Source organism: Polyodon spathula, chromosome 22 (assembly GCF_017654505.1).
Source record: "Polyodon spathula isolate WHYD16114869_AA chromosome 22, ASM1765450v1, whole genome shotgun sequence".
Classification (NCBI taxonomy): domain Eukaryota; kingdom Metazoa; phylum Chordata; class Actinopteri; order Acipenseriformes; family Polyodontidae; genus Polyodon; species Polyodon spathula.
The window spans coordinates 14,086,360-14,230,538 of NC_054555.1; the positions used below are offsets into that span (position 1 = coordinate 14,086,360).

The 144,179-nt window shown below is 39.7% G+C and overlaps 1 protein-coding gene across 3 annotated transcripts; it reads right to left on the reverse strand.

Moving 5' to 3' along the window:
- Positions 1–7,418: 7,418 nt before the first annotated feature.
- On the reverse strand, positions 7,419–93,031 carry LOC121296813 (ras-GEF domain-containing family member 1C-like). 3 transcript variants are annotated; one of them, XM_041222636.1, is made up of 15 exons: positions 92,243–93,031; positions 67,743–67,859; positions 60,822–61,004; positions 59,254–59,376; positions 58,660–58,797; positions 50,457–50,669; positions 43,345–43,419; positions 37,033–37,128; positions 35,562–35,664; positions 34,940–35,019; positions 29,772–29,867; positions 28,571–28,666; positions 24,853–24,976; positions 15,842–15,914; positions 7,419–8,081 (listed from the first exon to the last, which is right to left on the reverse strand). In XM_041222636.1, the coding sequence occupies exons 3-15, from the start codon at positions 60,996–60,998 to the stop codon at positions 8,057–8,059; spliced, it is 1,419 nt and encodes a 472-aa protein (XP_041078570.1). In that variant the 5' UTR covers positions 60,999–61,004; positions 67,743–67,859; positions 92,243–93,031; the 3' UTR covers positions 7,419–8,056. The 3 variants fall into 3 exon arrangements, with proteins under 3 accessions (XP_041078570.1, XP_041078569.1, XP_041078571.1); XM_041222635.1 differs by lacking the exon at positions 67,743–67,859; XM_041222637.1 differs by lacking the exons at positions 67,743–67,859; positions 92,243–93,031 and having other exon boundaries at positions 60,746–60,834.
- Positions 93,032–144,179: the final 51,148 nt, after the last annotated feature.

The following is a 144,179-nucleotide window of genomic DNA, read 5'->3' on the forward strand; positions in this document are numbered from 1 at the left end:
AGGCTACCACTGTCGTGTTGTCCGTCCAGACCAGCATGTGTTTGTGCGCTAACTGCTGGCGAAAATGAGATAGCGCTAGGGCTACTGCTTGCAGTTCTTGGGCATTTATATGCACTTGCTGTCATGGGCCCTTCCACTGACCTTGTATTCCCATCGCATTCCAGACTGTTCCCCAGCCCAGGCTGGAGGCATCTGTAGTGGCAACTTCCTTTCTTTGAGGGGAAATCCGAGGTGCAGATTGCTGGGGCAGAGTCACCACTCCAGTGTCTTCCAGCATTGTCTGGACACTCGTACCAGCCAGTGTCCATCGCGGACCGGGTGCACCTTCAGAGTATTCACCCAAGCTTGAAGCGGGCGCATTCTCAGCAGAACCAGGAGAAGGATTCTCGAGGCGGCTGCCATCAGCCCCAACAACCTTTGAAACTTTTTGACCTGTAGAAGAGCATCCTCCCTGAATTGGGTGAGAGTGACTTCCAATGACCGAATCCTGTCTTCCGACAGTGAGGCAAGCATGCTCACAGAGTTCAATTTGATCCCCAGGAACACTGTGGAATGAGATGGTATGAAGTTGCTCTTCTGTTGAGTATGGAGAACCCTAACTTTGTCACATGATCTATGACCTGTCTGGTGTGCATCTCGGCGCGTGCTTTGGAACGCACGCAAACTAGCCAATCATCCAGGTAGTTCAAGATCCGAATATCCCGCAGCCTGAGTGGAACCAGTGCTGCGTCCATGCACTTGGAAAATGTGCGAGGCACCAGCGAGAGGCCAAACGGCAGAACGCAGAATACGTATGCGCTGCCTTGAAAGGCGAAGTGTAGATATTTTCTGTGTGCGGGACGGATCGGGACATGGAAGTAGGTGTCTTGCAGTTCGATCGATGTGAACCAGTCGCCTGGCTGGACGGACTGGAGGATACGCTGTGCGGTCAAGATGTTGAACTTCCCTTGTTTGAGGAACATGTTGAGGATCCTGAGGTCCAGAATAGGTCGGAAACCGCCGTCCCTCTTGGCCACCAGGAAGTACTTGGAGTAGAACCCGTTGAGGGCATCGCTTGGATTTACCAAGCGCATAGCTTGCTTTTGTTAAAGATTGGCCATCTTCTGTTGGAGGAGAATTGCGCATGCTGGTCCGACGTGGACACTCGCTTGAAGGGTGGAGGGCCTAAGCGGAATTGCAGAGCGTAACTGTGTCTCATAGTCGTTAGCACCCAGGAGTCCTGGGTGCAGCCTTGCCATGGATTGTGTAGTGGTCAGTCCGGTTGTGAGGGGGGAACGTGGACCTCTCAAGGCTCACATCCACAGTTGCTCTGAATGTCTGCCCTGGTGTTATAGGGGCATCCAGCAACGCAGCCTTCTCTGTCTCCACAACTTTGGCCTAGGTCAGCCAAAGATGTCGGCGGGCGTCCACCAGCACTGCCAGAGACCTCCCTGATGCCTGACCTAGCTCCCCCATCAGGTCAGTCACAACTCCTGTCATTGACTGAAGCTCCCTCCGCGTCTGTCTCTGTTGCCCACTCCTGTAGTCTTGCCGCCAACTGCAACTGGTAGAACACCAAGATGGACATGTTGTTCGCCACTCTCACCAACAGTGCTGCTGAAGCATATGGTTTCTTTAGCTTTGCATCGGTTGCCCTGCATGGCTTGGATGGGCAGGTAGGGTCTTTATCCCCTCTGGTGAAGGTGGACCATTGCACCAGCACAGTGACCTTGTCCCTGATGGAAGGGAACATGCCCAGGCTAGCTTCTTGGGCTCCGGCGGTGTACACTAGGGACTCCGCTGTTCTGGAGCCAGAGGGAACAGATGCTTGGTGGTTCCAGGAAGTGCGAACCCGCTCCACAAAGTCCTCACAGAGAGGAAGGATGTTGTGGGTGCCCTTTTAGTTTGAGGATTTGATTCTCCTTTCACTCCTGCTCCACAGGCCAGGGAACATCCGTGGCAACAGCTGTGCACTGCATCAGGGCACTGAACTCCTCCCTCTGAGATGAATGCGGGAAGGGCGATGTGGAGACCCCGGCTGTGGCCTGCCCGACCGAAGTGGAGTGAAGGAGACTGAAGTGAAGGAGAGCTCACCTGGGCTTGGGGGTCTAGGTGGGGCCGGGCACGGTGAATGGGAGTGGGAGAGCTGGGGCTGCTCGGTAGCAGGGGGCAGTCTCCTCTGAGCCTGCAGCAAGGTATCTAGCATGGTCTGCTGGCCTGAGCCAGCTCCTCAAAATGCTCTGCAGAGCTCTGGTGTTTTTCCAGAGAGGCGGAAGGGGAGCGCCTGTGTCTATGAGGAGGAGAGCGGTACCTACGTGGTGATCACCTCCCTCCCGGTGAGCACCCTCTCGAGTGGTACCGCCTCGGCGGTGTCCACTGCGATTCCGCAGAGGGGTGTTTACGTCTCCGCACTGGTGGTGGGGTAGGGGAGTGTGAACCATGGGTATGGGGGCGCTGCCTCGCCACTGTAGTAGGCGGGGTTCCGGAGGTCCTTTGAGAAGGGCCCTGGACAGCAGACCGTATCCTTACCTACCCCGAGGAATGGGAATCCACTGGCGAGAGGGCTGCCCTTCTGCGCCTGGTTCTATTAGAGAACCGTCGGCAAAGAGAGCACTCCGACTCTCCTGTCAGTGCCCTGGCTGCGTGATCCAGTCCCAAACACCGGACACAAGTAGTGTGCCCATTCTCCCTTGGGAGCTTTGCTGCACACTGGTCACACTGGTGAAAACCAGCGGAGGACCCTACAGAGCGCACTGTCATGGCGCGCGGGCGTTGGTGACCTTATCGGCGCCGAGATGGGGATGCACCAATCGGTGTCGGTGCCTAAGAAGAGCGCGGTGAGTGCCGAGCTGCGGTTGGTGTCGAGCTGTTGTAGCCGAGTAACGGCGTGGAGATCGGTGCTGAGGAGGAACGCGGTAAGTGCTAAGAGAGTCCTGAGGCTGAGTAGGGCGTGGTAGGCCTGAGCTGGATGGTAGCTGGAGCTGAGTCAATCGTCGTCAGAGATGGTGCTGTGTGACAGCGGGGTCACCCTACAGCAGCTGCCACAGTAGCTCACACGACTCAAGCACAGTAAGAGCTACCACTTAGTGCCAATCTCTGAAGAGGGGTCGAAACCAGCTCTATTCAGTAAAGTCTACCGAAGTGAGTCTAAGGCAACAAGCAATCTCAAAATACTCGTAAATAACGTAGCTTACCATAGCGAATCTGATTTGCAGGTTAGATACTCAATTTTCAGCGTTTTCACTGTGCAAATTTCCAGCACAAAGAGAGCGCAAAGCAATCCAGGTGTTGCCTCAGTGAGGTGAGAGAGAAAATGGCAATATGCAAGGACGTCCTTGTGAGGACGTCCCTCTTCAGCAGGAGGTGGGAGGGACTTCCTCCTCACAGCAGGGCCCTGATAGGGCAGCTTTTTGTATATATGCTCAATGATTGACGGGTCAGAGAGGCTCTTCCCGTTCGTTAATGGTTGTCATTCCACTTGAAAGGGAACATTAGGTTAATACCATAACCCTGGTTCCCTGAAAAGAATGTCAACCGGTCATTTTTGCAATCGCCTAATTTAAATGTTGTGCTTTTGTTATTTTCCACAGTAACTTAACAGAGATATCCTGACATGTTTTTTTTAAGCATAAAAATGAATACCCATTGCGGAGTGTACATGGACAGCAAGTCTTTCTGCCTGAAGTTCAGGCGCAAGTATTTCGCCAAACATACCACAAAGCATTTTGGGATATTGGAGGATACACATCCTCCAAATCCAACTAATTCCAACTAAATGGAACAAATATGAAAAATCCCAAAACGTATTGCCAACTTTATGAAACTGAACTATTCATAACTAAAAATCTTGAAACCTAGAAAAAAAAAAAAAAAAAAAAAAAAAAAAAAAAAACGGGTCAAAACGTTGGCCATCCTTATTCAATTTATTCAACTTAGGTCTATTTTATGAAAGACAAATACATATTTCCAGTATGACTTTACAGTGTCTACTTTCAGCCTCTTCCACAGTTGTTTTAGATTGGCTGCTGTACCTGGTCTCCTCTCAGGGAAGGCAAGATGAATTCTGCTTACAATGTATTCCATGCAGTTATGTGCTGCAGAATTGCTGTGGAATCCTTTCGGCCATCCTCCAGTTTAAATTAAATATTTTATACGCTCTATGAAATGAAGTTTTTGCTCCATTGTACCTGCCTTTGGGAAGCTTCTGTGACCCAGAATCAAGGTTTAACAGGTGCTCAGGGACTTCAGATATGTGAAAATTGCCACCAATCAGGAGCTCGGCTTGCCCTGTTTAGTAGATCTGTACCCATTTCTACCTGACAGAAACGGTACTTGTTCTGAGTAATAAATATAGTGGTGTTAGTCCCTCTTCCATCTCTCTTTTTAAACCCTGTTCCTAGCGATTTGAGAAACCCAAATCAAAATGTACTCTAACTCCCAGAAGCCACTGGAATTCCTCCATGCTTTGGCTTACCAATATGGTTCCAATCCTGGTTGTGCTGTGTTAGGGGTCCTCAGAGTGCTGCATCATTTCAGAATTCATAGGCTGGCCCTTGCTTTGCCTCCTGATTGGTAAAATACATTGCTTTGGGTGGGTAAAAGAAACACGTTATAGCAAACACGTATTTCTTTAAAAATATGACATGCAATACTACATTAGGTTAAAGAAAGTTCTCGGTTGCCATGCCTTATTCTCAGGACATTTGGTACACTTGCACTTCCTGGTTCATTACATCCCAACAGTGTCTTCTGGGTCAAAGAGTGTTACTGGCTGAAAGCATGTCAGTCAGTAGGAGAAGCTGGTTGGTTAATAACAAGAAAGAAGCCATTGAAGGTGTGGGCACAATTTCACTTTCCATATGAAATTACCAAGTGCAACTCTAACATGGCCCTCAAAACAGATTTCTTTAAATATAGTATAGACTCAACCACAGATATAAAAATAAAAATACTTTCATCTGTTTCTTTCAAAACTGCACATTCCAGACATGTAGTGAATGAAAGTGCACAACCATAGAATTATTTTCTAAGCTACAATCAATTTATGCACAACATTCACAAATAAAAAAGAAACAAGTATAAGACAGTTTACTTCTTTATTCACATTGACAGAGAAACAAAATCTCAAACATCTTGACGATAGTTCAATTGATTTAATTCACTTTACAAATTGTTTTTGAAATTAGTGACATTTCAGGCAAAACTGTTAAAACACAGTATAAAAATTACACATTTAGTATATAAATCCTATACACAGACAAGTTAGCATGAAGCAAGGGTGAAAGTGGTGGATAAAAAAGTACAGGAACTCAGGCAGTTTACCAGGGAATTGTAACATGGTCATCAAGGAATAAATACTACTGTTACTGAGGTCATACAGAAAAACAGAATCTTTCTAATTTGCTTTTTATTTCATAGATTCAATAGTTCAAATCCTACAAAACGTTACTGCTAAGTTACTGCTGTATTAATGTGCTACTACTGTATAACTAAAGCCAGACTGGGTAGTACCAGGTTTATTAGGCACCATAGTGTAGTTCTTCTAAGCACTACTGAGGTTATCCATCAAATTACTGAGTTATTAGCAGGTGTCAAATAGCACACGGTTAGTTGCAGTCTATAAATATCCAATTAGGATATAGTTTGGTAATATTAATGGGGTGCAACTATCCCATCAATGGCAATACAACATCAACACAGTGGTCCTGTACTAAAAGCCAATGGCAGCACAAGAGCAGCAGTGTATGAGACTGCTAATAGAACCATAGTTCTACAGTTTTTCATATACCAATAATAAACTGTCCAATATGCACTAGCAACCCATTGCAGTACAGGACTGTGATCTGCTAATAATATTCTTATAATAGTATCTCCAATGATGTTGAAAATTGTCATGTAGAGGACTACTTAATTCCAAAAAACTATGTACTTTTAAAGGGATGTAGTACAGAGATAGTACAAACTTAGTACCTATGCAGTATTTTTAGCAAGGGTATAAGAGGAGTGTCTATCAACAAGTTCCTGCTCACACACATCGCTAGCTCAGAGGTTACAAACAACAAGGGAGTCCATCCACCATCCCAACACAGCAGGATTACAAACTCAGGGGTTAATGTCAATAAATGACAGTTCAGGATTCATCTCACGAACAGCTATGAAAGTGGCTGGGTTCCTCATGCTTCTCTCAAGGTGCAGTTTGCGATGCACAATTAGTGCCCTATAGCAGGGGTTGCATGACAACTAGCAGAAAGAAGATGTCCAGTGTGGTTTTTGGATTAGAAGCAGTCTGTACATTGTGTAAGGCTTGATAACCTTATTGAATTGTGTTACAGTAAACCTCACAGTTTCCAAACACCAATGTGTTTGGATGGACTGAAATAAATCCTTGTGTACCCAGATACTATCAGTCAATTTATATCAAGCAGTTTGTTTATGTCAACATATCTGTTAGGAGTTTGGGGTGATTTTGAAGGCATCACTTAATACTGGGCATCAGCTTAATCGTGCATCTTTATTTCCATTGCCCGTGCTAACAGTACCATTATACAACAAAAACAGGAAGGAGAACAAAATATCCCCTTTTTGTTTACCTGTTAGAATGCCTGTTACAACTGGGCAAACAAAGTTTGGGAAGCCCTGCTTTAAGAGACAAACTCAACTGTACATATTAAATTCTGAATAAAAATAGCTACAGTTCCATTTAGTGGATTGTGTTTAAGTGTTAGTATTGGTAAGCATTTCAAATAGGTTATAATTTGCCAAAGAATGTAATCACATTCGTCATTACAAGCTTAGGGGTAGATTTTAGAAGGATCACAGAGGTATTACAATAGCGTAACACTTAAGGCAATAATGTTTGCATTTCAAATTGCTTTCTAAAAGCTTGCACCTTCTTGTTTGGCAAGTGTTATGTAGCTTGTGATAATCTAAAGCAAAGTCCAATGTCAGTTATCACAAAAAAAAAAAAAAATTGCAACTTTTATTTACTCAAACCTGCAAATGTGTTTTCCCACAAACCAACTACAGTAAACCTAAGGAGGAGAATTTAAAAAATATATGTATCTATATTACCTACTATTTCATTTTTATCAATGGTTTAGTTATGATATTAGATATATATATATAATATACTATCAATATATATATATATATAGATATATATATATATATATATAATATATATATAACATATAACTATTTCCAGCTAGTGTCAATTAAGAAAATCACATTCAATGTTACAAACCATGGGAAGTTAAAAAAAAAAAATCAATTCTACTAAAAACTCTCCTGAAAAAGGAGAAGTTAGCTCTGATCTGTGTTTCTTTTGAAATCAACACTAATTTGGTAGGTCCATATTTTACCCATGCTTACATACACAGTTTTACTACTTAAAAAAACAATATTTGTTCTCTGTTTTTACTGGGTCATGAACGGCAAAAGAAGGACAAAACCTTTATTTTCCTGCAAAGAATTCTCAGAGAAATAACATACAACTGAATATCAGTCTTTAAGAGTCTTCTTCTCCCATTTGGAGATCCTCTTTCCACTTCAAGCACTGACTCGTAGTCGTCTCCTGCATCTTAAGTCCAACTTGAATCCAGTAGTTCTGTTCCAATATGAGCATGGGCAAACCAGTGCCCATGTTATCAAAGTTACTATCTACATTTAAAAACATTTAACCATTTAGGAAAAAGAAACAATTGCCTTTGATGCAAATTCGGCATTCTGTAACATTGAGGCTGAATGTAAACAACAACAACGTCATCATCATCATCATCATCATCAACATCAACAACAACACAACAACAACAACAACAACAACCAAAAGATATCCAGTTTATGATACCTCAAATCACTCTGGGAGACGACAGTCCAAACATCTACAACATTTTTAAATACTTCACAAGAGCACTTGGCCCAAGAGAGCAGTATTTTGTTGAGGGCATCCAGTACAGACGTCTGCTGACGAATCCTTTTCACCATGGTTTAATAAAGTACCTAGGTCCCAGCTAGGCTCTCTCACAGTCTCTAGTGCAAAGAATGAGTCCCTTTTATCAAAGGTTTTGCAGTACTGCACTCATGTCTTCCCCAGGATAGTGGATCTAAAAGAAAAAATACAAAATAGAAAAATTCACACATGCCATTTTTGTACTTAATTCAGGCCTACAAAATTATGCAGCATGGACGGCAGTGGCATAGCAACAGATGGGCCACGGCCCATGCAGTTCACACACATGCCCACCCAAATCTGCGCCTATGTGAATGCCAAGTTTAAGTACATTTATACAAAAATAAAAGTCAACTGTGTGCCCCGAAGGCGGATGTTTAAGTTTAGGTCAAATAGGCTATTTTTTTTTAAACGCCGCAGTCTTTAGCCAATTAAAGCAAAAAAGTAGTCATTGTGATGCAATATTTGGGAGGGATCGTCCTCACAACGAATCACGTGCAAGCCACGTTTGATTCACAGCTTGCAAGGCAGTTGGCGCAGATCTGTTGAAAGCCTGTTGAAAAGTCGCTGACGTTTATTAGTAGCAGTGCGGCGGTCAACATGGCAAAATAAATATGCACACACTTTTAAGAGTGTTTTTTAGTTTAGTAGAAAGCTGACCGAATGCTGACAAATAGGTTAAAATTGCTGTCGTTTAAAGAGATATGTACGATTTTATGAGGGGTCTTTTCTAGGACTGCAAACCCCAACGCTTTATCCTGTATAAGGTGGAGACGAGACGAGAGGAAACTAACTAGGCAATGGTAATTGACTGACTCATTGCATTGTATTTAATAATTGCTTAAAATGTAATACTGTGTTCTCGCTGGTTTGATAACACTGCCTGTTTGACTTTTTAAAGTGCATTCACCTTGAATATATGTAAGCAAAAAACAAAAGTTGCTTTTGGATTCTTGCAATTTACAGTGAATTCATACTTTTATCAGCGCCATTCGGTTACTATGCAGGAGCAGGAGCTTAGCCTGATTTTTATGCAGGGCGACTTACAGAGGTAACAAGTTCGGGGATTTTTTTAGTTTCTGTTTGCGCTTTGTTTTGTCAAATGATATGGTTTTTGCATTTATTGTGCACAGTGTGTTTGTTTCTGTAGGTTGTATGCACATGTGCTTTGTATCTGTAGTGTATACGTGCAACTACTGTTAAAAACTTAATAAAATGGTTGCCTTGCTTCCCTCTGCACCATACATTTTCAGTCTTGGCTACTTTGCTCTGCTCAAACCCCGGGGAGATTTTAAATTGACTTAAATCATGTTTGTCATGTAAACTATTTCCTGTGACGTCAGACCTTTGGTATTTGCCATCTATTTGAAGTTGGGGCCCACCCAAATTTCCATTCCTAGTTACGCCTCTGATGCACTGTAGAGTCTTGCTTAGCCCAAGCCTGGTAATCCAAACTGACCTGTAATCTGAAATGTGCTGTCACAATGACATTCATCCTGATATCAGTTGTAGAAACTACAATTTTTATTTAAAAAAAAAAAAAAAGAAAAGGTTAGGTCCTAACTCGTACAGTACGAATCAGAAAGTGTTTACTGTACATGAAACAAAATTGCAATTATCTGCCATTCTTGATTCTAAAATGTGTTTTCTTAAATGTGTAATTTTGTAACATGAAAAGTTAAAGTCTTTGCCTGCATCGATAATTCCTGATTTTCATTACATGAGAGTAGCTGTTATGAACTTCATGCTAATACTGGACTCAGCTTTCGCCAAGATAGAATGAGAGTAGTGGTGGGGACCAACCAGTATGTATAAGGGTCTACTTAAATCACGGTAAATTTACGTATTTTTCACGGGTAGGTTGCAGAATAAAATTAGGATTTTGCGGACCTAAAGCCTAAAAAAATGGTGGTACTTGCTTCCTTACTAAAATAGAGTGCTGTCATTTGTTAAAGGCAAGCATGCAACATCCCCCTGGAGTTGACTTGCCCATACATTGAGACTGCATGTTCTGCATCCACTGAATTGGTATGAAGTGTAAGGCAAAGCTTTGCCAAGTTATACAGAGGTGGAAATCGATTAGAAACAACCCCAAAACTTGTTTACCCTGAAGGGCATCTGACATACTTTAATAAAGGCAGCACGTTCGTTGTCATGGTATTTGTCCCATCCAATAATTAATTTTATTAGTACCGAGTCAAAACAAAGAAAACGTGGCTATTCGGGTCTAAAATTCCAAACGCGAAAAAATTAGCAGCAGGTTGAAGCGAGGTGGCTGTGGTAGATCGTTTCAGTGGGCTACTGATTTAACTTGCAGACAGGAATACTTTTTGTCTGGGCTGACTTTCCAGTTTGGTTTCTGAAAGCTGTTTATTTTACATTCTGTTCAGTAGCACCTGTAGTAGCCTTTTGTTTAAAATGTGATTCTGAAACTAAATAGCGATAGATTGCATTTTCTCCAAAGACACATTAAGATATGCAAAACAATTACCTCCATCTTCATGTACAGTTTCTTTGGGAAATATCTTGACACAATCAATCACCGAAATATACTTTGCTTTTTTTGCTTTGTCGTCCATTTCTATTTTACCTCCAATGCTGAAAACTATATTTTAGCAACCTAAACCAAAAAACAATGCAGCACTAACTTTGTCCCACCCCCTACTGCACAGTACAGGTCAATTACCTTAGCCATTGGCATCGATCTGTTGATCTTATTACACCATTCTTCCAGTACTCATGCCAAGCATCACATCATCAGGTCATGATGCCAAATGAAGCGACCCTAGCTCAAAGCCAGGGTTTGAAAGCTGATCCTTCTCTGTTCCATTGTCCACAGGCCTCATCAATCAAATGCTGTTCCACATTCACCCATCTCATTTACTCTCCCTGCTTAGCCTGGAACACCGTCTTCACTCACTTCATCCTCTCCTCCTGCTTCTGCACTTCAGTAGCTAACAACTTCCTCCTTTCAGCTGGAGCTGCTCTGTGCCTCTCGGGGGAGCTGAATTGAGACCAAGGCCTGCTCTTCCCTGTTGTACTTGTCCCATTATATCACTGATAACTTTCTCCCAATTCTCACTACGTGTGCTACCTCTTACACACTCGTCACACGATTCCATCACTGTCATTTCCAGCTGAACCTTCACGCACTTGAATTCCTCAGTTAGAGCTGAGTCTGGGAGCTGCATTTTCCTTTTGTTGTAGAGTGCTACCCTGCTAAGGCATCGTGGAACTCCCAGCCATTTCCTAATGTATGAACTAATCAAGACTTAACAAATTAAAATATAAATTATAGTACGTTATTTAAACAGTTGTTATTTAAACAACTTTTCGGAACCCCGCTACTTGATCTTTAAGCTTGACTGGTGGTTCACTACTGTGGATGCTCTTCAGCTCTTGCACTGCGTGCTGTCTCACCTCTCCCACTCGGACTGTGTCCTTTCAATCCCCATCATACCAGCTCCCAAGACTCTTTACAGGACTTTCCGGCACTGTTAGAATGCTCTCATAATTCATTGTTTTCTATCTTCTACTCCAAACTTCTCACACCCATACGTGTAGATGGTATCCCTGAACCTATCCCGCTTCCTTTCTATGGTTTCACTGAACTTCTCCAACAAGCAGCAGAAATCTGTGTCAACTGTGTGCCAAGCCATTTTCTCAGAGGCAATTGGACACTTAGCCAGTAGCGTGCAGTGGGTTTACCAGTAGCGAGACGATATGAATGTAACATTAGACAGAGGTCGGCACTGGTACCTGAAAACGAGGTACCCACCGGGTTTTAAATTACCCGACATTACCTAGGTCCAGTTTTACTACCCGGGTATCGATTTATTCATTTGAGAAAATATGCTATTGATTATTTATTTATTTTTCTCAATAATGTATTCATATATCACAAGCCAGTACTTCGAGTGGCACTAGGACCCAGTGAAAAGACTAGCCAGCCTCCTGCCTTAGTTGGTGCGCAATGTATTATGGAGCGCTCTAAAGGTGCAAGCAAAATTAAATCAGTATGAGCTAACGGCAGTGTGCAGTCGCAGACCGTCATGCTATTTGAATACAGCATGACTTGAGCTCCACTATGCACGTGTGGCAGCGATGTCACTCAAAGAGCCAGGTACTGTTTTAATTGGCAGACTAGTCATGCAGAGCTAACACAGCATGACTTGAACATAGCACAAAGAATGGAGACACATTCTATATTCTAGTATTACCGCAACATTCTTTGTTTTCGGATTGGTCATGCAGTGCATGACTTGCATGCTTAACTGCATGCCACTGCACTTAACCTTTGGTTTGTGCCCACTAAGGATCCTTTCCCAGGGTGTAGCGCTGTGGGATTGGCAGGGAGAGCCGACTCCTCACTTCTTGGGCAGGGAGAGCACCGCTTTCGTACTTCATGTGTACAATATTTAACTCCTTTGCTCCTATTAATATATAGAGATACATATACATGTGTATAACTGTGACGGAACTATAATGTGTTCTGGTTGGAAATCTCCCTCCCGACCTGTGAGGGCACGAGGTAGCGAAAGAGAAAGTCTTTGGGCGGGCCGGCTGGACAGTTCACGTCTAGGGTCATGAAGTCAGTCAGCCTGGAAGAAGGCAAGACTCAGTTGCAAGAATGTATTGACCTGGAGGGTAAACGAGGTAGCAGCTGCAGGCAATAGAGACAGCTGCAACCGCTTACCAAGGGGTCATGCGTGATAGCATAAAGGGGCTGGAGAATCAGTAATCTTTTCCTTCGCTTGCGTTCGTTGTTATAAAGTGGAACGACCGTGTGAGACGCAGAGAAAAGCATACTTGAAATATTTGTGAGTGTTTTGTTTGTTTGTTTGTGTCTGTTTAAGTAACTGTCTGTGTTTGTATATCACCAGTTGGCTAAACAAGTATCCGGAGCTGGGCCAGCACTAAACCGGATCAACACTGCACTTACTGTTTAGAATTGTTATCACCCACCACGAGCACTACAGCACGCACCCGGACTGGTGACCGTGTATTGTATTATTGTGGGGCGGATAACGAACATTATTATTTTGGTTTGCAAAACCATTTCCATTATTTACCTCCGTGCTTTACACATTGGTGTGTACTGCAGGACAAAATAAAGCATCCTTTTCTAAACTGGATTATAATTGTCTGCCTGTGATTATTCCTGCACTGCATCACCTCTGCAGCTGTTCACTATCAGCAGCCACTTTGCCACAATAAGCAAAGAATCCCATAACCGTAAGAAACCCTTGAGAGATAAATAATGAAAAAGTGCCTGGTCTAGAATAATGAGTAAGAGAGGTGAAGGGAACCTGTATCAACGCTGTGCTGAGGTGTCAGTGTTTTACAATTAGAAGTAATAATTGAAACAGGTCTTACTTTTAGACCCATATATCAGAAATCAAGTAGATAAAATAAGCTAAACATTTATTTAAAACATAAAACTCAATCGCAACAAATAAATAAAGGGTACCTGTGGCCTTACACAAATCCTTTTTTGCAAACGGATGCACTTCTGTTTCAAAACATCAGTCTCATTTGCTCTTAAGCGGCTGCAATAGGAGGACAGTGACACAATCTGATTCTGGACCAAACCATTCAATATTTTCAAGATTTAATCCTTATATTTTATGTTTTCGTGAATAAGTTGTATGAAGGTCATGTATAATTTTGCAAGTGAAGTGATGTTATTTTGCATCGTAGTCCCCCAGTCAAACAGCGCAATATTGCTGTGCATTTATTAATATAGGTGAAGTTAGAGCTGGAACCCGTTATACATACACCATTGCGACTTGCGAGTTCAAGTTATGCAACTACTGTAGAGTGATAAACTGCGGTTCTGTTGAGTATATCGGGAAACGGGGACGGCAGGGGGGGCGTGGTAGGGATGAGGGCGGGGAGCGGTAGATAAGAATGATCCCTCACTTCTAAATACAGCACTACACCCCTGCTCCATTCCCTCTATCCTGCTAATGGATGTACTCTCGTCTATAACAGGGGTGTTGATATCCTGTAAATTGTAGTGTGCATCCTGTTGCTAAATTTGATTCAGATGATTTTGGTAAAGCATTCTGCAAAACACTGAAACACAAACCCTTGGGTATTGTTATGTTTGTGTTTTGATGTTTAGGTCTGACTGCGTTCCCCTCTCAAGCCAGGCCCCACACACAGTGTCCGAGTAGGCTGTGCCACAGACCTACCTGTTTTCAGAACTTTTCACACTTGAACTGGGGAGGGGGGGGTGGGGAGTGTGTGTGTTATGTTTGTGTTTTGATGTTTAGTGCTGACTGCATCCTAGCCAACTACTGTTTAATCTGTTTTGGTTTCACAGCAGTTGCGATTGAGCTACTGCTTTACGGTTGTTGTACAACACAGCATGTTGGGACACTGAGTCTAACTGCCGTAAGTTGGGTTGAAGGCACAAGAGTCAGAGCGAGAGTAATAAATATGTTGTTGTTGAACTAAGCATCTTCTGTGCGTGTTTATGTACATAACAGGTATGTCAGCTATCCTCATAGAAAATGTCCTAACATGCACAGGTTGAGAAAGTGGGGGTTCAAATAGAACATTATTAGTCTACACTGCTGCTAATACTCAATGTTGCAGCTCAGGTCACCAATGATTAATATTTGCTTTCAAATTGGGTGGCACTTCTGGCCCAAACATGTTAAAACAGCAGTACAGAACTGTCAAAACAAACAGAGCCATCAGGAGACTTTTTAAAAAAAAAAAAACATACAAACAAATAAACAAAAAAAACCAGTTTGTAACCTTTTATTAAGTTTCTCATACGTTTCTTCTCATTTTAGTTTCCCACACTATTTCCAGTGACTGGTGTGCAGCACATTCATCCTGCTGCACATGGATGTATAGTAGTAGTAGGTGAAGAATAGGCTTCCCTGCATAGGTGCTGAACTTTGTTGAAAAATGTGTGGGGCAAACTGAAGGCCTAACTGTAGAGTGTAGCAAAGCCTAACAATTAAGAAGCTCTAATAAACCAAGAAAACCTTGCTGTTCAATCTTTGTCAAGTTACTGTTTTAGTCATTGCAACCGCACAAAATTGGGCAGGTGTTTCAGCATAAAATGTTCAATATATACTTACTAAACGTGGATAAGTTATAAATACATGCAAGTAGCACCAAATGGTGCTCTTGCCACAACCAGTACCAATGGCATCTCTGCACAGTGCGACACCTAGAATTCCCACGTGCAGCTTATTAAAAGGTAAATGTTAAACAGAAAAAGAAAAGCAAGCACTGTTCTTTTAAAAGGTAAGTATCTCTAAGTAAGACAGTTCAAAATACTTGCCATATCAGATGCATTGGTTTACAATACAAAATAATAATTTTGAAGCAAAGGCAAATGCAAATATATATTTTTATCTGAATAAAACATTTTTTTCAACAGTTTAAATGTGACAGTATAAACCTTGCTTCGAATTTGGTGCATTATTTTATATCTTTAACAAAGGCTGACAGTGCGCAGAATGACGGAAAGGAGGGTAATGTAATGATCTTACGATTTCAGGTGCCTTTAAAGTAACATGACACTGTTTTTATACACAAGCTTACTTGTTAACATCTTTAACAATGCAAGCAAATGCTGTACTTGGTTTGACTGAATGAGCTGTACACAGCAAACCTCAAAATAAAAACTGAACATTAATATCAAATAAGAAAAATGACAAGTTTTTATTTAACAAAAAAATAGTGCAGCCTACTTTACTAAAGTAAAAACAGGCTTCTGTTATTTTGAAATCTGACCACTTCAGATTATTACTAGTGCTTAATAAGAGTAACACCTTCATCTGCCACCACACTTTACTGAGCAAGAAAGGGGAGGAGAACATGTTTCCACTGGGGACAGGGCTGCACTGTGAATATTCAAAAACTAAAACCGGTTTCAGTTTGTCTTACCTAAGTGATTTCCACCTGTCCTTTTCAACCTGATTTTCTGGGCTTTCACTTTCATAGGATGCCAAGTAAAGACCTAATAGAAAGGAAAAGGAACTTTATTAGAATCAGCTAGCAATCAGAACTACATATACAAAAATAATATATGTGTCTCAGGTACGTATCTAATATGATCCACATAAACATGGATAGATACTACATTACAACAGTTCTGTGACATCACTCTTTTAATTGATTAATTCTACAAATCTTCAAACTAAAAGTGGACGTGGGGAAGATATATTGTTGATTAATGAATCCACAGTCTGTGCTACAAATTCACAGAAAACTATTGATTCATTAACTAACACACAGTCAGAACAATTAAACAAAAACACGAAAACCATTTTATTATGCAAAAATCATTTCAGCAATTAGAAGACAGTAGTATTACACATTTTTAACCCTAACATAGAAAGGGCGTGCGATTTTAGTTTTGCATTTCATAATGTTAAAGCAAAGTAATACAATTGTACATTAACAAAATGCAAATGCAAAAAAAAAAAAAAAAGTTTTCATAATTACAAACTCACTCCCACATAAACATCCCCCTTCTAATTTTTATTTCACATTTCTGTCGGACAGGTTCTGAACAACAGCAATTTCATCATCACTTAATAAATCTCCACCAATCACACAGACTCAGCTTTTGTATTTTTTCATTTAATTATTATTCAAACAAACTTACAGCCCACTTACATTTTGCCCGAGTACTTCCTGAAAGCCAGTGGCTGGCAATTATATTTAGGTTTTCGCCTGTTTTAGGTTTGGTAAAAAAGTAATAACTTTACTTTGCCTAACAACACTCAGTGGATTATTTTTACAGATTCAATACTTAATTGTTGTTTATCCCGTATATTTCATTTCTAAATGGGCCATCTTTAGGAATTACACAAGAGTTTGCCATTAATGTAGGAGATAACAAAATAATTTCTAAAATTGTGTCTCTTCTACACTCACATTGCGTGCAGTTTTGAAAGAAATATGATATTACAATAAACATTTTTATTTTAAAACATGACACATGGTGCTTTTTTTGGGTATTTTTGTTACCTACAATTACTTTAGGCAACAATAACCTTATAATTACTTTGGGCCCCATTTATCCCATCCCAGTCTATTTCTGAAAGCAGTATACTGTGTTTAAGGACATAATAACGGTAGACTTATGAACAAGAGGATGTTGGATCCACCTGAAAAAGAATGAATCATTGTAAACAACATGGCTTGGAAACCCATTCCACCACTCTCATGAGGAAGTAGTTCCTTCCACCCAGAATTTCAATTCCAAAATGGTGTCCTCTGATCCTGAACTCTATGCTAACTTTGAAATCCCTACCGAGGTTTGATAGTTGAAATGACAAAACGCTTCCAGAGTGTCTCACAATGGTCCTTGTTTATCTGTTTTGATGAATGTAACAAAGTTTGGTATTTATTAAACTTTAAGACGTTTGTTAAAATATGCCAACAACAGCTGCAAAGAAGTTTTGTGAATGGGTTCAACAGTATATCCCAGACTCTGATAACTTGAACAATGCTCTAGTTTCACCACAGCTGGATAAGCGGTTCTTACACACACACACACACACATATATATATATATATAAATGTGATACACATGTACAGTATCTACTGTGGCAAAGTGGAGTTTATTTTTGCCACGTTCAGGACAGGTCTCCTCTCAGGTTTTAGCCTTAACACAGACCACAGGATTTCTCCTTCTATTATCTATGGCTTAATCAGCCTCAGGTGTTTCTCATTGATGACCCAATTATTCTAGCACTTATGTTATTTTCCCTGTGCATAACCACACTACATATACAGTATTCAACAAAGACAATAATACCTAACAATTTCCACTACATTAGAGTAGATGTTAAAACTTCATGCTGATTTGAACTCGGCTCTCGCCAAGATAAGCACCAACTAAGATGCAGGTTTACAGTAAACTAATGTGGTCCATCTGCATCTCCATCCATTTACGTTTCTTTCCATCTGATGATGTAGAGATCCTTCTGCCTAGTGTTGATGGCTGAAGTGTAATGCTGGCTCCAGGGATCAGCATATTTTGCCTCCCCAGCGCATCAGCAGACATAACGGCTGTGATGCTGGCTCTGGGGATCAACTGCAGTGTGGTCTCCCCAGTGAATCAGCATGACAGCCGTCTGGATTGCGCTAAGTAGGGTACATCTCTGGGGTCTTCTAGTGGGCACCTCCTGTCCTCTGTGTTTCGTCGACTAGCCCACGACACCTCAAGATGGCTCAACAGTAATTCTGGCGTCCCAGCATCACCCCCCTCCATCCCCCACTCAACTCAGCCCAGCTTATTTACCTGTACATCAGTGTTGCTTTCTTTCTATTGTGCTTGAGATCCCCATCCAGAATCTTTCCATCTCAACCACAGCCAGTTGCTACTCCTTTCTGCTGCTTCAAATAAGTTCTTCAATGTGCGACGCAACTCTCAGCCACTGAACCCGACATCTCTGAGAAACCGGGTTGTAGAGTGTGCCATAAATCATCGACAACCCACCTCCACTGGGTAAACTCGAACTTTCCATCCTCGCTGTTCCAGTTCAGCAGCTAGTTGAGCATATCGAAGTTTCTTCCTCTCATATGCCTCATCCACAGCATCTTCCCATGGTACTGTTAACTCTACCAGATGAACAAGGCATGCTGATCCAGACCAGAAGACAATGTCTAGTCGAAGGTTAGCGGTGGCAATCTCAAGTGGAAAAATAAGGCGTTGACCAACATCTGAGCATCTTCCAGTCTCTAGCAGCTTCCATTTCTCATGGGCGAGGCTTGGTTTTAACACCTTTTCTTGATGGTTGTGCTCGTGGACAGAGGAATATTGTCTTTTAAGTAAACCTCGTACACAGTCAGTGGCCACAGCAGCCTTGGCTGTAGGCCAAACTGAAAGCACCAGAGTTTCAGTTTGCCCGGTAAAGAGCTGCTGTCTTCAACCCTCCCACTGCTTCTTGTCTAACTTCTACCACACGAACTTGGTCCTTTAGATCCTCGTCGTACCACCTCCCTAGACTTTTCACTTGCTTCTCGGACACTGTTGGTATTGCCTCACCATTAATGTAGAACCTTTTATCTACTACTTTACCTTTAATTATAGAGATGCTCCTTGATTTAATGGGCTTGAATCGCATCCGTGCCAATTCAATGTTATTGGTTAATTTGACCAATAACCGATTAGTGCAGGCTACTGTTGTAGTCATTGTTGTCATGTCATCCATGTATGCTTGAATTGGTGGTAGTCGCATTCTCAAAGCCAAGTGCTCTCTCCCACTACCCATTGTCATGCCCTAATAATTACTTCTATTGCAATGATAAAAGCCAGGGGAGAAATGGTACATCTTGGCATTATTCCAACTTCTAGGCACTGCCATGTAGTGTTGAATTCTGAAGTTACAAACAAAATTGCAAATCTCCAAAAGTAGGCTTTCACTAAATTTGTTATTGTCGTTAATCTGAACAAATCAAATGCTGCCCAAAGAAGTTCAAGTGGCACTGAACCATATGCATTAGCCAAATCCAAGATTGTCACATAGAGCTCCTCCATCTCCTTTTTAGCTGATTGAATTTCTTGCCAGATTAAGCTGATGTATTCTAAGCATCCAGGTTTTCCAGGAATGCCCGCTTTTTGTACTGAAATGTCAAAGAAGCAGTTCTTTAATAGGTAGGATGACAATCTCTGAGCAATAATGCTGAAGAAAATCTTGCCTTCTGTGTTTAATAGGGAAATAGGACGAAACTGACTGATGCTTGTAGAATCTTTTTCTTTTGGTATAAAGACTCCACCTGCTCGGCGCCATGCTCTTGGTACAACCTGTTTTTCCCATGCCACTTTCATCAATTTCCACAGGATTCATAGAACTCCTGAAGCACTCTTTCACACTCCGCACGGAACTCCATTAGGCCTTGGAGATGATGATCCCCTTGCTTTTTTCACAGCTTGCTCTACTTCTTTCCGCTTAGGTACACAGTCCTCCATTTGGTATTCTGGTGGATTGATAGGTGGGATATCTGAAGGAATTGACATAGGCTCCTGCCTTTTTGAATCTGTATCTGTTTCCTCCAAATAGCTCTCCAGCTCAAACTTAGATGCTTTTAGTGTGCTGTTTTTCTCACTGGTGAACATCTTCTTTAGAAATTTGAACGGATCTTTATAAAAGTTAATTCTCACATGCGCCTTCTTTTTGTAGCGCTTTGTAAATAAAAATACAGTGTTGTGAAAAAGTATTTGGCCTCTGTCTGATTTTCTGCATTTTTGCACATTTTTCACATTGAATTTGGTCAGATCTTTTTGTAGGTTGTAGTAGTATATACAGGGATTCTGAGAGAAAAAATGACACCAAAGTTTGGTGCATCTTTCATTTATTTGGTGTGCAAGGTAATCAAACATGCAATCTTCAGGTGTGAAAAAGTTATTGCCCCCCTAGTTAACTCAACCCAATTAAAGGGATAATTAGGGTCAGCTGTTTGAATACTTTAACAATCAGGCCTGATTTGGGCCAGCCCTGCCCAATATAAATCTGACTAACTTTTGCCCTTACCATCAGAGTGAAGTTGTCAGCACACATCATGCCACGATCAAAAGAAATTCCTGAAGACCTCTGGAAAAAAAAGTTGTTGATGCCTACCAGTCTGGAAAGGGTTACAAAGCCATTCCTAAGGCTGTGGAGCTCCACCAAACCACAGTCAGAGCCATATTGTCCAAGTTTCGGACAGTGGTGAATCTTCCCAGGAGTAGCCGTCCTGCCAAAATCTCTCCAAGGGCAAGGCGGAAAATCGTCCAGGAAGTCACAAAGAACCCTAGAACAACATCCAGGGATCTGCAGGCCTCTCTCGCCTTGGCTAAGGTCAGTGTTCACGACTCCACCATCACACGCACACACACACACACACTGGCTCTCAAAAGTATTCACCCCCCCTTGGACTTTTCCACATTTCATTGTGTTACAACATGGAATCAAAATTGATTTAATTAGGAGTTTTTGCCACGGATCAACACAAAAAAGTCCATAATGTCAAAGTGAAAAATGAAATCTACAAATTGTTCTAAATTAATTACAAATATAAAACAGAAAATAATTGATTGCATAAATATTCACCCCCTTTGCTATGACACACCTAAATAAGCTCTGGTGCAACCAATTGTCTTTAGAAGTCACATAATTAGTTGAATGGAGTCCACCTGTGTGCAATTAAGGTGTTTCACATGATTTCAGGTTAAATAAACCTGTCTCTGGGAGGTCCCACAGTTGGTTAGTACAATTCCTAACAAAAACTACATCATGAAGATGAAGGAACATTCAAAGCAAATCCGGAATAAGGTTCTTAAAAAACACCAATCAGGGGTAGGATATAAGAACATTTCAAAGGCAATGAATATCCCCAAAGCACATTAAAGTTCATTATTAAGAAATAGAGAGAATATGGCACAACTGTGAATCTGTCTAAAACAGGCCGTCCTCAGAAATTGAGTATCCGGGCGAGAAGGGCACTAGTCAGGGAGGCTACCAAGAGGCCTATGGCAACTCTAAAGGAGTTATAGTCTTCCACGGTTGAGCACAATAGCCCGGTGTATCACTAAACTGGCCTTTATGGGAGTGGGGCAAAAAGAAAGCTATTTATGAAAAAAATCACATCAAATCTTGGCTAGAGTTTGCCAGAAGGCATGTGGGAGACTCCGAGGCCAAGTGGAGGAAGATTCTATGGTCTGATGAGACCAAAATAGCGCTATGTTTGGCGCAAGCCTAACACCGCACATCATCCTGAGAACACCATCCCTACCGTGAAGCATTGTGGTGGCAGCATCATGCTATGGGGATGCTTCTCTGCATCAGGGCCTGGAAAGCTTGTGAAGATAGAGGGCAAAATGGATGCAGCAAAGCATAGAGAAATCCTGGAGGAAAACCTGCTGAAGTCTGCAAGAGACCTGGGACTTGGGAGAAGGTTCATCTTCCAGCAGGAGAATGATCCCAAACATACTGCCAAAGCCACACTGGAGTGGCTTAAAAACAAAAAGTTCAATGTCCTGGAGTGACCCAGTCAAAGCCCAGACCTCAATCCAATTGAGAATATGTGGAAAGTGTTGAAAATTTCTGTTCACCAAAGGTCCCCATCCAATTTTGCAAAGAAGAATGGGCAAAAATTGCAGTGTCCAGATGTGCAAAGCTGGTAGAGACTTATCCAAATAGACTCATGGCTGTAATTGCTACCAAAGATGCCTCTACCAAATATTGACTCAAGGGGGTGAATACTTATGCAATCAATTATTTTCTGTTTTGTATTTGTAATTAATTTAGAACAATTTGTAGATTTTATTTTTCACTTTGACATTATGGACTTTTTTGGTTGATCAGTGGCAAAAACTCCAAATTAAATCCATTTTGATTCCATGTTGTAACACAATCAAATGTGGAAAGGTCCAAGAAGGAGTGAATACTTTTTTGAGAGCCACTGTATGTAGTGTTTCTTTGTGATACAATACTGTTCGTATTCAATAAAACAGTGGCGTTATTAGTTCATTAATTTGAAAACTCGATGCCTAGCTATGGAGCCAATTGTGTACTTGAATGGTCCATACGTATGTGTGCACGATATACTGTATGGTCTCGTCTGCTGTTATATCGGTATATTAGTTTGGCGACACCAATGATAGCAGCTTGTCAGGGTAATGCCATTACTAATGGTGAATGTCCATCATTCTGCATTCTCACTTGGCTGTTGTGTGCAGTTGCTATATTGGTAGTGAATGCGCAGATGGTTTTGCGAGGCACAAACAGATTTGCAAATTGCTCAAAAAACTGCTATGTTCCAATGTCTTGCAACTGCTTTGTTCCGTTTTGGAATATCTCTCATTTTGTGCAAAAGCACTATTTTTTTGCGAGGCACAAATTTAACGAGGAGATTGCGTGAAGATCAAAGATCAGGCCCACAGTGTATCCACTCACCTCCACACAACCCAACCCTGATCCAATATTTCCTGCTCACACACATTACACCTGCAAGGGCTCGACCCTGCCAAATACTGTACCTCCCCCTATTTGCAGAGCACGCCTGGCCATCTTTCCCCATCTGGATTCTTGTGGGTGGCTTGGTCCCGACTCTGGTGCCTCCCTCTGGAGACTGAGAACTGGTGACTAGGGACCCAGGCGACATGGATGGGGCACTGGGAGTGCAGGTTGGAAACCAGGTGGGTACAGCAGCTGGCAGAGGTGAGAACCCCGGCGACCGTGGAGTGACGGCTGGGCCACCAGGGGGAGCAAAGCAGGAGACCAGACGACCAACTGTGCGTGATGATGCAGCGACCCAGGAGCTAGGCCCAGTGACCAAAGGTCCAGACACAAATGCCGGGTGTCTATGTGCCTGGGTCGATGGCTCTGACCCATCAGCATTGGGTCGAGACATAGAGCTGGTGGTCGGGGTTGTGGTGGAGGTGGTCCCCTCACCTCCTCCTTCAGCTGAGGTGGTCCAGGGTCTTCCGCAAGGGGTGCTCATTTAACTCCCTTGGTGAACCCTAGGCTTCTTTGCGGAGTTGCCTGTTTAACCCATTTCTACCCCCCTTTGACCTTTCTCCTGTCAGGGCTCCTTTACAAAGGGTGGCCCCAACACTGGCAGCGGCGCTGGGCTCTCTGGCAGGGCCGGTGGCACTGGGTACTCCGGCAGGGGAAATGGTAGGAGCGCTGGTGGTAGTATACCTGGCTTGCGCCAAGCTCCCCTCAGCATCATCTGCAGGGGCTGCTGAGAGCGGTCGGTAGTTCCACTGCTCCATCACACGATGGCTCCTGTCGTTCTGGCAGTCGGGATGGTGGTTCTTCCCCCTTGCGCATGCAGGACAGTAACTCCTCCCTCTTTGGCTCTAGAGCAGGTAGCTCCTCCTTCTCTGGCCCTTGAGTAGGTAGCTTCTCCTTTTAGGGCACTTGAGCAGGTAGCTCCTCTTCCTGATCTTTGAGGGGGCAGCACTGCACCAAGTGTTCGAACTCCCCACAGGCAACCTTGGTCCTCAAGGCAGGCGAGCAGGGCGTCCCAGAATCCCACTGGAGAGAACTGGAGACTGCTGTCTAGTGCAAGGGTTAACCAGGGTCAGAGTTCTAGCAGTCACACAAGAAAAAACTGCAACCGCTGGCGGTCGTATGTCTTTCTGTTTAGGGAAGTAGCTCTAGCCATTTTCACGGCACCTTTTATTTGTAGTTTTTTGTACTGTGTTTTATTTTCCTTTTTGTACAGCTTGCTGTATTTGCCCTCTGTGCGTTATCATGGCTGGTAATGTCACATGACCACCTTGGTTTACTTTCGTTGTCTTTTGTATTAATAAATCCTGCGCGCCTGTGTCGGCATTTCAACTACACCCCTAATTGTCTCTCTGTATACTTAATCAATGGCTATCCACACACGTGACACGAGCAAGACCCTGTCACAGTATGCCATTACATTTCATTATTAATATGGTATTTGTAGGTCTTACAACTGAAATTTTCTGCTGCCATAATTCCAGGTCAACATCTTAAGTGTTTTTGTGTCAATAATGTACTGTAAATACAAACATAAATAACACCTGTCCTCTGTGAAGATGGGGGCAGTGCGCAGGTAACGGAGGATGTGCGAGTCCTGTTTGAAACTCTCTGTCCTCTGTGAAGATGGGGGCAGTGTGCAGGTAATGGAGGATGTGTCAGTCCTGTTTGAAACTCACCGTCCTCTGTGAAGATGGGGGCAGTGTGCAGGTAGTGGAGGATGTGTCAGTCCTGTTTGAAACTCACCGTCCTCTGTGAAGATGGGGGCAGTGTGCAGGTAATGGAAGATGTGCGAGTCCTGTTTGAAACTCACCGTCCTCTGTGAAGATGGGGGCAGTGTGCAGGTAATGGAGGATGTGTCAGTCCTGTTTGAAACTCACCGTCCTCTGTGAAGATGGGGGCAGTGTGCAGGTAATGGAAGATGTGCGAGTCCTGTTTGAAACTCACCATCCTCTGTGAAGATGGGGGCAGTGTGCAGGTAATGGAGGATGCTGCGGTCCTGCTCGAAGGGGCACTCCACCTGCTTCCAGGTCATGAACTCTCCCACCTGCTTGGCCAGCTCCAGGAATTTCTAGAAACAGAGTCAAGTATCAGAGCACAAAGAAAAGTAAGATATGCGTCTCTTCTCAGCACACTGGAGTTTCAAGGGTCCATGACAATTAAAAACATTTTCTTTACATTGTTAACTGCGCCACTGTGCCCTTACCTTCTTGTGATGTTTGCAATCATCCTGTGATCCTGAAATAGTGTTTTTTTTTTTCTTTTTTTGAAAGGTCTTTCTTAAATATCATAAAAGGGTGAGACAATTTGATTTAAAGCTTTTCTTTCATTTAAATATGTGTTTAATATTTAAATATGCTTCCTCACATAATGTTCTTTCTATTGGATTCCATAAACACCTACTTCCAAATGAAAGTATTTACATATGTGATTAAACATATACTTACTGCGTCCTCATTGCCAGTCATTATATACAAATATACCAGTTTACAATACACTGCTGTTTTTATTGTGAAACTGCTACATCATTAATTCATGAACTATAACGTGGCTTCATCTTCAGCATGTGATGGGCCAAACCTCCTTCCTGACTGAATCAACATGGCACATTCTAATCAGAGTGTGGCAATAGAAATGCTGTTTCCTGTAATGACAGTACTCAGCAATGAACACTATTTTGATGTCTTCAGTACAGGCTTTGGACAAGCAAATTAGAAACACCTGCACCATCTAGCTTTTGTGTTATGGCCTCACTGATTAACATGGCACCACTAACAAACAGTGTATAACATAGAAAATTTATTGTTCTGTTGCAAGTCAGTTTTAGTCACAGACTTTCCTGAATATGTAAATTTCAACTGCATTTTCCCTGACAGTATAGACAGGTTGCAAATAACAAATCAGTGCTGTCCTGGCTGCCCATGGTAACTGTATACCCCACTGACAGTGTATGACAAAGTTCTAACCTTTTTATAACCAATAAGCTAAAGCACAATGATTAAACAACAGTAAAGATGCAATCTAAGACTTATTTTATCATTAAGCACACTGCAGTACTTCAAATAGACTGACATTTCCAAAATATTAACTTTGTTTGCATTGGCAAGATAGATTTAAGTTGTGCCAACTTCAAAATGTTATTTATTTGCCTTTTAGTTCTTGGAGATATACATATACATACATACATATATTATATACACATATACAGGTGCAATGATCAAGAGATAACCAGACCGTAAACAGTCATTTTCATAAAACCTACATTGAGTCTGGCAAGTACAGCAGCAGATGATTTTTAGGTTTTGATGATAAACAGCAGCTTTAAATTTTGCCAGTCTGTTTTATCAGCTTCATTAAACTATAGACACACCGAGACTCCTCTGTTTAGACATGTTCAAAATGTGGCAGGAGCTGGACAAGCATTCATACAATTGTCCTCTAGTATTCTCTAATTCAGCCAATTCAATTACCGGCCTATGGTTTGGATTTCAAAATGTTTCTGAATAAAAGTTTCACAGGATTATGTGAAACAGTTTTTTTTACTTATAAACAGTAATTTGCTAATAATTTCAGCTTATCATAGGGATATCAGCTTCTACTTATTGTTACTTAAACCGTTCATTTTAATACATTCTGTATTGCTCACATAAAGTGAGTGGTTTGCAATGTAAAGTTTAGTTACTCAATTTATGAATTGGTTCATGGTGTGAGTTGGTCCCTAGATTGAATTTGGCCCAATCAACAAGTCTGTCAGTAACATACATCCTCCGTCACAGCTCTAAATTCAAAATCAGAGGTAGAGGCATCAGTATAATAAGCTTGACACATATCAACAGCATGATCACAATAGGACATGGGACAGGTTATTATAGTTACATAGTTCAATCACAGTTTGAAGCCGCTCTGCTGTGCAAGAATGTAAGTGTGGTTTGCTGACAGCATTGCCCCGGCAGCATTTCCGCTACCAGGGGTGCAACGGGACAGATCACCTTTTCTGCTGCAGGAGTGGACCACCATGCTGTCAGCCATGCCACTACCAACAGGGGAGCTGACAGCATTTTCAGCCATGGGCCCAGTGAAGCCTCCCTTCCTGGCCCAAGACTTTGACCTGGACTGCTGGGTTTGTAATAGGGGGAGGTTGCCATTGAGCCCAGGTGTGCTTTGCACAAGGGGGGTATATGTGGCAAAGTGCCCCGCCCCTGGGCTAATTATTTGCGTTGTATGTTACGTGTAGTGTATATTCATTGGTACACAGGATACAAATGGGTCTGTGTAACACGAGTGGGTTTAAAATGTATATTTGTATTTAGCCACGAGGATTGCACAGCACTTCACGCGCAGGTAAAATGTAGTAATATGTGAGCACAGGGAATTGCACTTATTAATTCACGTGCAGTTGTACCGCGACTCCAATTGAATGATTGATTAGCAATCGAGTCTTGGTACAGATGCATAAAAGCAGTACGTATTCACTCACTCTGGGTTGTGTGTTCGGTGAGTGGAGAACGGGTGTGAAGAGGAGAAAGTAAAAACGTAAAGTAAATCTTAATTTAACTCACCATGTTTGTCTGTTCGTCCAATCATTTGTTTGTCTGTTTAGTGTTAGTATGTTTTGTTTGTATATTTATTTTGGCTAAAGTGCCGTGTCCTGTGTTTTGTTTGTCTTGCAACCTTTTATTTTCTGCTCTGTTTATTAAATCTCCACCTCTCTGTATATTTTGTGTTGGTTCCTGTTTCTGGTCTGACGTCACCCACTGCAGCCGTCTTTGTGACACCCCTTCACAGGGGATTCATCACCAGCAGGGGATAAGAGGGCACTCACTAAATCCCCTTCACAGGGGATTCATCGCCAGCGGGGGATAAGGCAATGCAGTGGTAGCACAAATGGTAAAATGCTCCCACAGTTTCAACTTTATCAGGACCACAGTGAAACATGTAAAGCAAATCATTTATGCTGCCATTGCTAGGATACAACATTCCTCCCCCCTTGAAACCATCAGCGCACTATCACTGCGTAGGCCAAATAAGCACAGGAGAAATATGCTACCATAGCATACAATACAACTTTGACTTGTACAGGGCCTTGTACAGAGCCTTTCACATGACAAAACAACTTCAGGTTTACAACCAAAAAGACAATGAAAAGCTGTAGTATCATGAGAAAGAAGATCCCCATGACCTACACGCAAGACCAGAGGGCACAGTTGGAAATGAAGTGGACTGGACAGAAGGAAAGAGACACTTCTTCACACAGAGAGTGACGAGGGTATGGAATTGGTTACCTAGTCTTGTTGCTGAGGCAGAATCACTTGGATCCTTGAGGCTCAACAAAGGTCTGAGATCAATCATCTACTAAGAGCTGGACGACAGCTAATGGGCTGATTGGCCTCCTCTCACTGGTAGATTTTCTTATGCTTATACACAGTATGTGCAGATTTTGTGATAAAGAATAGTTCTGCTTGGGTTTCATCAGGGTACTACACTTGTATTGTAATGGCTTCAGAGTCACAATCAGTTCATTATATTTCAGTAATAGTGTAGACGGAGCCAGAGGGATATTTATTAAGAAAGGTGAGGATATTTATCAGAACTGTCTTAGTGTAACATTGCTGGCATAAAACACTGTTCTAGTATGTATGCTGTAGCAAATTGCTAAAGTTCTCACCTCAAAATTGACATGCCCATTCGGCAAGCGATTTGCACAACCTTCATTCAAAAAGTAGATATCTTTAATTAACAGGCTGAAGAATGGGATCACAATCTGAAAAAGAGGAGAACAAAAAACAAAATGATTTCCAATAGCACTCTTGCTTCCAATGCTAGAAGTTTAGACCCGGATTATCAGTGGAAGGGACATCCTGCACTGTGCTCACTGGCAGAGAGCTATCTCTATACAAACCACCACATTCCTTGTCCTGCAATCCAGGCATTTTAATAAACAGCAATGCTTTAATTTCTGCAACCACGAAAATTTTTTATTAAATAAATAAAAAAAAAACAGGACACATATAAATATTTAGCTTTGTTGCATTTTGTTAAATTCTGAACATTAGCAGTTTTCTTTTCTTCCTCTACTTACAAGTATGAAATGCCAATGATGTTTTTTTTGTTTTTAAGTCAATTTGACCCTCTGTTTTACCTCTTCCTGCAGTATTGTCAAAAAATATATTCTTTGTTTAAAGATTCTTTGTCTGCCTTAGTTCTTGTTCCTCATCTTTCATTACAGCATCAATGTCACAGCCCTTTCTCAACAAAGCAAAATATATCAAATAAATGAAATGCATGTACAGAAAATGATAGGCACAGCAGTAACTAAGTGGTGGTTTGCAAATATGATATATTTCATTTATAAAATAGTTGTAGATTAGAGCAACTTAAATAATGAATCGATTTGAAACAATCAAAGTAGGATGTGGCACATATTTAAATTAAGAACACATTAGTTATTAAGGAAAAAGTGAGGTAGCTCAAGTTCCACGTTAACACGAAGCTGCAAACAAAAAATAAAGATGATAATGAATCATTATCTAGCGTAATGTAAAAAAACAGCAATAATGAAACGTGAAAGACACAAAGCAGACTATAGTTTACTGTGTGCAATCAGACTGTAAGCTACAGGACCAAGATACAGCAATGATTAATTGTAATCTATAGTGCTGTACTTGAGATATTTAAATATCCAGAATGAAAAAATAAATAAAATAACCAACAGATTATCATTACAATGAAATGGACCATTGCTTCTGTCAATAATTCCAATAAGAGTTTGTGAAGCCTTGGTTAGCATGCCTTTAAAGAAGGGCAGAACCCCAGACACTGAATTCAGCTCGTGTGCACACAAGTGTGTCCGATCCTTATTTCTTTACCTTCTCCCTGTTGCTGTGTGCGGTCAGGGATCGGTGAGCTGCCCCTCGCAGGGCTGTCCTGTAGTTGTAGAAGTTACCTGTTGGATCCATTTGATGCTACATGATGGGAAAAAAAAAAAAAAAAAAAAAAAAAAAAACATTGAATCTTCCCAACTGCAGCCCAGGCAGTGTTACAGAACCCACTGCAGTGTTTACAAGAAGCACACTGTGTTAGCTGCGTTACCTTTGTACATCCTGTGTTGTCCATATATTACAATATATGTTTCAACATAATCCTGATTGTTTTGATATTTGAAATCAAACATCATTGGTAAATCAACTATGGAATTACTTTTTTTTCAGGTTTTACTCAGGAATGTTCACCAGGAAGAGAGTCTCTCTACCAAACATTGCAGTGTACCCAGTTAATGCTCCATCCTGCAACACTGCTGGTGCTCTGATTAAAATGAGTGGTGTATTGCACATTGAAATGAGTGCTATATTGCATATTGAAATGAGTGGTGTATTGCACATTGAAATGAGTGCTATATTGCATATTGAAATGAGTGGTGTATTGCATATTGAAATGAATGTTGTATTGCATATTGAAATGAGTGGTGTATTGCATATTGAAATGAGTGCTATATTGCAAATTGAAATGAGTGGTGTATTGCATATTGAAATGAGTGGTGTATTGCATATTGAAATGAGTGCTATATTGCATATTGAAATGAGTGGTGTATTGCACATTGAAATGAGTGGTGTATTGCATATTGAAATGAGTGGTGTATTGCATATTGAAATGAGTGGTGTATTGCATATTGAAATGAGTGGTGTATTGCATATTGAAATGAGTGGTGTATTGCATATTGAAATGAGTGGTGTATTGCATATTGAAATGAGTGGTGTATTGCATATTGAAATGAGTGGTGTATTGCATATTGAAATGAGTGGTGTATTGCATATTGAAATGAGTGGTGTATTGCATATTGAAATGAGTGGTGTATTGCATATTGAAATGAGTGGTGCTGCATATTGAAATGAGCGCTATATTGCATACTGAAATGAATGTTGAATTGCATATGGAAATGAGTGGTGTACTGCATATTGAAATTAGTGCTATATTGCATATGGAAATGAGTGATATATTGCATATGGAAATAAGTGGTGTATTGCATTTTGAAATGAGTACTATATTGCTTATTGAAATGAGTGCTATATTGCATATGGAAATGAGTTTGTGTATTGCATATTGAAATGCTTTATTGTGGGAAAAGAAAAACAGCTATGTTGCCGGAGGGAGCATGAGCTGGATACACTGCAGTTCTTACAAAGAGAAATGATTTTCCTGCTGGCGACAATCCAGAGTAAATGTTGAGAAACGTATCGCCTCGTTGATTTATGATCCATGATTTGTGATTAAAACTATCAAAAGTCTGCAATAATAATTCAAAATATAACGCTGAGATAAGGACAACACAGGACACAGCAAAGGTAACATAATGCATTTCTGGTATAAACACAGCAGAGTGTTCAGGTACACTGTAATATATATCCTTGTACTTACTACTCTTAGAACAATCCTTACTAAAAACACAGTAGATTTACATGAACCAGCATGGCTTCTCTTATTCCATATATAAAACTATAGTCATTTGTAGAAAACAATTGGTACCCTAATAGTTACATAGAGGGCTGGCACAAAGTTACATCTATACATGCTGCCCATACATAGTGCTGAATGTTGGTACTGGATCAGAACAATTCATGGGGAATTCAATGATGCAATTAAAAAAATGTCTTTAGGGGGTGGTGTTGAAGTTCATATGCGAGTACCACATGGTTAGTAGGGCCAATTGTTTACACAGTGACACAATGCTGAATAATTCCACAACTTCCATTCTTTACACACACACACACACACACACACACACACACACACACACACACACACACACACACACAGTGGCTCTCAAAAGTAATCACCCCCCTTGGACTTTTATTGTGTTGCAACATAGAATCAAAATGGATTTAATTAGGTGTTTTTGCCACTGATCAACACAATTAAAGTCCATAATGTCAAAGTGAAAAATAAAATCTACAAATTGTTCTTAATTAATTACAAATATAAAACAGAAAATAACTGATTGCATAATTATTCACCCCCTTTGCTATGACACACCTAAATAAGCTCTGGTGCAACCAATTGTCTTTAGAAGTCACATAATTAGTTGAATGGAGTCCACCTGTGTGCAATTAAGGTGTTTCAAATGATTTCAGGTTAAATACACCTGTCTCTGGGAGTCAATCAGGGGTAGGATATAAGAACATTTACAAGGCACTGAATATCCCCCAGAGCACAGTAAAGTCCATTATTAAGAAATGGAGAGAATATGGCTCAACTGTGAATCTGTCTAGAACAGGAGTATCTGGGTGAGAAGGGCACTAGTCTGGGAGGCCACCAAGAGGCCTATGGCAACTCTAAACGAGTTACAGTCTTCCACTGCTGAGCTGGGAGATACTGTACATACCACAACAACAGCCCGGGTGCTTCACAAAACTGGCCTTTATGGGAGAGTGGCAAAAAGAAAGCCAGCCATTGTTGAAAAAAACTAATACTAAATGTCAGCTAGAGTTTGCCAGAAGGCATGTGGGAGACTCTGAGACCCAGTGGAAGAAGATTCTATGGTCTGATGAGACCAAAATAGTGCTTTTTGGCCTCAACGCCAAGTGCTACGTTTGGTGTAAGCCTAACACCACACATCATCCTGAGAACACCATCCCTACCATGCAGCATCATGCTATGGGGATGCTTCTCTGCGTCAGGGCCTGGAAAGCTCGTGAAGATAGAGGGCAAAATGGATGCAGCAAAGTACAGAGAAATCCTGGAGGAAAACCTGCTGAAGTCTATAAGAGACCTGGGAATTGGGAGAAGATGCATCTTCCAGCAGGAGAATGACCCCAAACATACTGCCAAAGCCATACTGGAGTGGCTTAAAAACAAAAAGGTCGATGTCCTGGAATGGCCCAGTCAAATCCCAAATTACAAATCCAATTGAGAATATGTGGAAAGAGTTGAAAATTGTTCACCAAAGGTCCCCATCCAACTTGACGGAGCTTGAGCAATTTTGCAAAGAAGAATGGGCAAAAATTGCAGTGTCCAGATGTGCAAAGCTGGTAGAGACTTATCAATATAGACTCATGGTTGTAATTGCTGCCAAAGGTGCCTCTACCAAATATTGACTCAAGGGGGTGAATACTTATGCAATCAATTACACCGTGTAACAAATTATTATTTTTTGGTTCCTGGGTAGTAAGTGTTATTTCCTAATTGCTTATGCCTAAGTATAGAAAATGGCTATTATTCCCCACAAACTTTGCTTTTGTGACCAGGACAGTGATATTTTGAAATTGACTTATTTTCCAGAACATTCCAGATAGATTCAGTGCTGAGTAAACTTGGAGAAACTTCTAGAACTTTCCAGTAACATAAATAGTAGTATAAATACAGGGGCCTTAAGCCCACCAGTTCAGTTTAGTTCCAGCTGCCTAAGTGGATACATATCTGCATTTTTCTGAGATGGCATCAAGAGGCTGCAATGGTGGCATTCCTGATGGGTCTCCAAGGCGGTTTTACCAAGTTTCCCCACTATCTTTGCCTTTGGGACAGCAGGGACACCAAGGCGCACTACCACAGGCGGGACTGGCCACAGCGGACCGAGTTCTCTATGGGGAGAGAACAACATCAAGTGGGAACCACTGGTGGACCCCCGGAAGGTGCTGATGCCACCACTGCACATCAAATTGGGCCTTATGAAACAATTTGTCAGAGCTCTAGATAAGGGGTCGGCAGCCTTCAAGTACCTTCAAGATTTCTTCCCTAAGCTGTCTGAGGCAAAGGTCAAAGCCAGTGTCTTTGTCGGAACACAGATAAAGAAGATCCTGGAGTGCAATGAATTCCCCAAGAAGCTCACTAGTAAGGAGAAAGCGGCTTGGAACAGCTTTGTCGCAGTGGTTCGGGGCTTCCTGGGCAATCACAAGGCCGAAAACTATGTGCAGCTGGTTGAGACTCTGGTGAAGAACTACGGCACAATGGGCTGTAGGATGTCCCTCAAAGTCCATATCCTTGATGCTCATCTTGATAAATTCAAGGAGAACATGGGAGCGTACTCGGAGGAGCAAGGCGAGCGCTTCCACCAGGATATACTGGACTTTGAACGTCGCTACCAAGGACAGTATAATGAGAACATGATGGGAGACTACATTTGGGGGCTGATTCGTGAAAGTGATTTACAGTATAATCATAAATCTCGAAAAACTACTCACTTCTAAGTCTTTTGTAGTCATTTTTGTATTACTTTAGTATAAATACATGTTAATTTGGATTCATATGTTGTTTTTTTCTGACTTTATGTGAACGAAAAGACACAAATTCGCCCGTTTTCTCATTGGAAATAGGTAAATTTCAAAATATCACTGTCCTAGTCACAAAAGCAAAGTTTGTGGGGAATAGCCATTTTCTATACTTTTGACTACAATTAGGAAAAAACACTTACTACCCAGGAACAAAAATAGTGTTATTTTCTGTTTTGTATTTGTAATTAATTTAGAACAATTTGTAGATTTCATTTTTCACTTTGACAAACTCCTAATTAAATCCATTTTGATTCCACGTTGTAACACAATAAAATGTGGAAAAGTCCAAGGGGGATGAATACTTTTGAGAGCCACTGTGTGTCAAATGTTCAGTAAAAGCACATGTTATCGTAAACTTGAATTTGTATTTTAAAACTTGGTTAAAGAAGTCTGTTTGTAGCCCATGGTTTCAGTTCATGTTGCACTTGCTTGGTTATTCTCCCTAGTGACATCTTGCCTTTCAGCTGCTTCCTCTGTTGACTGCCATGCTTTCAAACTGGAACTCGATTCGACCCACAAGAGTGCAGAGGTGACTCAGGAAGAGCAAACAGAACCCAAGAACAGAGGCACAGAATCTGAGCACTTCCTGCCATGCTTTAAACTGAATTACAGGTTTCTATAAACCTTCACATTAGAGACCAGCTAGTGCAAATGCAGAACAGGTAAGATTTCTGAAATTATTTTGCAGATGTCCAGAATGTATGATTTCTACAGTCACATACTTTACATATCCTGTAAGCATCTATAGCATCAGGAAAAGGGTGTTATTTTACCTCCAGAATGAAGAATTTAGCAGTTTTCACCTTTGTCCAGGTTTTTTTCAGTCGAGATACTGGGCTCATATTCATACCAGCTGAAGGAGAGAAATGCAATAGTGGGTTTCACTCTAGACTCCACAGTATGCTGTCTTAATTTAGAAATACTAAAAGAAACTTCAGTTCAATGACAAACATTTTGAATATAAGTCTTTTAAACTGTCTTCATTTTGAAGACATTGAAAACAACTTTCAGTAATTTTTTTGTCATTAAATACGCTTCTTTTAGCATTTCTACATTCAGCAGTATTGAGTGTTAAAAAGTTATGGATTGCATTTTAGAAAGTACTCAGACAGATCCACCAGGCCTTTCTTAGGACAGTTAGCACTAGTTTTTTGCAATGAAAACTGGTAGTCTTTGGGAGAATCTCCTAACTCAGCTTACAGGGATACAATCGTTTTAAACTGCATAAAACTAATTACAACAGAAACTGAATTGCTCAAATGATTTTTCAACCTGATTTATACAATTTCAATTACTCTTGAGCTGTTTAATGTTTTGTAACAGTAACATTTCCAAACTTTGCCCCGTGACTAACGTGCAGTGAACCTGGCCTGTAATGAGTGTGTGGACACTTACATACGATAGCCATGAGGGAGTTAAAGTTGCCGATATTGAAGCACTCCCGAGCCACGTCGATAAAGAACTCGATCACCTGGGCTCGCTGCTTCTTCTTTGCGGGCTGTGAAGGTTGTGTGAGTGTTAAATACAAGCCAGCTAAATGAGCAGTCACTGAGCATCTGGATTTCAATGCTTTCTTCAATGGTAGTGGTGAGCCATTGGGACCCAACCCCATTGCTTGTTAGTTTTACCCTAACAATCACCTGAAACTGGTTTTATTTGATGATTTTGAAACCTACACAGACATATTTGTTTTGCTTTTACTGTAATAATTGTACAAACTCTGTGACTTTGATAAACTATTTAAAGGACTGCTAAAAAATGTTCTTTCTACTTTCTTCCTGATCTAAAAATGTTTGTTGTTGTTAAACTGGAAAAAAAAAAAACATCCCAATACTGACTCTCTTAATCATTTTGTGCATATAAAGTCACTGTCTCATCTCAAAGTGCTCACCAGTATCAAAGTACAAAGAACAATATCCCGAGAGCCATAGTGACAGCTATAAAAGCACACAGCCCTATTATACTTGTCTTTAATTTGAAACATTATTTAATCTCTTGGTTTAGGTTAAACTCCAAGGGGTTGGGTGGATGTGTGTGTTTGTATGTTTTTTCTGTGCATCTTGTTATATAGAATAGATTAAGCAGCATGACTTAGTGAAGTGTTTCTGCAGGATGAATGAGCTGTCTGTAAGGGGGGGGGGGGGGGGGGGGGGGCCAAAGAGAAACACGAAGGAATGTATATCAGCATCACCTCACACAATACAAGGGGCAGTGATCTCTAGCTTCAGAGACTGTCGGCTGAGCTTAAAGAACCAGGCTCTATCTACGGAGCAGCTAAAACTAACTTTATATGACTCAACTCAGTCAAAACCACAGAGAGTTCTCTGTAATATACACAGGTCTGGGAGCCAGCGTTGTAGACAGTAGAGTGGGTTGAGTCTGTCTGAATCTTAGCTCGGTACAGATGCACAAGCTGGGTAAACATGCCCTGTATCTAGTATAACGGTCACTATGTGGATTGTGGGTTGGGAAGTATGTACAACTCTGTTCTGTCCTTAAAACACATGGAATGCAGCTTGGATTCAATGGTTCTTTATAGTGCAAGCCAGTGACATTAATGAATTTAAAGAACTGCTTTACATCCAATACCGGTAATGCAAACTGGTTCGGATAACTTCGGATTTATTGAAAAGTTTAATAAATGGATGTCAGGTGGCGTTGAAAAGTAAATCTGTTCCTGTCACCATCACACAATACAGACATTATAGGTGACAGGGTACAAAACCCTACCACTAGAGGTGCTCTCTCACAGCATGATCCCTCAAGTAAAAAATACTCATTTTAAAAGAACATTCCACACTGACTTGAGCAACAAACAGAAAATGATACACAACACAGCATTGCTTGTTAACATACATGTACTTACCATGCAGATTTCAGTGGCTACAAGATAGCACAGTCTGTTGAACCACTTTACATAGGCCTCAAGGTTGGTGGTCTTCTTCTGCTCACTAAAGCATGGCTGTCAAATGAGATTATTGAAAAGGTGAATACACCAAAAACACACAGGACCTCATTACAACCAGAACATTGTATTAATTTCTGTATCTGCCAAAGCACACAGAACTGTCACGTTAGAAAATGTTATTCATAAAAGCCTGTTTCTAAAGAGGGGTTTCTTTTTAAACATTCCATCTTGTATTGCAGAAAGATTATCCACACTTTTAACTCTTTTGCAAACCCCACCACCTCACACACAACTGGGAGCCATGATGGAATTACTTCAATTTGAAGCAACAGTTTTTGTACTTTTGGTTGTAAAATTATGTACATGCAAAGTAATTTGTCAAAACACGTGGTCGTAGTCCACAATTACAGAAAGTACACACAAAAAAACATGTACCCAGCAGGGCTTAAGATTTTTAACTACTGGCCCCTTGGGCCACTGAGCTAGTGTTTTTACCGGCCCGGATGCAATTTTATCTGGCCCAATATATTTATATATTTTTTCATGGTGGTTTTTATTTTCAGTATGTTTCTAACTGTGTATGGTAACCAAAGAGAGCCCACGTCTTAAAAGAAAGTGGCTAAAAACGAAGCCTTTCAATATATGTTACTTTAGCCATTAAACATGTATATAGCAAGTGCTAAAAGAAGTAATCCAAACTTGGGTAACATTGAAATTATAAAGGTAACTTAACATTATGATGAATATAAAGACATACTAAATGTTAAGCAGAAAAACACAGTGACTAATAAGAAAAGGCAAGATACTTGGAGTTGGAAAGGAGTTTTTAACTCTGTTCTGCAGTTCAATGTAAAACATCTACTGTTGACTGAATCAACATTTGCACTGAACATTAAAAGTACAACCAGGGATCCTTGTTTTTAATTATTTACAGGTTATTGGATAAAAAAAGTAACTTGACTTAGATTCATCTGATGTCGGTACTTGATGGCTAGTTGTAATTAGTGATGTTAAACTGTTAAGATTAAACTATTAAGATTATTTTATAAATATTATTTGTTAGAATTAAATAGATGTAGAATATTTAGTTGCGATATGATAGGTGTTATTTTATTCTGAATCTACTACAGCAAAAATTACTTGGTGGTTTGCACAATATTATGCTACTGTTGCTTTAACTGGAAGAGCTACGCGCTGTGACGTTGCTGATCATCGAGTTCAGTGTATTTTAATTCAGTAAATAAAAGGAAAAACTTGTGCCTAAGGAAGCACCTACACTTACAGCACGAAGAAATCTTGTCTTGGACATTGTTTGAACACTTTGTGAACCCGGCAAGACTTTACCGGCTTACACTGTTAAGCTGTCTGCTTGTGCACACGCATTTGCCTTCTATTCTTGGGAGCGTAAGGGATCAGAGTTCAGGTTAATCGAATATTCAAAAAGGTGGCACCCTGTGTATTCAAATAGGAAACAATTCGAAATTCCCTTCCCTAATCCTAATAATAAACACTATTAAAACAGTATTTATAATCTAAAATAATAACAATCCTTCTTAGGGTGCTTGTGAGTCCAGGAAAGATTGTGAATGGCGTTTTTGACCTGAACACATCTGATTCCAAATCAAAAAAAAAAGTTAGACAATTCAATCGCGTATCTGGGTATCAAGTGGGACATCTTACAGTGAGACTGGATATGATGTAAACGAAACATTGAATTCACAACAAATAAAGCTGCTGTTTTATCTGCAAGTCTGAGAAACTGACATCAAACAAGGCAGACTGTTACTTTTTTTTATTGTCAAAATGAAAACTCCAGTCTAAATATTGGTCTTCATTTTTTACATAATTACTTTCTTTATGATTTACGGATTTCAGAGCTTTCCTTTTGGCTTATTGGTTGCTTAGTTGTAGAAAACCCGATATGTAAATGATTTGTCGCGGGAACGAGTACCAACACAGCACTTCGGTACACAGTCTCACGGTACTAGTCTGACTCTACAACAAATGACGTGCGGCGGGAAAGTTAGGATTAGTTCACAGTTATGTTTTTAAAAAACGGTTTGTAAATTTTCAAAAAACGGCTTGTAAATTTTCACCTTTTTGGCACACTGGCCCATTTTCCCGGATTCATGAAACGGAAGCCATGTGCATATATATATATATATATATATATATATATATATATATATATATATATTCTCACATATATATTCTCATAATAATCTACATAATAATCTACAAGTAAAAAGTATAACCTGTGATAAGATATTTTATCTTTCCTGAAATATAACGACTGGTGAGTGGGAACTTTCACTGTAGAAGTGAGGATCAGAGCTTTGCACAGGGTACTACATTAAACTGGAGAGCTATCTGAATTATAAGCAGAGAATTTAGTGCTGTGTGGGTACATCCACCATGTCAACTAGGAATACAGATGTTCATATAAAAATGTATCTGCACTTTAGGACAGCATGTATAGGAATGTAAAGGAAGTTTTATGTGTTTCTCAAATTATATATACACTTTAAAACACCATCTTCCACTAAATATGTGTATGTTTTCTATATTAACAGGTTTAGATATCCCACATAGACTTGATTAAAACGTCTAAAACATTATTCTCTACATGAAGAAAAGTGTTTGTACCTATTTTCCCACTCAATTTATTGAAAAAGTAACTGAGCAATTTACCATGAAAATAATATAACTTTGTTAAAGTGAGCCTACATAAACACTTACTAAATACTTATTTGCTGGACAGTATATGACTTGTCCACAAACAACACTTTTGAAAGGAAATACACATTTGGCAAGTAATGATTTTAACTATGCATAGACCTAAATTATACCAACAAAATAATATTTTTAAAATATTTATTTATATTAAAAAAAAACTAAAATACAGCGAGTAATTTCCTGAAGATAAAATGTATTTATAATACAAATTAAATGTAAATATACATTACCTTTAAACAAAAAATACTGTCTGCAAAGCAATACCTGTTTTTGTTTCTCAAAAAAATACAAATGGTGTCCTGTCACTCTGGATGAATCTCCACAGAGAACCTTGCCTTTAAGGTCTAAGATTTGCGCATGCGTAGAAAGGCTCAAAAAGGCAAAAGTTAACTTATTTCCTGTGACACCAGTATTTGCTCATCCCTTCATTTCACAGCAGTACTACTTGTAAGTAAATATATGTGTATTAAACATTAGCTGGCATTATGAAAAATGTGCAGTAACTAGCATTAAACATAATACTTTGTATTATGTGTAATTGTCTTTCAATACAATTTAATATCACTAGCAAACAGGTGTGAGCAATCAATTAAATCAATCGTCGATCAAATGATTGATAGATCAATAGAAAGTTAACTGAAATCAATTACCATTCCCAGCACTGTGATGGAAGTAACCCCACATCCCACTGTGATGGGAGTCTTATTTCCAACCCTGCACTGCAGTCCAGCACTTTATTCAAAGCTTGATAATTTCATCCCATTAAATCTGCAACGAACTGTATGGCACCAACATTTACAGGGATTAAACAGAAGCCCTGTTGCAGTTAAAACAACCAGACATCCATGATGTCATCATTAAATCAATTATTTTGTTTCATTACACCACCTGTATCTGACAATGTGTGCGTTCTGCACTCACACACTAGAGGTAAAACAGTCTGTTACAGAGCGAATCAGAAACTTACAATCAGTTTGTTTCAGGCTTGATAGTTTGAACTAATGTATTGTTCAAAATGCATGTTCAAGCACTAGCTGTACTTGAAGTGATAATTTACTTAATTAAACCATTTTTTTAAAATTTAGTCATCAATTATTATTTTTCTCCTGGTTCACTGCTGCAATCCCCTGGTGACTTTGGGAACAGAGACTGAAACATGTGTCCTCTGAAATGCGTTCCAGCCAATCTGTCATTTTTTGCACTGTGGATCCACAGTGAAGCCACCAGACCTATAATGCTGGAGTATAACACAGATCTGAATAGTTCCACTGCAGACCTGCAGGTGCCCTATCAGCCATAGGGTTTGCTGGTGTCAACCTAATCCCTCCCTACCCGGGCAAAGTTCAGCCAGTTGTGTGCTGCCCCCTAGGAACCCCTGGTCATGGTTGTTAATGACATAGCCTGGATTCGAACCTGTGATCTCCAGGCTATAGGGCACATCCTGCACTCCACGTGGAGCACGTTTACTGGATGCGCCACTCGGGAGCCCTTAATTATACCTTTTTAATGGTTTTCAGCTCTTAAAACAGTTGAAGATTTTAAGTTAGCTATAATATAAGTAACTTGAACTCTGCAACTGTTTAAGAGCTGAAAACAATGCAGTGGAGGGGGGGGGGGGGGGGGGGGGGGGGGCGGCTCTTAATTTACTAGTGACCAGTGAAAATCAGCATGTTACCTTTTTAAACCATACTTTAGCAAGTCTAACTCTGTAAGCTGTAGAATTTGTGGTTTTATAATTTTGCAACATCCCTCCCAATGTAAATGCTGATTTTGTCTTGCTGGCAATTCTCTGGCCAGCCCTTTTCCCTTATTCAGTAATAAATAACCTATAGTGGGACGAATAATGAATTTCCTAACCTTTCCAAATATTCTTAATGAGTGCTTGAAATGTTCAGTGTATTTGAAAAGTCTAATCATCAAAAGCAGAATTCTGCTTTGCAGGCTGTCAGGTATATGGTATTGTATCCCAAGTACTGGATTCAGAAGCACAATTACTTGAAGAATGTAAGTCACTGCAGTCCAGACCTCAATGACAATGTGATAATGCTGCTATATCTTTAGAGTCCTCATTCATTCATCCATCTGTCCTGTTCTACACACTGAACATGAGAATTAGCTGAATTTTCTCTAACCATCTGCCAACTTAATCATAGACTGGCAGCTTCCTAAGACCGTTCAAACTGTATTTGAGTATAATCTGTTAAACCATTGACTTTATATAATTTTCATTTATAAATCACTCCAGGTGAAAAAAAAACACTAGATTTAAATGAAAATTAAACTAGATCCCAAAGCAGGAAGGCAACCTTTAAGCAATAAGGCACGAGAGGGCATGGGTTGTGCTGGGTAGTGTCACTTCTTGGTGCGTTGTTAGGCACCTGATGAGACATAGTTGAAGTCATGCAGCTAACCAAGAAGTGACAATATCCAGCACAACCCATGCCCTCATGTGCCTTATTGCTTTTATAAAATGGTTTTATAAACGTTTTTTAAAACAGAAAGGAGAAATCTATGGATTTATTAACATTTTGAGGTATAACCTTCGACAACAGAAAACAGTCCCCAATAATATTCAAGTATTTTATTCAACTTTTTTAGATGTATATCTGTGAGGTGCCTGCCTTCCTGTCCCCATGAACTAAAAATAATATTCAAGTATTTTTTTTTTGTTTCAGTAAAAGCAAAAATTATTATTATTTTTTTTAATAAAGACTTTAAATAAACTTTTTTGTTGGGACAAAATGATTCATTATTAAGTAATTAATTTAAAGTCAAAGTGTATTTTTTTCAGAAAGCCAATTATTTAAGCATTAACAGTCTAATTAGTTTGTTTGGTGGTATTAATTTCATTTTTAGGTTTTTTCCAGCACGTCAATGTTACATTTTGGCACCTGTAAAGAGAGTGAGTCCACGGTAGTAAAGGAGAAGAGAGGCAGTGAAGAAAGGCGAGAGTCAGATAGTTAAGACATTGCATGTAGTTATGTAAATGCTGTCGGAAAATATAAAAATATCCACAGTTAAAAATTAATGAAGAGTCAGTTTCACAAAACAATGGCTGATACCAACTAAATGGAAGAAAATAAAACGGCATATCTGACACATGGATTTGACCGAAGTTACAGAAAATAACTGAGATGTACTACAAATAAAATGCCAAAACAGCTTCTTGTTTAAAATAGCAAACTGGTTCATACTGCAAATTAATATAAACTGGAAGATATGACAAGACACTTTGATGTCTTCAATATCTTCCATGACAGCAGGTATTTACACAGGTGTTTTCTTTGATTTTGGTGGCGCAGCGATACATGGTTAGTACAAGTGCAGTGATTTGCCTTTGTTCCTAAGTCGTTCCTAATCGTGACATTGTGCTGGATAATGTAGTGGCTTGGAACACTGATGGACCAATCAGCATGCAGCATTCTAACAATCTGTTTTATAATAACCATTCAGTAAGAACAGAGCAGCACCTCCTCCCTTATTTGCATTTATTCTCTTGATCGAATCCTCTTGAGTTTTCCTCCATTAGCTTACCCTTGTGCTGTCCAGGTGGTCGTCATTTACAAAGGCTTGGACAAACTCTTCAGGGCCGATGTGACTGAGTCGTTCCTGGGGGAGGAAGAATAATACCATGAGTAAACATTAACTGTATAACACTCACATCTCAGAAGTCACCACAGGGAAAAGGTGCTCTGTCTTATTCTACTGTATATATAAGATTGATGACATCAAATAAAGAATTGGTGTCAAGTAACATGAAATAGTTAAATCATTAAAGGTGTAGCTCCACATGTTTTTGTGTTTTTACTGTCTACTTATAGTATCAGAATGTTTCTAGTTAGTCTGAGTGATTCTTGTTGCAATTACAGTAATCCATCGTGTCTCAGCCCGTCACATATTCGCCCTAACCGTTTATCTGCCCTGACCAAGCCCTTCAGCACAGTTTGTGTGACAACCAGGCTTGGATACCGAAGAGTGAGTAAGCATGTCGAAACCGCTGACAGCCGGGCGAGTAGCCAGAGTTTGTTTATTATTGAACATAGATAAGTTGATAGACTGTAGATCCTACCAAAGTTTTCGTACACTATGATGTATGTGCTCCGCCCGCTACCATGCTGGTAATGCCACGTGAGCTGTTCAGTGTGTTGATGTGTAAATAAATCCTCTTCACCTACAGGGCACACAGGTATGAAGGATATTTCTTTTCATTATTGCTGGTAATATATCGCAGACACTCTGGCTTGGGTTCTAGGCCACTAGAACAGAACAGCAGTTCCTGAGCTCCATCATATTTGAGTAGTTTCAATAAGAACCACTAAGGCTCAGCAACACCGAAAGCTACTTTAAGTAAATGCTCGTGGAAGCTACATTTGGGAGCATGTCTCAAACCTGTCATGCAGCCTGACAGACCCTGGCACATATCAGCACAGAGAAAGGGCTTGGGTTTTCCATCTGCACCATGAAACCAGTCTGTAAAACTCACCTCATCTCGGTATCAACCTGGCTAGCTGCAACATGAAACCAGTCTGTAAAACTAAATCTCATCACTTTGTCCCTGAGTCAGATTTAAACCCAGGCAGAGGTGAGACACAATAGGTGAGAGAGAAGTGGCATCCAGCCAAGTATCTGCTTCTACATTGACAGGCATTCAATCAGGATCGAGCCACAATGGAAAGAGGAAGGTTGTATAATAATATACAGCTTTCTCTAGATAGATAATACTGTCAGGTCTCCTACAGTCAAAATACATTCTCAGTCTCTGGGTTTTGGGGTAGCGACTGTGAATCACAGGCACTGTAGCCTGAAAAATATCTTAGGCTTACACAGTGTATGGTTTTTACGAATTAAAAAAAGGAGGTAGGTTTTATTATTAAATATTTTCCAATTAAATTCAGAGCAAAGGAATATCTATATTTCTACAAACAGGGCTTCAGATCTGGCTTGAAGCCTGCTGGAGACATTGAGGATAGTACATGGTGTACATTAGGCAAAATTTAGAATGGATCAGTTATAGTTTGAGAACTATTCCTTTGATAGCTTCGCTAGCCTTATGGAACCCCAATTCTGCCACAAAAATAGATAATTAATTTGAAATTACAGTGCCTATAGAAAGTTTACATCCTCTTGAACTTTTTTCACATTTTGTTGTGTCTGTCTCAGAGTTTCATGCATTTAAATGAGGACTTATCCACTTTATCCATAAATTTCCACTTGCCTACAAACCATACTCCACACTGTTAAGGGGAAAAGTAGTGAAAAAAAAGTTATATATTAAAAATACAAAACTGAAAGATCATAATTGGATAGGTCTCCACCCCCGAGTTAATATTTGGTGGAAGCATCTTTGGCAGCAATTACAGCTGTGAGTCTGTTGGGATACATCTAGATTTGACAATATTTGACCATTCTTCTTTACAAAACTGTACAAGCTCTGTCAAGTTCCTTGGGAGGCATTGATGGACAGCAATCTTCAAGTCATGCCACAAATTTTCCATTGGATTTAGGTCAGGGCTCTGACTGGGCTACTCAAGGACATTTACCTTTTTGTTCCTTAGCCACTCCAGTGTAGCTTTGGCTGTGTGCTTTGGGTCGTTGTCATGCTGAAAGGTGAACTTCCGTCCCAGTTTCAGCTTTCTTGGAGAAGGCAGCAGGTTTTCCACAAGGACTTCTCTGTACTTTGTTCCATTCATTTTCCCTTCTATCATGACAAGTGCCCCAGTCCATGCCGATGAGAAACATCCCATAACATGATGCCACCACAACCATGCTTCTCAGTAGGGATGGTGTTCTTTGGTCGATGCACTGTGTTGGGTTTGTGCCAAACATACCGCTTTGCATTTAGGCCAAAAAGTTCCATTTTAGTTTAGTCAGATCACAAAACTTTTTGCCACATGGTTACAGAATCTCCTGAGTGTTTTTTTGCATACTTCTTGAGTAATGGCTTCCTTCTTGCAATCCTACTATATAGGCCAGATTTGTGCAGTGCTTGGGATATTGTTGTCACATGCACACTTTAACATTGTCTTGGCCATAAAAGCCTGTAGCTCTTGAAAAGTTGCCATTGGCCTATTGGTAGCCTCTCTGATCAGTCTCCTTCTTGCTCGGTCATTCAGTTTGGAGGGACGGCCTGATCTAGGCAGGGTCCTGGTGGTGCCATACACCTTCCACTTCTTAATAATCATCTTGACCGTGCTCCAAGGGATATTCAATACCCATCCCCTGATCTGTGCCTTTCAACAACTTTGTCCCGGAGGTCTTTTGAAAGCGCCTTGGTGCTCATGGTTGAGTCTTTGCTTTGAAATGCACTACCCAGCAGAGGGAACCTACAGGAACTGCTGAATTTATCTTGAAATCATGTGAATCACTACAATTTAACACCTGTGGAGGCCACTTAACTTGGTGTGTGATTTTGAAGGTGCTTGGATACACATGAGCTAATTTAGGATTGCTATTACAATCCTAAGGGAGTGGACACTTATCCAACCAAGCTATTTCAATTTTTTTTTAAATTAATTTTCTGCAAATTTCTAGAATATTTTTTTCACCTGGACGTTGTGGGGTAGGATGTGTAGATAAAGATATATATATATATATATATATATATATATATATATATATATATATATATATATATATATATATATATATATAATGAAGGATTGGTTAAGTAAAGGAGCAAAATGAAAAAGGAGCACATAAACTAACTGGAGGGTAAACAAATAAATTAAATAATGTACAGGTTTTGAGATTGAAACTAATTATGGGATAACTGATAAACTACTAATTGATAATGATGTGTTAAATAAAGGAGATTCAAAATCAATTAAACTACATGGGGATATTAGGACCCAGTACTGGGTATCACTATGTAACACAATTTTTGTTCCTGGGTAGTAAGTGTTATTTCCTAATTGCTTATGCCTCAAAAGTATAGAAAATGGCTATTATTCCCCACAAACTTTGCTTTTGTGACCAGGACAGTGATATTTTGAAATTTACCTATTTCCAATGAGAAAACGGTCTTTTCGTTCACATAAAGTCAGAAAAAAACAACATATGAATCCAAATTAACATGTATTTATACTAAAGTAATATAAAAATGACTACAAAAGATTTAGAAGTGAGTAGTTTTTCTTTCACGAATCAGCCCCCAAATGTAGTCTCCCATCATGTTCTCATTATACTGTCCTTGGTAGCGGCATTCAAAGTCCAGTATATCCTGGTGGAAGCGCTCGCCTTGCTCCTCCGAGTACGCTCCCATGTTCTCCTTGAATTTATCAAGATGAGCATCAAGGATATGGACTTTGAGGGACATCCTACAGCCCATTGTGCCATAGTTCTTCACCAGAGTCTCATCCAGCTCCACATAGTTTTCGGCCTTGTGATTGCCTAGGAAGCCCTGAACCACTGCGACAAAGCTGTTCCAAGCCACTTTCTCCTTACTAGTGAGCTTCTTGGGGAATTCATTGCACTCCAGGATCTTCTTTATCTGTGGTCCGACGAAGACACCGGCTTTGACCTTTGCCTCAGACAGCTTAGAGAAGAAGTCTTGAAGGTACTTGAAGGCTGCCGACCCCTTATCTAGAGCTCTGACAAATTGTTTCATAAGGCCCCATTTGATGTGCAGTGGTGGCATCAGCACCTTCCGGGGGTCCACCAGTGGCTCCCACTTGATGTTGTTACCTTCCCACAGAGAACTCGGTCCGCTGTGGCCAGTCCCGTCTGTGGTAGTGCGCCTTGGTGTCCCTGCTGTCCCAAAGGCAAAGATAGCGGGGAAACTTGGTAAAACCGCCTTGGAGACCCATCAGGAATGCCACCATTGCAGCCTCTTGATGCCATCTCAGAAAAATGCAGATATGTATCCACTTAGGCAGCTGGAACTAAACTGAACTGGTGGGCTTAAGGCCCCTGTATTTATACTACTATTTATATTACTGGAAAGTTCTAGAAGTTACTCCAAGTTTACTCAGCACTGAATCTATCTGGAATGTTCTGGAAAATAAGTCAATTTCAAAATATCACTGTCCTGGTCACAAAAGCAAAGTTTGTGGGGAATAATAGCCATTTTCTATACTTTTGAGGCATAAGCAATTAGGAAATAACACTTACTACCCAGGAACCAAAAAAAAAAAACATTTGTTACACAGTGTTATTGTTACCCTTTAACAATTAATTATGGTTAGAAGGGTGTGAGAGTGTATGTGTGTGTGTTTCAGTGTGGGTGATAGTAGGAGTTGGTTGGGAGAGTTGGAGAGAAAGAGATCTAGTTGTTATTGCGAGTATTGTGAAACGGGAAAACGAACTATTGGAAAAGGTATTTGGGTTACAATTTGGATTATGATTTGGTTTTGGTGATGAGGTAACAGGCTTAGCCTGCCTCGTTATTAGTTAGGGAAACATTTGTTTACTAGGGCCTGAGATCGGGTTAGGTTTTGTTTTGTTTATTTTGTTTTTGTTTGTAAGTAATAAATACATGCTACGCCGTTTCCTGGCATCCTGTGTCTAAATTGTTTATTTGAAGAAGGAAAACATGTGACCAGAGGGCAATCTGTCAAAATGTCCCGCCATACGCCTGCCATTGACTGTACATCCCATGCTGGGATCCATGTTAGAAAATGCTGGGCCTCTAATAGACATGTAATAATTACCAGGACTGACTACAATTTTTGCAAATAAACTCCAAAGCCGTGTAATTGTAAAAGTTTGCGGTACTTAGTTTATTATTATTATTATTATTATTATTATTATTATTATTATTATTATTATTATTATTATTATTATTATAATAATAATAATAATAATAATAATAATAATAATAATAATAATAATAATAATAATCAATGGTCCCTTGAATCTTGGAATTTAGTTTTGGAAAAACACAACAAGTAGTGACTGTGTAAACATGAACTCATCACAAAACCTTACCCACACACTCCACAGATTGAGGTCTGTATATAAGTCATCCTAATATGTTACTATTTGACTGTGAGTGGAGTTCTCATGGTTACTGTACTTGCAGGTGTCAGCAGGCTTGTGGTTCTATAGCAAGCCAGGAACAACCTGACTGTCTCAAATTGGCTTAAACCCCAGTGAAACTGTATCTTTTGCTACAGAACGACAACATACGTTTTAAAAAAACAAAACAAAACTTCAATTATAAAACCATTAAAAAGGAAGTAAATAACACATTTATTTTAACTTGCAGCATTCTCAAGTTCCTCTTTATATATATATATACAGCTCTGGAAAAAATTAAGAGACCACTGCAAAATTATCAGTTTCTCTGGTTTTACTATTAATGTGTTTGGGTAAAGTACAAGTTTGTCCTGGAAGAAAACTTGCTTCCTTTTGCACTGACAATGTTCTCCAACACTGAGGATTGGTTTTTCCAGCAGGACAATGCTCCATGCCACACAGCCAGGTCAATCAAGGTGTGGATGGAGGACCACCAGATCAAGACCCTGTCATGGCCAGCCCAATCTCCAGACCTGAACCGCATTGAAAACCTCTGGAATGTGATCAAGAGGGAGATGGATGGTCACAAGCCATCAAACAAAGCCGAGTTGCTTGAATTTTTGCGCCAGGTGTGGCATAAAGTCACCCAACATCAATGTGAAAAACTGGTGGAGAGCATGCCAAGACACATGAAAGCTGTGCTTGAAAATCAGGGTTATTCCACCAAATAATATTGATTTCTGAACTCTTCCTAAGTTAAAACATTAGTATTGTGTTGCTGAATATGAACTTATTTTCTTTGCATTATTCGAGGTCTGACAACACTGCATCTTTTTTGTTAATTTGACCAGTTGTCATTTTCTGCAAATAAATGCCCTAAATGACAATATTTTTATTTGGAATTTGGGAGAAATGTTGTCAGTAGTTTATAGAATAAAACAAAAATGTTCATTTTACCCAAACACATACCTATAAATAGTAAAACCAGAGAAACTGATAATTTTGCAGTGGTCTCTTAATTTTTTCCAGAGCTGTATATATATATATATATATATATATATATATATATATATATATATATATATATATATATATATATATATATATTGTGTGTGTGTGTGTGTGTGTATTTCATAAAGAGCCACCATATGTTCAATGTAGCATGTTTTTCATAATCACATATTATACCACACATGTATTTTCAGTTTAAAACCTGAGATGTTGTACCACTTCTGGTTAAAGGAAGCTCTCAATGTTGATGTCTTATTCTTGTGCTTTCTGGGTGCACTTGTATTCACTGCGTCTTTCACCTCACCAGTGTCTTCTGGGTCAAAGCATGTTATTGGCTGAAAGATGTCAGTCAGTAGGAAAGCAGCCAATTGGTTACTGACAGGAACAAAGCCAGTAAAGAGGTGGGGACACCAGGTGAAATGACCTAGGAAGTGCAAGCTAGTCTAAAATTGTGGCGTGCAAACAGATATTTCTTTAACCTAGTGTAGTACCACATATCATGTTTTAAAATGAAAATATGGGTTTGATATAATGTGTTTCTTTCAAAACTACACATTTGAAATCTATAATGAATGTATGTGCAAGGCAGATGCGTTTTATGGAACTATTTTGTTAGCTACAATTACTACATTTATTGGGATAAATTTGTCCCAATGTTGTGTGGTGGCTGGAAGACTCACCAGCTCCACGTGGGTTAGCTGTTGTGCCAGTGTGTAGGGGTCGTTGCAGATGCTCAGTATGTCCCTCTGAATGGGAGGGGGTTTACTCTTGTAAGCAACCAGCTTGTCTGAGATGGAGGCGTTAACTTTAACAATGCTCTCCTCCTCTTGGTTTAGGGAGGCCAGCTTCTGGTTCAGATTCTGAAGGAGCTGGTTCATCTTTTTCCAGTATGCCTGTAAGAAAGGGTTTATTGTTAGCATCACATTGATTTAGGGTTAATAAAACAAAAAATCAGCTGAACCAACACAAATACATAATTATATTATAATCTTCATTAACTAGTCACCCTACAGAGTGAATATTTAAGGTTGCTTATCTTTTATCATCTTTTACATTCTGAACACATTTGCAGAAATGATCAGTGGCAAAATGCTTGAGTAAGTCAAAAGTGTAGAGAAGAAATCAAAGGTGGTTATGGTGAGATTGTATAACGTACTGGTGGCCCCACAATACAAAAAACGACTTTGCTGTGTTGGAGAGGGTACAGCAAAGGTAACCAGGGCTATAAAACATGAGTGATGAAGATAGGCTGAGCAAATGTATCTATTTTGTCCAGAACAAAGAAGGATAGGTCGAGTTTTTAAAATGAAGGAGTCAACAAAGTTAACCCTATTCATTATTTTATTCACAAGGACAAATGGGTTAAAATTAGGACACAGAGACTGGTTAGGATTTGGAATGGGATACCGAGTTATTGACGCTGAATCACTGGTACCCTTTAAAAAACAACTAGACAACGTTCTGGGATCAATCAGTAACAAGGAACTGGACAAGAAGCCTCCTCTCTTTCAAAACTTTTTTTATGTTCTTATGATTAGAAACAAGCATTATATTTACAGACTGTGGGGACTTTATCTAAATATCACTGTCAACATTTTACAAATTTTTACACACAGAAATACACAAAAGACTCAAGCGCAACGTTAGATGTTTCATAAGCTTGATACACATGATTTCCATTACATGAGAGTAGATGCTGAACTTCATGCTGATTTGAACTTGGCTCTTGACAAGATAAGCACCAACTAAGACGTAGCTCTACAGTAAATTAATGTGATCCATCTGCATCTCCATCCATTTGCGTTGGTTTCCATTTGATGATGTACATATTGATGTAAACAATTGCAGTGTTTCAATATAGAAACAGTGAGATTGACTATACCCAAGTACCTAAGAATTGGGGTACCAATAACATCTCCACAGAAGACCCCCCAGTGTTTCTTGTTTGATCTAAATCAATTCAGCTTTTAAAAATTATATAAAAAATGGAAGGTCTTCATTGTTATTAGTTATATACATTTAGGGTTTGACAGACCCTGATCAACACAACTCTTGGACTACATAACGTTACCTTAGGTAAGAAAATCCAATATTGCTGAGTGTGCGGAGGACCAGCTATATGGGTTACATTTTATAAAAAGAAATTGATCTAAAACATTATTTATAAGCAGTTTTAAATCCAGCCAGTTTCCCTAGTGACCGGCTCGAAGTCTGACCTCTGACCTCAGGATTCAAGTGCATGTTTGCTCAAGCTAGCACAGGCAGCTGAGTAATCCACTCCTATTTGATTAGTTAAATATTTCCAGTAAGTCTGTGATGTCACAAAGCAAAGCACTACGGGGGGTATTTCACTTGGACTATTACATTATAAAACTACAGAAATAACCCTCAGAACAGTTCCTACTTATAATTCCTAGATTAGAAGGAATATCATAAGAGTGCAACCAAGGGTTTTATTTGTGTGGTGCTGTGCGGTAGTCTGTGCTGTGCGGTAGTCTGTGCTGTGCGGTAGTCTGTGCTGTGCGGTAGTCTGTGCTGTGCGGTAGTCTGTGCTGTGCAGTACGCTGTGCTGTGCAGTACGCTGTGCGTGCGGTAGTCTGGCTGTGTGTTAGTCTGTGCTGTGTGGTATTACGTGATGTGCGGTAGTCTGTGTTGTGTGGTAGTGTGGTGCTGTGTGGTAGTCTGTGCTGTGTGGTAGTCTGTGCTATGCGGTAGTCTGTGCTGTGCAGTACACTGTGCTGTGAGGTAGTCTGTGCTGTGTGGTAGTGTGGTGCTGTGTGGTAGTCTGTGCTGTGTGGTAGTCTGTGCTGTGTGGTAGTCTGTGCTGTGTGGTAGTCTGTGCGGCAGTCTGTGCTGTGCGGTAGTGTGGTGCTGTGTGGTAGTCTGTGCTGTGTGGTAGTCTGAGCTGTGCGGTAGTGTGGTGCTGTGTGGTAGTCTGTGCTCTGCAGTAGTCTGTGCAGTAGCCTGGTGCTTTGTGATAGTTCTTGCTGTGTGGAAGTCTGGGCTTGAAACACGATAAATAATGTCCGTAATGACTCATAAGAAAGAAAGCATTCATCAGAAGTTACAGGCAAGCAAGATGTGAAGAACGAAATACATGGTACCATATCTTTACTGGAAGAGGTAACGAACCATTCCAATTCAAACGGTCCACACTAGAAATGAGCCTCTACACAAACATCTGCACTGTCCTCTTTCAATAACATTACAGGAATCACAACTGTTCTTAATAATCAATCCAATATACTCCAGTAAAATTCAAATGTATTAAATATACATGAGATTAATAGTTAATACTACTATTTGTAAAATAATAAATATAATACCTCACGCTCACACAGCACCTCACCTGAACATTCTTGTTTAAAACAGCGGAAGGACACACCAATGAAAATCATTATCAAGACTTTTAAGTGCCTGATTAATATGTTAGTAAGTAATGATTATAAATGCATTTTATAACAGAATTATGTTATTGCCAGTTCTGTTGTTAATTCAACATTGAGATGGTTATGATATTTGCTTTAGATTGCAACCAGATTAGTGACTCACAAAGTACTTTCATGGCTTTGCAGACTAGTTCTGAGTATTCCATGTGCAGAAATAACCAAATATCACAAAGCAAGTGTTTTGGAAAAGTTTCAGGGTATTATGTGCTGTGCAATAGTGTGGTGCTGTGTGGTAGTCTTGTTGTGTGGTAGTCTGTGCATGCGGTAGTCTGTGTTGTGCGGTACTCTGTGCTGTGCAGTACGCTGTGCTGTGTGGTAGTATGGTGCTGTGTGGTAGTCTGTGCTGTGCAGTATGCTGTGCTGTGCAATAGTGTGGTGCTGTGTGGTAGTCTCACTGTGTGGCAGTCTGCGTGCGGTAGTCTGGCTGTGTGGTACGCTATGCTGTGCGGTAGTGTGGTGCTGTGTGTTAGTCTGTGCTGTGTGGTAGTCTGTGCTGTGCGGTAGTGTGGTGCTGTGTGATAGTCTGTGCTGTGCGGTAGTGTGGTGCTGTGTGTTAGTCTGTGCTGTGCGGTAGTGTGTGCTGTGCAATAGTGTGGTGCTGTGTGGTAGTCCCAGCTGTAAGGTAGTCTGTACTGTGTGTTAGTCTGTGCTGTGTGGTATTCTGTGCTGTGTGGTATTCTGTGCTGTGTGGTATGCTATGCTGTGCGGTAGTGTGGTGCTGTGTGTTAGTCTGTGCTGTGTGGTAGTGTGGTGCTGTTTGGTAGTCTGTGCTATGCGGTAGTCTGTGCTGTGCAGTACGCTGTGCGGTAGTCTCGCTGTGTGGTAGTCTGTGCGTGCGGTAGTCTGGCTGTGTGTTAGTCTGTGCTGTGTGGTATGCTATGCTGGGCGGTAGTGTGGTGCTGTGTGTTAGTCTGTGCTGTGCGGTAGTGTGGTGCTGTGTGATAGTCTGTGCTGTGCGGTAGTGTGTGCTGTGTGGTACCCTGTGTTGTGCGGTAGTCTGTGCTGTGCGATAGTGTGGTGCTGTGTGGTAGTCTGTGCTGTGCGGTAGTGTGGTGCTGTGTGTTAGTCTGTGCTGTGCGGTAGTCTCTACTGTGTGGTAGTCTGTGCTGTGCGGTAGTGTGGTGCTGTGCGGTAGTCTGTGCTGTGCAGTACGCTGTGCTGTGCGATAGTGTGGTGCTGTGTGGTAGTCTGTGCTGTGTGGTAGTCTGTGCTGTGTGGTACGCTATGCTGTGCGGTAGTGTGGTGCTGTGTGTTAGTCTGTGCTGTGCGGTAGTCTGTGCTGTGCGGTAGTGTGGTGCTGTGTGATACGCTGTGCTGTGCGGTAGTCTGTGCTGTGAGGTAGTCTGGCTGTGTGTTAGTCTGTACTGTGTGGTATTCTGTGCTGTGTGGTACGCTATGCTGTGCGGTAGTGTGGTGCTGTGTGTTAGTCTGTGCTGTGTGGTAGTGTGGTGCTGTTTGGTAGTCTGTGCTATGCGGTAGTCTGTGCTGTGCAGTACGCTGTGTTGTGCCGTAGTGTGGTGCTGTGTGGTAGTCTCGCTGTGTGGTAGTCTGTGCGTGCGGTAGTCTGGCTGTGTGTTAGTCTGTGCTGTGTGGTATTCTGTGCTGTGTGGTATGCTATGCTGGGCGGTAGTGTGGTGCTGTGTGTTAGTCTGTGCTGTGCGGAAGTGTGGTGCTGTGTGTTAGTCTGTGCCGTGTGGTAGTGTGGTGCTGTGTGTTAGTCTGTGCTATGCAGTAGTGCGTGCTGTGTGGTAGTCTGTGCTGTATGGTAGTCTGTGTTGTGCGGTAGTCTGTGCTGTGCAGTACGCTGTGCTGTGCGATAGTGTGGTGCTGTGTGGTAGTCTGTGCTGTGTGGTAGTGTGGTGCTGTGTGTTAGCTGTGTTGTGTGGTAGTCTATACTGTGTGGTAGTCTGTGCTGTGCGGTAGTCTGTGCTGTGTGGTAGTCTGTGCTGTGTGGTAGTGTGGTGCTGAGTGGTAGTCTGTGCTGTGCAGTACACTGTGCTGTGCGGTAGTCTGTGCTGTGCGGTAGTCTGTGCTGTGCGGTAGTTTCTGCTGTGTGGTAGTCTGTGCAGTAGCCTGGTGCTTTGTGATAGTTCTTGCTGTGTGGAAGTCTGGGCTTGAAACACGGTAAATAATGTCCGTAATGACTCATAAGAAAGAAAGCATTCATCAGAAGCTACAGGCAAGCAAGATGTGAAGAACGAAATACATGGTACCATATCTTTACTGGAAGAGGTAACGAACCATTCCAATTCAAACGGTCCACACTAGAAATGAGCCTCTACACAAACATCTGCACTGTCCTCTTTCAATGACATTACAGGAATCACAACTGTTCTTAATAATCAATAAAATATTCTCCAGTAAAATTCAAATGTATTAAATATACATGAAACTAATAGTTAATACTACTATTTGTAAAATAATAAATATAATACCTCACGCTCAAACAGCAACTCACCTGAACATTCTTGTTTAAAACAGCGGAAGGACACACCAATGAAAATCATTATCAAGACTTTTAAGTGCCTGATTAATATGTTAGTAAGTAATGATTATAAATGCCTTTTATAACAGAATTATGTTATTACCAGTTCTGTTGTCAATTCAACATTGAGATGGTTACAATATTTGCTTTAGATTGCAACCAGATTAGTGACTCACAAAGGTATGTCGATGCAAAAAGGCACAAGCACTTTCATGGCTTCGCAGACTAGTTCTGAGTATTCCATGTGCAAAAATAACCAAAAATCACAAAGCAAGTGTTTTGGAAAAGTTTCAGGGTATTATCAAATGCTAAATCCACAAGCTTGTCCTGTACTGCTAAGAGAAAGGATGCATTTTCTTCTAGCATCTTCTTCAAATGTGTCTCTTATCCAAAGGCTACCTGTTGCCGCCGCTGGTTTTATAGGCCTTGCAAGTGTGACAGGATGATGTCTTTTATCTTCAACTCACAGAATAAATTTTCTCTCTTGAAATATGCCACCAGAGAGAAAGTTTAAAAACTGCCACCACGCACAACAGATATTAAACTTTTGAATGACTCTTGTCATTCATAAAAAATAAAATTATATATCACATCGCTGTAGACTTTTGTTGAGTTCACTGAGCCGATCAAACCCATCCGCGAGATAAGCAAGCATTGCAAGCCATTGTGAATCTTGGAGCAGTCCAGCATAAAGAAATCATCTTTTCTCCAGAAAAAACAGTTTCTTGTCTCAGCTCAAACAAACGTGTCAAAGAAAAACCACTGCTTCCCGTCTCAGCTCAAACAAATGTGTCAAAGAAAAACCACTGCTTCTCGTCTCAGCTCATACAAAGGTATCAAAACCTCCCCACGAGAAATCTGTCATACTTGAAACGGCAAATGCTGATGTTCAGAACCCATTTCTTCGCAAAGCATGGAAAATAAACTTGCATTAGTTGGTTGACCTTTGACAAAGTCCAACACTTTAATAGCTTCATCAAGCACCTTGTGAAGATCAACAGGCATATTCTTCGCAGCTAAAGCTTCACGATGTATTGAAGATTGAGTCCAAGTACCACTGTGTGCAACACGCTGAATTCAAGTCACCTGAACACTGTTCTTTCCCATCATAGCTCTGGCACCATCAATACATACACCAATACACATTTCCCAGTCCAGCCCAGCATCTTTAACTGCCTCAGAAAAAGTGTCCTGAATGCTTTCCCCAGTAGCTTGATCTGAAAGTGGATGGCAAAACAATACATCCTCCAACACGGATACGTCACAAATGTATCTGTCACAAAGATGGCTGTATTGGGGATGTCAGACCAGAAGAAACACACAGTACTGCCAGAGGAAATGATAAATGGAGGCGCTGCTTCGCTGTTTATTCTTTCCAGAAAATAAAACAGTTGTACAAATACTGACACCAAAACAGGACACGGCACTTGCGGCCAAAATAAATAGACAAACAAAATGAGTAGACACTAACAAAACAGGGTGGACGAACGCGACACAAAACAAGTACGGTGCTGGTCCTTCCAGCTTTCGTAGCAATTGATATAATTTACGTTTCTCCTCTCTCTCTCACCCGTTCTCCACTCCCGAACACACAACCCCGAGTATGTGAAAACAGGCGGCTTTTATGCAGCTGTACCGTGACTCGACTGCTAATCAATCATTCAACTGAAGTCGCGGTACAACTGCACGTGAATTAATAAAGTGCAATTCCCCGTGCTCACATATTACTTGCACGTGAAGTGCTGTGCAATCCTTGTGCCTAAATACAAATATACATTTTAAACACTCGTGTTACACAGACCCGTTTATATCCCGTACCAACATTATACACCAACATTTAACACACAACACGCAACATATAACAGAAAATACACACAGGGGCGGGCACTTTGTCACAGTATCTTACAAAAGCTAATAGCTGTGCAGCCCTGGACATATCAGTCAATTCACTGAGTTGGCAGCAAAAAAGTCTATGTTTTTTACTTTAATATAAAGCTGTTCATGAATGCGCCGTGCAACCAATCGTTTGAAAAGGGCTTGCGGAATCAGGTCCCAGCAAAATGGTTGCCAATTCAGCAACAGTGTGGGGCATACTGCCTTTTGTTATCCTTAAAGCCACCATGTAGGATGCACGGAGAGCTTTACTATTCACACTGCTTTCTTGAAAAATGACATCTTGTTGTATTTTCAGATTCGCCAACTTCTGAAAAAAATCTATTGGTTTGTCATTCAGGGAAGGATGCTTGGTTTCTAAATGATGGTTCATTTTTGAAGGCTTCACACTTTCATGAGCACGTGTTTCACCATAAAGAACACACTGCTGATTAGTCATGGATGTATTGTAATATATTTGTCAGCTTATTTCTGACTTTTTGCTTTTGAAACATGACTTCCATGCTCACATTCCTCACTTGCCATCTTAGCAGCAGGCTTTTCAAAAACGATAAATACATAATGTAGTGTACTGAAACTCATCCACAAAAACCTGTCTTTGTAAAATGGTCCACTTAGTTTATTACATTTTCATATGAGATTAACTCATATGAAAGCGTAATAGGGTGTGCTGTTTTTGTAAGTCAATGTGCATAAAGGTAATAGATTTAAAAAACAAACAAATAAATAAAGTTTATTCCACTAAATCCTTTGCGAGTCCCAGCTTGAGAACAGCTGGTTTAGATCATTATGACAGACACCAGTATACTGCATAACATATTTTATCCTTGTATTGAGAGATCTAGGATGGAATTACTTTTTCACAGTCAATGCTGCAGTGTGAATCTTGCTTTCATACAAATCTAATGACCAGCAAATCGTGCTGTTCTTTATTAACCTGTGGTACTAAGCAAATTGAATTCAGCTGTCAAATACAAGTTTAAACATACTTTCTTTTCTGTAGATTACACTTGTTCTATAAACAGGGTATGTTTCGCTTGTGGATGCTGTGTGTACCTCATCGCAGGGAGCGATCCTGTGGATCATTGCCTTCACGTGTGCCACCATCTTCTCCTCTCTGAAGTCATACGGGAATGTCTCCGCCCACTCCGTTAGAAGCTGCAGGATTTTGGGCCCAAATTTTCTGACTTTTGCCTAAAAACAAGAGAAAAAAATATTTACTAACAAGTTTTTGGATAACAGGGGAATACTCAATAGTATTGCAATACTAATAATTCTGAGTGCTTCTTGTTTCTGTTGCTCCACTACTGAGCTGTTTGATTTCTCACTAATGTCACCTGGCTTTGAGCTACTTTAATCTGTCTGGAATGAACAGTCTTCCTCAGTCTATTCAAATCATGTGTCTTTTCAACTTTGCTAGCGTAATCTACTTATACATAGACAGAGGGAGGAGTACTTGCCTGACAAGATGACCACAAACACCATACAACAGTAAATGAAAGATAAAAAAAAAAATCATATTTAAAGCTACATACTGGTTAATTGCATGCTCCGAGTTGTGTTTTGCTGAAGTTTGCACCGGTACAAAAATCATTTACACTCCTAAACAAACTAATCTAAAGAATATTTACAGGTACAAATGTGTCCCACCTTATCAAGTACAGGGTCGTCAAGGTTCTGCTGCTCGATGCACATGTGGCACAATCTGGAGAGCAGTTCATGAGGTTCAATGAAGAGTCTGGAGCTCAGAAGGAATGTAAATATGTAGGCTTTCTACAAGAGCAAAGAGAGCACGGGTCACAACTTCAATATTGATATAGCAGCCCAAACAAAGCGAGAGGCTATTAAAGGGAGCATTGATGCAGAGGTCAGAATTTAAAAAAAAAAAAAAAAAAAAGAATCCTGGCTCACAGTGGGAAGAATAACTGCATGCTTTAAAGATGAGGGAACATGAAGCCACTTTTCAGGAGACAAGGTTTGAGTGGCACACCAGGGAGTCTTGGGGTTTGATAGCACAGTTGTCTCAAACTAGAAAAAGTGGCTTTGTGTTCATTTAAAAAAAAATAAAGAGTCTTGTGTGTGCTCGTTATTGGGAAGTGACAGGTCATCAGCACTGTCTCTCTGGATATTGTAGAGCTAGAAATCAATTAACCAGCACAGCACTTAGAATATGTTTTTAAAGAAATTAATATTTCCTGTGGATAGGCTATTTCTCATATTTAGCTGTATTCAGCAATTCTTCACTGACAGAGACTCTCTCTTTTCTCTCCAATGTCTGAGGATAACTGATGTAAGAACTATCAGCAATATTTTAGTATTTAAAAAACATGTAAGGTTACTTTAAATAATTGTATAAAAGAGTAATGGAGTGACAGCAGTTTGTGCATTGAGCTGTGAAAATATGCAAATGTCAGAGAGCCATCAACAGCAGACACCATTGTAGCGGACCTTGTACTACCACTGCCACATACTGCTGGTGCCATTGCACTTTCAATAAAGATCACTAGGATGGCACTACACTGGTCTTGTGTTCCGAGTCCCTTTTTGTGGAGCAAGGCCTGGGTATTATTAACGTAAAGTGACATTGTAAAAAACTCAGAAAATGAGGAAGAAATGGCTGCATGTTAATAAGGCTATTGGGAATTTCCATTCAGTAAATTTGAATATCAGGTATGACAATTCCTGTTTGTTGAGCAATAAGAGACGACTTTCAGTGTTCATTTTTCATTTTCCACATTGAACTTTCAGCACTCTGTAACTGTACAGAAGCACTGTTCTCAATAATGAAAAGTATAAATTATTAATAAGCGTCAGTGTCCCAGGCACAACTATGCATATTTCATTTTAGTTTACTGGGCTGCTATTTTTTTTACTATACTACTGTGACTGCAGTTCTTAAATTTAATGCCATTTACTTCAATTTCACAGCAAACCTTGGTGTCAGTTTGCTTTCCAGTTACTTCCTATAAGTGACCTCTAACTGTGTAGGGACACAAGACTTGACCTCTCTGAGCTGACCTGCCCCTCTGAATACAACTTGAAGGAGTAGCACATTAGGTTATAAATGATCATTTGAGAACCCCAACCTTCTTAAATATGTAAAAAAAAAAAAAAAAAAAAAAAAAAAAAAAGGGCACTACACCTTGGAAACAAAGTAGCAGCTGTACTTGTTGGTGCTACTTGCAGTTCTTCTTCTAAGCTGCAGTCATCCCCCTTACCTCTGGGTAGTACTCTGTAGTGGGTACCAGGTGTTGTATTAAAGCGTCGAGGGATGCAGAGGTGAGGTTTCCATCCTGGAAGATCAGTCCTCCATGGTCACTTTCTTTAGGAGGTTGCAGAAGAGGGCTGAATCCACTGGGGGTAAACATACTGGTAGAACACAGCGTTTGGGGCATGCCGCCCTACAAGAGACAATATGAACGGGACAGGGTTAGTAATAATCCACATACCTGCTCTGCCAAGGTAACACCACATTAAACACAAGTAAAAAAGGCATCAAAAATGCCCATAAATACAGCAGATCTATAAATACTGGAATAGTTTGTTTCCATGCCAGTTTGTTGAGTCTCTTTCCATGCTTTTTCACCACAACACTTGGTTTTCATAAAATAGAACATTAGAATGTGAACAACAAAACTGTTTGTGCCCTGCTGTAGGAAGGGTTATTTTATTATGCTGGAAAAATAAATCAAAAACTATAAAAAAGAGGATGTGCTTGTTATTAAGAAGTGTGACATCCTCTGCACCGTCTCTCTGAATAACCTGGTAGAGCTAAAAATCAATTACCCAGCACAGCTCTCAAAATGTGCCACTTGTTTTGAATAAATTGAGATTCTCCCTTCCAGATGCGATTATTTCCTCATATTTAGCTGTATTAATAGAAAGATTGCTAAGCATTTTGCTCCAGTGGAAAGTCAGAGACATTTAAAAAAAAAAAAAAAAATACTGTTGTTTATATACAGAAGTGTTCAAGAGTTTGGAAACAACATATGATTTACAGCATTGCCCATTTCCTCACTCAGACACTTCACTTACTAAATATATTCGTATCCATGAATAGATAATTGTCTCCACTTTAAATATATGCTAAATATTTTAATGAGCAAGACATCTCACAAGTAGAATGCACCCTGGAATATTTTCCTTTTTCTAGGAAAGCAGCACAGCTGGGGATGGGGAGTTTGTTGCCGGTTATCTTCACTCAGACTACTTGCTCATTAAATATCTTGGTAACCCTGAATAGATAATGGTCTGTCTCATAGGTGCAGTCACACCCTAAAGGATTCATGTACTAACAATGCTAAATGACTTGGGGGAGCATTTGTTCTCTGTTTAATTTGTTTCTGAGTGGTGACTGCCAAGACTGGCACAATATTCAATGTAGGGTCATTCTACATTGGTAGTAAGTGGATCATATTTGGAGTACCTCAGAACTTGTGGGAGAGATTAAAATCCCTTGCATACTTCAAAGAGGGGACTATTTTCTATTCAGGGATACCAAGATATTTAATGTTGATGCTGAATCACTGTGATCCTTTAAGACCCCATTAGACTTGATTAAAGTCTTTATAATCTTAAAAGGAGTTAACAAAGTTAACATGAACCAATACTTTAAGCACAGCACAGAAACCAGGCCCAGAGAAACAGTTTGAAATTAAGTGGAGATAGTCTTAGGACAGAGGGTAGGAGACACTTCTTTATATAGAGTGGTGAGGGTGTGGAATGGGCTACCTTGCCATGTTGTTGATGCAGAACCGCTGGGATCCTTTAAGACCTGGCTTGACAAATTGCTTTGAGAACAACGAATCTACATACAGAGAACCGTTTACACAACTGTGATAAAAACCTTCACAGGACATTCCTTCGCACATGCTCTTGACAGTATAGGAGCTATTGGTTTGCTAAGGGCTGGGACTTACTAAGCCCCAAGTTGCCCTCTATTCCTCTCACCTGGGATAATGGTCCTGTGGTGCTTGATTAAACTCTGGGACACAGGACACATCTGCAGGCTTTGCCCCAGAGCTCAGAATGACATTTGATTGAGAATAGTACATCTATCAAGCTCAGGGGCAACGCAGGAGGGCCGTGAATCTGCTTTCCTACTAATTATTGAGCAGGAAGCTAGCCATTGTGCTGGAAAGCGATGATCTTTAAGATGCTTATGGTCTCCAACCCAGGCTTCGAAAGGGAGTAGGGAGAAGTACTTATTACAAAAACTTAAATTGGAAGAGATTAGCCTCTTCTGATATAAGGGGGTTCTTGTGTTAACTTTTGCAAGTGAAATATTGATGGGCAGTGTTATACAGTGCAGTGTGAGGGAGCTGTGATGAGACAAAGGGATTTTGGGTTGTAATTTCACCTCCCAACAGCAAATGTGTCAGCCCAATTTAAAGTACCCTTCACCAGGATCACGTAAGTGAGACAGAAGCCTCTATTGTAGGCAACGCCATCCTGATGACGGTGCAGCTACTCGGGTCAGAGGGGAATTATAAACACCTTTAAGTTAGCGATTGGTGTTTCCATGACTCCACAGGCGGGGACACAGGTACAAGTGGGATCAGGTTGTTGGTGCTTGGAACAGGAGATGACAGGAGGGTAAAATCCAGAATATAGAAGGTGAATAACTAGACTGTGCTTCTTTTAAATAATGTGTCTTTATTTTTTGTTTTCTCGATCCTCATGGATGTATAGACTTTTAAACGGCACGGAAAAGCAAGTCCTGGATTTTTGTTTGATTTTAGCCCTCACAATTTCCATCCCTCGCAGTTTTGTTTTGTTTTGATTAAAAATAAACCTTCTGCTGTTTACACCTGCAATGCAACTGTGTACACTGCTTCTTTATCGTGACCATCCTGTCATAGGAGCATTGTAGGTGTATGTTATACAGCACAGTGTAAGGGAGCATTGTTGGTGTATTTCACCTTACCTTACAACATTGAAATCATTCTCCAAGATGTTTAAACTGGAGCATTAGGTGACTAGTCTTTAATGAATGCCTCTAATCCTTACAGGGAAGTTGGGTTCTCCAGAAGTGACACTTCTTGAGATTTAAAACATACAAAAATATATAATATCTGAGCAGTGTGTGCCATTGCCAACTACATACCTACTATCCCTCTTTCAAAAGATATTGACACATGACAGAATGCATGTCAGTGATGTCATCTGCATATTAATCAGTTGTGTAAGAACAGACCATTTACAACAAAGTGTGTGCTATATTTTGCTATATGGTGTTTATTTATTTATTTATTTATTTTTCCCCCAGCCACTAATTATAGTGAAAGGGCTTTGTACCAAACCTGAAGCACATGCACCTGGGTCAATGACCTCGAACATCATAAACTGTCCTTACTGTTAGGCAAACAATCGTTTACAAAGTTAATATGTATCTTAACCTAAAGATTCATCTAGCTTGAGGGAATAATCCAGTCTAGGACAAATGTGAAGCAGTAGCATTATCTTTCTAATCCTCTACAAAACACAATTTAAAATGGCAGCAGAATTAACAAGTGGTTCTGCTATTTAATTATAACAGTTGGTACTCGGACCTCGGTCCTTATCTATACATCACCATAAAAGGGAAAGTGGTTTGTTTGAAGGTTTGCTTTCGTGTTTGGTGGTGCACGTACTGTACACCTGACTTCTGACATTTGTAAAGTTGTTTGGGTAATCTCACTTTATCCAGGCATTCAATCAAGTGTGGTAGTTAACAAGACTGTTTGTAACATAACCATGGTCTGACAATAAGAATGGGTGACAACTGTTTGAGCATTATATAATCAGGTCCTGTCCCATCCTAGTGCACAAAGCACGCTTTTCAGGAATGCTGCCATTGGATAAAATGTAAAAGCACTACACTGTGATCAGATACGTTTCTTAAAACAATCATTTTTTCTTATGTTTATATCGACACCAGGAGCCACAGATAGTATGTTTATCCCGGTTTGTGGAGCAGCAATATATTGTGTTATACTCTTTACTGTACTGTGTGTTGATTTACAAGCAATATACTTTGATCTTCCCACACGTTAATGCTTTGCCTTCTCAAAAGAAACCAACCCCCACCCTACGTCATGCCCCTTCTTGCTTACTAATTACCCCCACACATAAATTGCAGAAAACAAGTCCTGATAATGCATTTCTCTTGTTCTCCTAATCTAGCGTCTTTTCATCCTCACAGCAGGTGTGCTTTCTCATCTCTCCTTTTCACACAGGGATAGTGTTTACACAAAGGCTAGAAAAAACAGGCAGGTTTTAAGAGTGAATCAGCTCATTATATCAGTCAATAAAACAGGGGTGTACCGCAGGACCATGCAACAAGTGACAGGACACTGGCTTTCACTGCTCAAGCTCTCAAACAAGAACACAAACCTTAGCATTCTCTTCCACAGTCAGGAAGCAGAGCAATTCTTCTAAAGGAATACATTCCAAGCTTACAGTGCCACTTACAGTGTGCTTCCACTACACACATACATTGTTTAATTCCATCAAGCAAAGGCATCAACACAAACTAGCTAGGTTAGAGAATGCTTTGAAACACAAACTTCTTTCGAAAGCCAAACTACATTTGTTACTATATTCACTTACTAACAAAAATCCTTATAATTATATATTATCCTTATATATTTGACCATATTCAACCTCATTTCAGTTCAATTCTATATCTTCTTGCTTCACAAATTAGATGGTTTGCTGAAAAAACAATCCTTTAGGGGGGTTCCTGAATAGTGCATCCAGTAAAGGCACTCTGCCCAGAGTGCAGGATGCACCCTACAGCTTGAAGATCACCGGTTCAAATCCAGGCAATGCCACTGCCAGGCCAGGAGTTCCATGTGGCAGAGCACAATTGGCCAAACACTGCCTGGGTGGGGAGGGTTTAGGTCAGCTAGGGAGTCCTTGGCTCACCACATACCAGCAATCTGGCAGGGTGCATGGTTCTCTAACCCTGTAGTTCTGTAATGGCTTCACAACAGGCTTGCAGTGCAAAATAAAAGCAGATGGTTGACAGCACACATTTCAGAGGACAGAGTGCTCATCCTCATCTCCCCTGAGTTAGTGCGGTGTTGCCGGGTTGAATAACTGGGCATTCCAAATTGTGAGAAAATCAGGGAGAAAATAATTGGAGAGTCCAAATTAAAAAAAATAAATAAATAAAAAAGGAACAATCCTTTCTAAATGTTTACCATTGTAAAGCACAACAAAGTGTAATACATCACAATGAAAGAAAGTAAGGCATAGGTAAGCACTGTAAAGCACAGAAAGGTATGGTAAAGCATATTTAAAAACATAAACTATGGTAAATGTATAGTATAGGTATTGGAAAACTGCAAAATTTACCATTTTATAATGGAAATAGAAAACTGCTAGATTACACTATGGCAAAATTTACAACCTCAGTTTTTCACTTGATGCTTTTAATTCATTATGGGCAGCCATCCAAAAGAGTACAGGTTTAAAGAATATCAATTGCAGTAACATTATTGTGTATACAACACATGGGCAGAATTTACAAGCATGAGATGATATAGAAAATGCTGTGTACTTGCTACTATATAAACACTAAAGCTAACAACAATGACATCCATTAACGATGCTAGACATTTAGGTAGAACACTTTGAATGTGTTTAAATATATTACAGATCCCTATCACATTGTTAGTGGACTGCTTATTTTCTTTAATGAATTGCATGTTCAATTTAAATAAAAACTCATAGGCAATACAAGCCCTCTACAGTGGAGGATGCAGTGCACAGGTAGGAATGCTGGCACTTGATCAAAGTGATTGAAACTGCTGCCATCTGATGAGTGGGCTACACAAGGAAACAGCAGAGATAACAGCTGCAGCAAATGATGAATGATGAAAGATAAAACAGCAGGGGACTGCCAGCCTGGTGTTGGTGTCGTCAGCACATCATTGGATATGTGGGGCACTGACAAGTGGTTAACTTGGTGTGATAAATTAACCGGCTCATTTGCCATCTAAGCAGATTGACTATGAAATATTTAACTTTCAACACAGGAACACACTTTTACATTGTATCCAATGTGTGTGTATATATGTGTGTGTGTGTGCGTCCACGCGCTTGCGTGTATATATTGAATATTGTATTTAAGGGTTACAAATAGATAGACAGAACATGTATGATAGGCATGGGAAGCTCTTGTAGAAAGATATCCAGAGAGACCAAAGGCAAGCCAATGATTGAGCTAAAAGGAAACTATGATTTTGTCAACAAACACCAGTTTAAACTACAGTCTTTTAAACTAAGTATATAGTCTCAACTATAGTTGTTGAAAGGTGGTTTATATAAACAACTAGTTTCAAGCAGACAAACTTTTTGCTGGTTTTGGTAAGGGCAGTCAGACCTTTAAACATACATTAAATGGTAAAAACGGAACTTTAGCAAGTTGGGTCAGGATCCAAGTGGTTCTGCCTCAACAACATGGATGGGTAACCCATTCCATACCCTCACCTCTCTCTGTGTGAAGTGCCTCCTTTCCTCTGATCAGTCTATCATTTTCAACTGTGTCCATTAAATAGCAACTTGTAACTAGCCAAGCATTGGTGGGCTGTGTGGCCTCCTCTCAGCTACAGATTTTCTTTATGTTCTTATGCAGTGTTGCAGCTCCACAAAGCAGGAAGTCACCAGCAGTAGCATGGTGTATTGAGTTGCTTTTGACTTATGTTGTGATAATATGGTGACTTCTTTCTCTGAAAATCCCTCTTGTCGCTAGATTTTGCTGCAGTGAAAGTCGCTAGATTTGTCGCTAGTCACTTTGACAATGTTTTTATCGCTAGGGACACCCAAAAGTCGCTGGATCTAGCGACAAAATTGCTAAGTTGGCAACACTGTTGTTATGTTCCTTTGCAATTGAAAAGATTCGATTTATTTATCTGTTAGGTTCTTACCTCTGTAACATCACTCATAAAACAAATTCAATATTTTTGATAATAATATAAACATTGGTTATAGTCAATCATATTGAGTAGAGCACTGCTTGTTCTGTGGTAGATAGTGAAGGTTTTTAACTTGAAACTCTTCAATGGTGTTTCAGTTTGAAGAAGTCTATACAGATAACCAGTGATTAAAAAGTGAAGTCTTCCCTCTATACAGCAGAAATTGTGTGTAAGTACCTGTGGCAGGGTAGAACAGAGCCTGATTAATTTAGATGATGGTCACATCTATAAGAACCCACAGCTTTTGTTGTTCAAGGTGGGTGTTCAAGGAGGAGGAACGTGAGTGAGCGTGAGCTGAAAGAAATGAGAGAAAGTAAAATAGAAAGAAATCAATTGCTACAGACCAGCACAGTATTTGTTTAGTGTTTTGTGTTTGGGATTGTTTTGTTAAAGCTTTTATTTTTGGTTATGTTAGTTGTGTCTTCGTTAAACCTACTGATTTATTTTTGCTGCGATAAAAACCACACACCAGAGCCTTTCACCCACAAATACCTGTCTGCCTCTGTTTCAGCTTCCTGGTCTGAGTACATCATTACTCTGCCATTCTGTCACAGAACCATACAGAGGTTAGACAAAGAAATAGAAACACCTGCCAAACCACTTTCCATAAGGTGGACGGTCTCCGTGACAAGCGATAGGTTTGCAAGGCATTTCAATTGTTCTGGAGGGATACATGACCATTCCTCAATGATTGCCACCTCTTATTCCATCAGGGAATGTGACTCTGCAGCAATCTCTCTTCTCTAGAATGCAATCATATCTGAGCTTGTGAAACATCAGTGAATTCTGTAGCATCTGTGAAATGAGTGCTGACTGTACAAAAGTGTGACACATCCCCCGAATGAGCTGCTGATATTGTTTGTATATTATGTATGGTACATGAAAGCTAAAATTACTGCTGATCAAACCCCACATTTTTTACAAATTTGCTATTTTACAGTATGCAGGAACAGGCGCTTGTTAAATCTGCAGACTCTACTGAAATGACTAAAGACTCTGACGCAGCATACATCTGAGGACTGACTCGATAGTCACTTTGATTAATATGTTAAACTCTTCTGGGGATACAAATATAAGAAGCTACCTTTGTATCGTGTCATACAGCATTAGTTCTTGAGTTCATTGGCCAAGAGGCCAATGTGTAAATGACTGCAGGTGCTGATTCTATCAAATCTTGACACCTCAGGCAGGAAACGATCCCAGTGGATTCAAACCAGTGGAACGCATTTGCCTGGAAGCCAGCCGCCTCACCATACAAGAAGGGCACCTTGTTTGCAATCATTCCTGCTTACACTTAGAGATTCTTCTAAAAAGAGGATCAATTGGTAGAAAATGAAAGGAAAAGAGAAAAAATTAACTAAAAGGCAGCAGGAACAGCACAGTGCACACAGAATCAGATGTGTTAATCTTTTATAGCCAATTAAACCTGACTACAATCACAACTTGGTCTTGGTTGCAGTCCCTTAGAGGAATTCAAGCGCTTAAAATGTTTTGTTGGTACATTTCTTTAAGCACTTAACTATGTGTTACACAACATTACAAGTGCTGTGCTTTAAATCCTAACAAGTGCTAATAACCAGTAGCTGAGACATCCTGCTAAAGGAACTACTAAAGAATCTCCTTTCAATGTAGTCTTCACTGATGCAAAGCATTTCCTAGCTTAGCTGTAGGCCGGTTTACAGATTTATACTGCAGAATACATTTATAATTGTAATAAAAAGAAAAAAATAGATAATATCAAGAGGTCAAATGTAGCCCCATTTTGGAGGAATCATTTGCGTGTGCTGTTTCTCCCAGGATTACTGGCGTTTATAGGGCTTGTCCAGCAGCCATCTTAAGTAGGTCTTGAGCATGTATGGGGTTCCTTTTAAAAATCTGGTGCGAGTCATACCTTTGAATCATGCCATTGTAGTTAATATAAACCAATTGCAATTGTTGTCGCATCCCTAATAATATGAACTTTACTAAATTATAAAAGGCTGATACTCTGTTAAGTACATTATGTTTGTTTTCTCTTCCTGTTTTTTTGTTTGCTGCTTCCTATTGATAGTTACTATTCTGGTAATTTTGCTAAAACTTTTGGTGATTTTAATGTAATTTTTCATGTAATATTTCATAGTAATGATGGGGGACTTAAGTAGCGACTTCTTGTCGAGTAAATATGAAACTTATTAATGGATACTGTATATTATGTATATATTAATATACACTTTTCTTTACTGCTTAAGGATGCATTTGTTTTGTATCCAGGAGTTTACAGTTCAATATAACCATTTTTTAAAAGTTGTTTAACACATGTAATACAGCAGATGAACCTCCTACATCTTTTGTGTAAACAGGCAGATCATATATTTTTCCAACAAAAAAGCACACTTTTTTGAGTGTTATCCAGAGACTATTATATTAAATGTGTTTAATTTGAATGTTGGATGACACTGTGCTGTACAGGCATAATAGTACACATGCTTGAATCTTTCCAAGCCTCAGAGTATCTGCGATCCCCTACTGTCAGCATTAACCAGAATAAAGAATGTTATCTAATGGTGCTGTTCCAGGACCAATTATTTTCTTCCTTAGCAATTCACTGTATTAAAAGCCTTCTGAAAAGCTGTATTTTTGTTGGGCTAATTCCACTGCACTAAAGAAAAACAAACACAGTCCTGCATTGAAGTATTCTAATGAGTTTCTATATGAAAAGCTAGACAGGATCATTTCAGTGGCCCCTTACCAGCAGTGCTGCTGGCTTTACTTTCAGATCTTACATTGCACAATAGATGTATTCAATTCAGAGTGGAGCCAGCTCAATAGTCAAGAAGAACCAACGCTTTTTGCATTCATTTGATACCTTTCTGGATGGCGCCAGCAAAAAAAAAAAAAAAAGAATCCCATTGTAGCAATAAAATGTGTTCATTGCAAAAATCAGGCCAACATTAATGTAATAGCTGATTCTCTTCACTCTCAAGGTATTAGTTGCTACTATGCAGTTACGTTTATTAATTTACTAACGTTTACTTTTAATGGTGCTAGAAGTGTGCTAAACTTAACAATACTACACAATGAATGAATCAGGGAGTAGACCCAAACCAAAAGCTGGAATAAGGTCAGTAGACCTTCGTATGCATTGTTACTTAAACCAAACATATTTTGAATAGTTGTGGGCGCTGGATCCCAGCAGTGCTAAGAGAGCGTTTTAACCTCATCTCAGACAGGGTTCAATATCTGTAATGACAGTGTATCACAAAATCAATTTAACTTCAGCAATCACTGCAGCCAATCTTGGAGATCTGAGTCACAACAGCAATGCACCGGGGTGCAGCTGGATGTGAACTGGACACCATGCACGGCACAAAGAAGCATCTTAACCACTAAGCGTTCATCCTTCTGGAGCTTTATTTTATTTATTTATTTAGTTTAAATTTGGAATCGCTAATTATTTTTTCTCATTTTCTCCACAATTTAGAAAGCCCAATTATTTTTTATTTCAACCCAGCTCACCGCTGCCACCCCCGTGCTGACTCTGGAGAGACAGAGACGGACACATGCGTCCTCACTCTGCAAGCTTGCAATGCAGCCACCTCAGAACTTCAGCATCAGAGGACCACGCAGCTCTGGGCATCTTACAGGCTACAGGGGTCATTTGCACATGGTGAGCCAAGGACACCCTGTCTGACCTAAGCCCCCTCCACCGCCCCCTGTGAACTCCTGTCTATGGACGGCAGTGGAATAGCCTGGACTTGAACCAGCCACCTCCTGGTTATAGGGCGGCTCCTGCACTCCAAGCCCCTTCTTCTAGTGTTTGTAACATCTCATCTAAAGGGTCAGAACAAGCATTTTAACTTTATGTTTGAAGATTCTCATTAGCAATTCTCCAAGTTCATTATTGCTTTGTTGTTGATCTTGTTGTTATGAGATTTTTCACACTTTTCACTTTGACTTACTTGTCCTGCCACAACAATAATAAGTACCTCTTCCTGTGTTATGGGTATAAGGACGCCATCTGAGCCTTACACTTACCATCTATGCTGCAAACAGGAAGCTGTGGGGTTCAGTTAAATGTAACACACTTATTGGCATCATGGGAGTCGAGACTTGTAAGAATGGTGTTATGCTGATTAAAGCTAATAAAATAACGACATCCTTAAAGGTAATCTATATAGACAGTATTATCAACAGTTTCATAGAAACCAGATTTAATTAAAAAAAAGTTCTCACCATTTTCTCACAATATTTTGGTAGTACCTTTTGGGTAATTTAGGTTTCCATATAGTTTTCTTTTAGGAGAGAAATTCTCCTTCCAAATTTAAATAATCTAATAATATTAAGGGTTATAGTTAAATGTTTTTGTTTTTGTTGGCCTTGTGCAACACTGAAACATTGAATAAATGGTGTCACATAAAAAAAAAAATCCTGAATGAAGCGGTCGCTAAACCCGTCGTACTGTATGCTGATTTTTTCTTATTTGGTCAAAGAAGCTTCCAGGCTACTTCCAGCAGTTGATAAATAATTGCTTGGTAGTTGTACGAGGTTATGTAACAAACAGGATCTTCACTATTGATCTGTCATGAACATAATGTACGGCTTTACAACTTTACAAAATAAAAACGTAGTTTTTCGCCAATTTGTGTGGCTTTTTAGCATGAGAAGGTGATTTACTGACCCTTTTAAGACATAGCACGTTTTGGTAAGGAATATGTATGATGAGTGAGTGCTACCTCACACTCAGGAAAGATAATTTGGAGCATCTAAACTGCATGGAAATCATGAAATTCTGTACCGTAATCCAGGTGCTAAATATTCTCAAATGAAGCATAAAATATTGTATCCCAGGTCCAGCACTATAACTGCTTTAAGCATCCAGTTGAATTGCTGATGTTAACTGCTTGAATGTGACAAGAATGAATTATGGCTTAAAACTTTAAAGAAATAAATTAAGAAAGAATGCAAGTCATGCAAAAGGTGCTCACATAGCTTCAACACATGTAATGCCTTAAAAGACTATGTTGAAAATATCAGTTCAGTGGGTGTCCTTTTTAATTGTGCTACCCCAACTCGAGTGACGGTCTGCTTTCTTACAAGGAGCATAGAAGCTGCTAACTACAGACACCAAGGAATTAGTGTAAATATCAGTTTGCATAAATGATTCCAATCATGAATTCTAATGGAAATAAACAGGCAGTTAGGTCTGCTCCTTTGATCCTGGGGTCCCCTGTGGGGATAGATTCATTAAAGCACAAACAGCTCCTGGACTAGCAGAGCCCGGAGCCCACTGCAGCTCCAAGCACTTTCTGTCTCAGTAACAACATCATCTTCTTTATGATTACATAAGAGAATTTTTACTGTTAAAGAAAGCAGCAACTCTTGAGTATTTTAGAAGTGGTAGATGAGCTGCTTACAGATATTCTGTCGCATAGGCTGCATAGGCCTAAGGCCGGCCCTGTATACAAGCGCCCTTTCTCTCTGCTGTACATATGTTTCTTTTGTTAAAAAGTGAGGGGGCATGGCCATCCCACTTTTAAAAGTGGGGGGCCATGGCCCATCTGCCCCCCCTGGCTGCGGAGCCCCAAGGTTCCACCAGAGTGCACACTTACACACTTTTAAGAACTATAGTTCTGTCATGAAAAAGGAATGTAATATTCATCCACATCCTTATCTTTTTTAATCAGCATATAAAAGGGTGTTTTTTACAAGACCAATTCCAATAACCAATTCAATACTTCAGCTAAATAACAATGTTAGGAATCAAGGTTATAAATTAGAATTGAAACTAAGCAATACCATTAAATTCATTTTTAAGTTAACTTAAACTAAACATTTAGCTGCAACAGCTAATAAAGCCTAAAATGTATTATATCATATCGTAAATGACAACAGAGGCATTTTGAATAGGCAGCCTTACTGGTTACAGATAATTCGTTGTACTTTTAAGAATTAATGTTGAAACAATTCATATAATAAAGCAACATTGAACACTGTTCTAGAAGATATACACAGAGCAAGCCTTAGAGCTCAGACATATGTTGGTGTTCATGCTCGCACAGGCAGCTTGCTTGTAATTTGACCATATTGAGCTACGTGAGCAGGAAGTCCAGGATTCCATTTGCAAACAGCTTTTATACTCCAGGAGTTTATTTCTCACTCATACAACAGGGCATTACTGACGCTAACATTCGTAGGATTTTCTGGCTAGATATTACCAGTTGAACAAAACCATTTGAAAACAGCTGTCTGGATATGGTTCTGGGATCAATCAGCTGTTATGAACTGGATGAGTTGAGTGGCTACATCTCGTTTGGAACATAACATGATTAGGTTGAATTATGTTGAATTGTCAAATTGAACACAGCTGTGGGAAAGATGGAGAACCATGTAGATGAACCTCCAAATAAAGTCAGAGAATATCCTAATTATCTTTCAGCCCAGGCTTCCAGAAGTGAAATGCGGGATAGTGAATTTGCCCTTCTGCACCACCTAACACCCAGAACCTCTCCTAAAGTATTAACAGTGCAGTCTCCTTCCTGTCATGCTAGATCAGGGGTGTCAAACTCAAGGCCCGCAAGCCGAATACGACCCTTGGAAGTACTTTATCCGGCCCCCCGCAAAGTTAATTCATTACAGTGTAATTTGGCCTGGCCCAGTTTGAGTCTATTAGGTTATTATACCGAAGAACTCCAAATCCCATCAGCCATCAGAGAAGTAGCAGGAAGCTCAGAGCTAAAGACAGTCAATCATATCTCATGCTTGGTGCTTAAGGCGTGTTTTCCGTTAGACACTGTAGGCTACTGGCCGTCAAAAATGCCAATATAACTCTCAAAATGTCCAAGAAAAGAAAGATAGATAAGGAATCCAGATTGTTTCAGGAAAGGTGAGAGTTTGAATATTTATTTGTAGAGCAGCAAAAAACCCCCATTTGCTTGGTATGTACGGGAAGTATTGCAGTGATGAAATAATTCAATTTAAGGCACCACTATGAAACGAAACAAAGAAAAATATGGCAAGTTTGAAGGAAAGCAAAAGGCAAGAAAAGCTGACTGGGCTTGTTGCTATGGTGTTCATAAAACTACACGAGGTGAATTGTCCAATGACACCACTGTATTCTACACCAGGGAGCGCTGTGTGGGAAGGTGCTGAAAATGTATCACATAATGGTCACGGTTGTGAAAACGCTAAATTTCATCAGGGAGAAAGGTTTGAATCGCCAGCAATTCCAAAAGTTAAAAAAGCTTAATGCTCAATATGGTGATTTGCTGCACCACACTGAAGTGCGCTGGTTTAGCCGCGGTGCAGTACTTACAAGGTTCTTTGAATTGCGTCAAGAAATAGACATTTTCATGCAATAAAGGGAAAGAAATTAGACAGTTTTCAGATGCAATGTGTGATTTGGGATTTCTCTGTGGTATAACCGAACAGCTCAACAATTTAAATGTAAAACTGCAATGCTGCAAAAAGTCACAACTGAAATGTATGACGGTGTTAAGGCACTTCGGCTAAAGTTACATGTGTGGGAAAAACACATGCAGCAAGGAAACCTTTCCCATTTCCTAACGTGACAAGATGTACTTTTACTTTTCCTGGTAGTGCGTTTGCTGCACAGTTGTTCAGATTTTCGCAAGTAGCAGTTTCAGTTCCAGCTTTTTTAAAACCCATTTGATGTAGATTTAGAAACTGCACCAGAAGACATCCAGATGGAATTGACTGAATTGCAGTGCTATATCGCACTGAAGGCTAAGTTTGATTCTGTCTTGGCTGAGCAGTTTTACCCGTTCCTTCCAGCCACATTCCCACAGCTACGCATTCAGGCTGCACGCTTCATGTCAATGTTTGGCAGTACGTACTTCTGTGAACAGCTATTTTCACTGATGAAGATTAATAAATCCGCTCAAAGATCTCACCTGAATGACAAGCATCTACACTCCGTGCTAAAGATCGTTTCAGCACAAAACATGAATCTCGATATTGACAAGCTTGTCTCATGAAAAATGTGCCAGATTTGTTCAGTAAATGAGAACGGACAGGGCAGCAACTAGGTAAGATAGATAACATGTGTTTTAAATTAATAAGTCATATATAACATACATGTGTACGTATTAAAAACTGTGAATTAAACATGTGTTTTCTATTCCATTACAGTATTGTAAAACTACCTGGCTGCTGTATCATATGACAAGCTCTGTATGATGAGTCATTGGTTTTTGTCATACAAAGAAGGTCACCTCTTGGTATGAAGGACAGACCAGGTGTCATGGTTTTCGTTGGAGCTGAAGCTGAACCCTTTGGCCTTGCCTGACCGTTTAGGAAGCCACACAGTACCCTTATATTTAACAGTAAACTGTAGTAAGCCAAAGCTAGACTATAGTAAAACCTCAATTTCCATACTGATTGGGACCACAAGACATTAGGATAATCAAATTCCAATTTTGATTACTACATCTTTCCTAGATATAATAAAACCCCTTTACCTGTAAATACATACTGTAACATAAGGTCAATTGTTCTGTAAATATCATTGAGGGCGGAATAGTGTATCACCTATGACAGCAGGGCAGAAGAGCACGGTACACAACCAGGCAGGTTACTAAGGGCTGTTCAGATAACAGAATAAACACATCCTGTCCAATAGCACAAAGGGTTATTAGAAGCAACCTAATTGTTGATACCAGTTGTTGATACCTGCTAACAAAATCTCTTATCACAAACAGAGCATTTCATATGAATGATCATACCATTGCAATTATAATAATTTGTGGCAGGGCAGATCCCTTCCTGAAAAAAATGTGTGGGTGTTTGGCAGGGGTAGGGTTAATGTCTGTCCCTGCCAGAGGAATGTTTGTGTGGCTGTGTTTTCACAGTCACAGGTGTAATTATTTATTTCAATTGATTTAATTGAATTAGTGTCACCAGCCTGGAATTCACAGGCAGTTATTTAAACAGGACAACAAGTTTGTTCTAGGCAGTCTCCAGTCTGTGTGAAGAGAGAGGTTGTCACTCTGAAGAGACCTGTGCGGTTTTCAAAAAAAAAAAAAAAAGGAAAAAAAACGGGGGGGAGATTAGAGGCTAAAACTTTTTGTTTATGTTTTACATTATTGTTATTGTTTAATCTGTAAATGGCTTGGCCATCTGATGTGTTAGTTAGGGATTGAAAAAAGGTGTAGTTAGTACTCCACGTGTGAGTTAGATTTTTGTTTTGTTTTCATTTATTTTATTTTTGTAAATAATAAAATCACACATAAGTGCTTAAAACTTAAATTCTTGTGTTGGGGTCTGCTTAAAAGGGGTTACGAACCTTAAAACAAGTAGAATCTTTTACATATGGCAGCAGCGGTAAAAGCCCTATGGACCCAGTACAGTTTTAAAAAATATGGAAATAGAAGACCTCCTGCTGCACTAAAGGAGAGCAACAGGTGACTGAGTCAAGAGTCGGGGTTGCCAGAACCACAGCCTTTGGAACTTGAGTTAGTGTTGGCGAGAATAGTGTGGCCTGCACCAAAGCAAGAAGTGCCGCTGCAGCAGCAAGAGGTGCCGTCAAAGGAGCAAGAGTCGTCTGTGCAGGAAGAGGAGTTACGGGCCACAGAGAAGGTGAAAAAACTAAGTGTAAAACTAAATTGCCAAAACGGTTTAATAGATCAATTAAAAAATATATTCAGCGAAAAAAGGCACTTTATAGAGCGTTAAAAAAGGACCAAAAACAAAGTACACAGAAAGAGTACGTGGAACAGCAAACGGAAGTCAAAAAGGAAGTTAGAAAGGCCAAGACAGAAATAGAAATGAACATTGCTAAGGGGGCTAAAATCAATTCCAAAATGTCTATCCTATATTACAACAGCAAGAGAACATTCAAAGAGGAGGTTAAATGTATAATACAAATGGAAAAATCATAGATGAAGAAAAAAAATAGCAAATATATTAAATGATTACTTTTCACAAGTTTTTACAAAGGAGGATACAGACAATATGCCCCACATGTCAACCCGTTTCTATCCAGTTTTAAATAACTTTAGCATAACTGAGGCAGAAGTGTTAAAGGGACTAGGAGCTCTTAAAATAAACAAATCCCCTGGGCCAGATGAGATCCTCCCAATAGTATTCAACGAAATGAAAGAAGTTATTTACAAACCGCTAACCAAGATCACGCAACAGTCTCTTCACACAGGGGTTGTACCGACAGACTGGAAAATTGCAAACGTAATACCGATCCACAAAAATGGAAACAAAACTGAACCAGGTAACTACAGACCAGTAAGCCTGACTTCTATTAAATGCAAACTTATGGAAACTATAATAAGATCCAAAATGGAAAATTACCTTTATGGTAACAGTATCCTGGGAGACAGTCAACATGGTTTTAGGAAAGGGAGATCGTTTCTAACTAACTTGCTTGATTTTTTTGAGGATGCAACATCGATAATGGATAATTGCAAAACATATGACATGGTTTATTTGGATTTTCAGAAAGCTTCTGACAAAGTCCCGCACAAAAGATTAATTCTCATACTGAACGCAGTAGGGATTCAAGGCATGTACATGGATTAGGGAGTGGTTAACATGTAGAAAACAGAAAGTACTGATTAGAGGAAAAACCTCAGAATGGAGTGTGGTAACCAGTGGTGTACCACAGGGATCAGTATTAGGTTCTCTGCTATTCCTAATCTACATTAATGATTTAGATTCTGGTATAGTAAGCAAACTTATTAAATTCGCAGATGACACAAAAATAGGAGGAGTGGCAAACACTGTTGCAGCAGCAAAGGTCATTCAAAATGATCTAGACAAGATTCAAAACTGGGCAGACACATGGCAAAAGACATTTAACAGAGAAAAGTGCAAGGTACTGCACGCAGGAAATAAAAATGTGCATTATAAATATCATATGGGAGATACTGAAAATAAAGAAGGACTAAGAAAGGACTAAAGAAGGAAAAAGACCTAGGAGTTTTTGTTGACTCAGAAATGTCTTCATCTAGACAGTATATAAAAAAGGCCAACAAAATGTTCGGAATCATTGTGAAAAGTGTTGAATTTAAATCAAGGGAAGTAATGTTAAAACTGTACAATTCATTAGTAAGACCTCATCCTGAATATTGTGTTCAGTTCTGGTCACCTCGCTACAAAAAGGATATTGCTGCTCTAGAAAGAGTGCAAAGAAGAGCGACCAGAATTATTCTGGGTTTAAAAGGCATGTCATATGCAGACAGGCTAAAAGAATTGAATCTATTCAGTCTTGAACAAAGAAGACTACACGGTGACCTAATTCAAGCATTCAAAATTCTAAAAGGTATTGACAATGTCGACCCAAGGGACTTTTTCAGCCTGAAAAAAGAAACAAGGACCAGGGGTCACAAATGGAGATTAGACAAAGGGGCATTCAGAACAGAAAATAGGAGACACTTTTTTACACAGAGAATTGTGAGGGTCTGGAATCAACTCCCCAGTAATGCTGTTGATGCTGACACCCTGGGATCCTTCAAGAAGCTGCTTGATGAGATTTTGGGATCAATAAGCTACTAACAACCAAACGAACAAGATAGGTCGAATGGCCTCCTCTCGTTTGTAAACTTTCTTATGTTCTTATGTTCTAAGGGGGAGGAGGTGAGGAGCACACATCCACCACCACAGCACACCAGTCTGGCACTGGTGGGTGCGGTCGTTCACCCTGCGCTTTTAGACACCCTGCCGTGGTGTCCAGATCTCCTGTTGTTGGGCTGAGATCCCAGGTCAATACACCACAAGACAGAGTTGTTCACCTGGTCTCCTACTGCACTCCCCCTGAAACCCCAGATGTCACTGGCATTTCCCATGCCTTATGCCATCAACACTGAGCCAATAGGAAATCCACATTACTTAGCAGAGGAAAAGAACTGGAGGATCAGCTCTTGCTCCAATGCGTGCAATGCTGCAGTGAAGTTACGTCTTGAAGTTATCTTGGTTGGTCCCCACCAGTACTGTCTCATTTTATCTTGGTGAAATCTGCGTCAAATATAAATGAAGTAAATGACAGCTACCCTCAGGTAACACAATTTATTTTGGCACTCCTAGCTTTATAGCACGTTTTTAAAAGTAACAACAAATAACAGCCTTATAAAGTTTACTGCAGTAAATCTGCACAGTAATTTTGCACTTTTCCCATTGTTATACTATGCATTGTTTATGCTTTACCATACCTCTCTGTGCTTTACAATGTTTACCTATGTTTTATTACACTTTGCTATGCTTTAACTATGACACACTTAGGTAAAAAAAAAAATGTTGGCAAGTTATTCATTGTTACCAATATATAATTTCTTGCAGTAATCACAGTTTTTGTTATTTGGTATTTTGTATAAGCCGCCATCAGATTGTAATCATAGCTTCATTCACTTACTCATGATACAACCTGCAGCAACAGGTGGTTATACCTGCAACCAGCAAGCTCTACTTGAAATGAGTAGAAAAACTGGATATGTTTTTCCAGAAACTGGCGCTTTATATTAAAGCTGTCATTGTCAACATGGTCTTAATTAGCTGACTGACCTTTTTAACATGTAGCTATTTCTCATTTGCTGCCACAACAGATATTTCTGAAGTGCACCTGATGTAATTAAATGGCTCTTGACGTCTCCCTTCTCTTGTTAGAGATGTCAGATGGAACAGCCAAGCATAAGCAATTTAAATTCTAATATGACAAGTTAGGATGGCAACATATTATTATTAGGCCGGGGCACTGCGCAATAATTTTTTGTCCAATTAGTCTGATCACCAGCTAAATATATGTATTTTGGTGACATCGGTTTTTCATTTAGACTCAATACCAATATCCTGCCGCCTGCTAAAGGCCAAAAAACATAAATCACGAGTATATATTCGTATTCCAACATTGATAAACGCACAATTAAATATTTATATCTGGAGCTATTAATGATGCTAAATCCATTGGTCACCTTAGATTTATGATTTGAGCCGATATACTGATCCTACTGTCCCCTAGTGGACTAAAACCCTAAAATCCATACGTTTCTTGATCTGATTGTTGGAATGTAGAACAAAATGGAAGAAAAAATACACTGGTGTCATAACATTTTCATTTTCTTCCATATGCATCAAGCTGCTAATCTCACCGTATGCAAGCAATTGTTAACGAGCACAAATCAAACTACTATTCCATCAATATTTGGATCAAAGTTGCAGTTCGGCACCAGAACATTTTGTTATTGCCTTCATCAATACATCACGGCTGAAGAGAACTTTTCACCTTCGACCTTCTTTGTTCTTAACCATACTAGCCTCTGTTAAGTTTGGAGCAATTGTTGAGTGAAGATATCTAAATTCTTGAAGGATCTGTTGATCGGTTAAGGTATCTAAGATGTGCACATTTTCTGCAGTCACTGGTGTACCATGCTTTCCACATTCAATAGATCTCTTGGAAATTAACTGACTTATTTTTTTAAAATTTTGCCTTGTGCCTAACATCTGAAGCAGCTTGTTTCATTGTTTCCACCGTGGAATTGAATTCTTCTAAGCTTTTGCTTTTTTTTTTACCTTTTCTTCTTTTGGGAAAGAAAGAAACTTTCTTTCTTTTTTCTTTACTTAATAGGTCCTTCCATGAATCCTGACTGAAAATATCATTGTGTTCAATGATGTTTCAACAGGAGCTTTTCCTCCTGACACCTGGATCCTATTGTCTAATCTTGCAATCTTTGATTCGCACCCTAAATTGGTAAAAGGAGCATACTTCATTTTATTGAGTGTTTCTTCTGAGATAGCTGAATCACTTGAGAAAAATTCCATGGACTGAAGCAGAGTAGAGATCCTCTCTCTGATCCTTTGAGCACAACGTTTTCTGAGTTGCTGCTTACCATCACTCACGTCTTGTGGGAATGTCATTTTAGTGTGTTCTCATTGATCTGCTCATCACATAACGTACATACAGGATTAACTCCTTCCTTCACATCAATACCAAGGATTTAGCAAGGGAGTGACAAGAAGCTCTTGAAAGTAGGAAACTACTTTTCAGCACCAGATAACTCATAGAGATGTGACACATGAGTAAACACAAGCATAAAGTGTATTACTCAGAATAGCAAGCTCTTAATTCATGAACTCTTGGAGGATTTATGAAAACTCCAAGATCTGCTCAGCTGTGTGGCCCCACCTTCCAAAACGGTTTGAAGAAAAGCCTCTCCAGTTCGATTTTTTCTCAGGGTATTGTTTGGCCAACCATTTGATGAAATGTGTGTGTTAGCTATACAGTGCCTATAGTAAGTATTCACCCCCCTTGGACATTTTCACAGTTTATTGTGTTACAACCTGAACTCTTGATGCATTTAAATGGGATTTATTTTCCTTTGATTTACACAACCTACTCAACACTTTGAAGAGGCAAGAGAATTTTTATTGTGAAACAAGAGTTAATGAAAAAAAAAGGAAATGTCTTGGTTAGATAAGTATTCACCCCCCTGAGTCAATACTTGGTACAACCACCTTTGGCAGCAATTACAGCTGTGTGTCTTTTGGGGCAAATCTCTACCAGGTTTGCACATCTGGACTGTGCAATATTTGCTTTCTTCTGTGCAAAATTGTTCAAACTCAGTCAAGTTGGATGGGGATTGTTGGTGGACAGCAAGTCTTCTATACAGACCAGATTTGTGGAGTACCTCAGCTATTGTTGACAAATGGACAGTTTCTCCCATCTCAGCCATGGAACACTGTAGGTCATTCAGAGTTGTCATTGGCTTCTCTGACCAATGCCCTTCTTACCCGGCTGCTCAGTTTGGGAGGACGACGTGCTCTAAGCAGATTCTGGGTGTTGCTGTATATCTTCCAGTTCTTAATGATCGACTTGACTGTGCTCCAAGGAATATTCAATGCCTTTGAAATCTTTTTATACCTCTCCCCTAATCTGTGCCTTTCCACAATTTTATCCCAGAGTTGTTTTGAAAGTTCCTTGGTCTTCATGGTAGTATCTTTGCTTTGAATGCACCACCCAACTGTGGGACCATACAGAGACTGGTGTATTTAATCTGAAATCATGTGACCAACTCTTGTTGCACACAGATGGACTCCATTGAACTTACTGTGTGATTTCTGAAGGCAACTGGTTGTACCTGAGCTTATTTAGGAGTGTCACAGCAAAGGGGGTGAAAACTTATCTAATGAAGACTTTTCAGGTTTTTTTTTTTTTTTTTTTTTTTTTTTTTTTTTATAGGGCTGGGGGGGATTGTTAGCCCTACAAAATAACTCTGCTGTTCCCCCAGGTCTACCTTTTTAGACGGGCTGAGTGTGCGGAAGCGCTGGTCCGGGATTGAGAACGGCCGGGAGAAAGCAACCCAAGAGAAACCAGAAGTAATAAAAAAAAGAGACATAGCGGTAGAGGGGAAACCTTGGGCAGAACCCCCAAAGTATTGCGCACAGCAGGCTGAGGGAGCCGTGAGTGTAGGTCGTTGACCCGGGTCGAGCGGGTAGCTGCCAAGTACAGCACCTTCTATTTGTAGTTTTATTACTGTGTTTTATTTTCCCTTTTTCTTTCGCCTTTTGTTTTCATTATTATTTTGAGCACCTGTGAGTGCATCCACAGTTGAATTATTTACCAGCATTGGTATTCCCATGATCCTGTCTATCATCGTTGATAGTACTGCCACAGACAACAGCGCCCTCTGCGGGATAAAACAAATCATCGACCAAAGAAACTATTAATAAAACTGGGCACCTGTGCGGTGTTTCAAGTACACCTTTCTGTCTCCCGTGTGTCAGTGAATTACCCACCACCCATCCACAGTCACATTTTCACTTTAGGTTGACCTTTGCCAGATCACAGCTCTAAGGGGAAATAAAAAATAAAATAAAAAAATATATATTATTTCTGTGGGCCCGAAAACCCCCAGGTGAATTTTTCTAGCAAAATCTGAGACAGTCGTCCAAAGGATCTGGTTGAGTTAGTATGGATGTGGTTTCTTCAGGGTCAATTGGACTATAAAGGTAACCCAACAGTTTTTTTCAAACTTTTCTGCGAACATCAGCAGTTGGTGAAATAACAAAACAACCTCCCTTTATATATGCAGCTGGATTTGTTCAACTGTATTTGAATAGTAACATGTGGCTACTACATTATCTTATAACTGTGGGCTATATTTAGCTGTCTGCCTGTCAAACTTGATAACAACAGTTACAGTACAACAACTCTGGGACTGTAATCAGTTATTGCAAAATGATCACTTATTTATTGTACGTGGTACAGATGTTTATTTAAAAAATAAACGCAAATAAATGCAATGGTGTGAGAGAAAAAACAAACTACTAAATAGGGTAAATTGGAGTTTGATTTATGATAATTGAAATTATTTTATTATTATTAGCCGGTCATTTATAACTGAGACTGCTAACCCTTCCAGTACAGGCAATATCTTGACACAATATGTCAGAGTAGGTAGGTAAATAACTTGCCGTAACTGTCTTTGCAAAGCTTTGTCATGCACCAAACAACAGGCTTAATTAGCCCACCCAAAACACAGACCAGAACAAACAGTACATTGTCCTTTGTAACAAAATGGACTGCCAACAAGATCTGTTTCAATTTTTTCACAGCAGAGTGCACAGGCTGAATTTTAAAATAATGCAGTAAGTAGTGTTACATTGAACAGGGCTGTCAGACAGCAGCTTTAAACTCTAAATGTCCAGCACTGTGCTTTTCATTGAATGAATAGAAGCAGCAACCCTAGTGCAGTTTCCAATCGCTGAATGTGACAGGTCAGCAAGTGCAATGCTGTTCTAGAACAGTAACGATGTGACATATAATCACATTTAACAGGTGCTTAGGATCTCAGCAGCCAAGCCTCTGGCAAATTAAGTTTGAGTCTGGAATAAGGAAATTATTTTTGAAGCTCTGCAAAGATAGTGTGATTTTTCCTCTCCTGGGTGAAAACTGTATGGTAGGTTACCACTCATCCTAATATAAACTACTCGCCTTTCTAGCTAGGGGGAGAGAACTGATTAAAGAAAATATCTGATTACATTTATGCTGGTTCGCCTGTATTGTTATGATACAACTGCACATTAGGCAGAAAAGCAAAAAAGACAGATAAAATAGATGACAGATATGTGTAGGCGGAAGGTTGCAGCTAAGGCAATTTCTTTCATGAGTCAAACATCTAAAATCAACAGACTGATCCAAAATAAATAATTAAAATGAAGGAGTGCATTCAAAGCAAAGATACTACCATGAAGACCAAGGAGGAACTCTGGGATACAGTTGTGCAAAGGCACAGATCAGGGGAGAGGTATAAAAACATTTCAAAGGCATTGAATATCCCTTGGACCAAAGTCATGTTGATCATTAAGAAGTGGAAGGTATACGGCACCACCCAGAATCTGCTTGAAGCAGGCCGTCCTCCCAAACTGAGCAGCCGGGTAAGTAGGGCATTGGTCAGAGAAGCCACCAAGAGGCCAATGACAACTCTGAAACACCTACAACGTTCCATGGCTGAGATGGGAGAAACTGTCCATTTGTCAACAATAGCTGAGGTACTCCACAAATCAAGCCTGCATGGAACAGTGGCAAGAAATAAGCTATTTCTGAAAAAAAGCTCACGTAAAATCCTGCTTGGAATTTGCAAAATGGCATGTGGGAGATTCTGAAAAGATGTAGCAAAAGATTGTGTGGTCTGATTAAACAAAAATTGAACTATTTGGCCTAAATGCAATGCGTTATGTCTGGCGCAAACCCAACACAGCACATCACCCAGGTAACACAATCCCTACTGTGAAGCACGGTGGTGGCAGTATCACGCTATGGATGCTTTTCCTCAACAGGGACTGGGAAGCTTGTCAGGGTAGCAGACAAAATGGATGAAGCTAATACAGGTGAATTCTTGAGGGAAACCTGCCTCAGTCTGCAAAAGACCTAAGACTGGGACAGAGATTCACCTTTCAGCAGGACAATGACCCCAAGCACACAGCCAAAGTGACACTGGAGTGGCTTAAAAACAAGAAAGTGAATGTCCTAGTGGCCCACTCAAAGCCCAGACTTAAATCTGATTGAGAATCTGTGGCAAGATTTGAAGATTGCTGTCCACCAACGATCCCCATCCAACTTGACAGAGCTTGAACAATTTAGCCAAGAAGAACTGACGAATATTGCACAATCCAGATGTGCAAACCTGGTAGAGACTTACCCCAAAAGACAGCTGTAACTGCTGCCAAAGGTGGCTCTACCAAGTATTGGTGGTAGAGCCAAGGGGGGAGAATACTTATCTAACCAAGACATTTCAGTTTTTTTTTTAAATTTTTCATTAACTGTTGTTTCACAATAAAAATGATCTTGCCTCTTCAAAGTGTTGAGTAGGTTGTGTAAATCAAAGGGAAAAAAAAAATCCTATTTAAATGCATCAAGATTTCAGGTTGTAACACAACAAACTGTGAAAATGTCCAAGAGGGGTGAATACTTTCTATAGGCGCTGTATCTAGTATACACAGTCCAGTTTGTTTCCACTCACCAAAAGTAATTTTAGCTTTGGGCAGAAATCTGCTTAAAACCTGCATGCCATTACATCACTCCAAACATAACAAAACAATTTGTTAACAAAACAAGGTCATTTGGTCAACCAGTGCTCATCTGGTTCCTAGTAGCTGGTTAGGTCATAAAGGATGCCACTGATTCAGCATCAACAAAATAAGTGTATCCTATCAAAGTGACTGGGTAACCCATTCCATTCACTCCACATGCTCTGTGTAAATGAAGTGTCTCCTATCCTCGGTGCAAAGTCTCCAAGTAATGTTAACATGTTCAATGTCAATCAAATGCCCCTGCCCTCATGCATTTTTTCTTGGTTCTAAGCTCAACGATTCAGTTCCTACATGCTCTCACTGCAGCTTGCAGGGTTTTAAATGACATATGAAAGCTCTGCTATGGCTAACACAGTAAACCAGGAATAAAAACATTGTGACTTCATGGTCATAAAAGGGAATTGACTGATTGAGTTAAAATGTCAAAACACTACCAAACAATCCTAAAGGCTGATTAGGACTCTGCTCTCTTGGGGTGAAAGCTTTTAAACAGGTCAGAAATACTGGAAGTAACCGTGCCTAATGACTGCTGCTGCAGTGAATGTACTCATTGTGCAGTAAGCAGATGAACATGTTTGGAGTACAGTTCCAGTATACTGCTGGCACAGTCTGTCTCACACTGGTAATGCCTATTGAAATATCCTCTCTCCTAATTAATGACAAGGAAACACAATGCAATTTCCCTGTGATCTTCTATGCCACAGAATGTCACTTCAGCGGTGGTATCGATGGATTATTGTCACCGTGAGAGTCAAAGCACTGCATTAATATCCACATGCAAGTCCTTCTGACCTTTCACTCACATAATGACTATGTTACCATCCTCCCTCTCGCATTCATTTCATCTTTAAAATTTCTAGCCTGTCATGGTTCGACTGCACATTAAATAATCCTTGTTGCCATGTGGACTATAAAATGCAGCAGGCACTTAAATAAGTGAAACAAATGACACATGGGAATTTTTTATGTGCCTTTTTAATTTATTCGGCAATCACCTGCAAATTTATAATACTACTAACAGCTTTCTGTGAAAATTTGCATATAGAGAGGTTGGACAAAAAAAATAGGAACGGGGGTCATAAAACTGTAGCGTCAGCACTGCTGTGACAGGTTGTGTTTAAATTGCTCTGAAAGCATACCTTTCCTATCCCTGACTCACACTGCAGAAAAGCCTGCTCTCCAGAAAGGTCACCGCTTTGAAAGCACTTCAATCGGGAAGCATCTGTCAACCGATCACCTGTTGTCCGCCCGCTATGTCTGTCATATGCTTTCTACAGAGATGTGCAACGTTTATATATTACAGAATACACGCCAGGGACACAATTAGCATAATGAATCCATTATGATAATAATCAATTAGTTTACATGTACAGAAAAGACAGTACTACAATCCTGACGATTCTCTGTCGATTCACAGTTACTGGTTCATATGCATGGCTGATCAATGGAGTCGGGTTGGCATTGGCAACAATATGTTTCACTATCACCTCGAGCTGGTTAGAGGATTAACACGGCCCTGCATGGAATTTTGCTCCTGTTGTAATGTTTAGGCAGCCTAAACCCCACCAAAAAATCATACACGTCTTTTTCAATGCTAATGTATTATCTTTCATAGAATGTAAAGCCTAATCACCGATTTCACGTCGAACGACAGTTTGGCTGTTTTGCTGTCAAGAAGAACAGAAAGTTAGTGGTGTGGCATTCCACTGAGATCCCCTCCCGCTTTTTCTTTACCCTAGCTTGTCAACAATGACAATTGTTATTTGGAGGACTTGGACAGAAAAATGTAACTGAATGTTCTAAAATGGGTCGCTCTTCATTTACATTTAATGCCAATGACAGCGTACTGCTGTCGTTATTAAGATGCCACTTTAATAACTCTTATCGCAGGCAATATACAAAGTGAGCTACAATAGATTACACACAACTAGTGAAACTGGTACAAGCGTTATTGTAACATGCTGCTGTACATATTAGCATATACATATTTTAGGCAAGGGCGGATATACGACCGGGCACATGGGGCACGTGCCACGGGGCCCCCAAGCTTTGAGGGGCCCCCCCAAGAACTCTGTGGCGACAACATTCCTTTTGTAGATATAATGTGAAAGTGATCCGATTCAAATAAAAACACTTTTAATCTAGGTTTTGTTTAGTGTGTGTGTTTTATATACAACTGCTTGGCACTAGAAATCCCCATCCATCATGGTCACTGGACCATACTATCAATTTTTCTGTTATTTTCCCAGCGGTAACTAGCTTATCTCCCCAAAACACATTTTAGACTTACAATCCTTTGAATATTAACTGTGCATGAAATGTCCCGTGAAACATTTGCACAAACCCACCACCTAATTATACACAATGTCAATTCACTACTGAGCAAAATTAGAGTGGTGTCGAAATGGATCCAAAAATGGATCGACGTTACATGAGTGGCTTACAAAAAGGAAGCGAAAATTGGAGAAGGAGGCCAAAGCAACTTTGCTTTAACAAAACATCCCGTCAATAATTTATTATTTTTTTTTTTTAAAAGGAGAGTTCGACTGTGACAAAGACAGCTGTAGTGGGGAAGTCAGATCAGAAAAAACACACAGTACTGAGAGAGGAAATGATATGGATGCGCTGCTGAGCAGTTTATTATTATAAAATAAAAAAAGACACGGCACTGGCAGCCAAAACAAATTGACAAACAAAACGGACTAACACTAAACGAAACACGGTGAGCTTCTATTTTACTTAATACTATTACAATTACCTCGGTCTCAAATCCCGTTCTCCACTCACCGAACACACAACCCCGAGTGGGTGAAAACATGCTGCATTTATACAGCTGTACTGAGATTCGATTGCTAATCAATCATTCAACTGGAGTCTCGGTACAACTGCACGTGAATTAATAAAGTGCAATTCCCCATGCTCACATTTTATTACTTTTTTTTGCACGTGAAGTGCTGTGCATATCCGCAGAACTTCAACATGCTAAATATTACTCTGTAATTGTAGACTCAACACCTGATGTGTTGCATGTGGATCAGCTGCCATTCATCTTTAGATTTGTAAATGCTGATGGGAAAGTTGCTGAGTGCTTTATTGGATTTGAGCCTATCAAGAGCCACACAGACACAAGCCTTGTAGACTGTGTATTGGCAATGATAAGCGATTTGGGACTGGATTTATCAAATTGTCGGGGCAAATCATATGATAATGCCAGCAACATGTCTGGTTGGTACAATGGTCTGCAGTCTCACCTACATCGACTCAAGCCACTAATTCACTATGTTCCTTGCGCTGACCATTCATTAAACACAGTCACAGTCAATAGTGTCGAGAACAGTTGTCAAAATGAAACCAACTTTTGGGGATTTTTGCAGTCCCTCTACAATTTTTGCTCAGTGTCTACTTATCGCTGGCAGAAAGTTCTTCACAGTGATTCTAGCAGCCATTCACTCACTCTCAAATTGTTGTCAGACACACGATGGAGCTGTCGTGCGGATTCCACTCGAGCCCTTTGCCAGAGGTATTCCTCCATTAGAGAGGCCTTGAGACAACTGTTTGGAGACCCGAATCAATCGCCAGACACAAAACGAGAGGCTGCTTCAATACACAGTAAAATGGGACATCTTGAGACTGCTTTCATGGCTCAATTTTGGGACACTGTTCTTCAGAGATTTAAATTGACAAGGGTACAAGTGCAGAAAAGTGATATAGATTTGCTGACAGCAGTTTGTTTATTAGAATCGCTGGAATCTTTCGTGTCTTCACTTCGGGATCGGTTTGAAGACTTTGAGAAGTCTGCCACAGCAGGATTCAGCACCGACGTGTGTCCAAAATACCAGCATGAAATCCGGCGAACAAAAAAAGCCAAATCATTTGCTGACGACACAACAGAACCTACTGTGTCACTTGGAATCCAAAAATTTAGAGCAGAGACTTTCAATGTGATAATCGACAGGTTACTGTCTTGTCTCAATCACCGTCTGGGTACCTATAAGGAGCTAAACGATCATTTTGGGGTTCTCTTTGAAAACGGCATGTCTGAACTCAGTGACACATGCAAACAGGAAGCAGAGCTTGCTGCTGTTTACTCAAATGACCTTGACCCCAGCTTCGCTGATGAACTTATCCATGTCAAATTCTCCATTCAAACAGAGCCAAACAAATATCCTACTCAACTGCTTCAAATTCTGCAGAAAAATGACTCCATTCAACATTTCCCAATGTGTTAATTGCACAAGACTTTTTCTGACCTTGCCCGTTACGAATTGTGAGGGGGGGGCACACATTTTCATTGATGGCAAGAGTGAAGAATGAGCTGAGATCAACAATGTGCCAAAGGCGGCTTAATGCTTTATCACTGATGGAGATCGAGTCGGAATTGTTAAAAATAATGGACTTTAAGGACATCATAACAGAGTTCACCAAGAGGAAATCAAGGAGGAAGGTGCTGGCCTAAAAGGTAAGGCAGTAGTTTTTAGTGTGATTCATGTCTTAGAGTTTGGGTTGTGCAGGTTACATGCGTGAACTTGAGTGAACCCTATGAACATGCCGTGTTATCATAATTTCTGTTATGAAACAAAATTTTAGCATTGAAAACGTGCTCTAGAGTGGCATCATTTTGTTTTATAGCTAACAATGCACCATCATCACTTTGGGTGATATCGCTGCTTGTTGCAGACTCTGGGTTGGTGTGTAGATATACAGTATGCTGTGTTTTCATGTGGTTAAGTACTCTGTGTGAGTGAGTATTTGTGATTGTTGCATTGAGGGCAAATAGTGTTTTGTTGGTGCCGAGGTGTGTGTGTGTGTTATTGTTTAGCAGATGTCTGGCCCTATGAAATCTATGTTATTATTTTACATTTTTCCTAATTTGTTTTAAAAATAACCGATTTCGGATTTCCCCATAAAATTAAACACACACTAAAAACCTGATACATAATTAAAAAAACAAAATGCCTAATATGTGGATAAGTTACACATGGAAGCAAGGGTGCTTTGTGAACGGGTGGGCCCCGGATTTAATAAATCCGCCCCTGGTTTTAGGTTCTGCATATTATTGTTGTTTTACTGTACTACAGGTTCTTGTGTCTTCAATAAATGTTAATTGGTAAACTAAGCCTAATATAAAAATACCGGTAACTATGGCACTAGCTACTTCCAAATTATTTTGCACACGTATATTTATTTAGTAACAGTAATGTAGGCTATTTGTTCTGATCTGTTTCAGTCACGTATCCCAACACAATTCGATCTAACAAGCCGTATTACGCGTTTTAGAACCAAGCACAGCTTTCTCGGTGTATTGAAGTACAGCATTTGACTACAATCACCGTGTGCTTAGTTGAGCCAGCAGTAAAACGCAAATACCCCAGAGTGGATAAACCGAATTCTTCAAACCAACTGATCATTTCTTTTGGAAGTCTTTCGGCTTGTTCTCGACTTCAAATATAATGATAATATGCAAGGTGAATAAATCCCTATATATATGTGTGTGTGTGTGTATATATACACACACACACACATATATATATATATATATATATATATATATATATATATATATGATATATCTGATATATAATATATATGATAGATATATAATATATATATATATTATATATATACATGTATATATATGTGTATATGTATGTGTGTGTGCACAACTCATGTAAAATTTTTTATAACGTGCGTTAATATATATATAATATATTTTTATTAATATATATATAATCTATATATATATATATATATATAATATATATATATATATCTATATATATATACCAATACCGTCCATCTCACTGGGGAAGATAAGGGGGTCCAAGCTGCCTATTTTAAATCAATACGAGTTTTAATGTGTATATCCTAAGATGTACTTGAAATGATTGCATGTTTATCATTGAACAGCTAGTCTCTTATTTTGCAATACCAGAAAGTATTTTGTGTTTTTGGTTAAGTGCTGTGGACACTCCAAACACATTAAAATGACCTTCAAATATTTATGTTGTGTTTGAACTAATATGTACTGTACATTGCAGTGTTTGTGGGACGCGTGAAACGCAGGGTTAAATGCATTTATAAAGTAATATCTGGAAGAGGGTCCCCTTGCATGGCAACGTTCAAAACAGTGTGTACTGCTCGCCACTTACCAATTCTACTCGCACTTCATCCCCATGTTGCAGATTCCAGTTAAACAGCCGTGTCCTTAATAAGAGACGATTAAAATAATCCAAAATTCCGATTATAAATACAGCTTTTACGGGAACAAAGTCTGTTTTCAAAAACAAGTCAGGCAGTCACAGCAGTGTGTGCAGAAAATGAAGCAAATCTTGCAAGGAAGTGCTGTTCACAATTTGTAAAACCGAAATCCAGTTAAACGCATTGGTTGGTTGTTTTTTTCACCGAGTTGCTACTTCCCGATCGATACACAGTAACTCCAGTTATTGAACAGGCTTCACGGTATCTCCCAACAAACCATCCAGATAGCCTCCTCTAGTGAGGGAAAGGGGTCTGCTTTAATCCAGTACAAGGAAACAAGCAGCTGAAATTTGCTCTGGGAGGAATGGGAAAACACCGCGCACACAGTCAATAGACGCGCACACCTCTGAAAACAAGAAGCAATGAAGCGGAGCAGCGAGGCAGGATAGTGGGAGGGTAGGGTTACACACCGGCTTCTTCAGTCAGCAGCGTCACAAATCCTGAAAGAAAAAAGAAAAGAAAAAACCCTCACACTGTGCTGCCCTAAAAAGACGAGTGTATATCACTGTGGCAGCGACGAACTGCAAAACGTGGCGCGCTACATCGGAGTCAGGTGCACCTTTTTTCACCTAACACACACAACAAATAAATCAGAAACACTTAAATAAGCTCTTTGCTATACTACAGCTACTTCCTCTTATGTGTCTGAGAGTCGCTCGCTCTCTTCTCTCTCTCTCCCAGGCAATGCTGAGACATGCATTCAAATGGGCGAATGCCTGCAGGGCAAAAAGGTTACCTCACAAAAGGCTACCACATTCTGTAGACACACTGCGGAAAGAAAACAAAAGCCATCCGAAAACAACTTTCCTCATTCTCTGAGCCAAGCCCCGAAACCACAATACATTACACAGGTTCCCTACTTTCTTTGTTTCTCGTTTTCTGCCCCAAGATTTCGTCATATGGCCAAGCTTAACTATAACTCAGCTTAGCTTTCACTGTGCCTGTCATCATCTGAATGGACGTGGGTAGGTACTAACAGAAGGCTATAATATTTGGTAAGATCATAAATTGCCTTTAGATACTAGATGAATAGAAAAGGGGACATCCTAATAAGCTGAATTAGCATTAGATAGACTACATGTACCTGTTTCTTTTCACACTGTTTATTAATATATACATTCTGGAGCAGAAGGCTAAACTATGGAAGGATTACTGGGCGGATTAGGTCCCCTGGCTGTTAAATTCTCATGCTGACTTTAAAAATCTAGTCAAAAAGCTTTTAAAGGTTTGCTCATAAACATTTGTGGTCCTAATTGTCGGTGTGCTGTAAATACTATGCATTTTTAATGCAAGCATTGTTTTAAATCAGGGGTCGGTAACCTCAACATAAGCAGGAGTTGCTGTGGCGGCCCACAAGATGGATTGTGGGCTGCCACCAACAAAACTGAACTATTTTTAACTCAATTGTCAGGTTGCAATACCTACATAATACCAACGTACTTAGAGAAACACACTGGGCAAAGCATAAAGTACAATTATACTGTATTTATTTAAAAAAAAGGAAATCTTTAAACAAAGACATTACCGCTATACCGCTGCCATCGTCTTTTCAGTCAACAATCTTAAACCACACAGAATTCAAACAGTGCTTATCTGTGCAACAGCAAAGATAAATAACTATTTAAATGGGTTTCATTTACTTTTACTAGCTGCCCGTTACTTCTGTGTTTCTCAAAGAAAAAAAAAAAACTCCACAAAAAATAAGTGGGCAAATAGTATTTTGAAGGCACGTGGATTGGCACCAAAAGCAGCCATAACACACAAATGCAGGTTTACTCTATTCCCATTTAACATTACATGTGGTTATTAAATTGAACATTTTGCTCCCAGCAAGGGAAAAAAATAAACATTTCTCTTAAATTAAAACAATCTATTTAATTTGGCCAACTTCACCTCTATAGTTCCGCTGGCTCAACACTTCGCATACAGTTACTGCATAAGCATTGATTACGTACTTCCACGTGACGTTGGCTGTGTGCCTTGGAACTGTTGCCTAACAACCACTGACAGACTGCGTGCAGTGTGAGAAAATCATTCCAGCAACAACAACAAGGAAGCTGGCTGCGCAAGTGCCGAGGTGGCAGATCTAATTAATGTTTCTTAAAATGTAATACATTGATAAGGAAACTCAGAGGGGTTTCAGAGGTGCTTTGCAAATGATGCACAGAGCCTTGTTGCAAAGAGATGGGGAATCCTTACTTTGAAGGATATTGCTGAGCAGGCTGTAGTTCCCACTGTGCAGAAGATTGAAGGTTTAGGACAAGAACAGTACAACATGTTTGTCAGGGAATGACTAGAAGTTTACACTTTTACATGACCATATTAAGAGAAATAAACTGCTGCTGTTTAGCTGCCCTCCAGCAACAAGTCAGGCAAGATCTAAGCTACAGGGGGACAGTTTAAAGACTAACTACACTTTGTTTAGCAGCCTCTATGTTGCTCTTCAGTCATGGAAAGGTGATCCTGGCGAATTTTTTTAACATGAGAATCAGCCTTTCCCTCCTTCTCTCTCAAAGCTGGGATGAAGTCCGACATTTTAGTCTGCCTGGATGATGTCTCTCCTTCACATACAGAAGCTCCTCCCACTGTGGTGGCTGTCCTCGATGGGGCAGTGATGGTGAGCATTCTCAGAGCAGGTACAGCAAAGACATTTGCACATTGTTTTGTTCTAATAGTTATTTTGTTCTAATACAGTTTGTAGTAGATTCCTATCAACAGTCCCTGTGCACCAACATTATTCCCAAAACCTTAAAAAAGTCCTGGTTTGAAAAATGCCAGATAGCCCTCCTGACATAATTAAAACAAACAATCACCAGTCATATTCAAATATGGCTCCACTACTTTAAGAAAAAGTACAAGCACATTCAACAATAGAACATTTTCACAGAATACCTTAATACAGTCAAAGTTATTATTCTTGTACAAGCTTGTATCATTTTTAAATTCATTCTGGCCCTTTTTTAAAACATGATTTACAAGAGTGGAAGCTAATAGAACCGAAAGGTGGGATTCTGTCTATTTGCTTATGAGATGGAAGTTGGAAGAACTCAAAACTTGTTGTGGATTAAATACAAAAATAACTGGTCTGAATAACACACTGAGTAAAATCACCATATTAAAGGTTCATTCATTGAGAAAGAGAATGTAAATGAAAACAAGAAAAAAAGACTTGCCAAAACATAAAAGTGTATTTTTAACAGTGATCTATAGAAATAATTTCTGTTTCATGTTATAAAACTTAATCAGAGTAAACTTTTAGGTTGATGGGCTGTACATCTAAATGTAGTCACAAGTTTACAAAGGAGATCTCCACCAAAGATATGAATTGACAAGTCTTTATTGCATTTGACAGAGCAATGCCCATGAGGAACATAATATATTTTGGCCCATAGCCGCCTGTGGCAAAGTGGCTGGTAGGGGAAACAGGTGTAGCGGTGATGCGTTGCAGGAGTGACAGGCAGACAATGGTAATCCAGTGAAGTGTTTTATTTCTTTTCCAGGTCTGGTGACCGTAAAATAAATAAATCCCTGGCAATACCCAACAATGTGTAAAGCGCGGGGGTAACAAAAACAGGGCACAGTCCCGAACAAAACAAATAGACGGTCACCAGTCCTGGGTGAGTGCAGTCGTGATGGCGGTCAGTGCAAACACGGATAGTGCGGTGTGTAGTGGTGCTCCGGACAGTGCTGACCCTTGGCGACAGCTCCCGAGGTGTGTTTTAACTGTCTGGTGGTGAAAAACACAGAAAAACACAACAAGACACAACACGTATTTTCCTCTCCCGATCCTTCTCTATCCAAACGTTAACCCAAATAAAGGAAAAGATCAGCATTACCCTGGCCCCTATATGTAATCCAGCATGACATCTAGGTAAACGGTTGCAGCTGCCTTATTGCTATTACTTATCAATACAGTCTTACAACAGAGTTTCGCTTCTTACAGATACATCTCCTCCTGTTCTTTAGTGCCCTCACAGGGCGGGAGGAAGATTTATCACCAGAACTCATTGTATTTCTGTCACATCCCACGGCTCAGAGTGGAGCCGAAGGAACACTCAGCAAAATCTACCTTTCCCATTACTCACACCTCCCAGGAAAAATAATCCACATTTTGGTGGTCTTTCCCCGCACGGTGTACCATATGGTACATGAAGGGCTGCAATGCCAGATACCACGAGTTATCCGGGCATTGCTGTCCTTCATTGTGCTTGACCACGTGAGTTGGGCGCGGTCTGTGACCAGATCAAATGAGTGTCCAAGCAAGTATTATCATAAAGAATGAGTAGCCCATTTAATGGCCAAACAAACTTTTTAGACTAAGGAGTAGTTACGTTACCAAGGTAACATCTTTTTGCTCAGGTACAATATCGGGTGTTCTACTCCAGCTCCTTTTTGAGACAGGACTGCTCCCAAACCTGCATCCGATGCGACGGTGTGGAGGATGAATCTCTTGGTGAAATCTGGTGTGATAAGAGTGGGGGCCTGGCAAAGTCTATGCTTAATCACATCAAACACCCCCTGACACTCAGCTGACCACTTAATTAAATTTGGAGCACTCTTTTTGGTGAGGTCAACTAACGGATTAACCACTGTGGCATAATCGGGGATAAAGCAGTGGTAATAACTGGCTAATCCCAGTAGTGACCTCATCTGAGTCTTGGTTTTGGGGATCGCTGTGTCAACCAAAGCCTGGATTTTCGTGACTACAGGTCTCACCCTTCCATTCCTCACTAAAAATCCCAAATATTGAGTTTCTTTTTTGGCAAACGCACATTTCCTCAAGTTAGCTGTCAGCCAGACTGCCCTTTGAGAGTGAAGAACAGCTGTAACCCTAGCCAAATGCTCTCGCCAGGTGGAACTGTAAATCACCACGTCATCAATATATGCTGCTGCATATTCATGATGTGGGCATAAAACCTAGTCCATTAGTCTCTGAAAGGCAGCAGGCGCACCATGTAGCCCAAATGGCATGGTTTTAAAATGGAACAGCCCTTCTGGTGTTGAAAATATGTTTTTCTCTCTGGAACTGCGGGTTAAAGGGATTTGCTAGTATCCCTTCATCAGATCCAAAGTGGAAATAAGCCTCACTTTTCCCAGTCTGTCTAAAAGTTCGTTGACACAAGGCATGGGATATGCATGGAACTTAGCAATAGCGTTTACCCTTCTGAAATCCATGCAGAAGTGGTTGGTGTCGTCTTTCTTGGCCACTATGACAATTGGACTGCACCACTCGCTCCTGGAAGGTTCAATCACCGCAAGCTCGAGCATATCCAATACCTCTTTGCAAACGCCACCTCACTGACTTTCCAGGATCCGGTACAGTCTCTCTCGCACTGTGACACCTGGTGGAGAGATAATGTCATATTCAACCAAGTTTGTTCTGCTGGGCACGTCAGAAAAAACATCGCTGAACTACTCAATAAGCTTACACAGCTCTCTTTGCTGATCCAGAACCAATTGTTCCCCCATTGAAATCGCTCTTGTGCTTGGGGTCTCTGGACATGGGCCTAAGTCATCCTCCATATTGCCTGGGGCTATAAATAAGACTTCCCTTGCCTGCCAGGGCTTTAACAAATTAACATGGTAAATTTCACGTTCATTCCGGCGATCGGGCTGTCTAATTTCATAATTTACTTTCCCTATAGCCTGAATCACCTCATACAGCCCCTGCCATTTAGCACAAAGTTTTGACTCTGATGAGTGAAGTAGCAGCATTACCTTGTCCCCTGGTCAAAAGGTTCGAATCCATGCATTGTTGTAATGCTGCTGCTGTCGGTGCTGAGCCGATCTGAGGTTGTCTTGGGCCAAACGACCGACCAAATCTAGGCGATCTCTTAGTAGGAGCACATACTTCACTACATTTTTAGGCGAGCCTTTGTGCTTCTCCCACCCCTCTCTCAGCAGGTCGAGAATGCCGCGAGGCTGCCGGCCGTACAGGAGCTCAAAGGGGGAGAACCCCACTGAACTCTGCGGTACTTCTCTCACCTCAAAAAGGAGATAGGGAAGAAGCGATGCCCAGTGTTTCTGCTCCTGTGTTACGAATTACCTCAGCATCGACTTTAAGGTCTGATTAAAACGTTCAACCAGACCGTGCAATTGTGGATGATAAACGGACATCCTGATGGGACGTATTTTTAATATTTTGTACACCTACTGTAATGTATTGGACAAAAAATTGGTTCCGTGATCGGTCGAAATCTCCTTGGGGATCCCTACTCTAGCCATAATCTACGCTAACTCATTGGCTATTGAAGCGGCACTAGTGGACCTCAATGGAACTGCCTTTGGGTATCGCGTTGCATAATCCACCACCACTAATATATGGTTATACCCAGAGTCAGAAGGTAGCAAAGCTAGCTGCAGCTGCCCCTTGTTTACCTTTCAGGTCAATATGGTCTTACAACAGAGTCTCGCTTCTTTCCAGGCTGACCCACTTCCCGGTCCCGGAAACGAACTGTCAGGCCAGCCCTTCCAGATGCTTCTCCTCCCATTCTTTAGCGCCCTCACAGGTTGGGAGGAAGATTTATCACCAGAACTCATTGTATTTCTTTCACACCGCCCCATGTGCTGGCTGAACTGTGATGTAATGAATTAAAATTTCATAGCAGTTATAGCTAGCGGGTAGGACAAGTAGCACTCTGGCAAGGTGCGCTTCAAGGTGGAGGCAGGGGAGGAGGACCAAACATAGAAATGACAGAGGCATAGGTGAAAGAGCTATATATGGGAACAGTTTGATTATGTATGTGATTCACGGGGCAATGGTGAGTGGTAAGTGTAGTGCTTCATGACAGCTCGGAGAGCACCATGATACTTGAAGGGAGTTAAAGGGATAGAACAGGAGTCTTGATCTCAACAATTGAGAACCTTATTGCCGAAGTTGCACTCTGCAGAGAGCTGCTTATGTGGCGGCATGGGAGCAGTGCTACCCATAGGGGATTGAAGGAAGAGAGGACCCGACTCTTGGAGAGCCACTGTAGTTGAGCGACTTGGGAACAAAGCTACCCACTGTGACCGAACAGACCTTCGAAGCAGAGCCATGAAAAGGAAAAATTAGAGGGACTCAGGATCTTGGAACATAGTCCTGGATCTAGAAAGAAAGAAGTAGAGAGATTAGAAAGAGATTGAAGGACTGCAAGGCAAACTTTGCATCGACAGCTGAGAAGGAGACTCCAGAAATTAGTATAAGGAAAGCGCACAAGTTGGGGGTCCCCTCTGGCCCGACGCAGAACCTCCAGCTCGAAGGGCGTAACCCAGGGAGGTCAGGGAAAGTGATCCTCACTAACACCCCAAAAATGGACCACAGTTTACCCCCAACCCCCCCCCCCCGCAGAACCACACCGGTGAGGATAGAAAAGACTGCAACCACAGCACAACATAGACTTAAGTGGGAAAAAACAAACAACACAAAGAGAGGTTAGTATTGACAACCTAAAGGAAAGCCGTCTGTACTGTGGAGAGAAAAAACCTCTGGTGGACCGGGCAGAGAGGGCACCCAACTTGGGGTGAGCTAGCTAGGGGCAAATATGATAACTGCTAGTGTGGTTCTGATGTAGACATCAACTGCTGATGATGCCCAGTGACCTAGGACTTTGATGGCATGTTGGCTGAGCCCAGCACTTGCTGCAGATGTTGCTGCTCTGATTCTAAGAGAATGGGGTGTGTAGAACTGGGAGGGCAGGCCTGCTTTGGTGATGAGGGAGGAGAGGTGAATGGCGAACCATTGCCTAGTGATAATGTTTCTGGATAGGTTGGAGAAGAGGGGTTCAGAGGGTGAAGGTTTCCTGGTTGATAGGAGCTTCTGCAGAGATGTGCAAGGGCAGAGAGGAGAGTTGATGTCTGAGAGCTGGATACAGTGTGCGGATGGAAACTGGTCGGTTTTGAGGATCGGAGAAAAGGAGGAGATGGTAGTCCTTAAAGAGGAAGAGGTTGTTGGATCGGATTCCAGAGGCTGAGAAACTAGGAAGGGATGCCTGACCAGGCTGTAGAATAGGAAGCTCTTGAAGAAGGGGCGAGGGCTGCAGACATGTAATGCTGAGCAGATTGAAGGAAGTTACTGAGAGTATACTGAGATTATACAGGAGATTCTGGATGGGGGGAGCAGATGGGACCAGATGACGGCTGAGGTGGCTGCTGGAGCTGAATGAACGTATGAATTGGCTGCTGGGGAAGCTCAGCGCCTTTTGCACCCCGTATTCAGGAAAGGAGGGCAGAGAGATGAGATGCCGACCATTCTAGGAGTTAGCTAATATGGGATTGATCAGCAGTTTGCTACTATCATGTCTACTTGTAATGGAAAAGGTAAACTCACATTCAAAGATTTGGGTTGAGCAAAATCATAATCAAGACAGATTTCCAGTTTCGTACTACGTCTCTCACAATGTACTAATGCTGTAATATTTGAAAGGGTGAGCTAACATATAAATAGATTGCTGAGGAAGACAAGTGCCCCGTATTTTGATTAGATGGGGATTAGCATTATCCTTGATTGCAGAAATGCTGCCATGATCTGCTTATTGGAGTAAAGCTGGATCATTGGAAGCTCTGGAGAAGTGCAGTTGCAGATTTAAACAGTAAACTAAAGCAACTTTTGCATGCTGCAGTAGTGAGCGAATATGAAGAGGGAGTTTATATCTGCTATAGTGAGGTGTGAATAACAGTAGAGGGTGAGATCTGCTGAACAGTGTGGAGGTCTGAGGATGTAAACGATGGGGTGCTGTCAGTAGTGAGCAATGGCCTGCTGTAGAGCGGCCATATTTATTCGGGCAGCGAGATGCTGATGGGGGTGCTGAGCCGTGAATAGGATTGATGGAAGAGATGTGATGGGTGGAGGGTGGAAAAGAATGAGGCAGCAGGGTGTGAGAGCTGTAGAAAGCTGCTCTGGGGCACAGAGATGAATAATGGGCTCTAGAAGCACAAATCCCGCAGACGTGGGCTCGCAGCTCGCTGAAAATCCGATTGAATAAATCCATATCCGGGTTGGCCCAGTTAGTGATAACGTTGTCGGCTTCCATGATTGCAGCTGCTTTGGCGGAGAAAGCTTTTTTGGTAATCACAAAATATGGTACCCCGTATCTAATGGACAGCTCGGAAACATACAGAAGATATTGATCTCGCTCCTAGCGTCTATGAGGGTAGGCTGTGCAGAGGACATCCCGGTATGCTGAAAAACCAATGACGAACTCTCAGAGGGTGAAACTTTTTAGAAGCCGTTGTACCATCAGAGGGGGGTCATCATATCATTCCATGCATGAAAGTAACAGAATTGGAATATACAGAGGGGATCTTAAACCATTCTCTGTGTCTTCTTGGTCTGGTCACAAACTCCCCTACTGACAAAGAATGCTTTTAGAAAGAGTTGTATATAACCTAACTGTTGGACAAGTGTTTTATCTTTACCTACCACTGAATGAGTCATTTCAGCGCCAGCAGTATTTTGCAGAAGGCAACTTCTAGACAATTTTAAGTATGCCTTGACGCTCAAAACAGTGACCATATCATCTCATAAATCCGTCCGACAGGGGGTGGAATAGCAGACCAATTGAGAACAATGGGCTGTCTCTGAACGAGAACAACCAATGAGAAACACCCCACATGGACTTGGGCACAGCCCAAAATAACTAAACTAACTAATCACAGGGTTGAAGAGAGAATCACAAAAAAAACGGTGACTTTCGAAGTGTGAGCGTGCTGCTGCCCAGACTTGCATCCTGCCTAAGAGTACTTTGGACAAACGAAAGGTGCTCGAAGCTAAACTGCTCTGAAGAAAGTTTGTGAATCATGAGAGCATGTGCTCAAATTCACGGAAGACAAGGAAGAACCAATGTTCTGGATAATGGCTAAAATCATCTTCTGAGAAAGGGCCCTGTCGTCTGTTCTACGAGTGACTGAATCAGTAAATGGGATACTGCATTACTCGGAAAGCGGTTATTTGTTTCCATGTATCTGCACGAAATGAACTGAAGCAAAGCCATCAGTTATGTTTTTGGAAGATTCAGAGAGAATCGCCTCAAGAACACTTATATAAACTATATAACTTCAACTGCAACGCATTAGCTGAACTGAGTTACGTCTGATCAACGGAACTATTCCCAGTTGGAAAGGTGTCAACAAAAAAGATAATGTTGCAAGCCTTAGAGATCAGCAAGGTGATCTCCATTTGAAAATAACTATTTGTTTATTGTGAGCCTAGCAATACAATGCATACAGCCAAGTGACGTCTATATTGGAGCGGATCCAGAGAGCTGCAGTATTCATCTACACAGATTGACTTCTGTATATGGAAATCGATACGTTTTCAACATGTCTAATATTAAATGCTTTATGACTTGAGAAAGTAACTGGAGCAAATGCTATCATGTTAGGTGGAAAATGTTGTAGGAATGTAATGTAACTTCCTGTTTTAGAGTGTGTAAGAAATGTATTATGTTTGTTTGAAATGTGCAACTTAAAAGGAGTTGACTCGTAAATGCAGAGGATATAATCATTGCCCCATTTCTGAGTTAATTTGAATATATAATCAACTGAGGTTGATAACATATTATTAGTTTGGTAAATGAAGTCTAAATGAAATGAACACGTTAAAACTAATTTGCTAATGTATTGGAATGTTGGATTCCTTTCTGAATGGGAAGTTGAATTAATTCTCGTGCATATTGAAATAATCGATTACAATGAGAAACGGGTATTGAAAATACTAATGCAAAGTAGACACTTTGTGTGATAAGACATATTCAATGTTAGTATATTAACCAGGTATGCTAATAATGTTTTGGTCAATGTAATCATTTGACTGTGGAATCAATGAACTGCATATTATTATTCACGCATATCTCTAACCAATAGCCTTTCCTTTCTGTAATATTAGATTAATTGTAATATTCGATTAGTTGTACACCCCTTTTTCGTAAAATAAACAATTGTTCTATATTTCTGAAATGTTGTGTGGATGCCAATTGTTGTCAAGGGAATCCGAGTTCTACATGATATCACCAAACTATTATGGTATGTCCCAGTTATTAACTAAAGTCACTACACCATGGATCGCGAGACTTCAGGGTGACGGACAGGTTGCCGCAATCCACTACACGATGGTCGAGGTACTTGGAGACTGCAATAAGGATGGATACGAGGTTGACGTCCTTACTCTGGATGATTAGATGGTGGAGATGAGAGGAGATGGAGTAGCGTTTGAAGGAAGTAGAAAGATGGTAAGACGAGAAAGCGGAGGCAGCTGGCCCAGTTGTACTGCTGGGCCTCGGGATCAGTTGCTGGGAGAATGGGGCCTGAGGTGGGGGCTAAGGCTGACGCTGGAATGGAGGCTGAGGCTGGAGCAGAGAATTAGGCGGAGGCTGAGGTAAGAATGGCTGCTGCGGGTCCGTGTCCGAGCTGAGCCTCGATGGTTTGGAGATGGGAGGAGAGAGATGAAACAGACTGTGAGCAGCTGGAGAAGGCCTTTGATGTCTGAAAATCTCTCTGTGGAGCATGGATAGGCTGGTTGCATGTTTGTGCTCATCTGTTGCAGCAGGTTCATCTGTAGGCTGATCCATGATAAGGTTAGAGGAGAGAGAGAGAGAGAGAGCGGGACTGGATTGCACCGAAAAAGTAACTGGAGCCTGGCGCTGAGAAAGCGCTGGGCAAGGAGCTGAAAAGCTGGTGCAGCTGCAGTGGCTAGAACCGTTGGATTAGATGGAGCAGATCTCTTGCCGCGGCGAGGTTGAAGAATGGCTGCAGCTGCTGCTGGAACTGGAACAGTGGAGACGTCTGGAAACCATGATTGGCTCGGGTTGTCTCTGAAATCCAGTGGAGGAGAGGTACTGGTCGGAATATACAAGCTTAATGGAAGTGAAATAACTGCTAGTGGGATAGCAGTAGGCCTTTTTTTAATAGCTTTGCTGAGAGATTTCTATGTTTTTGGGTTTTTTTTTTAAGTAGATGCAGATTATGAATAGACTGGTAGCCTACCGGCTCGTATGAAAAAATGAACAACGCCCCCCGAAACTCAACCTAAAGGTTTACACTAGAGGAAGGACCCTCCTTTCAGAAACACAACATAGTTTCCAATTATATGACAAAAAGTGTTTTTGTGCTCGCACTAAAAGTCATAGTGATTAACGTGCTGGCTCCAGTTGCAATGAAAGAACTTAACATTGACCTAAAAATCCACTCTTATGAAAGGTACTGCACTAAAGATAGGCCAAGCTTATATATATATATATACCGTATTACTTCAGATTAATGCCGCCATCGAATTAAAGCCTCACTCAGATATCAGCTTTTTAATAGCCGCTGCCCTCTAATAAACGCCACTCTCAATAGAGAAACATAAAGGTATTTTTTTCTACCCCTGCTCAAAAAAATAAATAAAGAAACATGTAACTCTGGCTATGTACATATGACACCCCAGTGTAATAGAAAATAATGTACACACACCTTAGTAAGCACATTGTATTTTATGGTACCGTCCCAACAGACAACATGAACTACTTACAGCACAGCAGTCCACGCCCCCCTTTTATTCCCAGCAGAGTTTAGTGCCAATCCAGCAGGGCATAAAACAAGGGCTGTCTGGTTACATCTTCCTCAGCTTGGCTGGTGAAAACTTAAACTCAGAGGAACATTGAACTATGCCCATCAATCTAAGCACTATCCGAAAGCTGGCCGAAGATATTATTAGTTCGTTGTTTTGCTTTTTATTCAATTGGAATTTTACTCAGTCCTGTACATATATATATATATATATATATATATATATATATATATATATATATATATATATATATATATATATAGATATAATATATATATATATATATATATATATGTGTGGGTGTGTGTATGTACAATTTATATATATATATATATATATATATATATATATATATATATATATATATATATATATATATATATATTTATTAAAAATATTTTAAAAAAAAAAAAAAAAGTGCTTACTATCTATGAGAAGATTTAGTTTCAGTTTCTCATACAGAGAAATAACAAACTAGCAGGTAAATTACAGTGAGAAAAAAATAAATAAAATAACCGAATAGGATATGTTTTAGTTTTGACAGAAATCAAACTGATATTCAGAGGTAATATTTTTCGTTAAGAAAAACAACTGCATCACACTCAACTACCTTTTTTCTTATCCCGCCCCATAGCAACCAATACAATACAACACATACATATATATATATATATATATATATATATATATATATATATATATATATATATATATATATATATATATATATATATATAGATATATATACAGTACCGTGAAAAAGTATTTGCCACCTGTCTGATTTTCTGTGTTTTTGCATATTTTTGACACTGAACGCTATCAGATCATCAACCAAAATATAATATTAGATAAAAGGGACCCTGAGTAAACAATTAACACAAAATTTTGATATTTATTTCATTTATTTATTAAAGAAGGTTATGCAACATCCAATGCCCCCCTGTGAAAAAGTAATCGCCCCCTTAGACACAACAACTGGTTATGCTACCTTTAGCAGCAATAATTGCAACCAAATGCTTCCTGTAGTTATTGATCAGTCTCTCACACCGCCATGGAGGAATTTTGGCCCACTCATTCATGTAGAACTGCTTCAACTCAGTGACATTTGGGGGTTTCTGAGCATAAACTGCTTGTTTCATGTCCTGCCACAACATCTCAATGGGGTCTAGGTCTGGATTTTGACTAGGCCATTCCAAAACTTTAAATTTCTTTTTCTTCAACCATTCTGATGTAGACTTGCTTGTGTGTTTTGGATCATTGTCTTGCTGTATGACCCAGCTGCGCTTCAGCTTCAGCTCAAGAATGGATGGCCTGACATTCCCATATAGTGTTCTCTGATACAGTTCCTTCAGTGATGAGAAATCATTTAGGTCCTGATGCAGCAAGCAACCCCAAATCATGACACTACCACCACTGTGGCAGGTTGGTGAGTGGATAGAGGCCCAGAGACAGTCTGGAGTTCAAAAAAATAACTATTTTATTATAAACACAAAAATGAAAGGGCACAAGGGCCAAAACAAAGCAATTTAAACACAAATAAAGCAAAAATACACTCACAAAAATAAAGGTTTCCAGGCTGGGCAATGCCTTCACTGGATTCAAAACATTCAAAAATCACAAACACCAAAACACCAACCTGCTTCCTCAGCTCCCTCCTCCTAAATGAGAAGCAGAGGCCTCCTTTTATGTGAGGTGGCTGGGCGCTGATTGATCGTTAATTAAACTAATCATCTAATCAACCCCAGCCACCTGAACACAATGAGCCCAGGCAGGTAGGGGAATTTAACCCCATCCCTGCCAATTTCTAAAGAGCAGAGCTGTGCTCTGCCACAACCACCATGATGTTCTTACTGTGGAATGCACTGTTTGGTTTTTACCAGACATAACAGGGCCCATGTTGGCCAAAAAGTTCCACTTTTGACTCATCTGTCCATAGAATATTGTTCCATAACTCTTGAGGATCATCTACGTGCTTTTTGGCAAACTTGAGACGAGCATTCATGTTGTTCTTAGTGAGCAGTGGTTTCTGCCTTGCTATTCTGCAATAAATCCCATTTTTGTCAATGTCTTTCTGATGGTGGAGTCATGAACACTGACCTTAGCCAAGGAGAGAGAGGCCTGCAGATCCCTGGATGATGTTCTAGTCTTCTTTGTGACTTCCTGTATAATTTTATGCCTTGCTCTTGGAGAGATTTTGGCAGGACGGCCACTCCTGGGAAGATTCACTACTGTCCTAAACTTTCTCCATTTGGACAATATAGCTCTGACTGTGGTTTGGTGGAGCCCCAGAGCCTTAGAATTGGCTTTGTAACCCTTTCCAGACTGGTAGGCAACTTTTTTTCCAGAGGTCTTCAGGTCTTCTGATGGTAAGGGCCAAAGTTAGTCAGATTTATATTGGGCAGGGCTGGCCCAAATGAAGCCTGATTGTTAACCAAAGTATTCAAACAGCTGACCCTAATTATTCCTTTAATTGGGTTGAGTTAACGCAAGGGTGTCACAAAGACGGCTGCAGTGGGTGACGTCAGACCAGAAACAGGAAATAAACGACAGAGAGAGGTGGAGTTTGGTGGAGCTGAATGAATGGTTTCGCTCAGCATTTAATAAATGAACAGACAGCCAGAGAATAAACGATTGTAACAAACACAAAAACACAGGACACGGCACATTCGCCAAAACAAAAGAGACAAACAAAATGGACTAACACTACACAAAACACGGTGAGCAGATATTTTAACTTTGCGTTATTATTTTATTATTTATTACCTCCGTCTCCAATCCCATTCTCCACTCACTGAACACCCAACCCTGAGTGGGTGAAAACATGCAGCTTTTATGCAGCTGTACCGTAATTCGATTGCTAATCAATCATTCAATTGGAGTCGCGGTACAACTGCACGTGAATTAATAAAGTGCAATTCCCCGTGCTCACATATTATTATGTTTTACTTGCACATGAAGTGCTGTGCAATCCTTGTGCCTAAATACAAATATACATTTTAAACACTTGTGTTACACAGACCAGTTTATATCCCATGTACCAATGACTATACACCAACATTAACACACAACACAAAATAAACACAGGGGAGGACACTTTGCCACAGGGGGGCAATAACTTTTTCACAACTGAAGATTGCATGTTTGATTACCTTGCACACCAAACAAATGAAAGAAGCACCAAACTTTGGTTTCATTTTTTTTTTCTCACAGACTATTACTACAACCCACAAAAAGATCTGACCAAATTCACTGTGAAAAATGTACAAAAATGCAGAAAATCAGACAGGGGGGGAGATACTTTTTTTCCAGCACTTCAGCAAGTTGTCACAAGTTTTTTCTTGCTTATCAATGTCAATAGTTCTGTACTAAGGGGCTATGGCAGCACATGGGCAGTATAAAACTGTGAACCAATGCACCCTGTGAATCTGTGGCAATACCATTAGGGTACCAATGTGCTATATTAGGACTAATGTACATTAATTAGAATCCTGTACTCAAGGAAAGATAACTTTACTCAAGCCAGAAGACCAGCAAAATGGTCTTAAGTGGCTTTATATTTATTGAATGAGGTGAAAATCAGCTTGTATTTTATACAACCCCTATACTAAGGGTTTTTTTAAATATTGTATATTATGTTAAATAAGAATAGGAACACCTTTCTCACAGCAAGAGAAAATGTTGGCAATCTGTTGCACTGGTAGTAGTATATTACTTCATTATACTGTATGTACAGCACTAAGATACTAGTGTCAAAAATGTTTTTACTTTTTTTCATACATGGAAAATGCATAATAAAAGACTATATATTGTAACAGATGTAGCAGGACAGGGTGGTCTGCAAAATAAAAATGTTTTGTTTTATGTTAGGCACAGAGTTAAAGCCTCCCTGCCAAGACAATTGCTTCTGTTGATTTTAATTGTTTTATTGTTTTGTTTAATTATTAATTCTCAATTAATCAGGGTATTAAAGGGAAGCTCCAGTCTGCTTTGGGCTGTTGCTGTTGAGTGAACAGCCAGACGGAAAGTCATAAAGGTCTGTTTAAAAAACCTACGTTTGGTTCTATAGAATTTTGAGTCAAAGTGTTTTGTTTTGGTGTTATATGTCAGGTAAACAGCTTAGCTGTCCTGCACTTGTGTAGTGAGTGCTCAATGAGAGCTAGATTTTTGTTTCTTTTGTGTTTTGAATAAAAGTGCACAGAAGCGCTAAAGTTTTTATCTCTGGGTCCCCTTTTTAAAAGGGGCATGAACCCAAAGGTATGGCCAGCTTGGTCATTATATATATATATGACAGAGTGGTTTGTGGAATGTATGGTAAAGTGTGTAACAATGCATATGTAAGTAACAGAATGAAAACAATCCTGTTTCCATAATAAATATCTGTCTGTATACTGTCTGTAGTCGGATAAAATGCCTGACTAAGATTACGTTTTCCAGAAGGCCATAGTAAAAATGGCCGAAGTTAATTGTGTAACAGGACACAGGTGTGTCTTGTTGGGGCAGGGTCCTGGCTGTATAAAGTCAGCCTCGAATCCAGTTCAAGGGGGAGACTACCAGGAGGATGGTTGTAGCGTGAGACATATGGTGTTTATGAAAGATTACTGTGAGTATTCAATCTGAACTGTTACTGTGTGGAATAGGTGTACGGTTTGTAAAGTTAGCAACTGTACAGGGAAACTGCTTAGTTGTCCTGTTCTAGATAGGGAGTTGTGGTTAGTTAGCAATCTATGTTGGAGTAGGTTTTTATTTGTTTTATTTCTGTTTTGCCAACAAATGACTGCATATAATAAACTAGGGCGTTTCACTGCAACTCCTGTGTTTTGCCTTGGCCATCATTCGCTCTACCATTATATATAATTTTTTTGAAAGACATTACTTGGAATTATCTTGTCAAATATTTATATATTGTTTCATACATACCATTGTTTCATATGTACTGTACTTTTAATCTTGCAGGATCTGAACCTGTCTGGAGCCTCACAGATCACTTAGCTGGGGCTGGACAGATTGAGATACAAGATTATAAAGATGAATAATAAATAATTATGAAAAACAAAATAAATTGAACAGCAACAGCAAGCATTGGCAGCAAGTATGTTGTTCTGACAAAAGCAATTTAATCTTTAGAGGTGATGCTTCCCTTCTCCCTGTTGTGACTGATTGACACCCAAGCACAGCAGCACCAATTTAAATGCATAGGAAGATTTATTCTGTGCCATGTGTTTGAGAATTATAATAAACAAGCATGTTATTTCAGAGGATGCATGAGGTTTTTGCACTTAAGGGATTTTGTTTCAAACATGGATAATGAAACTATTCACACATTTCCATTCTAGCTTACCCAAAGTAGCTCTGAAGAATTTCAATTGAATGTAGTAAAGAAGTGGTCCTTCAATGGGTTCTTTCCTACCATTACGCAACTAGCTACTTCCCCTATTGACTGACATGCTTTCAGTCAGTAACATCCTTTGATTAGAAGACACTGCTGAGGTCAAATGTCCCAGGAAGTATAACAGTCAGCGCCAATGGTATTGTGGTGTTCTTGCTGGACTGGGCTGGGCTGGTGACTCAGAGTTTCTGCACAGGTGGCTATTTGGCTCCAGGAGACTGGTGGATAGGATTTTAACTTTTTTTGATGGAAAGCAGGTTAAACTTATTTAAAGTCTGTTCAGAAAATAAATACGTTGGATCAGTACTTTGGTGAAGTCCAATTTGAAACCCTAAGGAAGAGCGGGTTTTCATATTGAGAGGATACGCACACACCTGTGTCTTCAGGTTTTCATATTTAGAGGATACGCACACACCTGTGTCCTCAGGTTTTCATATTGAGAGGATAATGTATAAGGGATTTTCACTTTAAAACTAATATTTCCCATTTTGACCTCTTCTGTAATTTGGCAAAAGTGTCCTTTTTTTTTCTCCTCGATCATTATGGAGTTGTAATCTTGCAGTCCACACTGGTTTGGTTTTGAAGTGTTATAGATTACTTTAGGTCTTAATACATGCTGGAGGAGTTTTCTTTTATCTTTATCATCCACCTTGTGTGATGTAAAATAATTGTATTCTACCTGATCTCACTGCATTATACAGGCTTCTCATTGAAAAATCAAAATGATATCCAAAGCTATTCCCTAGAATGAATTCGAGAAACTTTGTCTGAAACCTAAGATATCTCGATAACATGTGACCAGAAACAGGATTATACAGTATATAAGGCATTCTGTCTTCCCTCCTTCCTCCTCATCTGACCACAAATGGATTTAGTGGGTGAAAGATCAGGACAGGCTGACAATGTTACAATATACCTTATTAAAGGTTACAGATCAGTAGGTTATAAAGCAATAAATGACCCAAGCAACACTACTCACACACCATACAAAGGAGTGGTCTCCACACGCTACTCGCACACCATACAAAGTAGTGGTCTCCACACACTACTCACTCGCACCATGCAAAGGCAAGGTCTCCACACACTACTCACACACCATGCAAAGGAGTGGTCTCCGCACACTACTCACTCACACCATGCAAAGGAGTGGTCTCCACACACTACTCACACACCATGCAAAGGAGAGGTCTCCACACACTACTCACACACCATGCAAAGGAGTGGTCTCCACACACTACTCACTCACACCATGCAAAGGAGAGGTATCCACACTCTACTCACTCGCACCATGCAAAGGCAAGGTTTCCACACACTACTCACACACCATGCAAAGGAGAGGTCTCCAATAAGGCGCAGACTATAAGCATTCAAATTCTCCATTAGTAAGTTACACATTTTCCCCATGCTGTACTGATGGTCCTTGTTGGAGAATTGTGCTGATAAGGCAAGTTGTAATATATGGCTTGCATGCGATGCGTGCTTGCAGCACCACCCCCTCAGACAGGCACAGTGTAAAGAAATTGATCAGTTAATTACATTAAGTGGTACAAGTTGCACAATTTAATGATGTTCAGATGAATGATCTCAAATTGCTTAAAACAAAACCTCTCCTCTAAATGATTTAGTAAAGTATCTGGGTAATCATAAACCCTGAATAATTTACAATACTGTAGAGAAGCTGAAGCCTGCTGAGCTGTAGTCACAGCATCACTGTGCAGCATGGAATTCTAAGACCATTTGCTGTTAGGATTATACAGCCTGAGGCATGTAGCTGGAAGTAGGAGGAAATAATAAGAACAATTACTAAATTTTCAAATGGAGCAACACTTATGAAGCTTCACCATAGTAAAAAGGTAGCAAAGTGTGAGAACCATAACTAAATCATAGCAAAAGCATTGTAAAGCACAGAGAGGTATGGTAAATCATAAATAAAAAAGCATAGCAATCCCTGGTAAAGTATGGTAAATGCATAGTTTCACCAAGCATGGGAAATGACTGCAGATTTACTGTGATACATTTTTATAAGGGAACAGAACACAAAAACACAGGCTAAAGATATTGAGTTAACAAGTTCATTTTCATTTCTTAAACAAACTTCCTTTGTGTTCAATACCACAATAACATTTCTACCCAACCTGTTGTGCATTCCTTAAATCAGGTTGTTCAGGGTATGACTAGTCTCAGGACTTTGAGAAATGATATGCTGCATTGACTCAGTTTACCATTTGTTTTTTCAAACCGCCCAGTTCAAAATAGCAAGCCAATTGTCCCTTTTCACCAACGAACTTCAGCAACGACTGTTTGAAAGCTACTGAACCCAATCTGACTAGTCTCCACCAGTAGGGGTCACTGAACCAACACACTACCCACGAAAATGCAAGGGCCAATTCAAGACTGAGTGCCCAGCAACTAATTCAGAATGATCCGGATTCAAACAAGCTAGCTCCTGATCGTATGGAACTTGTGGAGTGTGAGGTATTGTGAACATTAACTGATAGCTTTCTGATGTAACAATGCTCAGCAGCCGTTGCCTAGCACTCTCTGTCTGCAGTTTGTTCTGACAGCGTCTGTCAATCCCTAATAAATGACTGGCTGCGGTTGCAATCCGAGATACAGATTTATAAACTGATATTCAATATTTCTAAACTGATATTCAGGATTTACAAATTGAACTGTTTTTAGCAACTTCCTTTATTTCTGTATTTGTATTTGCAGTTGAAACAATTTTTTTCAGCATTCTTTTATTAGCAACTGGAAACAAAGCATCCATATATTACCAGCTAAAGCACATTTCAGTGGCACTAGGAATTGTATTGGATGGTAATGTGGAAAAATATAAGGTATTACGCTGTATGTGCTGCTTGATAACTTATGAGATAAAAAAATATATATTTAGAAATACTAAAAGAAACTTAATATATTCAATGACAAACATTTCATCTAGATCCCTTTGAAGATACATGTAGTCAAAACAGTAGTCATTGCCTTTTAAAAGTTTGGTATGTTTAAATTTAGCTGTATTGAGTGTTTGATAGTTATACTTGCAAAAAAAAATTATTGAGAACCACACCATAAAACACTTTTACCATGTTATTCATTTTCTTTTAACACTAAAAAGAAAAATAGCATATGAATTTGACGGTCATTTTTTTAATTCAAAAACTCTATTCCTTGAATTCAATGTAAATTCAATATTAAATGTTTTGGCTAGAAGTCATTCTCAAAATTAAACACACTAGTAGCACTTTTCTTCCCCAATAAGAATAAGATAAGATAAGAACCTTTGCCGGTTGCTAGGTTACAGTTAATCATGATTTCCATTACATGAGAGAAGATGTTGAACTTCATGTTAATTTGAACTCGGCTCTCGCCAAGATAAGCACCAACTAAGATGTAGCTTTACAGTAATCTAATGTGATCCATCTGCATCTCCATCCATTTGCGTTGTTTTCTGTTTGATGATGTAGATATCCTTCTGTCTGGTGTTGATTGCTGAAGTGTAATGCTGGCTCCAGGGATCAGCTCATTTTGCTTCCCCAGCACATCAGCACACACTACAGCTGCGGTGCTGTCTCCGGGGATCAACCCAGTGCGGTCTCCTCAGCACATCAGCATGACAACCGTCTGGATTGAGGTAAGTAGGGTACATCTCTGGGGTCTTCTAGTGGGCACCTTCCATCCTCGGTGTTTCGTTGACGAGCCCATGACACCTCAAGAGGGCTCCACAGTAATTCTGGCATCCATGCATCACCCCCCTCTGTCCCCCACTCAACTCAGCCCAGCTTACTTACCTGTATATCAGCGTTGCTTTCTTTCTATTGTGCATGAGATTCCCATCCAGAATCTTTTCATCTCAACCACGGGCCAGTTGCTGCTCCTTTCTGCTGCTTCAGATAAGTTCTTCACTGTGTAACGCAACTCTTGGCCACTGAACCCGACATCTCTGAGAAACCAGGTTATAGAGTGTGCTACAAATCCATGACAACCCACCTCCACTGGGTAAACTCGGACTCTCCATCCTCGCTGTTCCGCTTCAGCAGCTAGTTGAGCATACAGAAGTTTCTTCCTCTCATACGCTTAATCCACAGCATCTTCCCATGGCACTGTTAACTCTACCAGATGAACAAAGCGTGCTGATCCAGACCAGAAGACAATGTCTGGTCGAAGGTTAGTGGTGGCAATCTCAGGTGGAAAAATAAGCCGTTGACCAACATCTGCCAGCAGCTTCCAGTTGCCCTGAGCGAGGCTTGATTTTAACACCTTTTCTTGGTGGTTGCTCTCCTGGATGGAGGAATATTGTCTTTTGTGTATAATGTTTTGATGGAACTGGTAGCAACTTATTGGTCAGGTTACGCTTGTCTTCCAATGCTAAGGCCAAACATCGCAGCACCTGGTCTTGGCGCCAAGTAAACAGTCCTTGACTAAGACCCACCTTATATCCTATCAAAATGTGCCTTAATGTTGCAGGTACTGAACACAAATGACATGAGGGATCCTCACCCACTCAGAGGTTTAGGTTCTGTGGCGATGGGAGAACATCATATGCTGATCTGATAAGGAAACTGATCCTGCTCTGTTCCATTGTCCATAGGTCTTCCCGGCCGATGTTGCATTGTTCCACACTCTCCCATCTCATCCATTCTCCCTGCTTGGCCTGGGAAATGGCCTTTACACACCTGATCCTCTCCTCCTTCTTTTACACCTCATTGACTACCAGCTTCCTCGTTGAGCCAGGGTTGCCTTGTGCTATGTAGGAGGAGCTGAACTGAGACCAAAACCTCCTTTTCCATGCTAAAATTGCCCCAGAATATCTCTAATTCGAAGGGTAGCCTTAGCCTATTCCACAGCTTTCTTTGCTGTCCATTTATTTCCAGTTTTCAACACAGGTGCTCTTCCCTTACGCATTTGTCACATGAATCTACTAATGTCATTTCCAGTCAGACTTTGATGCACTTAAACTCCTCGGTCAGAGCAGAGATTGATAGCTGCAGTATTCCTTTATCATAAAGTCCAACTCTGCTGAAGCAGCGTGGAACTCCCAACCATTTCCTGACGTATGAACTGATTAAAGCTTCCAGCTTCTCAATTGTTGTCAAGGAAACCTCATACACAGTCAGTGGCCACAGCAGTCTTGGCAGTAGACCCAACTGAAAGCACTAGTGTTTCAGTTTGCCTGGTAAAGCGCTGCTGTCTATGCTCTTCAACCCTTCCACTGCTTGTTGTCTAACTTCTCCCAGACGAAATGTGTCCTTTAGATTCCCATCGTACCATCTCCCTAGACTTTTCACTGGCTTCTCGGACACTGTTGGTAATACCTCACCATTAATGTAGAACCTTTTATCTACTACTTTACCTTTAATTATAGAGATACTCCTTGATTTAGTGGGCTTGAATTGCATTCGTGCCTGTCACAAATACGTCCGGAGTGGGGGACGTCAGACTAGAAACAGTAACCTGGAAATAAACGACAGAGAGGTGGAGTTTGGTGGAGCTGAGCGAATGGTCTTGCTCAGCATTTAATAAATGAACAGACAGTCAGAAAATTAACGGTTGTAAGACAAACAAAAACACAGGACATGGCACTGGTAAACAAAATAAACAGACAAACAAAACAAAATAAACGCTTAAACAAACAGTGGACTAACAGAAAAAGTGAGTGAAAACAACAGTTATATATATATTTTACCTTGTTTAATTCTCATTTTTAATTCGCTCCTCTCCACACCCGTTCTCCACTCACCGAACACACAACCCCGAGTGGATGAAAACATGCTGCATTTATGCAGCTATACCAAGACTGGATTGCTAATCAATCATTCAATTGGAGTCGCGGTACAACTGCATGTGAATTAATAAAGTGCAATTCACATATTATTACATTTTACCTGCATGTGAAGTGCTGTGCAATCCTCATGCCTAAATACAAATATACATTTTAAACACTTGTGTTACACACACCCATTTATATCCCATGTACCAATGACTATACACCAACATCAACACACAACAGATAACACAAAATACACATGGGTGGGGGGGTGGGGGGGCACTTTGCCACAGTGCCCATTCAATGTTATTGGTTAATTTTCCCAATAACCGATTAGTGCAGGCTACTGTTGTAGTCATTGTTGTCATGTCATCCATGTATGCTCGAATTGGTGGTAGTCACATTCCAGAAGCCAAGCGCTCTCCTCCCACTACCCATTTTGATGCCCTTATAATTACTTCCATTGCCATGGTAAAAGCCAGTGGAGAAATGATACATACTGCCATTATTCCAACTTCTAGGCATTGCCATGTAGTGCTGAATTCTGAAGTTGAAAAACTAAATTGTAAAAAAGTAGGCTTTCACTAAATCATAATGGCTTTCTACAACATAACACAAATTAGATTAATTTACTTTAATTTCCTCATAATGCCATTACAGTAGTACTTGTGCTCTCGTTATAAGGCAGAACAGAAAATGCACTCTCATACCTATGGCTCCAGACAGCAGCATTATAAAGAGGAAACAATGTAAATACAGTTGTTTAAATAGGGTTGCGATTGTAAGCTTTGGATGTTGTAGGGTATGTGAGCTTATTAGATAAACATTACAGCTAATAGCCTGAACTCAGCTATCCTATACATATGACAAAGCCTTAAAAGTCAAAAAATTTAATTAAAAAACACACGCCTTCAAAATAGCAACCATATGGAGTCAAGGGCAGATGTTTATATAACCCTAAAAATCTGTATCGCTAATGGCTTCTGAGATATGAGTTACTGAAAGTGCTCATAATAAAATCTTATTGCTACAACTGTGTTATTCAATAGCAATAACCTGAAAGTTGCTAGAAAAATGTTTTTAAAATTAAATGTTTTTAAAAACATAGAATAAGTTTTATGGATTAGGCCCCCTTAGGATTTCCTTTTAAGACATCATTTGTCTTCACATAAGAAGATTTAAACACAAATAATTAATTATCCAAGTTTTTACTGCATCCCCGCACTTTCTTTACTGACTTTTGTGGAATTTGTACTTGATGTATAATTGAATACAGAATAAAATTTCAATCACAGAATGTTTTTGAACAGTAGTTTTGGATCTTCGGGCTGCTTCACATAATTGGTACGCTGACTGATTTAAGCAATAATTGGGTATTGTGATCAGTACATAGAACAGAACTGTCACAGATACAACACCTTCAAGAGTCACAGATACAGCACTATGAAGAGTCACATATAGAGCACTGCCAAGAGTGAGAGATACAGCACTATCAAGAGTCACAGATAAAGGGTCACAGATACAGCACTATGAAGAGTCACAGGAGAGCACTGACACATGCATTACCTGCACAGTACAAGCCCAGGACAGCATTGAAGCATGCATTACCTGCACAGTACAAACCGAGGACAGCACTGAAACATGCATTGCCCCCACAGCACAAACCTAGGACAGCACTGAAACATGCATTACCTGCACAGTACAAACCCAGGACAGCACTGAAACATGCATTACCCCCACAGTACAAACCCAGGACAGCACTGAAACATGCATTACCTCCACAGTACAAACCCAGAACAGCACTGAAACATGCATTACCCCCACAGTACAAACCCAGGACAGCACTGAAACATGCATTACCTGCACAATACAAACCCAGGACAGCACTGAAACATGCATTACCCCCACAGTACAAACCCAGGACAGCACTGAAACATGCATTACCTGCACAGTACAAACCCAGGACAGCACTGAAACATGCATTACTTGCACAGTACAAACCCAGGACAGCATATCTTGTAGGGAGTGGATTAATGTCTTATTCAACGTCTTGACTACTTGGTCTGCAGTAAGGTGTACATTGATTTTCATTGCTGTCAAAGAGCTGTATCTCATCGCTGGCTCATCGCAGAGGAAGCATATAGGCTCTGTGAGGTCAGTGTTGCCATGGCTTGAACGTGTGTGTACAGCTGATGAAGTACCAGCTTTCTGTTCTTCTCTGGATTTCCTCTGTAGTCATTCAAGCTTTGTTTGGTTAAATTTCAAACAGCATGTTTTATGCCAGCCAATGAGGTGTGTCATCAGTGTGGCCTCTATACCATCCCCATCATTGAGTCTTTCAGTGTCAACATCCATTTGAGATGACCTCCTGTAGCCACTGCCAATGGGTGCCTTGGTTGATTAAGCTGGACACTGCAAAGCTTCCCCGGTCTCCATCTGACAAAGACAAAAAGCTCCCAATTGGATTTTTATGTTTTCAAATATATATATATATATATATATATATATATATATATATATATATATATATATATATATATATATATATATATATATATATATATATATATATATACAGTACTGTGCAAAAGTTTTAGGCAGGTGTGAAAAAATGCTGTAAAGTAAGAATGCTTTCAAAAATAGACATGTTAATAGATTATATTTATCAATTAACTAAATTCAAAGTGAGTGGAAAAATCTAAATCAAATCCATATTTGGGGTGACCACCCTTTGCCTTCAAAACAGCATCAATTCTTCTAGGTACACTTGCACAAAGTCAGAGATTTTGTAGGCATATAGTCAGGTGTACGATTAAACAATTATACCACACAGGTGCTAATGATCATCAATTCAATATGTAGGTCGAAACACAATCATTAACTGAAACAGAAACAGCTGTGTAGGAGGAATAAAACTGGGTGAGGAACAGCTAAACTCAGCTAACAAGGTGAGGTTGCTGAAGACAGTTTATTGTCAAAAGTCATACACCATGGCAAGACTGAGCACAGCAACAAGACACAAGGTAGTTATACTGCATCAGCAAGGTCTCTCACAGGTAGAAATTTCAAGGCAGACTGGGGTTTCCAGATGTGCTGTCCAAGCTCTTTTGAAGAAGCACAAAGAAACGGGCGATGTTGAGGACCGTAGATGCAGTGGTCGGCCAAGGAAACTTACTGCAGCAGATGAAAGACACATCATTCTTACTTCCCTTTGCAATCGGAAGATGTCCAGCAGTGCCATCAGCTCTGCATTGGCAGAAAACAGTGGGACCCTGGTACACCCATCTACTGTCCGGAGAAGTCTGGTCAGAAGTGGCCTTCATGGAAGACTTGCGGCTAAAAAGCCATACCTCCGATGTGGAAACAAGGCCAAATGACTCAACTATGCACGAGAACACCTGAACTGGGGTGTGTGCAGAAAAATGGCAGCAGGTGCTCTGGACTAATGAGTCAAAATTTGAAATATTTGGCTGTAGCAGAAGGCAGTTTGTTCGCCGAAGGGCTGGAGAGCGGTACACGAATGAGTGTTTGCAGGCAACAGTGAAGCATGGTGTTCCTTGCAAGTTTGGGGCTGCATTTCTGCATATGGAGTTGGGGATTTGGTCAGAATTAATGGTCTCCTCAATGCTGAGAAGTACAGGCAGATACTTATCCATCACGGAATGTCATCAGGGAGGCATCTGATTGGTCCCAAATTTATTCTGCAGCATGAAAACGACCCCAAACATACAGCGAAAGTCATTAAGAACTATCTTCAGCTCAAAGAAGAACAAGGAGTCCAAGAAGTGATGGTATGGCCCCCACAGAGTCCTGATCTCAACATCATCGAGTCTGTGTGGGATTACATGAAGGGAGAGAAGCAAGTGAGGCTGCCTAAATCCACAGAAGAACTGTGGTTAGTTCTCCAATATGTTTGGGCCAACCTACCTGCTAGGTGGTCACACCAAATATTGATTTGATGTAGATTTTTCTTCTGTTCACTCACTTTGCATTTTGTTAATTGATAAGTATAAACTATTAACATGTCTATTTTTGAAAGCATTCTTACTTTACAGCATTTCTTCACACCTGCCTAAAACTTTTGCACAGTACTGTATGTATATAAATGTTATTTATGTTTTAAAAATATATTGAAAATAGTTGAAAATAATAATTGACCTCTCGTGGCCATTATTATGATAAACATATGGCAGCTTCTATATCATTATGATATCAATATAAACTCTGTGGGACAGAACACCACCATAACTCTCATAAAAGTAGTTTATTTTTTCATTTAAATATATGCGTTATGATGCAGGGTACAGACAATTGTAAATCTGCATTATTCAAGGTCACTGACCTCTCAATTTAAATACATGTCACACATTACCTTTGAAAATAATCTATATATGTCTGCAGGACACAGAAACACACACACCCACATAAACATAAACATTTTACAATAACTCTGCTTATCACCTGTACTACAACAGGAGTATTTCAATGTTATGTCCTAATGTAGTCATTCTAACAAGTAAACATATACGCCATCTGTTGAAGTATGGGTAGTAGATTGAAATACCAAGCAAGACAAGCTGCAGCCCAACACTGTGAAGACCGTAATATTCATAACAGTTAGCAGGGACTTTCATTCATTTCTCTAATAATCTTGGTACATGTTGTGTTTTCTATTTTGAACTGCAGCATACACTTGTCAGCTCCGGAAACACACGCTGTTTATTTGTAATTAATTAACAGCATTTAAAGCCAACTGAAAGGTTTATTACTTTCCATTTAATTCAAAGATTTGAATACAATTCAAATATTGACATTGCTGGTTTGCTACTAGTATATGCTCTAAACACACAAAAACATTACTATGTAGCTGTTGCTGCTTTGAGATGGAAGTGTAGGATTAGTCAGTTCCTCTTTTTTCTTTAGTTTTTCATGCTTTTTGTTTCACCTTGTCAATGCATCCTAGCTGAGTACAAAACAAGGTAGTATCATACAAAACACTTTCAAAGTCTCTAAAAGCTGATATACATAGACAACATATGCACCTTAATTGACTCCAGATCGTTAACCTAGTTTAAAAAAATGCTCATTGTAAAGCACATGAATTATGCAGCATGCAATTCCATCTTGCACTGTGAAACAGTATGATCATTATTCATAGCACATAGGGACAATAAATCACCTTCAAACTCAGCTGTAAAGTTCATACTGGCATTGAAGCAGGAGGACCCTGTATATATACTCTGTGTGTGTGTATATGCTTCACATAGGGCTTTTTTTTTTTTTTTTTTTCAATGAGAAATGAGAAATCTAATGCGCTTAAGAGATACTGGGCTAGATTCTCAAAGGTTCTCCAAATTGTCACAAGCGTTATTTTTGTCTGAATGGAACAAAACACTATTTACAATTCTAAAAGGAGCAAGAAAGAACTTCAAACTACTCATATCTTAAATTTCATGTCTGAGTTGTTTCTTTCTTTATTGGGTGTGTTTGTGAATCTAACCCATTTCATTATATTATTTAGCTGTTTGGTTCTAAGTCTAAGATAGGATTCATCACATAATAATAAGATGACCTCCACTGTGTATCTCACTTCCAATCCATTCCACAAAATGTTTTATGTGATGGCTGTAGTAATCTCTTATATAAGAATATGTATAATTCTTGTATTAAACTAGGATTTGCACAGTATTTAATAGGAAATGAAACAGTCCACCCCCTGCCATGACTGCAAATTCAAAACTAGAGCTCTCAGCAGCATGAAGAAGTAAATCACCTTGACCTCCTGTGTGCACATGTCAAAATGTAAGTTTGAGTTCGAAACAAATAGACAAGTGTCTCCACATAGCTCCAGGTTCTGATAACAATAATAACTTGTGCTAAAGAATTGTCTTTCCAAGTTTTATCTCAGTGGATAAGCGGTTCTTTAGATATATGTAAAATTGTGACATTCAGACATATGGTCAGACAGACAGACAGCCTCCAAATACCCCCAGATTATAATACACTCACCATGTGCCAATGCTTGTCTTTAGCAGGTTTCATCACAATTGGACAAGTGGTTAGACTACTTTACATATATCCTTCATGATGTAACGCACACACATTTTCTGTTTATAGTCCTTGTTCGAACTGTACATAGTGAACTTGATAACTGCCTTAAAATATCACCATACAACAAGCATTGACTTATCTAGCATAGAACAGCTTTCATATCCAGTGACCCTTACTGAGTATTTTTCTTAAATGATCTCATTTTGGTATCTATGATGGGGTTCCCATGGAAAAATAAAATTAAGTCTTACCTTTTTCTCACGCTATTTTGATAGAATCTTTCAGGTAACTTGGGTTTCCATGTAGTTTTCTTTTAGAGGGAGAAATTCTTCCAAATTCAAATGACTTAATTAACAATAAAATAGGGGAGGGTATATTTAACTGTTTTTTTTTGTCAAAGTTCCAATTTGGCCTTGCTACTCATATCGTGCAGCTTTCTTAAACTGGGTTTCCACAATTGTTTTAGGTTGAGCTAAAGAACCGCAGCCTACCTCATTTGGCCAACAAAAACTATATAATAAAAAACAAAAATCCCTTGTGTCAGGGCTGCCCTGGTACATAGTATGTTTTGCTTTAGGTTTATAAATCAAATGTATTAAAATTGTATAAACAAAGTCTATGCTAGATATGGTAGGGCTGGGAGGTTAGGTAATGTGTGGCAGGTGGCCAGGTGTCAATTGATCAATTAACCTTGGTCACCTGCCTTTAAAAAAGGTCTGGAAAGCCATTCCTTTGTTGTTTTGTTTGTACCTGTTCTCTTTGTACCAGCATGAGGAGGCACGACTGTGTGGATAACGAGGGAGCTGGAACCAGGTGGACCAACCAAGAAGGACCGTGTGTATACCTGGGCAACTGTGAGTGTGTTTATGGGAGGGATTAATTTAGGGGATTTTAACCCTTCCTAAATTGAGTTAGTTTGTGCAGGTCCTCCTTTTATTGGGAGCAGTGCTCACCTTAGTTTGATCGACTTTTGTTTTGTGCTGTTTTTTCCACACTGTGTTTTGTTTTGCATTTTTGTATTTCCACGTACCTGTTTTTATATATATATCCTTCCACACTAGGGCTACCATCGCTGGTACTCTAGTGGATGCCACCAACCACTGCAACTGCTTGTTATTAATGTATATGTATAAAAAAAAAAAAAAAAAAACATGTATAAAAAATACCAACATTTCATAAGAAAGTGCTATTTACTATCCATGTTTTATTTACTAAACATTTTTTATAGTGCAACACGAGTTGCACTATATTTTTCAGAACCCCGCTACTTACACTTTAAGGCTAGTGTACAATGAATTGCATTAAAACACTGACAGACTAGAAACAGAAAAGTCTAGGCTTAAAGCAATTAGCAATCTGATGACCAAACACGAAGATAACAAAAGTGTAAAGGATGAAAAAAAAAAAATCTTTCTGTGCTTTAAGGGCTTTATTATTTATGTATTTATTTACTAATTGCAAAGGGCTGCATTTTTAAAAATTTGTAGTAGCTTCAGTATTTTTTATAGCCTTGTTTATAAATCAATTCAGTTACAAAGTCATTTTATGAGTTAACATAAAAAAAAAAAAAAAAAAAAATGAAGAGGTCTCTAGACCCCTCATACTGTATGCTTATTCTTTCTTATTTGGTCAAAGAAGCTTGCCTGGGCTACCTCCAGCAGAGCTCAGTTGTTCATAAAGAATTGCTTGGTATTGCTTTTAATTATAGTAGAAAGTCACAAATGGACTCTTCACTGCTGAAGTCTCGTAAAAATAAGGTACAGCTTTCGTACATGTTTCCCTGCCAAAAATGATTAGTTTGTGGTCAATTTGCACTGCTTTTTAGTGTGTGAAGCTGAATACTCCTGTAATGTTCATAGAGTGCGGTGGTTATTTCTCTCATGAGGAGAGCCATAACAACCCACTTGACCTTTCCAGGGGCTTGTCCAGGTTATTTTGCTATTCGTGGAATAACTCTAGGGATTGTCACGGCGTATCCTCTATTTATACACTCCTAGCCTCCTTAGAAACTATGAACGACATAATTCAGACCCTGTCAATAAATCTGATCATTTAACAGACAATAGTTTTGTTTTATACTCCAGCTTAAAGATTTTGCTCTTGTTTAATAAAATTAAAATCCCTTTTTGCATTTGAAATAAAAAATGATTTTGCAATTATGTTCCTATGGCAAAAGCTATTGCTATGGTAATAGCTATTAGCTTTATAATGGGATAGCTGGAATTCTAACGATAAAAAGATTCACTATAAGAGCACAGTATTTATATGTATCTAATCACACACATGTTCAGATCATGAGAATGTATAACCCCCCTGTACAGTAGTGTATGTGTGTGTTCTGGTTCTTAATCCTAGTCTGCACTGCACCACTCGCACTGTCTTTCAAAGCCCTGCGTGGGTGAGTGAGTCATCATTCTATTTCCAGAAACTGAAGTGTTTGAAATGCGTAATGCTCAATGCTAGAATAAGGATGTGAAGCTTAAACAAAGGAGTGATTTAAGAAATGAGGAAGTCGCTGTAACTAAGGACTCTGTTTTGAAGCACAGTATGACTTCTAGCTTTGTTAGCACTTTGTTGTCATGATTGTATTCTCAGTGGCAGTTCATGAAGCTGAACAACTAAAACTGAATGAAAGGAAATGACAAGGAATGTGCAAAAAACTGAATAAAGCAAGTTAAAAGAAAATAACAAATCAACTTGACTATGTATATGATAATCAGAACAAGGCTGCATTATTTTGCTTCAGTCAGTCACCAAGGTTTATTACATATATTGTATATTTCAGATACAAAAGGACATGGATCTAATAAGATTGAAATTTTGTTTAAAAGGGCTACCTTTAAACAATATCATAATGTCATATTTATCACATCTAATTCTAAACCAAATGCAAAAGATTGTGCTCACATTTAAAAAATGGATGCATAAGTAGGAAAAATGAAAACTAGTAAAACTGTGGGCTTACATTGGTTTTATACATATGGAAAAAATAAGAATATGGCAAAAGAGAAGTTTATTTCTACAAATATACATTACAGTTCTTGCCTAGTAAATATTTCATTTTTGGACGTCAATTGTAAGCAAAATTTTCATCTTATAGAGCAGCCTGCAAGCTTTTTTGGGGAGATATATGGTTATTCCCAAGGATTACCACCTCTACTTCCCACAGAGAAGATAGGGATTGAATCTGCAGTTTGGTTCCCAACCATGAATCAGCATTTATTTGTGCACTCCGCAAATCAAAAGTCCATATGTGAATATTTGTCCTCCTGGTGCTGGTTTTTCAAAACTTTGGTAATCGAATTTCTGCGTTTGATCTGGATTATATTGTGCAATTGGTATTTGTGACAAAGACGGCTGTAGTGGGGACGTCAGACCAGAAGAAACATACAGTACTGCGAGATGAAATGATAAATGGATACTCTGCTGCACGGTTTATTATTATAAAATAAAACAGTACAAAAAACAGGACACGGCACTGGCAGCTAAAACAAAGAGACAAACAAAACGAACTGCGCAGACAAACACGGTTAGCTGAAATTATGATTTACTTTACGTTATTGCTTTCTCCTCTCCACACCCGTTCTCCACTCACTGAACACACAACCCTGAGTGAGTGAAAACATGCTGCTTTATGCAGCTGTACCTAGACTCGATTGCTAAACAATCATTCAATTGGAGTCTCAGTACAACTCAATTAATAAAGTGCAATTCCCTGTGCTCGCATATTATTACATTTTACTTGCACTTGAAGTGCTGTGCAATCCTTGTGCCTAAATACAAATATACATTTTAAAACACTCATGTTACACAGACCCATTTATACCAATGACTATACACCAACATTAACACACTACATGTAACATACAACACAAATAAATAACCCTGGGCTGGGGCACTTTGCCACAGTATTTCAAAATATCGAAATGCAATCGGGATTGCTGTGATCCAGATTTCATTTTGGTAATCTGATCACATTTCTAATCACGATTAAATGTTGCAATTGGGTATTTCAGAATTTAAAGAGGAGATCCATGATTAAAATACCAGGATTATTGTGATCCTACTGCAGAGGTGGATTTCGCTTTTAAATGATCATAGAACATCAATATTTTGTTTGAATTGTCATAGCAAACACATGCTATATGTCCAAAATATAATATTTACATATTTATTTAAGTTTTGTATCTATGCAAGCAAAAAGGAAAACCCGTATTTAGTGGTATAGCTTTAATAAAAAAAAAAGCACCTGCATCTGCATACATCTTCACATATGCTTGTCTGAGAGGTGCTGGACTCCCAACTGACGAGGAAGATGTCTAAAAACACGTCCTTTTTTCAAAAGTTTTATTTTTATTCAATTTTTTTAATTTATGCTAAGTAGGTATAAATAAAATAATCATTATTTGCATGCGTTATATGTGCACTAAGACTAAAAGTGATTTACATTTTGTTAAAAAAAATATAAAACAAACTAAATAAAGTTATGTATTAATCATTATTAACACAATCTTATTTATTTTGTTAAATTAGGTTATAGCATAAATAATGCCTCTTAAAAAAAAAAATATAACAACTAAAAAAAACTGGATTTCGTAATCGTGATCATTTGTTGTCTGGATAAATGTAATCCAGAAGTGACATTTTCTGAAAAATCGAATCAAAATGATCCAGATAAAAGTAATCTTGATCACAAAATTTAGGATTACAAAATCCGGATCACTTTGATCCAGGTTACATGTTTTGAAAAACCAGGCCCCAGTAGCCGATAGCTTGCTGACGTCTGCTCTCACGTTCCCAGGTGTAAAGAGGCAATTGACTTGGCTGCTGGATCAGAGGATGCCCACTGACCTTCACCTGAGCTATTGTGGAGAATTGATGCAGTGAGGAATTTAAATGGGCATTCTAAATTGAGGAGAAAAAGCTCAACTGCACTGTGATAAAGGGAGCTGTAAACAAGTTAAAGGGTATATAATAGACTACATCTTTAATGATAAATGTCTCCTCAGGAAGAAAACCTGTTGCCCCCACTTTGAACCTGTGCCGGAGCAAGCAGGTAAAATAGATCCAGATGCTGACCTTTAGGAGAGGGGTTGGGAACCAATGAAATGCTTCTGATTAAACAGATTGGTTTTGGCAGCTGATTTTATGAATCTTAAAATTGACGAGAATAACCAAAGCATAACTGATGTGAAATGAAAATAAGTACCAGGGATATGTCTAATTAAAATATCCAAACAATCGCAATAATGCTGAAAAAAAATATGCCCAGAATACTGACAACAAAGCAGAAAGCTAAGGAAAGTAATTGGTTGTGTTTTAAACCCTGCAGCCTATTCAGTAACAGTTTAAGACTAAGTGTTACTTAATCAAAGCTGGCATTTTACTCTCTCCGAGTGTTGGCCCTCTCTCGGAAGAAACAACTAATACGATTTACTGGATTACTGTAATTCGCAGCCACTTATGGGTTCCTAGAATTAAAGAGTCTCTGTCCCTTGAAGTGAATGACTTGGTGTTGCAGTGAAGGTAAGAGGCCATGCAGTTTGTCACCAGCCTTATGATGAGAATACAGGTGCTGGTGTTATGGCATTGTGGAGCAAATGTGTGTCATGACTTTAGTATTATTGACACATAACCTGTTCTGCGGTATAACAGACTGCCTTACAACAAGGGAGAACTGCATCTTAGTCCAACAATATACAATAATCTTATATAGCAATACGTGTATATACCTGAAGAAATCCTGGCTTTAGCACTACATCTCATGATCATCATCAGGGTACAGTAATGAAAGTAATACTTTTCATAACAATTGTATCCTGGTGACCAGATTACATCTCATTAACATCATATATATATATATATATATATATATATATATATATATATATATATATATATATATATATATATATATATATGTATATACAGTGCCTTGCAAAAGTATTCAGACCGCTGACCAATTCTCTCATATTACTGAATTACAAATGGTACATTGAAATTTCGTTCTGTTTAATATTTTATTTTAAAACACTTAAACTCAAAATCAATTAATGTAAGGTGATTGGCTTTATGATGTGAAATATTTTTAAGAAAAATAAAAAACTGAAATATCTTGCTTGCATAAGTATTCAACCCCCACACATTAATATTTGGTAGAGCCACCTTTCGCTGCAATAACAGCTTTAAGTCTTTTGGGGTAAGTATGTACCAGCTTTGCACATAGTGTCAGAGTGATTTTGGCCCATTCTTCTTGGCAGATTTGCTCCAGGTTGTTCAGGTTGGTTGGACGACGCTTGTGGACTGCAATTTTCAAATAGTGCCACAGATTCTCAATGGGATTGAGATCAGGACTGGGCCACTGTAGGATATTCACCTTTTTGTTCTTGAGCCACTCCAGTGTTGCTTTGGCCATGTGCTGGGGATCATTGTCCTGCTGAAAGGTGAATTTCCTCCCAAGCTTCAGTTTTTTAACGCACTGAAGCAGATTCTCTTGCAGTATTTTCATGTATTTTGCTCCATCCATTCTTCCTTCAATTGTAACAAGATGCCCAGTCCCTGCTGATGAGAAGCATACCCACAACATGATGCTGCCACCAACAAACTTCACTGTAGGGATGGTGTGTCTTGAGGCATGGGCAGTGTTAGGTTTGCGCTACACATAGCGCTTTGAGTTTTGGCCAAAAAGCTCTATCTTGGTCTCATCTGACCACAAAACCTTTTCCCACATCGCAGCTTTCTGGCAAACTCCAGACGTGCTTTCAGATGGTACTTTTTGAGTAACGGTTTCTTTCTTGCCACCCTCCCATACAGGCCAGTGTTATGCAGAGCTCTTGATATGGTTGACTGGTGCACCATTACTCCACTCCCAGCCACTGAACTCTGTAGCTCCTTCAAAGTGATTGTTGGCCTTTCTATGGCTTCTCTCACAAGTCTCCTTCTTGTTTGAGCGCTGAATTTTGAGAGACTGCCTTCTCTTGGCAATGCCTGGGTGGTGTGATTCAGCTTCCACTTCCTAATTATTGATCCAACTGTGCTCACTGGGATATCCAAACACTTGGATATTGTTTTGTGCCCTTTCCCTAATCTATGCATTTGTATTACTTTATGTCTAACTTCTGTAGAATGCTCTTTGGTCTTCATTTTCCTTCAGATTCACAACCTTACCAATGATCCTTCAACAGTGGGGTTTTTATCCAGAAAATGTGACAGCAACTTTAATGGTTCACAGGTGGAGGCCAATGTTAAGGTAATTGTGTCCTTGTTAGGGCAATTTCTTTCATCGGTGCAAACTAGGAGCTTCCACAGCACAGGGGTTGAATACTTATGCAAGCAAGATATTTCAGTTTTTTATTTTTCTTAAATATTTCCCACCATAAAACCAATGTCACCTTACAATAATTGATTCTGAGTTTCAGTGTTTAAAAATAAAATACCAAACAGAACGAAATTTCAATGTACCATTTGTAATTCGGCACTATGAGAAAATTGGTCAGGGGTCTGAATACTTTTGCAAGCCACTGTGTGTGTGTGTGTGTGTGTGTGTGTGTGTGTGTGTGTGTGTGTATATATATATATATATAAAATATATATATATATATATTTCTTGTCTTTAATTAAGAGACAACACCGGTTGTTTGTCCACATGCATAACTATATCCTGCATTCCAAATCTAACCATAATTGAAGCACTCAGCCCCAGGTAAATCTGATTTGTCTTATTCTGTAACTATAATTTCATTACTGTTTCCTTATTGCTGTCAATGTATTTAACAATAAATATAGGAAATGTACCATATGTCATATGTTTTCTGCATATCCCTTGTAATTATTTTCTTATGCCAGGCTAAACCTTTGAAAGACTGTCAGCAAAGCTGAATTTTTATCCAGAATCAAAGGTATCTTGATCTTTGAAGCCATGTTTTACTGCCCATAACATTATGTTCTAATCTGCTACATCATTTGCAAACCTTGAGTGAAAGCAACACAAAAGTGTTAGCTTATATTTGATTCGAAGACCCATTTCTGACATGCATTTCTGCTTCTAAATAATAAATATGAACTATGTTCAATTAATCTGTGATATAGAGGAGACTGGGCAACCCCACACACCTCAAGTGGGTGCCTTACCTACTATGCCAAAGAGCCGGGCTCCTCTGCATTCGTGATTATAGAGCTTTTAACTTCATCCTGCTCACAGGGGACAGATCCCATAATGGCAGTGCATCACACAACACTGTCTGCTAGGCAGGCTTTTTCACTTGTTATACAGTTGAGAATTTAAATGATGGCCATTGGGATGCTATTATAATACCAGTACTTTCCTAGCAAAACCATTCGCAGATCAGTCATACCATACCAGTTGATTGATGCAGTACAGCAATGGCTTGCCACTGTGAACTGGTTTATTCTATTGCGATTCCAAAATATGAAATTTTTGCTACTGTCGGTGAAGCATCATGCATGGGTTTGCAGTAATAAAGCCGGCACTCAATTCAATGTGACTCGTTCTACTTCACTGCCCTCAAATGTGCTTTTTCTTGCAAATGGTTCTCTGGAGACAGAGAGAGAAGGACAGTGTGGGGATTCTAGATTAACTGCCTTTCTTTGAAAATGCATCCGCAAAATTGGGCTCAGAGTAAAAAGCGAATCTGCCTTCATATAAAAACCATGCCCATTAGCTACTAACCTGTTCTCTATCAAAGGATGTTTTGTAATTATTTAAAAAATATATATTTTGTGAGACAATATGTTGACAAAGAGAAATTTTTGACCAGACTAGTTTTATTTGAACCCGTATAGGAGTGAAAAACAAAGCCCCCCCTCCTGGTGACACTGGGACTCATCCTTTATCTCTCACTCGCTGGAGGCCTACAGACAAGTTAATGCCAATTTAATGTTCATTTGCCATTTTGTTTTAGTGTCAGTGTCACATTAATTAAAGGAAAGAGATCACAATTAAGCAGAACCTCGACTAATGCAGTCAAATGTGCTTTGTTCAGATATGGCTATTCAAATGAACAAATCAATGAAAATGAATGTTCCGTTTGCTAACTGCAAGTATAGGTGAAAGGAGTACACTTCTCGGAGCAATACGTATAAATGAATTAAAAGGGACAAGTTTGGTTTTACCTTTAGCTATTTAGTGGCATTTTTTTATTTATATTTATGGCAGATTTTTATTTTCAAACCAATTTACACACACAAGGGCAGATTCATCAAGTAACAAACATCTAAGAAGGTTAACTTGAGGATTCAATGTTGTGTCTACATTGATAGCACCAATCGAGGAAGGCTCTACTGTGGGGTAGTAGATTGCGACTAAAGTAATGCGTCCTGAGCCAAAGGCAAGGACACTAACGAAAATCAAGGTCAACTACCACACAGTAGAGCCTTCGTCGAGAGGGCACTATCACTATTAAAAAAACATTTTTCTAATTGTTTTCTTTAAAAAAAAAAAAAAAAAACACTTTAAAAACTAGATTTATCTTGAACTTGTAATGATAAGTTGTGTACTATTCCGCTAAAAATAGTCCCAAAAATGTTCATGAAGGATCATATACATAATTAGAGAATAAAAACAAATAACATTAGTAAACAAATAACATTTTACTGTCAAGTGCTGTCCATGTTCCAGTTTATTGTGAATGAAAAATGCTGTCTCAACTCCTGTCGAGCTGACAGGCTCCAATTGGCTGATTTAGCAGTTGTGCGAACAGGACTGCATGTGTTTGTTAGTTCAATGTAGTGATTGGCTGTGTTTGTGGATAACAAAATGCATTTGAACCAACTGTGTCTTTGTTTAGTATTTGCTGTTCAATAGAGCTTTCATTACAGCATTACTTGCACTGATTGATTTTTATCAAATAGAATCCCACTAGATCTGGAAGCTGATTGGCTGATGGTACCGAATTGTTTATAAGTTGTTTTTATTTACTGTACGTTGCATATATTACTTTCGACTTGCTTATTCACTCTTCCATATCCAAAAGCTTTCATGTCCTATTAATGAGAAAAGCATGCTGTAACGACATTGAAAATGCCAAAACTGGCTGTTCTTAACAACAACAGTATTATTGCTGCTGTTCATCAGACTAGTCGGCCCACCGCTGATATTGTTCAAACCTGAAGATCCAAAGATCGTTGTGCAGCTACCAACACCAAAAATAAGGTACAAAACCCTGATCCACAAGAAGATGGGAACTTGAAGGATATACAGATGTTTGCCAAGACAGGTTTATATGCCTTGACAAGATGCAAAGAACGGGTGCTGTTGTGTGCAAGGGTACTAATTTACAATGGATAATCTAACTGTTCAGGTCAAAAGCTACAGTGAGAACTCTGGGATAAGATGCAGCTCTGAAGGTGTGTACCTGTGGCTGGACCAGCGGGGTCTGAAGAATCATCGAGGGAGAAGGGGCAAGGGCCTTGCATTGATCATTAATCCTTATGAAGCCAGTCATCGGGCGCAATAAGGGGTCCTTGGCGGTCGTCCAACAGCAGGAGGTTCAGCTGCAGGTTCAATGAGAGTCCACAAAAACACAGCGATTCAGGGAATTCAACTTAAGACTTTTATAACATCTCATGAGATATATAACTTGGTTCCCTTCTGCAGCAGTATAGACACATATAGACAATTCAGTAGAAGTTTGTTTTTTTGTAAAAATCCAATAATAGCAATACATTGTTATTCCATTCACCTGTAAATACCTGTAAATAGGTAGCGAGACTGGTAACAAGTACCAGCTATCACCTTTTAAATTGGAAAGACATGTACAGCATATGATCTTATTAATAACAGTGATGTGTTCAGTTATAATGTACTCATTTACAATACATAAATAATACAATAGAAAGATTATTATCAGGTTCCGACTGAGTGGTTTCAACAGGTCGGCTGTTGTCCAGCACAGACAACATGCTAACCTTATTAAAGTGAATTAGCCTTTAATGCCTCTATTACATCAACAAGAGCAATGCCAGGGTAGCTTTATGAGCGTATCCCTGGAAACCAGAATACCAAAACTCTCTTTCTCTGAGGATGCTTCACGCAGCGCATTACAACATCCCGCCAATAATTAAAGCAAATGGTAATCACAAACTGGAATATGGAAAATGGAATCTGCTATGGTCCATAATGGAGGTTCTGACAATGTGGAGAGCATTAGGGGTGTACAGAAAACTCATTACTTCTATTCGTACTTAAGAACATAAGAACATAAGAAAGTTTACAAACGAGAGGAGGCCATTCGGCCCATCTTGCTCGTTTGGTTGTTAGTAGCTTATTGATCCCCAAATCTCATCAAGCAGCTTCTTGAAGGATCCCAGGGTGTCAGCTTCAACAACATTACTGGGGAGTTGATTCCAGACCCTCACAATTCTCTGTGTAAAAAAGTGCCTCCTATTTTCTGTTCTGAATGCCCCTTTGTCTAATCTCTATTTGTGACCCCTGGTCCTTGTTTCTTTTTTCAGGCTGAAAAAGTCCCATGGGTCGACACTGTCACTTCATTTAATCTGCAGGTATCCAATCATAACGTGTTGATTTCAAAACAAAAAAAGCTGTCTTCCTCCCGCTTCAAATTGAATAGTGTCGTACTGGTGTACTGAAGCCCCTGAACAGTCAATTTACAGCCTCTGCACAGGTATGGCAGTAAAATGTCAACGCCCCAGATGAGAGGAAAATCATCTTTTAAAACACTTATTGCCGAAGTTAATTGCCATTGATGGGTACTCAATTGGAAATGTGAGGGAGACTGCTTTTTTGTTTTGAAATCAAGAAAATGTGAATGGATTTATTAGATATATAATTCTGCACACCCCTAAAGAATCTGAAATTCCTGTCTTGAATATGAACAAACACAGCTTTAAGCCTCAAATAATAATTACCTTGGAAAAGCAGCAGTTAGCGCCTCAAGGTTTTTGTTAAAGAGATTTGTCTGTATCAAGTAATAAGCCTGACGGGCTCTTGGATAATAGCTGCAGGAAAGGAGAGCAGGGAAATGTGGCTGCAGCTTTGGAAAAGTCAAATTAGAACGCAGGTTTGCCTTTGGAAGTTGTTCCCTGCTGTGGCATTTGTTTATGAGAATAATTAGTGGAGCACTGCTGGGAAACAACTGTGTAGTCATGTCTACGCCACATATTGATTTATTGAAACTAGAAATCCAATTAACTAATTCCATAAATTCTGAACAGGTTCCAATTCCTAGGTGTACACCCTTTGCAGACAACTCAAAACCATTACACAGGACGGGGGAAACAGTAATACAAATGTACAAAGTTTAATCTATTTACATCAATGATAAAAAACACCATGCAATTAAAGGGTCAAACTTAAACATCACATAAAAACTGCATAAAAGCATAGCTGCAGCTTTCAGTTGTCAGTCCCGTCTCTGGCTCTTGGTTTCCTATACTTCAGATCACGTGCAGTCCAAGTAGGCCGCAGCTACCGCCAGGTTATCAAAGAAAAACAAAAAGAAAACAAAAGAATAATAATATCTTGGGTCTAATACAGCTCTTTCAAGGAGTAATCAAAACATAGCAGCAAAGAACCAACTTTGGAAATCAATCCAATCAATTTATTAAAACTATACAGTGAAAAATAATAAAAAGTGGTATGGTTAAACCACGCCAACAGTAACGCTATTACAATTGTTCAGAACCTACATAAACTACACAGCTTCTACAGTCATTCCTTCAGCATACAATACAAAGCACGTTATATAAGTATATACACTGAGAATACAAAAGATTAGGAACACCTTCCTAATGTTGAGTTGCACCCCCTTTTGCCCTCAGAACAGCCTCAATTCTTCGGGGCATGGACTCTACTAGGTGTCAAAAGTGTTCCACAGGGATGCTGGCCTATGTTGACACCAATGCTTCTCACAGTTGTGTCAAGTTGACTAGTAGTGAATCTCTACTCCGAATAGCTCATTCCATCTCATCCCACAGATGCTCAATTGGATTGAGATCTGGTGACTGGGCAGGCCAATGCAGTAAGCTGAATTCACTGTCATGTTTGTGGAACCATTCCTGGAGAATCCTAGCCTTGTGGCGTGGGGCATTATCCTGCTGAAAATACACTGCTACCATGAAGGGATGCACCTGATTGGCAATGATGTTCAGATATTCTATGGCATTCAAACGTTGCTTCACTTTTATCAAGGGGCCCAATGTGTGCCATGAAAACACACCCCACACCATTACCACCAGCCTGCAATGTTGACACATGGCATGATGGATGCATGTACTCATGTGGTTTTCTCCATACCCTAGTCCTCCCATCAGAGTGAAACAGCAGGAACCGGGATTCATCAGACCAGGCATGTTTTTCCAATCCTCCAGTGCCCAGTGTTTTTGTTCCTTAGCCCACTGCAACCACAGTTTCTTATATTTTGTGAAAGAAGTGGAACTCTGTTAGGTCATTGGTTGCCATACCCCATTCATGTCAAGGTACGACGAGTTGTGCATTCTTTTATGGGTCTTTCGGCACCAATGTTGTACTGGACTGTCAGTTGACTAACTGTAGCCCGTCTGTTGCTCTACACAATTCGTATCTGGATGTCCTTTGTGTGGTGAACCATCAGGAAACTGCTGAGCGTGAAAAACCCAGCAGCGTTGCAGTTCTTGGCACACTAAAACCAGCACGCCTGGCACCTACCCATTTACCCTCTGAATGGCACACATACACAAACTATGTTAAGGCTTAAAAATGTGTCTTTAACCTGTCTCCCCTACAATGACTGAACTGGATTTAACAGGTTACATCAATAAGGGATCATAGCTTTCAACTGGATTCACCTTGTCTGTCTATTTCATGCAGGTGTTCCTAATGTTTTGTACACTCAGTGTATATCTCTAGAAATGGAAAAAAAAACAAGATAAATAAAACTGTGGAGATACAAAAGAAAGACGAAATAAAATAGAACTTAGCTTTTGAGGTTGTCCTTTCTCTTTTACGTCTGGTTTACATCTTTATTTTTCCCCTCTCTTTTCACTCCAGTTCCTACATTTAAAAAGGGCTGAAGGAGGATCTACAAAACTAAAAGAACCAATCCTGTCGGGGCAGTGCAAATTCCTCAATCAACCAGTCACTCCATTCACCTTTCAACACTGTCTAGAGGAAGCTGGCTCCCACTCTCTTGTCCTGGGGTGAAACAAAGTCTGCAATATTTAGTTCCATTATGCTTGCAGCGAATGCAATCTTACAGGGACGCTCTCCTCCCAAATTGCAGTGAACTGTAAATCAAAATCTCGTGCCCAACTGAAATTACATACAAACATGCAATGTGTCAATAATATGCAATAAAAAAAGAAAACCATAAGTGAATACTTAAATACAACCAAAACTAAAAATAATAAATACAACACTCAAAATCTTAAAATAAAACACAGTTGATAAAGCCAAAGAATACAGTGCACAGTAGTCACACATGTGACTGTGACAAAGTGCCTGCCCCTGTGTCTATTTTTTTCTGTTATATGTTGCATGTGGTGTGTTAAATGTTGGTGTATAGGCATTGGTACATGGGATATAAACGGGTCTGTATTTCACGTGTGTTTAAAAATGTATAATTGTATTTAGGCACGGCATTGTACATCACTTCACGTGCATTTAAATTAGTTAATATGTGAGCACGAGGTTGCACATAATTAATTCACGTGCTGGGATTCAAGTAAATTAATTGGTAATTGAATCCCAGCACAACAGTATATATATAGATGCATGTTTTACTCACCAGGGGGTTGGGTGTTCCGTGAGTAGGGAACGGGAGAGAGGAGGAGGAGGAGGAATAGAGTTGGATATCAATTGCTATTGCGTGCTGGTGGGACCAGCACGATACTTGTTTATTTGAAACTCACCGTGTTTGTTTGTGTATCGATCTGCTCACCGTTTGTTTAGTATAGTCCGTTTTGTGTGTCTATTTATTTTGGCGTAACTCAGAGACCCATTCTTTGTTACAGTTTAAAGTTAGACAGTGTCTAACCAAGGGACTTTTTCGACCTGAAAAAAGAAACAAGGACCAGGGGTCACAAATGGAGATTAGACAGAGGGGCATTCAGAACAGAAAACAGGAGGCACTTTTATACACAGAACATTGTGAGGGTCTGGAATCAACTCCCCAGTAATGTTGTTGAAGCTGACACCCTGGGATCCTTCAGAAGCTGCTTGATGAGATTTTGGGATCAATAAGCTACTAACAACCAAACGAGCAAGATGGGCTGAATGGCTTCCTGTCGTTTGTAAACTTTCTTATGTTCGTATGTTCTTATGACTATTAGTATGACATAAATATTATAACTATTGGACTTCAGAATTTGATCTAAACTTGCTGGCATTGTGTAGTTGCTGTATATCCTCATGGGTGTGGATACAGTTGCTGATCCTTATGGTGGCCCTTGTGCCACAGGCTGAATTAGATTAAATCCACAGAAAGAAGTAATTTAAAAGGGTGGGGGCAATCTCGCCCTCCAGGTGAAATGACAAAGCAAGAGCAACAATAACTGGTGGCATGGCTTGCCAACATTGATTTAACAACACGTTGTACTAGATAGCATGCTTTAAATGAAAAACTCTTTTGTATAACATGTGTTTCTTAATCGACAGGTTCAGTTTATGGAAATAAGGGTATTGATAACAATACAAGGCCAATGAAAATGACAACATGGGGCGTGTTCTTAAACCATATTATTCTTGTGTGCAATTTACAGCTTTTTATAAAGGATACAAACTAAAACCAAACAACTTAGTCTTTTAATTTAACATCTAGCACTCTCAAGCTGTTTTTCTTTTTTTTTTTTTTTTTTTTTTTATAACATTAACGTGAAACAGGAGTAAATTTTCCACTAGCATGCAATGCTTTAAACATAGAGTAATGAAGATTAGGGGGGACTTGAGTCCAGTCTTCAAACTGAACCCAGTACTTAACCACTACTTTATGTGCAGCACATAAACCAGTGCTATAACAGTAAGTAGAGTTGGAAATGAAGTAGAGTAGGAATGAGGACAGAGGGTAGAGGACACTTTTTTACACAGGGAGTGGTGAGGGTATAGATGGGAGACTGAGGATAGAGGGCAGGGAACACTTCTATACACAAAAAGTGGTGAGGGTGTGGAATGGGAGACTGCGGATAGAGGACACTTCTTTATAAAGAGAGTGGTGGGGGTGTGGAATGCGGGACTGAGGACAGAGGGCAGGGAACACTTCTTTACACAGAGTGGTGAGGGTGTGGAATTGGGAACTGAGGACAGAGGATAGAGGACACTTCTTTACACAGAGAGTGGTGGGGGTGTGGAATGGAGACTGAGGACAGAGGGCAGAGGGCAGAGACCACTTCTTTACACACAGAATGGTGAGGGTATGGGTGGGAGACTGAGGACAGAGGGTAGAGGACACATTTTTAGACAAAGAGTGGAGAGGGTATGGATGGAATGGATTACCAAGCCATGTTGTTGGTGCTGAATCACTGGCATCATTTCAGACCAATCTTGACAAAGCTTTGAGATCAATCTGCAATTAGGAACTGGACAAGCTTAGACAACCTGACTGGTTGTTTTTCTTAAGACTTCACTTATTCTGACTTACATTTCAGCTAGAAATAAAAAAAGGATGATACAATTTTGTATTAAGTGCTTCTACAGAGATATTCCCCAAATAGAAGCTAGCAGCATGAAGTCACTGTTAATTTTAATAAGAACTAAAGGTTGTTTTGAATTGAAAATCCTGAATTCAAATTATGCATTTTACCGTACATTAAGTTTCTTATGATAAGGCATGAGCTAGATAATATGAAGCATATTTCTCTGCTTCTCTGTATTATAAGACAGAATTAGCATTAAAAGCTATGTGTCTCAAAATAAGCTTCTGTAATGACAAAGAAAATGAAGATAACATTCCATTCAATATAAATATATACTGCCCAGTACTGTACAATGATAATACACAGAAATGCATTATTAAAACACAATCTCCCAGGGAACCAAAATACAAAAGTGGTTCCGTCCCCACCCAAGCTAAGAGTCCCCACAAAGTCCATTAGCACACAGGAGCTCCAACACAGCGCACAACCCCCCCACAAACAAACAAACCACAAAAGAGCGAAAGCAGCACTTAACTTTGTGATGGGAAGCAATCCATCATCTCTCAAGTAATAATGATAAAACAATTCCAGTAATCTGTCGTGCATCCCCCCATCACATATCTGCCCTAACCATTTATCAGCCATGAACAAGCTCTTCAGCACAGTGTGTGAGTGAGAGTGAGTGAGTGAGACAGAATCAGAATCAGGGTTGGATACCGAAGAATGAATAAGCAAGTTGAAACCGCTGACAGCGAGGAGAGAAGCCAGAGTTCGTTTATTATTGAACAAAGAAGACTAGTTCAGAGACTGTAGATCTCACCAAAGTTTTCGTACACTGTGTTGTATGTACTCCGTACGCTACCATTGCCAGTAGTACCATATGAGCTGCTCATTGTGTTGATATGTAATAAATCCTGTTCGTAAATAATACAATAATAATGTGCGAAGTAATAAAAAAAGCAAATAGAAACAACCACACCTCCAGTCTATTCATAACTCTAAACATGGTGGAACTTGACTCTTGACACTCAAAAGATAATATCCACAAATTTTGGAAGGTTCTTCCAAACTAGAGACTCTCCCACACGGTGTGGTTTGGGATTTCAGAACAGCGTCTTACAGACTAACTACAATTAAGTCCCATTCCAGGGATGGGTAGGGGGGAGGGGGGAGGGGGAGGGGGGGGGGCCCCCGCGTTGCAAAGTTTGTTGTTCTTGTTGTAATACAATGTAAACCTATTCAATCTACTATTAATGTAAAATAAAATAAAAAAATACATTTTTTAAATTAAATTAATTGAATCATCAAAGTTAAAGTGTGCTAGGGACTTCCTCTATAGTCGATATATTATTTTTATCCTGATATTGATGTAATACAACCACCTGAAATATCTGTGAATCAGATAGTTTGGCTTGTATCAGACTGACATGAGCCACATTAATATTAATTGTGTAAGCGAGGTAGCCTCTAACACAGAAACGTTATAAACTGCAAGCAAAATGTGAAAAATTCAACAATGAAGAAAACAACGCTGCACAGAAAACCTTTACAGATATTCAAATAATAAGCAATACCTAACAGCCATCGATGAGACACATCATATTCATCAAATATCCTTGATGTACCCAGTCCTTGGCAATTATAAATAGTGAGTCTCTCAGAGGCACAGTGGGCAGTATAAACAGATATTGTGCTCACCATAACTATGGACGTTTAGCATTTTCCATGTAAATGAGACAACATGGGACTCAGTAATTAAACCAATACATTTTCCTTATACGCAACCAATAAAAGTCATGGATAAAAAACCTGTGAGATACCATAACTGTAACTTTATGTTGACTTTTCTAATGCAAAAGTGGTATTTAAAAGTTTGCATGGATTATGTACTCCACCCTTAAAGGAATTCATGAAAAAGCTCTCTGAAGATACTAATAGGCTCCCAAGGAAAGCTGTGTGTGGGAATTGTAGAGTGGAAAGGCGCAGAACAGCATTCACCAACACAGGTCTCTCTATAAGAAGTACTTTATTCTGGAACTCACTTCCTCCAGAAATTAAGGTTTTAAGGGATTTTATAATGTTTTGTAACAAAATTAAGGCTTGGTTGAAACATTATTAATTATGCAATCATTAATTTATTCAGGATGTATTTGAATTTGAATTGTGTATATTGGATATTTATATTCAGTCAGAGGTTATTGTTAAAGTTTAAAGGATGGATATTTATTACAGTTGTCATCAATGTCTGCCTGGAGACTGTCAATGAAAATTAGCCTACTAGCTAAACTGAAATGCACTGCATCTTGTGTCATGTAAGTGATACTTACGTTATAATTGTATGTGTCCCTGATAAATAAATACAATAAACAAACAAACAAACACTGTAAACATGTATCTGTAGCTATACTGTTTAATTATTTTTACTATATATTATCAAAAATAATGTATAGGTTACTGTAAGATACACACTTCTTCCACCCCACTCAAAAAGATCATGTACTGTACCTTCATTTACTCACAGTATCAGACATACATAATCACAGCTGTAGTCTCATATAGAAGCTGAAGTGAGACATGTTCTCAAGGGGTATCCAGCATTCTTCATCCTTCTCTAGTCAGAGATACTGCCCTGGTTTCATTGAACACTGAAGAACATGTTCTCAAGGGGTATCCAGCATTTCTCATCCTTCTCTAGTCAGAGATACTGCCCTGAGTTCCCACGTGGGTGCATTGATTTGATAAATAAATCAAAGTCTTAAAATTCTTCAGAGGTTTTCATTTATTCCAATCCAAATAAACTTGTCCCCGCCCTGTAAGTGGCCCTGGGGATGAGTGCACAGCTAATGTTAAACAAAGAGATCATGGTCAATGCTGAAAACTTAGGACAAAGGTTAAGCTTAGGGGTGACCATTAAAGTAACTGTATATAACAAAATAATTCCTCCTCCATTCATTATATACCGTATGTCTCAAATGTGCAGTTTTGAAAGAAACACATGTTATTTTAAAAGCATAACAACTTGTTCTACTCTCTAATACTATCTGCAAGCCTTTCTTTCAGATAGTATTAGACTGGCTACGTTGAAAGTGTACTGTGACAGGATACCAGACCAGGAAATACACAGGTAACCAAGCAGTGTGGGGTGAGTGGCCAATGTGCTCATTTTTATTAAATAAAAACAACAAACACAAAACCCAAAGCAAAAAGGCACGATGGCCAAACAAACAAAATAGAAAATGGAAAATAAAACAAATCCCATGCTGGTTCAATTGCCTGTCTTTGTGATGGATCTCGCGCTCACTCTCCATCTCCCTTCAACCTTTTTTTCCCCCGACTGAGAGGTTGCTGCATCTTTTATAGGTGTGCTTGAGCTTGATTGCTTGTCAATCATTCAGTCTAGCTCAGGCATATCCTACACGCGTATTCCTTTGGCAGGGGAGGCAATCAACCCTTCCCTAGCAACCCAAAACAACAGCACGAATAAAATACATTAAACAATAACAATAATAATAATACTACAACAATCACCCAAATACCCAAATAAACATAGGGGCGGGGTGTACCCCATCACATGTCCCCACAACTTCAACTGCTTCTTTCCTCTCTTTAACCATCAATAGTTGAAGACTTAAAGATTTAAATAATGTATATGTTCAAACTCACCTTAATAAAACTCATGTTGGTTTATAGGGTTACGCTGTTGTTCTATGCATATCTTTCTAAAGTCAATGCGTGATGTTTTTTTTTTTTTTTAATTCATGAAGGTGCAGCTTACACACAGACCTTTATAAATTAATACATTTTTAATTTATTAATTTGATGTTTATTGCATTCATTAATAATTTCCTAAAATGCTTACAAAGATTTCCTTTTTGTCTGATTTCCACACTGTGCATTAGAAATAGTGTTTTTTTTTAAATGTAATTATTGCAATATTCGGTTATTTTTCTGAAAAAGGAACCATTAAAGGTTATTGAAAAATGTCAGATTACAGTAATGCATTCAAGTAATGTTACTCCCTAACAGTGAACCAGTGTATGACAAATCTTCTTAGAGTTGTATATTCTTACATAGTGCATGTTCAACAAAAACAGGCATATTTTATAATGCTTTTCAAGAAACCTTTAGCGGGTGCTTTACTCTTTGTGTGAGTGCTTTTGATCCATCACTGTTCTTCTGTGCACAGGAGGCTCTGAGCACAATGAAAAGTCCTTACAAGGACACCATGCCTTCCTCTCCTCTGTCCAACAGTACTCTGCATCAGAAACCAGAACAAACACAGTTCAGAGACAACATGGGACATTATTGATTATAATACAGGCATCAAACCATTAACCTTGCCAAGGTAATTAACAAAGTCGTTCCATAACTCGTACACTGTGCAATTCCATTAGCTACTTAGGTCTCACATGTGCAATATTGAAAGAAACAGATGTTATAACAAACTGTATTTTCATTTTAAAAAAGACACCTGGGATAAGAAAGCTTTCTTTGCTTGCCTTGCCTAACAGGAAGACTCTTACTGCTTAACCTCCTTGGTTGTTTTATCCCTGCAGTGTCTTCTGGTTCAAAGCATGTTAATAGCTCAAAGCATGTCAAATGACCCAGTACAGTAAGTACAAGAATATTGAATGGATGTGTATGGCAGGAATATTTTTGTAGCTGCAATAAACTGTTGAGGCAATTCATCTCATAAATTGATGGTTTTCTCAGTAAACTGGACCTGACCAGACATGATATGTGCGGCTTTTAAAATCCTTTCCATTGTGAAACTTTGTAGAACTATATCAATAATATACATATATCCCCCAGCTGGATTACAAAGTAGGGCTGTACTGTATCAGTGAAATGAAAACACTATTACCATGACCTACATCTACTCAACAAGTTGTTAAGAATGCAGATACTGTAATAAATTGGATCTCAGCTATATGATATACAAATGTGAGATATGGTATATACCTCCGGTACATCCCTTCACTGGAGATACAGTCTGCATCTCCTGTACACAGTACTATGCAGGAGACACAACCCAGAAAACATTTTAAAAGATCAGCATCACAAAAGTTAATGGAAACAAATAATCCAAACAATTCATATACACTGTGTCAGCAACAATAAGCATCTAGTGGTGTCAACCTGGCTAGAGCGAACTCAAATAAAGCAGCCCCAAGGACACCATCTAAAGGGAAAGTCATATCAGATTGAATGGTTTGTAAACATGATGTAAAACAGATGGTGAAAAAAATGCATGTCAAAGTGTATTTCTCTATACAGCAGAAACTTATTAAGTCAAATTAACTTAATCAATACGGCAGCCATATTAGGCCAGAAGTCAATGCAATAATGGGTGCCAACATATTTAGCATGCAGCAAATCATAAGTCAGATATGAGGTTTTGACTATGGTAGCAACAGAAATGATATTATTTTCTTGTACAATACCTGCAACCAAACTTGAATGAGAGAATCATAGAATACAGCTGTGTACCGAGTAAGAAGCCAACATCTCAAA

Bases quoted from the DNA above. Each gene is read 5' to 3' on its own strand.
- LOC121296813 (XM_041222635.1), bottom strand. From the start codon at position 60,998: ATGCCCCAAACGCTGTGTTCTACCAGTATGTTTACCCCCAGTGGATTC. The intron at 35,665-37,032 runs GTAAGTACATGT...CAACCTTCACAG, and splicing joins TAGCCACTGAAATCTGCATG to CCCGCAAAGAAGAAGCAGCG. The intron at 8,082-15,841 runs GTAAGACAAACT...TTTTTCTTTTAG, and splicing joins GACAGGTGGAAATCACTTAG to ATCCACTATCCTGGGGAAGA.